This window comes from Leopardus geoffroyi, chromosome D4 (assembly GCF_018350155.1).
Source record: "Leopardus geoffroyi isolate Oge1 chromosome D4, O.geoffroyi_Oge1_pat1.0, whole genome shotgun sequence".
In the NCBI taxonomy this organism is placed as follows: Eukaryota; Metazoa; Chordata; class Mammalia; order Carnivora; family Felidae; genus Leopardus; species Leopardus geoffroyi.
The window spans coordinates 8584087-8728265 of record NC_059342.1 but is presented as its reverse complement, the minus strand read 5'-3'; the positions used below and the strand labels follow the sequence as shown (position 1 = coordinate 8728265).

General features: G+C 44.8%; 2 protein-coding genes and 1 long non-coding RNA gene across 4 annotated transcripts; 1 reads left to right on the top strand and 2 right to left on the bottom strand.

Annotated features, from left to right (window-relative positions):
• The first annotated feature begins 10634 nt into the window (after window positions 1-10634).
• Window positions 10635-24049, top strand: KCNV2 (potassium voltage-gated channel modifier subfamily V member 2). Its single transcript, XM_045468445.1, has 2 exons — window positions 10635-12229; window positions 23168-24049. The coding sequence occupies exons 1-2, from the start codon at window positions 10829-10831 to the stop codon at window positions 23447-23449; spliced, it is 1683 nt and encodes a 560-aa protein (XP_045324401.1). The 5' UTR covers window positions 10635-10828; the 3' UTR covers window positions 23450-24049.
• Window positions 24050-68923: 44874 nt separating this feature from the next.
• On the bottom strand, window positions 68924-112924 carry PUM3 (pumilio RNA binding family member 3). 2 transcript variants are annotated; one of them, XM_045470449.1, is made up of 18 exons: window positions 111906-112924; window positions 107872-107963; window positions 106334-106552; window positions 103225-103360; window positions 102546-102621; window positions 100987-101080; window positions 100655-100721; window positions 99279-99453; window positions 98229-98332; window positions 97139-97217; window positions 95126-95224; window positions 93953-94006; window positions 90102-90182; window positions 84292-84434; window positions 77079-77301; window positions 75488-75575; window positions 72593-72683; window positions 68924-69212 (listed from the first exon to the last, which is right to left on the bottom strand). In XM_045470449.1, the coding sequence occupies exons 1-18, from the start codon at window positions 111947-111949 to the stop codon at window positions 69080-69082; spliced, it is 1998 nt and encodes a 665-aa protein (XP_045326405.1). In that variant the 5' UTR covers window positions 111950-112924; the 3' UTR covers window positions 68924-69079. The 2 variants fall into 2 exon arrangements, with proteins under 2 accessions (XP_045326405.1, XP_045326406.1); XM_045470450.1 differs by lacking the exons at window positions 77079-77301; window positions 84292-84434.
• Window positions 112925-117728: 4804 nt separating this feature from the next.
• On the bottom strand, window positions 117729-122705 carry LOC123593166. Its single transcript, XR_006710162.1, has 2 exons — window positions 122108-122705; window positions 117729-121249 (listed from the first exon to the last, which is right to left on the bottom strand). It is a non-coding gene; the product is annotated as an uncharacterized LOC123593166 (long non-coding RNA).
• Window positions 122706-144179: the final 21474 nt, after the last annotated feature.

Below are 144179 nucleotides of genomic sequence, written 5' to 3'. Positions count from 1 at the left end.
AATTACATATGTGTGGCTATATATGCATGTGTACACATACATATGTATATATAGACATACAGAAATGTAACAATCTCTGGATGAAGTTTCATCATGATGTTAGTAGTTATTTGGGGCTGTAAAATATGAGGTGGATTTTATTTTCTTCTTTGTACATTTCTCTGATTTTTTTGGACATGATCTGGGATCTTTTTAAAGCAATACAATTCACAAGGTAGATTGTTCTGAGTAACTCCAGGTATCAGGATCGTGACCAGAGGTTTGGAACACAAGTTCAGGTTAGAACATGGACACTGGATAGAAAGATCACAGCAGAACCTACTCATCCAGAAAAAAAAAAAGAATGACAAAACCAGTGTGTATTTGGGACCAAATGATGCACCTTTCTACAGTTTACAAATAATCATGAGGAGTCTTCATCCTTGGTGACACCCTTACCTTCCACCAACCCTGGACTGCCAATCTTGGTCACAGGGGCAAAGTAATGTCTACATGTAAATTCTTAAGTTAGCTTTCTGTTCCATGAAACTGAATATAATCATAACCTATGCAAGAAACACAGCCCCTTAAAATGATTTCATTTAGTCATAGTTTGTGATGTTCTCACGTAACAGAAACTAAAATTGACTTTTGCCAAAATAATTTTAAATCAAGAGTGAAATTACGGGGCCAAGGAAAATCATTACCCTTCTTGAAAGAATAAGCTACTTATTAATCACCAGCCTTTTAGCAGCACCATGCACAGGGTTACATACAAATAGTTGCTCTGTCGATTAAAGTAATTTTTATCTCTTCTCTAACTCTTTTTGGCAACGCCTTGCTAATCAAGTTCCAAACTGACGTTCAGTCCAGAATACTGGACTTTTCTCATGGAGTTCACTAAGGTCAGTTGCACTGCCTTAGAATTTCTTCTACATCAATAGAAGAACAATACAGCTGCAAATATATTCACTTAAATCTATTGTTTATGCTTTTCAGTGAGTCTAACTCCCACACTCATTCATGACCCGAGGTCTAACTCTTCTGTTCTGATTTTGTGAATAACCTTTGCAATGCGGAGACATGATATTCTAGAAAGCTGGGTGGAAAGTACTTACCTGCACTATGTAATTTGGCCTGACTGGTAACTTTGATCTGTACCCAAAAAACCAAACCAACAACAAAAACCAGAAACAAAACCACCTTTGGAGTGCAACTACATAGGCAATTTTAACAATATAACAGAGTCATTATTAATCATATATAATCCCTTCCCCTGGCCACATTTATTCATCTTTAAGTTCCCCGAGAATTGTTCTAGTCCAGAATTCTTCACGTACCATCTGTTCAGGCACATTCTTTGTATTTTTACTAGGTTTTCACAGATGCCACGTTTCAAACGGGCAAATCACCTCAGGACCATCCACTGGCTCATCTTCACCCCGACTCCAGGGAGCCCCAATCATCACAGTAATACCAGCATGGAGCAGATGTTCCATGGTCTCTGGTGTATTTCCCTCCCTTGGCAGAATTCTCGAACACAAATTTCTCTCTAAATCAAACGCAGGGCTCAGTAGCCTCATTTCTGGTCTTCTGGAGACTTGGTCAGAGAGAGTTTCTCCTCTCAGAGTACGTGGAGGAGAAAGAGACACCCAGAGGCAGAGACCAGGGGACAACACTGGAGACCAGAAGAACGGAGATGCGAAGCTGTGTCAAATTATACAAGGCTCAACTTTTTAAAGATCAATGGAGTCTACTCTACCACAGAAAATAGTTAAGGTTCTGGTCTGAGCCAAAGAGAGGATGTTGGTTTTGGATGTTATGCGAAGTCCAACTGTGACTACACCTCGTCCAACACACAATGAAGGACTGAGACATTTGCTGTGGAATCAGACCAGCCAAAGCAATTCGTCTGTGGTCACGAACCTTAGCTGCCTATTAAATGTCAGGATCTGATATTTAAGTTACTCAAAAGCACGCTTTCCAGATTTCCTAATTTTCTTGTTTCACATGGACACAAGTCCAAAGTGAAAAACGAGATGCAGTGATGCTAGAGCAATGTCAAGTTAGGGGGAATGAGAACAGGGTTCCAAGGTCAGGCAGGTACCAGCTCAACTGTCTACGGGACGCTGGGTGAGTCACCTGATTTATCGGACACTTCAGTTTCCTTATCTCTAACGTGAATGGTGGGAGCAGACGACCACTGGGTCCCTCCCAGCTCAGAAGTAGCACAGGGTCTTAGACACAGCATGTTTACACTTTACATTGAATTGGATGGCGTCCACTTCCAAAATGGCGGAATAAGTGGCAAGATCAGCCGTGGCAGTGGGGGCAAAGCAAACAAAAAAGAACCATGTTGGGGTGCCTGGGTGGCTCAGTCAGTTAAGAGGCTGACTTAGGCTCAGGTCATGACCTCACAGTTCGTGAGTTTGAGCCCCGTGGGAGGCTCTGTGCTGGCAGCTCAGAGTCTGGAGCCTACTTCGGATTCTGTGTCTCCTCCTCTTTCTCTGCCCCTCCCATGCTCATGTCTCTCAATAATAAACGTTAAAAGTAAAATTAAAAACAAAAAAGAACCATGTTGGAAGACTGTCTATGTATGTTTAGAGGAAATGAAAAATGAAGATCAGAAATCAAAGGGGAGGTTTTCTAAGGAAGGGACACACCATCAGAGGTCGCACAGAGGACCTGAAGGTGCCCAAGTGGCAGACAGAGGAGTCCCAGGTTCCGGATCTGGTTCTACCAGCCACTTTCAGAGCAACATCAGGCAAGAAACCACACTTCTTAGTCACAGGCGCTTCATCTCTAAAAGAGGTAATTAAGAAGGACAGATGAGGGATGCCTGGGTGGCTCAGTCACTCAAGTGGCCGACTTCAGCTCAGGTCATGATCTCATGGTTTGTGAGTTCGAGCCCCATATTGGTCTCCATGCGGACAGCTCAGAGCCTGGAGTCTGCTTCTGATTCTGTGTCTCCCTCTCTCTCTCTGCCCCTCCCCTGCTTGCATGCGCACGCACTTTCTCTCTCTTTCTCAAAAATGAACAAACATAAAAAAAAAAAAAAAATTAAAGGATGGATAGGCTTACAGAAGGGGGAGCACCCCCCACCACCAGATGAAGCCTGATTACAGGACATTGGCAACAAAAGTGTTTTGTTACAAGCAGCCGCCCACATCCCTCACTCTTTTTTCCCAAACCCACAGACAATTTTCACTGGGTCAGTGACGATTCCAAACAACTGAGACACTGCAATCTTTTGCTGTTTCTATTCATTGCACACTTTACCTAGGACGAGACAGGCAAATTTCAAGAGAAGGAGGTGAGCAAATACTTAAATAATTCAGTTAGTGGAAGAAATTCACCAGGCTTAACAGATACTTCTCCTCTCAAAAAGCTACTCTTTTTCCTCTATTGAAAGCTGGGAAGATTGTTGGGTTTTGTTTTGTTTTTTGATAATTTCTTTGTTCTGGCTTAAGTATTAATCATCCAGCTCTTCATCTGAAGGTCCCAGTTTACAATTACAACCCTAATCATTTACTGATGGGGACGTCAAAGATCTTGAAGGAAATACAGTTTCTCGAGTGAATACTAAATCTCTCTCTCTGCCTTTCTCAGGACTAGGTCTGGGCAAAATTGCAAAGGTGTTTGCATTCAGCAACCTTGGTCTTCTTACAACTTGCCTTAGTTACTCCCTTTGCGCTCTAGGCTCTTCCTGAGCCACCGCTCCCCACCCCCACCCCGCCCAGGATCTGAATCTGTTCTGAAATGCCCCACCCCCAAGTCTATCCCCCCCCCCCATTCAGACTTCTCTGCCTCATCCCGCAGCTCTATTCACTGTCATATCCAAATTACTTTCCCTCTGTCTCACTCCCTTTTAGTCCTAGAAGTAGTAGGCCAGTTTATGCTGGCGACCTCATGTGACTGAGGGGTCAATGTCTTAAAACTGCATTGCTCCTGGGGGCCAGTGCCTATTTGAAAAGGGACAATCCAGGCACAAGTTATCTTAATACTGTCCTGTACAACATGGTAGCCACTAGTCACACAGGACTATTAAATATAAATTAATTAAGATTAAATACAATTTTAAGTTCTGTTCCTCAGTGGCACTACTCACGGTTTAAGCCGTAAAAATATGTCTATCAACATATGAAGTTCTATTAGTCAGCACTGCATTAACATAAAGGAATTCATTTTAATGGTGCACTGAGAATGGGACGGTTATTTGTCTGCCGAGAAACTCTCCAGGAGCTAAAAATGAAATCTATTTGCGTCGTAGGCATATAATCAGGAATTGGGGTTGGACTTGGCCGGATATAGAAGAGATGGCTATCTTTCCTATGTGCTAGGATTTGGCATAGGGAAGCCAACTGAAGATAAAGTAGAGGGGCGTTCTCTTTTTATATTAACAAGAAATCCCCCAGCGCCCCCTTTCACAGATGAGGAAACAGAGATGATAAAGGTCGAGGCAATTTTCCCAAAGCTTGGAACCACAAAGCAGAAAGCAAAATCCCATGTGCCTTAGTTTCAATGCCCTTCGTATTGTACCACGCTGCCTATCAATCTGTGTCACCAAAGACAAGCAGGTAGGACCCCCACCACTTTCCTCAGAGCTCGCTAGTTTTCTTCCCCTCCCCAGTGGGGCTTCGGGCTACGTCAGTGCAGAGCAGTCGATCTGCTGTTGTTGTTTCTAACATTTTTAAGATGATTACAGATTTACATGCAGTTGTAAGAACTAATACAGAGAGGTCTTCAACCGCACTTGGTGTTGGGGCCAAAGAGACAATACGGTCTTCATCCTTGAAGACGTGAGAGGCTAGTGGGGAACCTAGAAGTGAATCAACAGTATAGACTTGGGTAAAACAAAAGGGTCATGTCATTTTCACTTCTCATTGAGCAAATAACAAGGAGCAAAGCCGTTCTGACTAGGCCGCTGTGCAAGACGCTCCCTCTCTTCGGGGCTAAGAGTGGACCGTGAGGCAAACTGCAAAACAAGCTGGCCATAGACATCAAATACTTCCCTCTCTCAGCTAGCAGTTCTGAGTGCCAGCTACCGGCCAAGCACTGGACTGGAACCTGGAGATCAAACGGTGAACAAAGCAGCCACTGCCGGGCCCTTCTGGAACTCGCAGTCCTGTCTTGTTTGCAGGCAGATAGCATTTGTGCTAAGGGCTCTGCTAGGCCAAATGAAGCTGTGGGGGCAGAACAGGTAGGGGGAGGGGGCTGAATGCTGGGAGGCCGTCCTGGAGGACAGGCTAGAAGGGTTAGCCTTCCGCCTACCCAAGGCGAACAGGAGTTGGCCGGAGGAAAAGAGGACAGGCTGGAGTGGAGAAAGGCTGTCCTCAGAAGAACAAACGTCAGGCCCAGGAGCACATGGGAAGCCTCCATATTGAAAGAGAATGGTGTAAAAAAAAAATCTAGCCAAACGGTCTCAAAGAATTACTCAGAATACAAAAAACAAAAACAAAAAAAAACCTTAAGAACAACAACAACAAAAAGCTCTCAAACCTATTTTTATCGTTACTTATAATAGTAGAACACTAAAACATATTTATTTCCGTAAGAGGGATTTGGTTTAGTTACAGATGGCATAGCCAAAATACAGAGCATTTTGTAGCCTTTAAAATGATGCTTACAAAGGCTTTTTTTTTTTTTTTTTCCATCAAAAATGCTTCTGGGGCGCCTGGCTGGCTCAGCTGGTGAAGCATCCGACTTCGGCTCTGGTCATGATCTCAGCCCCGCGTCTGGGTCTGTGCTAATAGCTCAGAGCCTGGAGCCTGCTTCGGATTCTGTCTCCCTCGCTCCTGCCCCTCCCCCGCTCGTCTGCTGTCTCTCTGTCTCTCAAATATAAATAAAACATTTTAAAAATTGCTCCTGTGAAAATGCTGAATGAAGACAGTAGGATATATAATTTTATGTTCAATATGACCACGACCAGGTACTAGGTTAAATATATATATATCCGTGTGTGTGTGTGTGTGTGTGTGTGTGTGTGTGTGTGTGTAATTGAATGGAAAGACACAGGTTAAAATATTAACGGTAATTGTCTTTGGTTGATGACACTGTAGGTGGTGTTTATGTATATGCTATTTTGCAACCTGTTGGTTAGCCTGGTTAGTCTGGAACAAAACCCAGCTCTACCATTTACTTGCTGTGCACTCACAAGGAAGTCATTTAACTTCCCTGTTTCCTTACCTAGAAAACAGGAATAGCACAACAGGTTGTTGTAGCGTTAATACAGTTCAGAATCTGGGCATGCTATTATTGTTGTAGCGGTGATTAGCACTCTACTCGATTTTTAAAATTTTTCTCTAACGCACTTCTAAAACTTCCTAATGGGAAAATGTTTAAGTCTCTCTTCATTAAAGTAAGTGCCTCACATTCTATGTTAGTGATGTGTGTTCCCTTAAATGACAACACCGAAAAGGAGCAGCTAACCTACCTTGAGGAAACAGAGAGAGGTGTCAGAGAAGGACTGCTCCAAGAGGAGGGTGATGTCTGAGCTCACTTCTGAAAGACAAGGATCGGAGGAGAAGAAAGGCAGAAGGGAATTCAGGGCAAATGAATCCTCAAGGAAAGAGTTGGAATATGAGTCATTTCAAGGCAGAAGCCGGCCTGAAGATCATACAGGTTTCCCTCTGCCCTGCAGCTTCTTGAACGCATTCAAGGAGGAGGAACTCATCACTTTAGGAACACACACGTTCTTTTTTTGGACAGTTCTCTTTGGTAGAAAGCATTTCCAGGTATGGTGACCGTCGCCCTTGCAAAGGTAACATCCAAGGGTGAAGTCCAAGCTACACACCCACACCGAGAGACGCATTTGGGGGGTAAGAGACCATTCCGGGGGGCCCAACAAGGGCATCCACCTCCGTCCACGACAGGGTTATGTTGTGTTTAGCTTTGAGAGGTCCTACAAACATGACCACCTCTCCTGCTTTTCAGTACTAAAGCCACGACGACGTTGAGAGCTTAGGTAAGAAGCGGTCGATGACCACAATGGAAAGAGAGGAAATGAGAGCTATGAAAACAGTGGTAATTTTTTCTAATAGTACGATCGATTCGGAAGAGAAAAGGTACTTGTTGACAGAACAGAGCACAATATAAAGAAGAGATAAAACCGGAAAGCAGTTCATGGTGTGAATGGAGAGACAACACTAATACTCTATGTCAGAAAGGGGTGCCTAGGAGGCTCGGGTGGTTAAGTGTCTGACTTCGGCTCAGGTCATGAGCTCAGAGTTCCTGAGTTCGAGCCCCATGGTGGGCTTTGTGCTGACAGCTCAGAGCCTGGATCCTGCTTTGGATTCTGTGTCTCCCTCTCTCTCTGCCCCTCCCCCATATGTGCTTTGTCTCTCTCTCTCTCAAAAATAAACACAAAAAAAATTAACTTAAAAAAATATATCGTAAGCTAGTAAGAGAACACTAAAAGTGCATTTATGAACTTAAAGGCTAGGCCTGCTTAGGTGTTATCTTAAGCTTGTAGATTTGAGGCCTATTGAAAGGTTAACAGCGACAGCAGGTGCGGACCCTGTAGAAACTGCTACCTGGCCCAACAACCATAAGGCATAATCAAAACTGAACTACGTGATGAAGATAGCATTATACACCAGTGAGGAAAAGAGAAATCATTCAGTTAATGTGTTGGGACATGTGGATAAAATCCGGAAAACCGAGTTGGGTCTGTATCTCACTCTTTACATCAAAATTAATTCTTGACGGATCAAATCCTTAATTATGAGAAGTAAAACCCTAAGAAGAAAATTCTTAGAAATTACAGAGCGGCAAAGACTTTCCTAATAGGACACAACACTGAGAAGTCTTCAAATAAACAATTTACACGGGGGAAAAAAACCCACCGAAGGATAAAATTGCAAACCATAAAGCCTCCACCAAAGGGTCTATTCTCAGAATGTAGAAAGCTCTCCCACAAATCAGTAAGAAACGCAGCAAAAAAATATGGCTAATGACATGAAGAGGTGCCAAACTGCATTCACAGTAAGAGAAATACAAATTAAAATTATCCCACGTGTCAGGGGTGCTTGGGTGGCTCAGTCGGTTAAGCGGCCGACTTTGATGCAAGTCACGATTAGGTTCGTGGGTTCCAGCCCCATGTTGGGCTCCCTGCTATCAGTGCAGAGGCTCCTTTGGATCCTCTCACCCCCTCTCTTTCTGCCCCTCCCAGGCTCTGTATCTCAAAAATAAACATTTACAAATTAAAAAAAAATGATCCCACATGTCATTTTTCACCTATAAAATGGGCAGAGCTGAAGAAGTGTGATGATGAGTTTTAAATTAGTAATATGGTTAGCAGGGACATTGGCATCATCGATCAGAATTGCAAACATGGGGTCTTGGACCTGCCAATTCCACCTCTAACAATGTATCCTTTATGTGTCTTTTTAAAACCTGATTACGAAGAAATTCAAACACATAAAAAAGGAGAGCAGTATAACGAAGCTCTATATTCCGAACACTCAGCAGTTGCTGACTCACAGCCAGTTTTTTGTTAAGTTCTGAGAGACAGAGTGCGAGCGAGCACATACACATGTAGGGGAGGGGCAGAGAGAGAGAGAGAGAGAGAGAGAGAGAGAGAATCCCAAGCAGGCTCTCTGCTGTCAGTGCAAAGCCCCAAGTGGGGCTTGAACTCACTAACCCGTGAGATCATGACCAGAACTGAAATCAAGAGTTGGACACTTAACCGACTAAACCACCCGGGTGCCCCGACTCAACACAACGCCCACCCACTTTCTCTCTCCTGTATTATCTTGAAGCGAATCTCAGGTATCCAATCACTCCATCCATACATACCTCAGTATGTTTGTATAAAAGATACACAGCCTTTTGCTTCTACATCACAAGACCATTACCATAACAGCATTCCTTATTCTTTTTTTAATGTTTATTTATTTTTGAGACAGAGCACCACCAGGGGAGGGACAGACACAGAGGGAGATACAGAATCTGAAGCAGGCTCTAGGCTCTGAGCTGCCAGCAGGGAGCCTAATGCAAGGCTCGAACTTACCAGCAGTGAGATCATGCCCTCAGCCGAAGTCAGACGCTCAACTGACTGAGCCACCCAGGTGCGCCCGCATAAAGCATTCTAACAGTTCCTAAATATCATCAAATCAAATTTCCAGTGGTCTCAAAAATGTTTTAAGGTTTTTGTTTGAATCAGAATTCTAAATAAGGCCCACACATTCCTATTGGACCGAATATTATTTTAAATAACCCTGATCGTTCCATGTATAAGATGATGTCATTTTCAATCTTTCCCCAAGGTATCTGTCCAATTTGTTCTGCCCCCCCTCTGATCAGATTTCTTTGTGATCCTTCCTACACATCGTAAACACATATAAAGTAACGCCCATGACAGGGTTATTTGCTGCGCCATTGTTCCTAAGAGCAAATATATAAAACCATCTGAATGTTTATCACTGTCAGACTATTTTCAACATTAGGCAGACATCTATGTTCACACATAAAAACACCTCTAAGACACACGGTTAATTGGAAAAAGCAATATGTAGAGAGTACTATGATTTGTGTTGATAATAGAGAGATTTTCAGATGACAGATGGAGATAGGATTTTGCGTGTATTTGTTTAGAATAGTTCTGAAAGAACAACCAAAAAGCATTCTGGATGAGTAACAGTGGTTGCTTCTTCAGTGGCACATGTGGTAACTGAAAGTTTGGTTTGGGAAAGAGAAACTGTCCACTGTAATGCACCTTTGTATCTTTTGAATTTTTTTTTTTTTTTTAGGTACACTTCATGCCCAGTGTGGAGCCCCCCCAGGGAGCTTGAACTCAGAACCCTGAGAACAACCACCAAGCTGAGGTCAAGAGACGCTCAACTGACTGAGCCACCCAGGTACCCTGTGCCTTTTGAATTTTTTTTTTTAACCATAACCATGAGCTAGTCAACATAAATTGAATTTAAAAACAAATTCCCTGCTCAAAACCAGTCTCTTCCTTTCTCTGCCACCCACTCTTTAGCTGGGCTCGCCTGTTTCCATCACCTACAAAACCGTGAGCAACTGTGTCTCCATGGGGTTTCCATCCCCAGCCTTTACGATGTTACTTGATCCATGGAAAGAAACCTAAACAACATTTTTTAACTGAGGTTTGGGAAAACGATCAAGACCTTTTCCTTGGAATAAAGTCTGGCCACCTTTACATATGGCCTAACACAGCAGCTAAGCAGGGCTGCAAGAACATGTACCCACCAGTCCTGGATTCTTTCTGGAAATATGTTCTTACCATTCAAGAGAAGGAAGGGAAAGAGGCAGAGAAACAGGCCAACGGAAATCCAGTAGGGCAAGGCTGCTAGGCGGAATCCATTGGGAAACACGACAGTGATCGTGTGACAGAAAGAGCCTGGGAAACATTCGAGGTCTTAGGTGATCTAAACAAGGGGCTACACGGAGAAGACAGACTTGTGACCAACTCGCTTTGAGCATTCTGCTGCCGTCTCTTTCCTTGATCACAGGCGGGGTCCAAACTCGCTGAGCACTTCCTGAGGGCGGGCCTGAGGATTGGCGACATTTTTATTAGCAATAACCTCTGCCGCCTTCTGATTATCTACAGATTTAAGACCACGTAGTCAACCCCTACGTCAGGCAGGGCAGGCAGAGGGGGGAGGAAAGTGGCTAAGAGGCTCTAAATCCCTCCTAACACTTGCTGCTTCCCTATCAGCAAGATTAGAGCAGCAGTCATCAGCCATCTGCCTGCGTCTGGTGAGTTCCCCCAGGGCTGGGCTGGGCACTTCGGTCGTCTGGTGCAGGCCCCTCTCAGAGCAGGGGTTAGGCTCCGTCCTCCCGGTGGCAGTCCCCAGGCAGAGCAGCGGGTGCACCTGCCGCAGCCATGCTGAAGCAGAGCGAGAGGCGGCGGTCGTGGGGCTACAGGCCCTGGAATACTACAGAGAGCGGGGACGCGCCCCAGGCCGGGAGCAGCCAGCACCGCAGGAGCGTCTGCTCGGTGGGGGCCCGCTCCGGCTCCCTGGCCAGCATCCCGCCGTGGACCGAGGGCAACTATAACTACTACATCGAGGAGGACGACGATGGCGGGGAGGAGGACGAGCTGAAGGACGACCCAGGCGAGGAGGACGGGCGGCCGGAGGCCGCCCCCGGCGAGCAGCCCGACAGCCGCGCCGCCCCTCCCGCCGCGTCGTCCACCCTGAACGTGAACGTGGGCGGCCAGAGCTACCGGCTGGACTGCTGCGAGCTGGCCTGCTACCCCAAGACGCGCCTGGGCCGCCTGGCCACGTCCACCAGCCGCAGCCGCCAGCTCGGCCTGTGCGACGACTACGAGGAGCAGACGGACGAGTACTTCTTCGACCGCGACCCGGCCGTCTTCCAGCTCGTCTACAACTTCTACGCGTCGGGCGTGCTGCTGGTGCGCGACGAGCTGTGCCCGCGCTGCTTCCTGGAGGAGCTGGGCTACTGGGGCGTGCGGCTCAAGTACACGCCGCGCTGCTGCCGCATCTGCTTCGAGGAGCGGCGCGACGAGCTCAGCGACCAGCTCAAGATCCAGCGCGAGCTGCGCGCGCAGGCGCAAGCCGAGGAGGCCGAGGAGCTCTTCCGCGACATGCGCTTCTACGGGCCGCAGCGCCGCCGCCTCTGGAACCTCCTGGAGAAGCCCTTCTCGTCCGTGGCCGCCAAGGCCATCGGGGTGGCCTCCAGCCTCTTCGTGCTCGTGTCCGTCGTGGCGCTGGCGCTCAACACGGTGGAGGAGATGCAGCACCGGGCGGCGCAGGGCGCGGGCGGCGGCGACCCGCGGCCCATCCTGGAGCACGTGGAGATGCTGTGCATCGCCTTCTTCACGCTCGAGTTCCTGCTGCGCCTCGCCTCCACGCCCGACCTGCGGCGCTTTGCGCGCAGCGCCCTCAACCTGGTGGACCTGGTGGCCATCCTGCCTCTCTACCTGCAGCTGCTGCTCGAGAGCCTCACGGGCGAAGACCAGGCGCGCAGCAAGGGCGCGCCGCGGGAGCACGAGCTGGAGACGGTGGGCCGCGTGGGCAAGGTGGGCCAGGTGCTGCGCATCATGCGCCTGATGCGCGTCCTGCGCATCCTCAAGCTGGCCCGCCACTCCACGGGCCTGCGCGCCTTCGGCTTCACGCTGCGCCAGTGCTACCAGCAGGTGGGCTGCCTCATGCTTTTCATCACCATGGGCATCCTCACCTTCTCGGCGGCCGTCTACTCCGTGGAGCACGACGTGCCCAACACCAACTTCACCAGCATCCCGCACGCCTGGTGGTGGGCCGCGGTGAGTAGCGCCCCCCCCCCCCTTCCCGGGTCATCAGCCGCCTGCCTGCCTTCAGCCTCGTGCCCTGACCTGTCCCCTGCCTTGCTTAAGGGCCGCTGCTCCCCTCCCCACCCCCATCCGTGCCTTCGCCGCCTCCAACTAACGAAAACCGGGGTGGCTGTCGGGGAGTTGGAAAGGCACAGTCTTTCAGTAAGTCACGGAATTTGACTTTGGCCCCGGGCACCTCCAAATCTAGGTTTCATCTTGAGTCCCTGGACAGGCTGATTTTAAGAAGGTTTCCTTGTTGTCCCCCTAAGGGGGACCATTCGTCATCCTCATTCTTGTTACTCGCCACTTACGGAACACCTGTGGTCCTAAGCGGTTTGCAAAGTTTATCTTATTTCAGTATTGCAACCCTGTCAAGTGGCTACGATCGCTGGGTTTTTTGTTTGTTTAAGAGGACATGTTGAAAATGGCTTCAGATTTGAAGCAAAAAGCAAACTGTACGTTTATGCCAGGGAAAGGGGAGACCCAGCCGGCCAGCGTCCACCCTAACTAACTGAAATCCCCCTGGTTTTGGCCCAATCAGAATGTGGAAAGCAGCACCTACGACTGAAATTTGCTCCAGTAGCACTCAAGTTCCTTCAGGACCTAGCATTCTTGCCCCGCTCTACAGCTAGAGGAACTGAGAGGGTTTGGGTGTAGACGTACAGCTGAACATAGCAGAGTGAGGACTGAAGCCCACGCCCCTCCCACAATAAATGCATTCCTTTCCTGCACCCAGCATTCTCCCTTGCAACCATTACATCTGCCCCAGGCCTGGCCTAATTAGTAGTCTTTTATTTTTGCTGTTTTCTTTAGTATTTGCCTTTTGGTAGTCTCTTAGGCCATTTACTCAAGTATCTGTATTTCTGGTGTGCTAGGCTAAATCCCCAGAAAATCCCTACATCACTGGAAATGCTGATTGACAAGTTGACATTTGTACAGAGAGGGAAGAACTGGGTGTGTGATTTCCTTATTCTTAAGAGTAGGTGGTTTGTAATGCCCTTAAAAACATTAGGCAAATGTCACCAGGTTTTTCCATGTGAGGAACTAGGTATTTTCAACACTAATATTGGGTATGGTAGAACCCACAGTTTGGGGCGGATTTCTGAGATGAACCAGCCCGGGGCTGCTAGTATTGTAGTTCAGCAAGATGGGAGATTTGGATCCTAGTCCCCAATCTGCTAGTAATAAACTGTGTCCCTAAGTAATTATGAAACCCCACTCCCTTAACTCTCCGTCCTCCGTTTTCTGGTCTCTAAAACAGGGTGGCTACCTAGCTCTACAACTCAGTGAGTCTTCTGTCACTGAAAAACAGAGCACTCACGTGTCCAACAGGATTTGGGGGGCTTCTTTTTAACGGGGATGGCGTGAGGCTCTTCCCCATGAGCTAGCCCAGTGCCACACCTGTGATGATATTCCAAGTGACAAAAGGTCGTGGCCATAGTAGATAAACCATGTGTACAGATAGAGCTGAGGGAAGATGATTGGTCCCCAGCAAATGACATTTACTTTGGAGCTGAGAAAAGCAGGAAGAGGAAAGAGCAAAGCCACATGCTGATGATATGCTACTAAGTCTGAGAGTCTAGGTCTCCATCCATCCAAGTATCTTAGAAGACTCCCATATATACAGGCGAGGCCTCGGGAATGCTTTGATACTTTACCTTTAACCCACAAAACTTTTTAGGACTTTGTATATTAATCTAAAAACTGATAAAAATTCAATTGCTTATGATTTCTCTTTCTAAAAAATTCCCCGAAGTGCATGCCTATTGATTGCATCTAATTTCTTGATCTGTTTAATGTACAACGACACTCAAACCCTTCAAATTATCCCTTTTATGTTAACTCAAATTATGTTAGTCAAAACTAGTGTTTTCCCTTAGTTTTACAGTAAAAATTGTATCATCATTTGGTTTTTTTTTTTTTTTTTAATTTTTTTTTTTTCAACGTTTATTTATTTTTGGGACAGAGACAGAGCATGAACGGGGGAGGGGCAGAGAGAGAGGGAGACACAGAATCCGAAACAGGCTCCAGGCTCTGAGCCATCAGCCCAGAGCCCGACGCGGGGCTCGAACTCACGGACCGTGAGATCGTGACCTGGCTGAAGTCGGACGCTTAACCGACTGCGCCACCCAGGCGCCCCTTTTTCTTTCTTTTTTTTTTTTTTTAATTTTTTTTTTTCAACGTTTATTTATTTTTGGGACAGAGACAGAGCATGAACGGGGGAGGGGCAGAGAGAGAGGGAGACACAGAATCCGAAACAGGCTCCAGGCTCTGAGCCATCAGCCCAGAGCCCGACGCGGGGCTCGAACTCACGGACCGTGAGATCGTCATTTGATTTTTATCTGTAACACGTTTTAGCAATTATTGCTTTGGCCAATGTGAGTTTTATTTGTGGCCATTATCTCCATCCAGCACTGTTTTCACAGGCCAAAATTTGCACGTTTTCCCAATGGCCTTTGTGCATTTCTTCTCTGAGAATTTGGTAGACTAGTAAAAATCCTTATGACTAATGCATTTGTTTGCACACTAACCTATGAAAACATTAAGAACAGTCCCCCTTGAACATTTAAAGACTGCTCTGTGCCCCCGGACAATACAGATCAAGCAGGTGCTTCCCTGTACTTGTGGTGGCATTCCGTATTGTGTATCAAGGGCACATATTCTCCATAGAGCAAAGAGAAAAGAACGCTGTCAAAATTATGTAGACAAAACCTCTTGTTTCCTGATGTAAATGCCCAGTAGAGAGAGAGACAACATGTAGATGAATTCTTTGTGAGATTCACAAAATCCATCTTATTCATTCACTGAACCAACTAGTAATGTAAACACTGGAGATCTTGAGTGACAGAAGAACATTAACACAATAGGAACTTCTTTCCCTCATGGAGTTTACATTCCAAAGGAGAAAGAGAATGTATCATTTCAGATACTGATGTGTCTTGCATAATAGGATAGAGAGAGACCTGGCGGGTGGGGGGTGGGGGGGGGCGTGCACAGCAGAATCTACCTTTGATAGAGAAGCCCCACTGGAGAAGAATGACATTCAGCTGAAATTTGAACAATGAGAAGAAACCCGTCTCTATAGACATGACTCAACAGAGAAGAGAGTAAGAAATGGAATCCCCAAAGTAGCTCTGATCCAGTTGTCTCCAAGCCTCTTATTGATCATACACCTCATGATTTAAAATGTTTTCAGCATACGCCCATGATAAATGTGTATTCCAGCTATGCCCAAATTAGGTTATTTATTGATGCACAAATTAGGTTACTCATGGCTATAATAACGATGCATCGCAAACTACCCAAAACTTAATGGTTTCAAATGTCAAACATCTATTTGGCTTAGGAGTTTGCCTGTCAGCAATTTAGGCTGGATTCAACTAGAAGGTTTTTCTCATTTGGGCTGGTGCCAGTCACTCACAGGTCTTATGATCAACTGGCTGACAGCTGAGATCAAAGAGGAGAGGAGACCATATCTCCTCGATCCTCCGGCAGGCATGGACTCATGGTCATGGCCCTGTGCAAGAGGGAGAATATAGACTCAATCATGTGAGCACTGTCCTTTGCTCAACCCACTGGTGAAGGCCAGTCACAAAGCCAAACTCAGAGTCCAAGAGCAGACCAGGTTAGCCCACCCAGTGCAGGGAAGCATTGGTAAGTTCTGTGGCCAAGAGCTTAGACACAGGAAGCTATGAAGAATTAGGCCCACTGAATGGACATTTTTCCAAAGGAGACATCCAGATGGCCAACAGACACGTGAAAAAAATGCTCAATATCACTTATCATCAGGGACATGCAAATGAAAACCACCATGTGATATCACCTCACACCTGTTCAGAATGGCTAGAATCAAAAAGACAAGAAATAACAAGAGTTGGCAACGAGAAGAAAAAAGCCTCATGCACTGTTGGTAGGAATGTAAATTGGTACAGTCATTGTGGAAAACAGTATGGAGGTTACTAATGAAATATAGGAATACTGTATAACCCAGGAAATTCACTATCCAAAAAAAATGAAAACACGGGGGTGCCTGGGTGCTCAGTTAGTTGAGCATCCAACTTTGACTCAGATCATGATCTCATAGTTTGTGGGTTTGAACCCCCGTCGGGTTCTGTGCTGATAGCTCAGAGCCTGGAGCGTGCTTTAGATTCTGTGCCTCCCTCTTTCACCCTCTCCCCCACCCTTTCTCTCTCAAAAATAAACATTAAATTTTTTTATTTTATTTTAGAGAGATAGCATGCTTGCATGCAAGCAGGGGAAGAAGAGAGAGAGAGAGAGAGAGAGAGAGAGAGAAAACTTTAAGCAGCCTCCAAGCTCAGCATAGAGCCTGATGTGGGGCTCAATACCACAACCCTGGGATTATGACCTGAGCCAAAATCAAGAGTCAGACGCTCAACCAACTGAGGCTCCCAAGCGCCCCCAGGTTCTCCAAAAACACTAATTTGTGAAGATCTATGAACACCTTTGTTCATCACTGCATTATTTACAATAGCCAAATTACGGAAGCAGCACCAGTGTCCATCAATAGATGAATGGATAAATAAGATATGTGTGTCTACATACACACGCATACACACTCACACACAATGGGAATATTAGTCATAAAAAAACCAATGAGATCTTGCCATTTGCAACAACACCAACGGACTTAGAGGGCAATATGCTAAGGGAAATAAATCAGATGCAGACCACAAATGCCACCTGATTTCACTTATATGTGGGATCCTAAAAACTGAAACGAATGAACAAACCGAAAAAGCAGCAACAGATCCATCAATAGAACAAACTAATGGTTGCCAAAGGGCAGGGTGGTAGGGGAAGGGGTAAAATGGGTGAAAGGGAGTAGGAGACCCAGGTTTCCAGTTACGGAATCCTTAAATGACAAAGATGAAGGGCACAGCACAGGGAGGGACTGTCATCAGTAGTAGTGTAATTCGGTTGTATGCTGACAGATGGTGAGCAGGGCATAACGTATAGACTTATCAAATCACTGTGTTGTTCACCTGAAAGTAATGTAACATTATGCATCAGCTATACTGTAATTAAAAACAAATTAGGTCAGTAATACGATCATTCTCCTGTAGGAAGATTTTACTGCTCAGATATATTATTACACATTGGAAAATATGCGCTCACACGTGGAAGATTTAAAGATGAAGAAAAACATAATTGAGATTTTCTTCCAGAATGCAGTGCTGTGTTCCATGTATATTCGACCACACTGGAGACAGATTCTCTAAGCCATTCATCCATGTGTTTTTAGTACTTTCAGACAGCCCCAGAATCTGACTTGCTGTTCATAATCTTCCCTCTCTCTATGCCAAGGATCCTACAACCTTCCTCTGTAATTCAACTCAAGGTTTTAAGAGGAATACAATAGTTTTCATGATTGTGAATACTTCTACAGCTGCAAAACAAATCCCTCATGGCCATTCATGTCTGCAAATGCTCATGCATTAGGATACAAGATAGTCCCCTCCCACTCGTCTGTCAAATGAAGATTATTTGTAAGCACTCGTGTAATAAGAAACATATGTAAAATGCTAACCCATGGCAAATCCACAAGAAATACAAGCTACTACATCTGTCTAGTTGATAGTCTTTATCATGTAGAAGCCATAACCTTTGCTTGCAGATTCTTTGGGGGGAAAATAAAACAGAAGTGATTCCCTCTCTACTGGAGAGAAGAGAAACCCTAACACATACGTAGGGGTCAACTGTTCTCTCCCGGGAGAGCTTCCGCATTTCCAGATAAAGGGATGCCCACCTCGAGCAGTTCCAGCCATGTCGGGGGCTCTCTGGGCTGCCTGGGTGTGGGAGACGCATGGCACACTCGGCAAGAACAGTCAGTCCTCTGATGAAGCGGTCATTGGCCTCTGATGTGGCCATGTTTTAAAGCAGAAGAGGGCACTGGACTGTTCAACAGGCCATTTCCTTCTGGGCTTCAAGAGTGAGTTAAAGCTAGAGATACCCAACAGGAAACCATGTCATGAACTCACTCATAAGCTAACAAAAACTCTTCAAAAAGAAAACGTATGTCTAGCTGAGGGAACAGATAATGGTGCCACAGAGACCTTGTTCCTATCTTTGTTTTCCCAAAGTACACTATCATTTCCTTGCAAATAGGTGGCCCTTACAAGGTCACTGAGATTTCCTTTTTTTTTTTTTTTTTTTTTTTCTTATGGAGTGATGGCTGGCTTTTAAGAAGACCCCTTTGGAAGGTGCATCAGTCAAGTTACAATCAGGAAAACCAAGAAAAGTAGATATTTTAAACAGAGGCAATTTGATACAGGGTTATAGATAAACAGGTGTTTAGAAGTCTGGAAGAGCAACATGGGCAAATGAAGATAACCCAAAAAGTGGTTACTCCATCAACTAGCTGTCAGCCCTAGGACTAGGGGGCCAAATAGAAGGAACCGGAAGTACAGAGAAGGAGCTACTGAGGCACTGTGGCAGGGACTCCTAGGATGACACCATGAGGTTAGTATCCCATGTGCTAAAAGATGCATGAGCTACATCTGTCTGCTGTATTGAAGGATGAGGACAAAAACCAGAAGCAGGAGCGGAGACCCTTACCTCCTCATCCACCTCCAGTGTGCCAACAGCCTCTCACTAGCAGAGCACAACCAGAAAACAGCGAGCAAGGGAGACTGGGAAATGCAGTTTGTGGACTCCCAAGCAGCAAGACTACAGGAAAGAGTACAGAGGGGTGTCGCGCTTGGGACTGAGAGACGGTGGGTACACGTCTGGCACAGGCAGCAGTAAAAGGAGGCGGCGGCGTTGTAGCTGCTTCAGAAATGGCACAGGAGGGGCCATAGTCACTGGGGCCAAGGCTGTGAGGCACTTTTAGGACTTCTGCTCCTATAGACTCCTGACTCTGGGGTGGCCCCCTCCTTAGAAGGTCTTTGACCTAGGATCCTCCTGAGGGCCAATAGGACTTGAGTGGGACACGATGGAGTTGTAGAGGGCAGGGAAAAGTAGCGAGTAAACAGAAGATGTGGAGGATGCCAGCATCACTGTGTACCTTTCTATCGCGACATGCATAGATCCCACATTTGCCTTAGCTTTTTGCACACTTCCTCCTTACTGTGCAATTGACATACATGTCAGGACCTCAGTGGACAGATGAGGCTGGCTGTTCTCTCCAAGGTCCTCTCCTCACCCATGACCTCATTCTAACAATGCTTCCACCCATCAAAACATTCTTTGAATTCCACGGAGGCATTATCTCCGGAGACTGAGACATGTCCGTTTACTTCTTTGTAATGGTGCCAGCTCTTCACCTTTGGTATTTTAAAAGAGAGTTGAGACCCCTGAGTCTAAGATTGGCACCTAGCATTAACCCTCCAGGTGGCTAAGACCACTTATTTCAAGGTCATGCCACTGAATCCTCTGTGCAGATTATAATCCAAAGAGGAATTCCTAAGGTATTTGTGGCAACAGCAGCATGGATAGGCTTCCTATGGCCTTTGAACTAAATCCTTTCAAGGACAACAAGCATTGAGGTAATGTTAGTATGGTATTTTTAGCCAGGAACCATTAGTCCTTACTACCTCAGATTGCCTGGGAACGCTAAAAGGGGTGCTCATTATTTTGAAAAATCAGTTATGTTTCCTGGGATCATAATTCCTAGATGGATGGATTACCAGGTGCCGAGATTTCATCTATGCCTCCTTCGTTATGAAGGAAACAAACGTTCCTTGTTGGAGGAGAAATTCCCATGTAGCTGTTCTAAAGTTTCAGAGAAAAACTGGATGCTTGTCTTCCCTGTCGTGTTTAGGAGGCCAGTATTTGCTGATTAATAGGGGCATTTCTGGGGGAAGGTCACGTTCTGGCTTTTGGGACCCAAAGGCTAGGGAAAATATGTAAGCCTTCCACTGCTAAGTTTCCAGTTTACAGAGGGCTGAGCCAGCCAATGTTTTCAGGAATCTCAGATGGATTGCAGGAATGTTGGTCACATTTCCAAGCCCAACTCATGCTAATGTGAGAACTCACTGTGAGATGAAATGTATCAGTCTAGGGCCTTCAATTTTTAATATTCATTCAGGGAGAAACGGTTTGGTCTGAGGAACAGGGAGACAAGTCCCCCAAAGCCAAGGAATTCTGCATTCCTCTTGGAGCCAAGGAGCACGAACCAGGTCACTGGTTGAGTCGAAGTATCCACAAAACAGACAATATAAAGATACGCTATCCATTTTGAATAAATTCTTCGGGACCAGTGATACAGAGCCTCCTAGCAGAAGAGATCTTTTCTCTAAACATAGAGATCCAAGATATACAAAAATATTTTTACCACATTCACATCAAATATTTAATCTTCCTTAAGCCAATTCTCTTTGTTTTTGACTCTTCACTCAAAGTTCAGCCAAAACAAAAAACTGAAGTTGAGGTTGGGAGTGCAAGAAAGCCAGGGTAGGGATTGATCAGAAGTTTAAAATAGGTGCCTGGGTGGCTCAGTCAGGCGTCCAACTCTCAATCTCGGCTCAGGTCTTGATCTTAGGGTTCATGAGTTTGAGCCCTGCATTGGGCTCCATACTGACAGCACACAGCCTGCTTGGGATTCTCTCTCACCCTCTTTCTCTACCCCTCCCCTGCTCACACACACTCTCAAACTTTAAAAATATATAAATGAAAAAAAAAAATAGGCACTTTGTCTCAATTATCTCCCTCGGTATGCTCCTAGCCCTTTGCCCCCTGTCTTGCACCCTTGAGGAACCAGTTCACTTCAAAGCCTGTGCTCTCACCTCTCAGGTGAGAGGTGCTTCCTGTCCTGAGCTACCCCTTAGTGTCACTCAGCCCTGCCCCCAGACTCCCCGTCAGCCTCCTCCAGGGCAAGTAGACTGAGTGACTCAACATTCTTACAGAGGTAGGAGCGCTGCGGTTAATGACATATGAAAGCCAGGGTTCAGTTCATGTATCTGGACAGAGACCTGACTCAGATTCTTTTCCTTAGGGCGTGGCCAGTGACAGGACACACATGTGTAGACACACGCACACACGCACCCACACACACTTCGAGATTCACCCATGCTCTCACTCTACCACTGCCTCTCATCACCCTTTGCTGCACAAAGCTGACAAAGGAGATTCTCTCCTGGAGCCAGAGTGCCCTCCACCCTTTGTCCCCCCTCTTAGGCAGGTGTCAAGCAGGAGCCTGTTTCCACAGCCCATTGGTCTACACTCCGCTGGGAGGTGGATTCAGAGCCACATAGCCTCATGCCATCTCTGTTTCCTTAAGGTAACCCACACCAGCCTGCCTCTCTTAGATGCTTGCTTGCATTCCATCCCCATGGGAAGGGGAGGCCCAACCTCAGCAGGTCTCCCACTGGAGATAGAGCAGTGAGAGGTTGTCTATCACCTACCCCAGAGAGGAAGTCAAGCTTTCACTTTGTATGGTCTGGAGGATGCTGTAGCTCTTATTAACACCATCAGATTTGCCCAGCTGGCCCACTTCTTCGTTGCCTTCTAACTCATCAGTCACACTTGTCCTAAGTTCAGGCCAACCCTTACATCATCAAAACAAAAATGCTTACATTTCTAAGCTAAACACTGTGCCAGCATGGGTCCATGGGCTGACTATGTCTTACTACCGTCGGCTAGAAAATCATGGCAACACCACAAATTGATGAAGCAAACAGTGCCCCCTGCAGTTGTGCAATGCACAGTTTTTTTGCAAGGACTCAACAGCCCTGCCTAAAAGTAATTTAGCCATCAGTCTGGGGACCAGAAAGAGACTCAGTACATGAGGCTTAAAACACAGGCCCCAAGAGATTTTCCCAGGTTTTCTCTGGCTACACTGACTGATAACTAGTCCCACGGGTATCTACATTTTGAAGCAGAAGCTTGTTAACCTAAATAAATCTCTAATTAGTGGAATTTAAAGCAGTGTGCAAGAGTGATAGGAAAGATTTCATGCAGGGTGAACATATTTTTGGTCTGTGATGTCTTACAAAAGCCCTTTTGCAAAATAATGAGAGTGTTTCTCCAGACATTTGCAATTAAAGCACCTTCATCTATAATATCTCATTTGAACGACATAATAACTCTGAGAAGTATTGTAATTGTCTCCAGAGAAGGTTGTCAAATGCCTTTTGTGTGCCTGACACTGTGTCAAGTGCTCTGTATTCCTCTTCTTTAGTCTTCAGGAGAATCCTTAGTGTTAGGGATTATCCTATTTTATTTTTTTTAGTATTAGTTTTTGAGAGAGCACAAGCAGGGTAGAGGCAGAAAGAGACAAATACAGAGGATCCTATGCGGGCTCTACACTGGTAGCAGCGAGCCCGATGTGGGGCTCTAACTCAGGAACCACAAGATCATGACTTGAGCTGAAGTCCGACGCTCGACCAACCAAGCCATCCAGGCGTCTCTATCCTCCTGTTTTAGATGAAGAAACCAAGGCTTAGAGACTGAATGTTTTACCCACGGGTACTCAGTGGGAAAGGGTCAAAGTTAGGACTTGGACCCACGTCTGACAGGCTCTAAGCCTGAGCTCTTCCCGAACTGCCTATCATGTAGGCAAACCCAGGGTCCCCAGTCCCCAAGTTGGCCCCTCTGAGGGGAGGCAGAGACCAACATTTATTGAGCCCATGCTACACCAGGAACTTTACACAAGGTATCTTACGTGCTCTTTACAACCCTGTAAAGCAGCTGTGATCTCCTCTGTATTGTGTATAAGAATATTTATAGTAGCCAAAATTTAAGCCCAAGACTTCCAGCTCCACAGGTGGTCTTCTTTCCATGATTCAGGTCCTACAGGCAGACCTACTGGTACCTCCTAAAGCTGGCTCTGCAGGAGCTGTTACATGACCCACATGTACCTTCAGGGAGACAGAGGACATTTTCCTGCCCTGTTCTCTGTCTTCTCCTCCATCACAGTGCTAACCAGTCTCTCCCACTTTCCTTCCTATACAGGTGAGCATCTCCACTGTGGGCTATGGAGACATGTACCCAGAGACCATCCTGGGCAGGTTTTTTGCCTTCCTCTGCATTGCATTTGGGATTATCCTCAATGGGATGCCAATTTCCATCCTCTACAACAAATTCTCGGATTACTACAGTAAGCTCAAAGCCTATGAGTACACTGCCATGAGAAGGGAAAGGGGAAAAGTAGAGTTCCTGCGGAGAGCCAAAAAGAAGATGGCAGAGTGTCTGGCTCGAACCCACCCGCAGCCCACCCCAAGGCAAGAGAGTTGATGTTTCCTAGGATGCGTGGCTGGTAGACCCTATGAACCTCAAGGCTTCAGTTCTCCTTCTGTATATTGTCAGAATTGGCAGTGCAAGGACACATTTAACAGTCATACACGAAAGGCATCCAGTTCAGAGGTCTGGCTCTAGAAGTATTCATTTTGGCCCCAAGTGGGACCCTGTCATTTTTTTTCTTTCACTGTGGTGTAGGAACCATGACCACCCCCCTCCAGTGACATCGGTCCTCAACACTCCTAGACAGGAGCACCATCTTAGGTTTCTCTTGGAAATTCTCATGGTGTCTCAATAAATATTTTCGGATTTGAGTTGATGTGAGAGGAGTTTCCTTGAAGAAAAAAAAAAATCCTTAATTTTCTAGTCAGAGAGAATGTCGCAGCCATGAACTAGGTAAGCTTTGGAGTTAGACCAACCTCAATCACAAGCCCTGAACTACTGGCTGTGGGGTTTAGGGCCATAGCTTTAAATATCTGAGCCTCAAAATATCTGAGCCTCAGTTTCATCAACTGTCAAATATAGGTAGTAAGACCTACCTTGTAATATCAGCATGGGGGTTGGAAATAATAAATGCTCAATAAATGGTAGCTGTTACATTGTTTGAGTGAGTGTTCTTAAATATATTCTCTAGACTGGTGGTTCTCAGCCCAGGGACATTTGTCACCCCAAGTCCCTTTTGCCCCTAGGACATTTGGCAAAGTCTGGACACACTTTTGACTGTCACCACTGTGAGGGAGTGTGAGAGTGGCTGCTGGCATCTCATAGGTAGAGGTTTGGCGATGCTGTTCCACGTGCACAAGAGAGCCCCACAACAAAGCAGTATCTGATGCAAAAAGTCAGTAGAGCCAAAGCAGAGAAACCCTGGTCTAGACTGATCATGGGAGGCCCCAGACTTGCCCTTTGAAACATACTCAAATGTGCTAAAGGCCCTCCCTCTGTAGCTCTCCCCATGTGGCATCCCCTCAGGACCTCCTCCCCCTTGCCTTTCTACACAAAATACAAAAACAATTTTGTAAAAACCCTGCCTTTTGGACAACTGTCCTCGACCGAGCACTGAAAGGGGAATTAAGTGAATGTGACCCTCCACGCTGGGTCTGTCCATGGGTCAGAAACCAATGCTGGTCCTCCTGCCCTGCTCCCTCCCTTTCCTCCTAACTCCTTCCTCCCTCCACAGGACTCATGGAAACTGAATTCCTGAAAATGAAAGCCTTGTTTGAACTGAGCAAACAGAGATCTTCCCTGTAATGAGGGCTTGCCATACTGACCACTGAACTTATCTCAGGGCACGACTGGACCTCCATTTGTAGGGTAAAACCAAGAGTAATCGTTTCGTGCGTTCTTACAGTGACAGGCACCATGGGTCATCTTTCTTAATATATAATTTAATCCTTAATATATCCCTTAATAAGGTATTCTAGTTCTGTTTTGTTTCAGAAGAAACAGAGGCTCAGAGAGGTTGAGTAATTATGCCAGGTTGACCCAGCCAATAAATGGTGGGACTGGATTTCAAGCCCAGGTCTGCCTGATTGCTAAGGCTCTTGCTCAGGGGCTACACTTGTGGATCTCAAGCTGTGTCAGCACCACCCGGAGGGCTTGTCAGACACACACTGCTGACCCCACCACTGAGTGTCTGATTCCGAGGTCTGGGGCAAGACATGCAATTTGCATTTCTACCAAGTACCAGGTGATGCTGACAATGCTGGTCCAGGGACCATGTTTTGAGAACCTGGAGTCTAAATCACTTCACAGGGAGCTACGACTATGACTCCAGGGAGCAGCTGGCAAAACTAGATACAGGTCTTCCCCCCACCGCCTTATTCCCAAGTGTCCTTAACATCATCATAAATGATCTAGCAGCCGAAGGGTAGACGGAAACCCAACTATTTTAAGGTTGCAAGATAATGCGCGGGATTTCCAGGTCGATTTGATTTCAGATAAACAGCAAAAATTTTTTACTGGAAATGTGTCCCCAATATTGTATCCTATATGCCCATCCTGAACAATTATCTATTGCTTACCTGCAATTCAAATCTAACCAGGCGCCTCCTATTTTCATTATTCAGCCAACACTATACTACTGCTTTTGAGACACAAAATTTCCTCCTATGGAGGGAAATTACTCCCAAGTCCTAAAGCCCCACCCAAAGAGCAGGGCACTCAGCCGGGGAGCACTTCGCCCCCTCTTGCCAAATAAAATCGGGAGGAGTTTTGCACCTGGCTTCTTGCCAGAAACAATCATGAGAACAGAGTTCCAGCAGGCAGGAGGTTAGGCAGAGCTTAGGTAACCACCTGACATACTCAGGGCAGCAGCAAGCCCCTCGGGTCCACCTCCAGCCTTCCAGTGACTTCTGAGGTCTCTAGGGGACGGGTCTGTTGAAGAAGTATATCTGCTAGGCTGCTAAGGGCATGGGGAACAGGAAGAGCCCATGTCCATCACCCTCCCCTGGGATGGAGGCAGGAGAGATGCCCTGATGCAGACATGTGGGAAGAGGCGGGCATGGGCAGGCTCGGTGAGGAAGAGAAGTGGTTCCAGGTCGCTGGGAAGAGATCTGGTAAATGGCAATGTGCCATCCCTTCCCCATCACACTGGTCACATCTGCTCAGACAGCTGCGTTCTACCTTCCTAGAGACTGAGACTAACAGAAGGAAGTTAAAACCAAAAACAACGAACTTTCCATGAGCGCCACTGGGTACCAGGCACAGAACCAATATTATTTCACTGAATCCTTTAGAGCCTGATGATGTAGGTCTCAAGGTGGTCCCGTACAGAGGCTCAGCCACACTGAACTTGCATAGTCTTTGGATCTCGATTTGAACCCTGGCTCTGCCATTCACTAGGAGGTTGAATCAAAAATGGCTGAAGGTTGGCAATTTCGTATGATAGGCTAGTAGTTGTATGGTCAATTTCTCTGGACCTCAGTTTCTGCACCGTTAAAGTGAAGATAATAATAGTGTCTTTGTCAGGGCTGTGTGGCAATTAAATGACAATGTATTATGAACCCTTAGCACACTGTTTTACACATGTCAAGGACTAAATAAACACAGGCTGTAATTATCACTCTCGTGCTGGCTGCACAAGAAAACTGTACAATCCCAGACAGGGTCACCTTAGTTATCAAGGAGAGGATTCCGCTGGTGAAGACAGCTTTTGAATCCTGTTGGCCATCCCTGCCCATCCAGGGCCATGACAAGGACCCACCAGCACTTTCTAGCGTGATGGAAATGTTTTCTGGTGTCCTGCACAACATAGCTGGGTGATTGAGCACTTGCAATGTATCTAGTGTGCTTCAGAAGTTAAATTTTTAATTTTCTTAATGTTTATTTTTGAGAGGGAGAGACAGCACAAGCCAGGGAGGGGCAGAGAGAGAGAGAGAGAGAGAGAGAGAAAGACAGAATCCAAAGCAGATTCCAGATTCTGATCTATCAGCACAGAGCCCACTGCAGGGCTTGAACTCACGAACTATGAAGATCATAACCTGAGCTGAAGTTGGATGCTTCCCCAACTAAGCCACCCAGGCACCCTAAGACCTCAATTTTTTAATTTAAATTCATTTAAAATTTAAACAACCACATGTGACTCTAGCCTGCCCTACTGGGCAATGCAGTTGTAAGGCTTCTCTTCTGCCCTCATGGGGGCATCTTATCTGAGGTTGGAGGGGGCGTTTGGCTTTTCGGAGGGGAGTGGGTTCTGAGCAAAGACGAAAACCTGACTGTCCCCGGTTCTGGCCCAGAAGCTGGGATGGGTTTCCATGACAACAACAACAGCATTAGAAGCAGAGGCTATCTATCTGATTGGTGGCCTGGAAGGGTCTCCTTTGTTAAAGAGCAGAGAAGATAAATCTTCCAAGGCATGGACAACAGAAAGAGAACTCTCAGAGGATTATCGCTGTCATTTATGCAGGTCCCAGGCTTCCCCTTGAGGGATTTTGGGGAGACTTTTGGGCTCCCTCACTTGGGCCAGTCCGAGACCACGTATCATCTCTCCTTCAACTTCTAACCCAAACTGGATCAAAAACACTTCTCTTCTTTTGCCTCAGCCTCAAGGATAGAGGCAGACATGTTCACAAGAAACTTTTCCTAAAATAAGGCAAAGTATTGGGGCGGCCTGGGTGTCTCAGCTGGTTAAGCATCAGACCTCGGCTTGGGTAATGATCTCACGGTTCATGGGTTCAAGCCCCATGTTGGTCTCTGTGCTGACAGCTCAGAGCTTGCGGCCTGCTTCAGATTCTCTGTCTCCCTATCTCTCTCTCTGCCCCTCCCTCGCTTGTGTGGTCTCTCCCTCTCAAAAACAAACATTTAAAAAAAAAAAAAGAGTAAGGGAAAATATTAAGTTATCACCTAAAAACAAACAGCCATTTTCCCCCAAGAGTTTAGGTCCAGGAAAATAGGTTTAAGTTTTGCTGTGCTTCAAAATTGTTTCTCTCGGGCTGGTGCCCTAGCCCCGCAAACGAAGATAGAGGTGGTTCCCTACATCTCAGGGCTCCCCATGCCTCCCTGGTCAACTCTGACGTGACTCTCAGACTCTGGAGTATTCTAGCTCGTGTGTCTGTTCTTGTGTGCCGGGCCTTCTCCGCTGGTCCTTTTCAAGCCATAATTCACCCCTCTCTGCCTTGCTGCAGGGCCCAAGGGGTCTGTACCACCCTGGCTCCCTTGCCCTCTAACAGGATGTCAGCAGATGAGAGAACATTCTGGGCATTACCCCCACCCTCTCTCTGCCTGTGGGGCAGTCGTCTGGGCAGCAGCCGAGTTACAAGAGCCACGGAGAGTTGAACCGCCCTTCTGTTTGGCCTCGGCACTCACAGACTCCAGGAACACCTTCCCTTCTAGTTGTAGCTTCAGACCTGCCAGGGGCTGCTAATCACTGACGGTCTCCCTAGTCCCTGTTGGTCCCCTTAATCCTAAGGACGTCTCTGTAAATAGAATCTTCATTACAAGCTCTTTGAAAAAAAACCCTTGGAGTGTGCTAGCAATTTCCCACTGGGACCCTCATTAGTGTATCCTGTCTACCTTGAGAAAAATTATTGCTGTATTCTTCCCATCACTGCTGAAAAGACGAGGCATTTCTGTCTGAGGATTCAGGTCTCCCCAGCCTATCACTCCCAGACACAGAAATACAGCCCTTGGGATTATAGACCAGGAGCATATATTCAGCTCATGGATGTTTGGTAGGGCAGTGATGATTGGCATCCTTAAGTGCCAATAAATGATTCATCCTTCCTACCAGAGGCCTCCAGCTCTGCTCTCCTTCGTTTTCAATGACAATCTGTTGCGTTCCCTTCCCCAACCCCTGCCCATACATACTAATGGATTTTGGTGAGTACAGGAGGAAACACTATGCATAAAGCAAGTGGGAATATACACACCAGCAAGAGAAGCTTTGGTGCCTTCTCAAGACATCAAGAAATTATCTTGGCCAGGCTCATATCTTTATTCCGATACGGTTTTATTAACCTTGTTTCATAAGTGAACGTAGCAGAAACCCAAAGACAAGAAAAATGCCCAGAGATGACAAACATCTGTTTGCCATGTTGCCACCCCCACTCCTGTGCCCAGAGAAGACATTCTTCATCAATCACATCACTCCTTCCCATTAGAGAGTCTTCTGATGACAGTTCTCTAGCAGCCAACTCGAATCTGTCAGAGCTGACCCTCAAACCCATTTGCCATTCTGGTACGTGCTCAGATTTCAAAAATTAAGAAGCAGAGCTAGAAATCAGTTCCATAGTGTCTTAGTGCAGTCCTCTTTTTGAAAGCTTTCCCTACAAATCGAGAACTGCAGACTTTGATCGTGCAGTACTTAATACTATTAAGTCTTTGTAAGTCAAACTCCCTGAGCCCTAGTTTCTACATTATAATATGGAAATTATTAAGACCTTCTTGGGAGGATTAATGGGTATATGAATGGAAAGTACCTGGCACGGTAACTATCACATAATAGGCACTCAGCTCATGGTGGCTCTTATTATCCCTTTTGTGTAAAGAGAACGTTGATGATGTTCACCATCCAGAGCATGCCCTTCTGTGGTGATCATTAGGGTCCATGGCCATTGGGCTATCCACAAGTATTTTGGTTCTCCTTGAATATATGCATGGTAGATCGCATTCCTCCACCACATTCAACTTATATGTGGCCAAGTGGCTTGCTTTGGCCAAACAAATGTGAGCCAAAGAGATATGGGTTACTTCTGCATAGTATTTAGTTACTGCTTCTCTATACCGGCCCCCCTTTTTCCTGTATTGGTAATTGTGGAAACAGAGGTCAAGATGGAGCATTCATCTGCCAAGGGCTGTGAGTGACAATGATGAACAGAACCCCAGGTAGACCCCGTTAGACTTGTAGGGTAAATGAGAAATATAACTTTGTTGGGTAAAGCCACTGAGATTTTGGAGTTGTTTCTTTATGCAGCCATAAACTAAACTATTTGATGAATACTTCTTTTTCTATCGAGGTTTCAGGAAAGCTGAAACTTTTCCATTGCACAGTAGAGAAGGGACATGAAATATTCATATGTCTTCAAAGTTCATATCCCCTGTCATTTTCTTAGCCCTAGGCAGTGCTGGATAAAAATCAACTTAAAATGTATCAAATGCCCATTATGTGCCAAGCATCGTTCTGGACACTTTTGTGAGCCAACGTGTACACTTAGCCCGATGTCTGTCATCTAGTAAATACCCAAATTCATGCTAATCATCATGGTCATAATTACTATGCATCATCTCCAGTCCTTATGCAACCCAGTCAAGTAGGGACTGGGATCTCCATTTGACAGAAGAGGAAACTAAACCACAAAGCAGTTAAGCCCTATTTGCCAAGGTTTCCAAGATAGAAAGTAGTCCAGCAAGGATTTGAACTCAAGTACAGTACACCTGAAACCAAAGTTCCTTGTTCTTTCCACACTGTTCCATACATCTCCCACCAAAGACTGCCAGATTGTCTGCAGTGTCCTATCCTGACACATCTGCTTCCCACTGGTGGGGTGGGGGGTACTCTACCATCAGACCTGTCCCCTGGTTCTACCATTTGCAACTATTCTAGGTTAATTCATTGAGGAGAGAGAGAGAAACCGGCCTCCCCCCTAAGCCAATGCACACATCGAAATTAAAACTTGGCGTTCAGAAGAGAAGTGTTTCTCTACCAGCTTCAGGATTCACTATCAAGAGGGGTTTCTTCCTCCCTCTTCCTTCAAATTTCTTCAGAATCTCTAGGCTGTCATTTATTTCTATTTCAGAAGTAGCACAGGACAAGGGATCAGTGAGAAGTTTGCCCTGCTCTGCCCATCCCCCTAGAGCTGCTGAGGCCAAATCGGGAGGAAGACAGGGAACCCAAGCACGGACAGCCCCACCAACCGACCTCTACTCACTACGTCTTCCTTCAGGCCATTTATTTCATTAAAGCACAGGATGCTCAAGGGAACCTCAGGAAAGGGGACAATTTCATTTTTCCCACACCTTGGAAATTAAAATTCTTTCCAAAAAATAATTTGCTTTGTTCTTTGAGAAAGCTAAGGAGAGGAGAAAAGGGGTCAAGGAGTAAGAGGTAAGAAAATGAGAGGCAAGGCAGGATGGAGGGAGGGAAAGTGGGAAGGAAAATAGGTACATAGAACAGGGGAAGAGAAGGGGATTACAATGGGAAGGAAGAGAAAGGAAAGAATAGCAATGAGCAAGAGTTTTGTGGTTTCAGGAGATCAGCAACCCATCTGATTTTTCATCTGTTTTCAAATTTTTAATTGGTACTATATTGCCAGTTACTCATATCTGGGGTGTTTGGTCAGGTTCCTTTCCCGAGATCTCCCCCACACCCTCATAAAAGCCACTAACTCAACAGGTCTCACAACTGTGGTTTATCTTGAAAGGACACAGAATAATGGGAAGGAGGAACTTTCTAGTCTATCTGACCTGTGTCTAAAATGCAGCCCTAGCATATTTTTTTTTCAACCAACCAACATTGATAACTATGCATGTGCCAAGCCCTGTTGGAGACAGTGGGTTTTAGTGAAGAAGATTCCCTGCCCATATACAGCTTCCATCCCAGAGGAATGAATAAAAAGGAAAATATGTACTATTTTAGTGATAAGTACCTTGAGACAAGTAATCCACAAGGAACAACAATGTCGGAGGAAGGGCACTTTTACATAATAGACCATGGCAAAGGATGATGCTAGGGCAAAGCTTTGAGGAAACAGAGGAGTGAACCCTGTAGGTATTGGGTGGGGGAGAGCAAACCCCAAGTACAAATAGCCTGTGGCAAGAGCATACTTAGTGTGGGCACAAGGATCAGTGGATTGTAGGTCCCGGGGCTGTGGAAAAGTTTTTGTTCAGACGCCACAGTGAACTGGAAAAATAGGAAGTCATGAATGAAAAATAGGACATTTGAAATAGACTTGCAGGACTTTAGTTCCCTTAGTGACATCTTCTACAGTAATAATATGTAAGTGAGGGTCTTAAGTAGAAGACAAAGCTATTAAAGGAACCAGGAAACCAGGACATTGGAAGTGTTACCTGTGTAGGTGTTAACGTTACCAAGAACTGGAGGAGAGTAGTAGTGTTGCAGACAGTGATGGGGAGCTGGGTCCTACTCTTCAGTCAATTAGAGGGAGGGCCTGGAGATCACTAGAGGATTGCAATAAGAAGGGAGAGGGGTCTGATGATTAGCAATTCAAATTTGGTTTAGAGCAGAATGATCTGGAAGCAGTCATACTGATCAAGGAGGACACCCATCTTATGCTAGCCTAGTAGGTAAGGGCTATTGGAATGGAAACCACCACCACTTGAGAGAAATGCCAAGAACAGGGTCCTCCAAAGAGAGTCAATTACCTATAAGTATCATCATTTCACTGGAGAACACAACAGGAACTTACTGTGCTGGTAGACCAAGTTATGTGGCTCAGTTACACGTATCTAAGTCGAGATCTGCCTGTCACTAAGGGTATGACCTGAGGCTAGTTATTTAACCTACCTGAACTTCAGTGTCTTGCATGTGACATTGGGAGAACACTACCAAGTGCACTGGTCTCCCAGAAAGAATAAATGGAAGCATAATGTGATGAGCTGAGAAGTTTTGCCTTCTCTTGGCTGGAAGAGGGGCCAAAGCATAAGAAATCAATTTCCTCCTTCCTACCCCTAACAACTTCTTAGGTCAATCAGAAGGCCTCTGTATTCTAGACTCCCCTGTACCAGGGAGAATTAAGAAAAAATTTTTTAATGTTTATCTTTGACAGCCAGGGAGGGAGGGAGGAAGGGAGGGAAGGAGGGAGGGAGGGAGAGAGAGAGAGAGAGGGGCAGGCAGAGTGTGAGTCGGGGAGGGGCAGAGAGACAGAGTGAGACACAGCATGTGAAACAAGCTCTAGACTCTGAGCTGTCAGCACAGAGCCCGACATGGGACTCAAACCCACAAAGCGCAAGATCATGACCTGAGCTGAAGTCAGACGCTTCCCAGGTACCACCCAAGGTGCCTTAGGAAATCCTTAAGGTACGATCAGAGATGCTACTCAGGCCTTTGGGAGGCTAGAGCCCACAAATGGGTAAGGTGGCATCATGCTGAACTGGATGGCTACAGAGACTGGAGTTTGGTGTTGACATTGGGCTAGGAGTAGCCCCAACCCAGGAAAAGAGAGGTTGAATTCCCTGAGATGGGAGACAGAGGCGACCCAGGGTCTGAAAGGAGAGGGCAGAGGCCCAGGTGGCTGCTAAGGCAGACCTAGGGACGTGAAAGAATGCCCTTGGGACAAAGCCTTCAGTCTTCATTTCTGTTTCCAGTCCTGCCAGCTGGGCCCTTTCTGCAGCCTCCAAGTCCAGGATACCCTGTCATATGTAGCACAAGCAGGGTACATTTTCCCCCCATCTTGTTCTTGGCTCAGAGTTTAGCAACCCGCCTGTTCCTGACACTATTAGACAGCTATGACATCAAGGTCATTTTGCACACGGGTGTCCCTGGAGGTTGCTTCACCCTTTCCGCATGGGGTGGTGCAGCTGCCTGGCCAAACACTGTGGGTGGCTGTAATGAAGTCACCCTGCATCTGAGGTGTCGTAATTCACTTTGCCCTCATCCCAGCCTCCAAACCTCCAACTCTTGCCTTTGACTCATTCCTTGGTGCCTTAGAATCAACCATTCAGCTAGAACTGAATTTGTTTTAGGATTAGTTTTTTTCCCCTGTATAATGGGAATAGTTTCCATGGCATAGGATTGTTGTACCTCACAGGGATAACACAGAGCTTTGAAATGGTCATGGCAATTAGCGGATGCTAAATGAATGGCAGAGGTGGTTGTGGATAGAACTGGTAAAACTATTATTAATGGAAACACTACTGCAACAGATAAAGCTGTGGCTGGCCCAGATTTAACCAGCCCTACAGTCCTAAAAATGGTATTATGCCCCCAGCTTTGCCACAGACTGTCTGGTGACATGGAGTTAATGTCACCACTCTCTGACTTTGTTTCCCTGTCTCTCAAATGGGGAGAGTTCCACCCATTTCAGAAAATGCCCTTGCATCTCTAAAGGTCCTTAGAGAACATCTGGTCCACTCTTTTCTCCTCTGTACCCCACTTTACAGAGGCAAAATCTGAGGCCCAGAATGTAAAGCAGCCTACCTAATTCATACAATGAATACGATTTCTAAATCCACATAGGCTTGGTTTAATCTTTGCTTTGTTTCCTGGTGTGGGTTGAGAGGACTGGGGTTGGGGAAAGGGCAAGTGATCTAGAAATGTAACACTCTCTTTACTGGAGAGGCTTTTGATTTACTGGGAAAACAAGATAAATTCATGTAAAAACACAACAAAAAACCAAAGTGTAAAAATGAGAGAAAGTATAACAAGTTCTCTGAAAAATATAAGATACTCGTACAAATTGTGGTAGCCTGCCTCCAAGATGGCCCCCAATGATCACACCTTTGCATAGCTTCCTCCCACGTGGTACCAGGACTCATCTGCATGATCGATAGACTACACTGGAAGTCATGGTAGGTTGCACCAGACCTTTAGGTAACAGAAGGCTGCAGCTTCCATCCTGGGATCTTTCTGTACCACTTGCCCTCAAGAAAGCCAACTGCTGTGTCACGAAGACATTCATGAAGTGATAGAGAAGCCTATATGGTGAGGTACCCAGTCAATAGCCAGAGAAGAACTGAGTCCTGATAACAACCACATCCTAGGAGTGAGCAGATACACCAGCTCTGGACACAGGCCCAGGTGACAGCTTGAGAGCAACCTCATGAGAGATCCTGAGCCAGAACACTAATGTTGCCTGGACTCTTGTCCCAATAGAAACAGTGAGATATTATGCATGTGTTGGTGCAAGGGGCTCAATTTGGGGTAATTTGTTATGCGGCAATAGATTGCTAACACATAAACGCAGATCATCATCATTCTCCATAGAGTACTTACTGTGTGGCAGCCCTGTGCTCCCCAAAGAATAGGTAGCAAAGACACAGGACAGAAGCTCCAGCTAGGAATTTTGACAGCATTGGGCTGAGATTGGTACCCTGGGGAAAGGTATACTGATGGCAAAAACACAGAACCCTCAAGAGAGCTGACCAAAGTCAAGCCACGATTTCTTCCCCAAAGTGAGATCAAGAGGCTCATCTGTGTGCCTATATGGACATACGTGAGAGAAAACTCGCACACTCACATGAATATCGTGAAGGGGGTAGGGCTCTAAGTCGTGGCTGCCTTCCACGTGGCCTTTCGAAGGAGGCAGATTCTTAAAGGTTGCCAACAACTGGTAGGAATGAAATGCCTTCTGTGGAGTAGGACCTTCAGCTACTCGTATTTGGAAAAGTCTGGTTGTTTCTGTTTGAGTCCTACATCCTACCTACATCAATACGGTGTGAAGTCAAGTCAGTCTCTTATCCATTTCCAAAATGGGCAAGGCAGCTTTTCTACATTCCCAAAAGGATGCAGTAAAGGTAAGATGAGAAAATGCTTTGCCAACTATAAAACAGTACGATAATGAGCAAAGTGAGATCTTGTATACGTGGGCCCAAGAGCCGGCCTGGCTCAGCACATCAAGTGAACAAATGGTAGTGTTCTTTTCCTATGGACAGGCTGACCTCTGGAAACAAGAGGAAGAAGTAAAATCATGACGGCAGGTGTTTCCGGACTTTTGGCTTGTGCCCACTTGTCACTTTCCTCCCAGGGAGCCATCTGTGCCCTGAAGCATCCCCACGTCCCCCACTCCTCCTCCATCCAGGACTCACCAAGTGGATAGAGGAGACCTCTCTGCAGCTCTCCTTTGTTCCGAACAGGCAGGATATGGATCCCAAAGCAGGGGGCAACAGGGAGGGAAGGGTTTGACCTTGCTCTCACTAGGATCTGAGGAAGCTCAACTGCCTGAGGGCTGGGAATGGAGTGATAACAACCAGCAACGCTGAAGGGGTAGGGAAAACACATGCCTAGTTTCCTTTTATCCATCTGCCTAGGGCCTGGGCATTGATTTCCATTTCCAACTCTAGGATTAATGGGACAAGGCAATACACATCTGCACACAGGCGTGATTGTCCCCAAGAAAAGGAGAGGAGGTCTGTTCCAGGCTGAATTGTGTCCCCCGCAAAAGATGTTGAAGTCTTTACCTCCAGACTCTGTCAATGTGGGAGAGAGAACAGAGTCTTCTGCTTGTATTCCAAGTCTTCCAAGAACGGACTGGATCGGGCGGAGGTCAAGTGTCCCTTTTAGCACCAGACATCCCTACAGGTCACAGAATTTCAGTTTTGTACACTTGCTTATGGTGTCTCTGGGTGTGAGCCGAGGATGCAAGTTAGTAGGTTCATTTCTACAGGGGCCAAAATACTGTGTTCCAGACACACAGCTCTCTTTGGATAAGCGTGTCTAGCTCCAAAGCCCAAGTCTAGACTATCTGTCTGCAAGAAAAATGAAAGGAATGCAATTTTGTGTGTGTGTAAATAGGCCCGTGTACGTATATGGGGAGGGGGGAGTTTCCCCTCATTTGCTAATTGGACAGTGGGCAGCTGATGAGGAGTATATTCTCTGCCAAGGTCTTGGTGTACATAATTTTGCCTTGCAGGTTTTAAATCCATACAACTTAAATAGGTCAGGAAAAATAGTGAAAAAGTTTGTAATGGGCAAAAGGATGATTAAGTGTCCTTAGGAAAGAATGTTAGCTATTTAGATGAATTCTCCAGGGCTATCTGATTCTGAGGCCGTCCTACCTTTCGTTGTCTCTGACTATTTTGCAATTCTGTAGAGCTAGAAGCTAACTCCTGCACGTCTAACAGGATGCAAATGATGCTTGCTTCATAGAAATGCAAAGATTGGGGAATGAAGATACAATGAATACTCAACACTTGTAACTTTTAGCATATTCTGGTAACACTTCATTCTAGAAAGAAAAAAATAAGCCCCCCTTCCTTTTCTTTGAAAGAAAAGAAATTTAATTCCCTTCAAGGAATGGGAGAGGGTCCTTGAGATAGCCAGCTAAGCAAGAGTCATAGTCATTGAGGAAGGGTGGAGGGGAGTCTTATTTCAGAGTAGGTGAGATGAAGGTGGTCCTTTACAGGTAGCCTTCTCCAGGAACACTGGGTTCATATAAATGTCAACGCGGTCAATTTACAGCAGAATGAAACACTAAGGAAAACCTCTATCTCTTGTATTTAAATTACAATAAATCCAGACTTTGGACCTAACATAGCTGGAATAGCATCCACCATAATACAAACTTACCATTGTTGGAAGACAGGTAAAAGATTGAAAAATATCTACATCATGAATTTAGAGTCACTCATTGCTATTTTCCCATAAATTTGGAAGTCCTTTGATATAAAAGGTACCCAAAGTGTTAATTGACCAATAGCTTTAAAGCACATGACTTCTATAAAGCTTGGAGTTTTTCAAATTTTGAATTGAGTTTCCATGTTGATAGAAAAGCCTTGTGTTTTATGGGCAATTTTTGCTTAATTCAAGATCTTTTACCGTTTGTAAAATATTTTTCAGCTTCTCCTAATTTATTTAGAGAGAAAGAGAGACAGAAGCAGACAGAGAATCCCAGGAAGGCTCCACATTGTCAGCACAGAGCCCAAAGTGGGGGTCCATCTCGGGAATGATGAGATCGTGACCTGAGCCCAGATCAAGAGTTGGATGCTTTAGCTGACTGAGCCCCCCAGGCAGACTTCATCCTCCCAATTTTTAAACAAAGTTTCCATAACTGAATTTTTTTTTTTTTTACCATTTCTCCATGTAAAATTATTTGTATAGAAAACCCTAAACACTCTACCAAAAACTATTAGAATAAATGAATTTGGTGACGTCACAGGATACAAAATTAATATACAGAAATTTGTTGCATTCTTTACACTAGTAACAAATTAGCAGAAGGAGCAATTAAGAAAAAAAATCCTGGGGCGCAGGGGTGGCTCAGTTCATTAAACATCCAACTTGGCTCAGGGCATGATCTCCTTGTTTTGTAAATTCAGACCCCTCATCGGGCTCTGCACTGCCATCACACAGCCTGCTTGGGATTCTCTTATCTGCTCCTTCCCCATTTGTGCACTTACGTGCAAGCCCTCTCTCTCAATAAATAAACTTAAAAAAAAAAGAAAAGAGAGAACACCGTTTACAATTGCATCAAAAAGAGCAAAATACTTATGAATAAATTTAACCAAGAAAGTAAAAGATCTACATTCTGGAAACTATAAAGCACCGATGAACAATAATTGAAGATGACACAAACAAATGGAGGCTTGGATTGTGCTCGTGGATTGGAAGGATTAATATTGTCAGAATAGGCATACTACCCACAGCAGTCTATAGATTCAATACGATCCCTATCAAAATACCAATAGTATTTTTCACAGAACTAGAGTGATACTAAAATGTGTATAAAACCACAAAAGATAAAGAAACTTAAATTTTAAAAAAGGGGCAGGCACCTGGACGGCTTAAGTCAGTTAAGACTCTGACTCCTGGTTTCAGCTCAGGTCATGATCTCAGGGTTTATGAGTTTGAGTTCTATGCCAGGCTCTGTGCTGACAGTGTTGAGCCTGGTTGGGATTCTTTCTTTCTCTCTCCCTCTCTCTGCCCCTCCCCTGCTAGGGTTCTCAAAATCGAAACATAAGCTTAAACACACACACACACACACACACACACACACACACACAAATAGCCAAAGCCATCTTGTAAAAAACAAAAAACAAAAAAACAAGCTGAAGCATGTTCTCTGATTTCAAATTATACTATAAAGTTGCAGAAATCCAAACAGTATGGTCCTGGCACAAAAATCTATCAATGGAACAGAACACAGAGCCCAGAAACAAACCGAGGCTACATGGGCAATTCATCTACAACAGAGGAGGCAAGAATAAAGAGTGGGGGAAAATGGTCTCTGCAATAAATGGTTGTGCTGGGAAAACTGAACAGCTACATGCAAAAGAAGGAAACCTGGCCAGTTACCACAGAGTAACTGAGCTCAGCCTGGACAGGGCCACACACACAGTGCATTTGGGCCACAGTTTGAGGAAGTCACATGTTTTATCATGGGCTGCAAGGAAACCTGCTTGACTCTTACCCTCGAAGTAGATACTATTTCTATTATGCTACGTGACTAAAACATTTTCCTTGGACTTAGAGATGCTCTATTTTATAAGGCTGTCTGCTCGCCAAACATTAAGTTTGTTTGAAAAGCAGTTGATCTCAGGATGCCTGGGTGGCTTAGTTGGTTAAGCATCTGACTTCAGATCAGGTCAGATCTCATAGTTCCTGAGTTCAAGCCCCTGTCAGGCTCTGTGCTGACAGCTCAGAGCCTGGAGCCTGCTTTGGATTCTTTGTCTCTCTCTCTCTGCCCCTCCCCTGCTTGTGTTCTGTCTCTCTCTCTCTCTCTCTCAAAAGTAAACACAAAAAATTTTTAAAAAGAAAATAAAGGGACACCAGGGTGGCTCAGTTGGTTAAGCATCCCACTTTGGCTCAAGTCATGATCTCACGGTTTGTGGGTTCAGGCCCCACATCGGGCTCCATGCTGACAGTTCTGAGCCTGGAGCCTGCTTCAGACTCTGTATCTCCCTCTCTCTCTGCCCCTTGCCCACTCGTGCTCGCTCTCTCAAAAATTAATAAACATTAAAGAAAAAAAGAAAAAAAGAAAAGTGGTTGATGTCCCTGCTCACATGATGTGCAGAAATCCAAGAGACCCAAAGAATCGTCCCCTTAGACATGCCCCCTTTAAATATTCTAGCACACGTACTTTCATGTACAGTTATCCTATCCTCCTCACAAGAAATTTGACACTGATTTCCTAATTTCTTAATTCCAACAATTCATTAATATCAAGTCCATGTTAAAATTTCTCCCATTACCCCAACCATCTATTTTGTGGATTAAAGAAAAAGCCAACCAGAATCATTTCAAGTTTAACAACTATATTTGGTTGTTTTGTCTCTTTAGTATCTCTGTCCAGCACAGCCCCTTCTCTTAAAAAAAAAAAAAAAAAAAAAAAAAAAAAGCCTCACATTCTGAATTTGTCTGATTGTCTCCCTATAAGATCATTTAACCTGCCCCTCTCTCCTACATGTTTCTGATAAGTTAGAAATTAAATCAATGGGCACCTGTCTGGCTCAGTAGGTAAAGCACATGACTCTTGATCTCAGGATTTTAAGTTTGAGCCCCACTTCGGGTGGAGATATTACTTAAAAAAAATTAAATCTTAAAAAAAAAAAAGAAATTGAGACTAAATATTCAGATTAAACCATTTTGGCAAAAGTACTTCCTCGGTGACATTTACTTTAAGCGCAGAGTGCATGACATCAATAGGCATATACTCTCAGGGGGGTTTGCTACCAGTAATATTAAGTTTGACTACTTGGGGGGCACCTGGGTGGCTCCAGTAGGTTAAGTGTCCAACTTCGGCTAAGGTCATGACCTCATGGTCTGTGGGCTGGAGCCCTGCATTGGGTTCTGTGCTAACAGCATGGAGCCCACTTTGGATTTTCTGTCTCCCTCTCGGTCTTTGCCTCTCTTGTGTTCTTCTCTCAAAAATAACCATTAAAAAAAAAAAAAAAGTTTGCCTACTTGGATAAACATGACAACTGCATGATCTCTCCTTCCAAGAGACCATCTTCCCTAAGAAGCTTGTAAGAAATCTGGGATGTAATCCTTTTGGCATCAAGAAAATCGGGGGCACCTGGGTGGCTCACTCAGTCAAGTGTCTGACTTTGGCTCAGGTCATGGTCTCTTGGTCTGTGGGTTCGAACACTGTGTTGGGTCTGTGCTGACAGATGAGAGCCTGAAGCCTGTTTCAGATTCCGCGCGTGTGTGTGTGTGTGTGTGCGCGCGCGCACGCCCCTCCCCAGTTCACACTCGTCTCTCTCAGACATTTCAAAAAATTAAAAAAACAAAACACCCATCCCTGTAATAGGTTGGACATCTATTAATGATTCTTCCCTGAATGAATTATTGCACTGGGGCTAGGTTTCCCTACTAATCATCAAAGCCAAGCTTTTAAAATTAAAAAAAAAAAAGGGGGGGGGGAGGAGGGGGGAGAATGAGAAGAAGGGATTTAAGAATCAGCAACAAGTCTCTTCCTATAAAAATGCCAGCCTCTTAAAATTGACCATGGTGGCTCTCAAGATTGCCTTTAGGAACACCAATCAAGAATTTTATTCTGTAATTAAAGGTCTCCAGGATCCATCCTTGGACACTAATGGAAAGATGACAGAACAAGGAGGAAGAAAAGGAAGGAAAAGAAGGAAAAGCACATCAGGGAATGTTTCAAATTTGAACAAGCTATATACTTAAAGAGCTACCCTTTTGTATGGTGGAGGTAAAAAATAATCAGCAGATACTCCAACTACTAAGCAAATGTTTGAGGACAAAGTATTTATATGGTCTCAGCGTGCATTCCAAGTTACTTGTCAATTTAATATGAAAAGTATAACTTTGAAGTTGAGCAGACAGACCATCCTCGACCAAGCCATCAAAGTTAACATGGCCAATAGGACAAAAGAACAGCAGATGCCTCCTGCTGTGACCTCACCTCCCTGATATTCCTACCCAAAATGCCAACTCTGGATTTAATTGGGCAAAGCCAAGTTCAGAGGCATGCTGGGCTAACTCTTCTGTGCTCTTAAACATTCAGGTTGGGGCGCCTGGGGAGCTCAGCAGGTTAGGCATCCAACTCTTAATTTTGGCTCCTGTCATGATCTCACGGTTCATGAGACTGAGCCCCACATAGGGCTCTGTGCTCACAGTGTGGAGCCTGCTTGGGATTCTCTCTTGCTCCCTCTCTCACTCTCTCTGCCCCTGCCCCATTCATTCTCCCTCTGTCTCAAAATAAACATTTCTTTAAAAAATGTTAAGGTCGGGGGCGCCTGGGTGGCGCAGTCGGTTAGGCGTCCGACTTCAGCCAGGTCACGATCTCGCGGTCCGTGAGTTCGAGCCCCGCATCGGGCTCTGGGCTGATGGCTCGGAGCCTGGAGCCTGTTTCCGATTCTGGGTCTCCCTCTCTCTCTGCCCCTCCCCCGTTCATGCTTTGTCTCTCTCTGTCCCAAAAATGAATAAACGTTGAAAAAAAATTTAAAAAAAAATAAATAAAATAAAAAATGTTAAGGTCGAGGGGCACCTAGGTGACTCAGTCAGTTGAGCATCCAACTTCGTCTCAGGTCATGATCTCACAGTTCGGGAGTTCAAGCCCCATGTCAGGCAAGTCAGGCTGTGTGCTGACAGCTCAGAGCCTGGAGCCCGTTTTGTATTTTGTGTCTTCCTCTCTCTCTGCCCCTCCCCTGCTAGCTAGCACTCTCTCAAAAAAAGTAAGAATTAGGGTCGCCTGGGTGGCTTGGTCGGTTAAGCGTCCGACTTCGGCTCAGGTCATGATCTCATGGTCCGTGAGTTCGAGCCCCACATCGGGCTCTGTGCTGACAGCTCAGAGCCTGGAGCCTGTTTCAGATTCTGTGTCTCCCTCTCTCTCTGCCCCTCCCCTGTTCATGCTCTGTCTCTGTCTCAAGAATAAATAAACATTAAAAAAAAAATTTTTTTAAAGAATTAAAAAAAAAAAAGTTGAAAAAAATTTTTTTAAAGATAAGGTCAAGAATGGCAAAGAAATGGTGAAAAACTATTCTAGATAAAGGATACTAAAGAGGTAAAACAACAAAATGCAACAGGGGATTCTGGACTAGACCTTGAGCCAGAAAAAAGAGTCATCAAAAATGTTACAGGGACAATTGACAAAATTGGAGTATGAATGATAGATTACAAAATATTATATCCATGCTTTATTTCCTGATGTTGAGAATTTTATTTTTTTTAACATGAAATTTACTGTCAAATTGGTTTCCATACAACACCCAGTGCTCATCCCAACAGGTGCCCTGAGAATTGTACTTGGATTGTGTGAGAAAATGTCCTTGTCTAAAAAAAGACACATCTAAGTATTTAGAGACAAAAGGTCCTATGTCCAACTTGCCCTCAAATAGTTCTCCAATATATATACCCTGCACATGCATTAAACTATTTAGACCAAAAAAAAAAAAAAAAGAACATGGGGCAAATATAAATAATTGGTGAATCTGGATGAGGTGTATATATATGGTTTCTTGCAACTTTCTTGTGAGTTTTCAAATTTCATTCCCTCCATCAAAATAAAGTAACCCTTGTTTCTCTCATTTCCCCTGCTCTCTGCTCTAAAACTGACCGGAGATAGGAGACCTGGTTATATTCAGCACGTTCAACCAGACCTTGCTGGGATACACTGGCCTAGACCCTTTGTCTCCCTAGGTTTCTGATTGTGCATCGGCATAAAGGTGAAGTTGGCCTGTAAGGTTCAAGGATTCCAGGACAAATGGAATCTTTTGCCAAAATGGAAAACCTTGCATGTTTTGTTCACTTTGTGGGATTTTGCTATGCTTACTTCCAGATACAGCCTTTCTCTCCAATTCCCATCTCTTTTTCCAGCTACCTCTGAAGCTCCCAGAGTAGGTCGAGTTTGCTGTTATTCAGTTTCTCATCTCAAGTTGGATCAGGTAGAGGGAGGCTGTTTGTCTCAAGGGATGTTGACACCAAGATGACAATGTCGTGCCTTGACTGTCCAATATAGGTCAGAAAGCCCAGGACTTCTATTGCTCTTTGGTGCAGCGGGGTGGAGGGTTGGGGCAGGGGGCGGGGGGAGTTGGTGGAGCAAAGGCAGGAGGTAGTGGTTATTTGCTCAGGGGAGAAATGGACTTCAAAGCATCCCTCAAACAGGGAAGGGGGAGGAACTGGTGTTCCCATCTCAGAGTATCCACGTAAATGCCACCCATACATCATTCTTCAAAATGCCAGGCAGAGCGTGTCTGAATATAAATAAGTGACCAATTAAACTTCCCAAGTTTAACATCACTAACCATGGCTCTAATAATGTTGTGTTAGGGGAGAAAAAAGAAGTATTATCTCTAATTGTTCTCTCCCCTTTCCCTCTGAGTTTTTTGTTTAATAGTCCATGTATGGAGTTTGGAAATTTAGCATAGTTAGAAATTAGTTAAATACCACGAGTTTAAAACGATCGTTGAAAATCTATTTGAGTAGGGGTGGAAACTGCCCAAACCAAATCACCAAGCCGTGAAAACCTCCAGCCCTGTGCATGTCACTTCCTGAGGACCCTCATGCTCAATTTCAAGCTGTTACATCTTCACTTAATAGAAGGTCCGCATTTTGATGACTCAAGATCAGAGGAAAAAAAAAAGTCTCCTATATTTGGGAGGGTTAAAGATTTGGAGAAAAGAACCCCACAGTTGACTTCACAGACTAGAAAGTCAAGGGCTGTAGTCTAGACTCTGATATCAAGGTATGTGAATCCTGTTTGTGAGGGGGTCTTGGGGTTCAGAGAACAGACCTGAACAGCATTGTAACTATTCCCTCCCCGAGGAAACTTAATAAGCAAAAGAGTGGGCTACCCAACCCCAAACAAATCATCAGCCATCTAAAAAGGAAAGTGTCTTAACATAATGTACTGAAAGTTGCACACCAGGAGCTGAGAATGTAAAAACAGTCCCGTGGAGTTCAGAAGGGTTCAACCTACTCCATGCTACTCCAAAAGCTTTGCCAGTGAGTTCACAAAATCCAGAACACCATCGCAAACACCCCAAAATCTAGAAAGAAACACATGAGGAGCATGTTAATTTTCTCAACACAGCTGATAAGTTACCACAAATTTAATGGCTTGGAACAACACAAATTTATCATCTGACACCGCTCAAGGTCACCAGTCCAAACAAGGTTTCATTGGGCCAAGAGTAAGGTGTTCACAGTTGTGTCTCTCGAGGAAAACCCATTTCCTCGCCTTTATGTAGGAGAATAAATCTTCGCAATGTTACTTATTTATTAAGCTATCTAAGAGTCCCGAGTGGGATTCTAAAAATGACATCAAGGAAATGAAAGGGGAGATTATAACAATTAGGAACAAGACAATAAACACATTAGGATTTATTTGTACAAACCAACTAGAGAACTAGGAATGAAACTCCCAAACTATTCTAGAGAACTAGAATGAAAAAAGGAGTACCAAGCTCTTGAATGGACCACACCACAATAAAATAAAGCAAAGACTGGAGATAAGCATAACGAATACATAATACAAAGAGAAAGAAATTAAACCAATGAGCAGAAGCTATTGATCACAAGACACACGAAGGTGATCCACCATTAAGGTGACTGGTTCTCTGAAATGGAAAATCCAATACATGGGAAAGAAAACAGGTTAAAATATAAGAAAAAATAATCTTCAGATCCATGGGCATGGTGTAATTAAAGAAATTCTGGATACAGTCCCCTTAAGCCATTGAACATAAAAAAGAACACAAGCACAAAGCTAGAAAACAAACCACCTGCAAGGATTGAAATTCAACCTGTCTCCAGTTTCCTCCCCAGCTAAAGACAGCAAAGCAGCTTTTACAAAGTCTGGGGGAAAAGAAAGTGTGACACAATGATATTATATCCAGCCCGGATATTCCACAAATACAAAGGCAAAAGGCAAAGTATCTGAATGTATGAAGGACGTCAAGAAATGCAATACCAGTATCCAGCTAATTAAGAAAGAATCCAAGGCTGGGGCACCTGGGTGGCTTAGTCTCTTAAGCAACTAACTTCAGCTCAGGTCACGATCTCACAGTTTGTGGCTTAGAGCCCCGTGTCAGGCTTTGTGCTGGCAGCTCAGAGCCTGGAGCCTGCTTCGATTTCTGTGTCTCTCTTGCTCTCTGCTCCTCCCCTGCTCATGCTCTGTCTTTCTCTCAAAAATAAACATTTAAGAAAGGCAATAAAAAAAAAAAAAAGAATCTATCCAAGGATATCTGGATGGCTCAGTCTCTCGATTTCAGCTCAGGTCATGATCTTACTGTTTGTGAGATTGAGCCCCACATAGGGCTCTGTGCTGGTGGTGTGGAGCATGCTTGGGATTCTCTTTCTCCGTCCCTCCCCTCTGGTGTACTTTCTCAAAATAAATAAACGTTAAAAAAAAAAAAATCAAGAACAATGAGGATGCAAAGACAAAAGGTCTAAATACTCAACCACATTAAATATGCAGCCAATACCAGATGGCATGGAAGAGGCAATGACAGATCATGTGAGCTATGAAGCCAGGCACAAAATGCATCCATACATTCAAACAGAAACCAACAAAGGTAACAGAAGTCAGAAGTTTGGAGAAGGGGCAACAGAAGGAAGAATGGATGTTCCCATGTTAGGTTTCCAACAGGGACACCATCAACACTGTTCCCAATTGGCCCTTGAGCTTAAAAAATACCTCGGAATTCTCAACGTTTCTCATAACTGCTTTTTAAAAAAAGTATATGATCTTTCAAGAAATACTATCTCTTGTAGTTAAAAAATAAACTTTGCTTACATCTTTCTATTCTGTTAATTCAAGTAAACTTCCATTTAACCATTTTCATCCAAAGATAATATGTATAGGAGGATATTTTTAAATAAGTGTTCCTCTCGGTCTACCCATATATTCCTCAAACTGTGTGTATTCATAGGAAAATGTTCAAGTAATGTCAGCGATGGCTATTTCTGGGTGACATATTTAGGGTGGCTGTTCATTTAGTGTCTATGCACTTGTCTGCATCATTGAGCATGTTTTTAAAAAAAATGGTTTTCTTTTAAAAAAATTTTAATGTTTATTTTTGACAGAGACAGAGCACAAGTGGGGAGGGGCAGAGAGACAAGGAGATACAGAATCCAAAGCAGGCTCCAGGCTTTAAGATGTCAACACATAGCCTGACTCGGGGCTCAAACCCACAAACCATGAGATCATGACCTGAACTGAAGTTGGACACTTAACCAACTGAGCCACCCAGGCACCCCTACAATGGTTTTCTTTTAAAGAAGATTCAATGTTGGGATGAGCACTGGGTATTGTATGGAAACCAATTTGACAATTATATAAAAAGAAAATAAAGATTGAAAATAAATGGTACAAGTGGTTAACCTCGGTATGGATGATTATCATTTTATCTTTCGACTTTTAAAATATATGTATATATTTTTAATGAGAAGTCTGGATAGAGTTAATAAAGCTTGGGGACCCCAAATTAGACATTGTTTCTAGCGTCTTCCAGAGGAATAGGTCTGGACCCATAGACTCACATTTGGACAGGTGTACTCTCAGACTATCAGCAGGAGTATCAACATACCACTGGCTGTTCAAGGTCAAGTGCTTCACCACCTTTAATTTCAGGCTCACAAAGCAGCTTTCTGATCACTAATTGGCCTTTGGTGTAGCTTTCCTACAGAGAGAGAATGAACGACCAACAGATTCTAACCAGGCAAGGCCAGAGACCCTGTTTGTCATGGTCACAGTTATATTCTAACACTTGGTGCACAGCAGACACTTGATGAATCTTCATTAATTGACCTTACACAAGCTTTGATCTGCCTGACAGTTACATGTTTGTGATACAAATCAGTAGGTTGACATTCTGGCTTATGCACTGGGCTCTGTGTGGTGGTTGAACAGTCCGAGATCAACCATCCGCTGGAGAAGGACAGAATTATGATGGAGAATTTACAAAGCTGACCACCTGTAAATGTTCATGACATCACCAAGACCGGGCCTCCCAAGGGCCCAGCGCTGGCCACAAGTTGGCTTCCCTCTACAGCTTTCTCACCTTGCCTCATTCCTCAAACCATTAGGCAGGACATCAAACATCAGGTTCACATTTTTACATTTATGTGTCTATGACAGATTTATTTTGGTAATTTTTGCCACTAAAACTGATTTTTGCTAACATAGAAGCCTCTTAGAATGAAAAAGTCATCTGTACCACTCCTTCCTTCTTCCTAAGTACTATAACCAAATATTTGTTGATTTTTTGTTGTTGTTGTTGTTTTGTTTTTGGTAGTTTTGATGCTCTGGACTCTGAGTTTTTTGTGACTTTAGTATTTCAGGATCAAAATCAAGAATGATCAGAAGTCTCCATTATATGGCTTTTTATTTGGAAGTTGAGGGAGTAAGATTATGCAAAAAAACCCCAAAAAACAAAAACAAACAAACAAAAATACAAGAAGTAGCAGATAAAGGGGGTGTCTTGAGTGAACCAGCAGAATTGGGTAGGTCTTATTTACCCAAGGGATACAGGAGTACTGATGCATAGGGGCACTTGTACCCCAATGTTTAGAGCAGCACTCTCAACAATAGCCAAATTATGGAAAGAGCCTAAATGTCCATCAACTGATGAATGGATAAAGAAACTGTGGTTTATATACACAATGGAATACTACTTGGCAATGAGAAAGAATGAAATATGGCCCTTTGTAGCAACGTGGATGGAACTGGAGAGTGTTATGCTAAGTGAAACAAGCCATACAGAGAAAGACAGATACCATATATTTTCACTCTTATGTGGATCCTGACAAATTTAACAGGAACCTATTGGGGAGGGGGGCGGGGAAAGAAAAAAAAAAAGAGGTTAGAGTGGGAGAGAGCCAAAGCACAAGAGACTTTTAAAAACTGAGAACAAACTGAGGGTTGATGGGGGGTGGGAGGGAGGGGAGGGTGGGTGATGTGTATTGAGGAGGGCACCTTTTGGGATGAGCACTGGGTGTTGTATGGAAACCAATTTGACAATAAATTTCATATATTGAAAAAAAAAGAATTGGGTAGGTCTTCACAATCATTGTTCGTTCTAAGTATTATTCACAAATTATATTCACATGTAATCCATGACTTTTAAGTTACTTTGCTTTAACTTGTAAGTCCCTTGCCTGATTCCAAGTCTTCATGTCAAATTGGTAAGGAATTCTGTACAGGCCAGACCCCAACCTGGCACCTCTCCCTTCCTTGAGACTTTATGAGTCACCAGTGGATTTTAAACAAACCTTCTAGACAACCCACGGGAAGGGGCAGCAATACATTTTTATCGGTTATAAATTACCAACATTAAATTACCACAAAGAACACAAGCCAGTATTTTTCTCTCTTCCCCTCCTTCTCTCCCCAGGGGCTGGGGAGGGCCAGAAGCTTTATTTAAAGTGATAAGCATTACAGTTAACTGCTACCTATCAGTGGGCACCGTTTCATTGAGGCTTGTAAGTGACGACAATCCTGCTGGTCCCAAAACTGCCTTGCTCTGTTCAGCAGAGTGCTTTCCTAGTAGAGAGGCCAACTAAAGGTCAAATGAAGATTCAGGAGTTGAGCTAATTGGTAAGTCTTACTTCTCCTTCCATTGTGATGTTCCATTAGGGACATAAGACCTTCTGATCCTAAGTGGAGGAAATGTTGAAATTCCGCAAATCTGGTTCAAGTTTACAACTTGCATTTCCCAAGAAGCCTCAATAATGTTGCCTGTCCCCTGTGTATAATGCTCAACTCACAAACTCTTTCATCACTTCATTTGAAACTTAACCTTCTGAGATAAGGGCAGAGCAGACTTTACTTCCACCCCCACCCCCATCAGATGAGAAAAGCAAAGCCCAGTGCTTGTCCAAGATCACAGAGTCAGCAAGTAGCCAGGGTGCAACAAGAACCCCAAGATAATGAAGGATTCCCTTTGGCATGTTACAGCCATCATGCCCTACTGCTTCCGGGTTTGGTGACCGAGGAACTTGGTTCCAGAGGCCTTCCTTTCATGCCCTTTTCCCCTGCCGAAGGATAACTGGAGCGAAGAGGCCTTATCAAGTGAAGAGCCAGCCATATGGATGATGTCCAGGAACAGTATTTTGACTAAAAAGGCTGTAACAAAGCCATGAGAAAACTGCGGGCCAGGCCAGGGGTGTGGGCATACCACCACCACCAGGGAATCAGGAAGAATGCATTTGCCAGTTGGTGATTTATAACATGAGAAAGAGTTCCCTAAACTGAAAGATGAAAATACAAAATTAAAAGGGCCAGATAAAATGGCAATAATGCTCACTAGGAAGCCTTAGAGCATGGGTTTAGCCACAGTGATGGTGGCCTCAGAAGTCTTTACATCAATGCACACACACACAAAAAATATGTAGGAATGATCACAGATTTTCAATCCAAGATGGAAACCAGTCTTCTAGGTATTAAGAACATTTGGTGGGTTTAGATTCTCATCTAATGATGAGAGCCAATGGAAACTTGAATCTTTCAAAAGAAATCTCTAGCAGAAGGGAAAGGCAATCACATGAAATGCCTGGAGGGTATAGTCTTATTTGGAAATCATAACCTGAAATAGACCATCAAGAGGATATAGGTAAAGCACAAGGAGAGAGAAACCAAAATTCTACCAGTACGAGTATGCTTCTGATCAACCTGTCTATACGTTGTTGAGAGACACATGCATCTCAAGACTGGAGAACAGATTAGAAAAGACCTCCAGTCCCTTTCCATAATGCAGTCCTCTTGGCCCGTAAGAGTTAACCAATCAGAAGGAAAAGAGATGTTGGCAAAATTACAAAAATGAAAATGACCAACGTTAGAAAAATTCTGACCTTAATCATTTCTGATTTCTCCCATGGCGTATACCCAAAATAATCTGTAAAAGTGAGGGAAGACACAGGCAGTGTCCAAGTTTTCCAAGTGGGAAGAAGGACAGATTCCAAAAACAATAAACCACTGGCAAGCAATAAAAATCCTACCAGAGCATTTAGCAGGTGCTTTGCCACTTAGAAAGTAAAGCGGCGATCTTCAGGAGGCAGCATGGGTCATTAAGAGCAAGTCATGGCCTGGTGACTTTATTTCTCATGGCAAATGAACAGACAGAGCTGAGAGATTTAAGGATGCAGAAGACTTGCCATTAGCAAAATGTCTGACATTTTCTCATGATAACGGACAAAGTGGAAACATGGGCTGGATGTTGGGAAAAAGAGCTAAATTTGTAGCTTGTTGGACTTGCCCAAGGAATGTTGATTGCTGTGTCCACATCCAGTTGGGCCACAGAGGAAAGTTCTCTAGTTGGCTTTGGAGCTTAATCCTTTGTTTAGTCTTGGCCAATGTTTCTATTAATAACTTGAGTACAGACATAGAAGCATAGTGTGAAGCTACCTTATGAGAACCGATAGCTAAATTCTCAGAAAATTTATGATGTTGACGTCATGCTGTTAGCTTGTAATTGTTCATGGTGGGTATTTCGACTACAGAAATTAGTAAGCACTATAAATCAGGGCCCTTCCTTTCTCCTCCCTGCAAGAATTGGCTGTTAAACATTTACCACCAAACCACTGAATAGAAAACAGGTGGATTACTTAGGACTCGCCTAAAAATAAGATTGTTGGGTATTTTTTTGCCCGTTTGCTTAAACAAATCTCAAGTCACTGTTAAGTCCAGGTTAGATCTGGTTTCAGGCAGAGTTGGAGGCTGGGCACCTGACATCCCAAGACTCAGTTTCTCTTCCTCTCTTGCTCTCCCCCTCCTCTGCTCCCTACCACGCTGGCTTCATCCAGTAGTAATTCAAGGGTCTTCTATCAGTATGGCAGCCCCAGTGGAAGGAGAACTCCTCTTTCTCAATACTTTGAGCAAAAGATCCTATCACTTTGGTAAGGGGAAGACAACACTGATTGTTTAGTCTGGGTTACGTTTTCATCTCTGGGTAGAGACACTGAGAATGGGGAAGTGAGTGGCCAAAGGAAAATGATGATGCAGTGACCAGGAGGAAGGGAGATGGATGCTGGACGTCCAAGGAGCACGTGGCAACCCAGTACATTTGCTTCATCTGTGAGAAGGCAAAGAAATGATAATTCAGCTAAAAACGTATAATCACAGGATGATTGAGTTAATGGGCCTAGAAGGGCAGATCAGGAAATGTAAGAGCTATGCTCCAAGTGTTCAGCCACTCTTAAGAGTATTGTATTTAGTTCTTGGCACTGTTTTTTACAAGGGACGTTAGATATTTACAGGAATATCCATGAGGAGTTTGTCCTACAGCGATGTATGTAGAAAAACATACGAAAAATGGCTGAGGAAACTAGCAAATGTTTGCTTAGGGGAAAAGGACCCAATTTCTGGAAAGCTATAGAAGAACTGGATATTGCATGGTAGAATGGCAATTTACACGGAAGTTAGGTTCTCAAGTCAGTGGGTAAGGCAAAAATCACATCTAGCCAAAGTCTCCTTGAAAATTACCTATGATGCATGGTAATACAGATGATAGATTGGTACATGTGACATAGATGTATAAATGTATCATGTACTTAATAATGCACAATATAATACAGATGCCTGGGTGGCTCAGTCGGTTACGTATCTGACTCCTGATTTCGACTTGGGTCATCATCTCACGGTTCGTGAGCTCAAGCCTTGCATCAGGCTCTGTGTTACCAGTGAGGACCTCGCTTGGGATTCTTGCTCTCCCTCTCTCTCTGCCCTCCTCTGCGCACTCTCTCACTGTCCAACAAACATTAATAATGTACAACCTAATGAAGAGTACAGTCATTTAAACACCAGTATCACAAAACCCTATAAAAATGTATGGTGAGCAAATAAAGCCATTCTCCTATTTCACATCCACTTTGGGGCACATGGCAATGGAGTAGAATAGTGGGTGTGTTGTCGACAGCACCCCACTCACCCCTCCCTCTAAAGCACATTTAGCGGACTCGGTCAGTTGTATAAAAAATTTTAACCAGCGTTTGTTCCTGGGAGAATTGAAATCTTGGCATTTCCCCAAGTAATACAAGTGTCTTTGTTATTTATAAACACCCGAGTTTATGCTAAGAGATGCCACAGCCTGGATGGCTCTGGTCTCCAGTAAGAGATGGGATTTGAGCGTTGGGACTTTGAGCCAGCCCAACCTCGAAGGAGGGAAGAGGGACGGAGATCAAGTTGCATCACACAGCCAACGATCCAACCAGATACGCCCATGTAACAAAACCCCAGTAAGAACTCTAGACACGGAAATGAGTGGAACTTCCTGATTGGTGAACATGAGAATGTATATGGACAGGGTGGAGCTGTCAGATGCACAGTGGCCTGGGGACTCCTCACACATGGCTGTCATCTGAAGAAAGGGCAATCTTGTTGGGAACCATGCCCTTGAACCCACGGAGCCTGACACTAACACCACGTAATTGGCATCTAAGTTGTATACCAGTTGGTGTGTGAGCTATCAGAAGTTCGAGAAACACGCAATGTGAGGGCACGGTACTTCTGGGGTCATAACTCCAGAAACACTACCGTTTCAAAGTAGGGACCAGACAAAATTAATACCCTGACCTTTGCCCCTAGAAAAGCCATTAGGTAATGGTCTTTTGCTATCTCACTTTAGAAACTTTCCATTTAAAAGATGCCACCCAACTGTCATTTAGGAGTCTCGTGCTCATGCAATGTCATGTTACTGTAAACCAACGACAGCCTAGTGACAGAACCGATCACCTACAGGAAGGTCTGGCCAATTAGAGAAAGGCAGCAGAGCTCCTCTTTTTTGTATCAAAGAGCATTTTAATATTTTTGAGAGGGAGAGAGCACGAGCCAGGAGGAGCAGAGAAAGGGAGACACAGAATCCAAAGCAGGTTCCAGGCTCTGAGCTGTCAGCACAGAGCCCGATGCGGGGCTCAAACCCACCAACCAACCGTGAGATCATGACCTGAGCCGAAGTCGGATGCTTAAATGACTGAGCATCCAGGCGCCCCCAGCCCCTCTTTCTAAATCACAACAGAAACTGAGAGACACTAATACTGTAATAACGAGGTAGGTACATCGATGACCCAATGGCTTCAAGGTTGGCAAGATTGTGCTTTTCCCTTTTTGTTTCAGAGAAATGGACATCACAAATACCCACAGTCAATTCGACAGACATTTAAGGTGAGGGGGAGCCCCCTCGCAGTCTCTCTCGGGGCCACAAGGACAAGGCAGGCTTTTCCCAGTCCCTCCAGTCAAAAGCTAACAGCGGCAACACACATCCCAAACACGGTGTCTATTCCTCTCCCTTAGGACACTCAGGGCTCCTGCCTGCACACCTGACACTTGAGGGCAGGGAACCCATTCCTAAGGAGAATTAGAGTCAAAGGCACGGTGACAGGGGTACGGTCTCATCTGACCTAAGGATGGACTTTCCAAGGGGAAGATCCTCCTCAGGAGACGGAGAATGAACTCCCTGTGACCAGCATGGTGTAAGCGGAGGGTCACAGCCACATCACGAGGACAGGCGGACAAGGATAGACACGTGATGGGGGAGGGGGCAGTAAGGACACCAATCCTTTGCAGCTCAGGCAGCTTCCCGGGCTCACGGGACTGTCGGTACAACGGAACACCAGGGACAATCATCCCACGTAAGGAAACCCTCCAGCTGGGTCCCCACCACCCGTTTCTCTACAATCAATCCTTCCAGAATTCCTCCTGCAGGATGTTATTTAGGGCAGTTAAGGGAGATTTTGGAATTACTTCAATGCCATTTAAATTCATTATCTAATGCTAATTAAAATGATTTGTTTCGCTGTCACCAAGGAAAATCTTGTTAGGGAAACAGACGAACTGCAGTAAACTGTGTCACCGAGCTGGGAGCTGATACGTGCTTACAGCTCCCCATGTCCCAGGTCAGTGCCAATTACGGGGGTCGGGGGGGGGTGGGAATTAGCCTGGAGGCACACCCGGCCTCCAGCAGGTTCCAAGACCCAGCCAGGCATCTGAGGAGTGCTCCGCAGGATAGCAGGAGTCCTGCCTCTGACCCTCTGCCACTTTGGGGCAGTCACCACACTTTTCTGAAAGGGTTTCTATCAGTGGTTTGAAACTCGAGAATCACCAAGGGCACTTTTCAACAATCCACATACCCAGGCCCCGCCAAACACCAATGCCATCAGAATTCAGGGAGACAGGGTCCAGGCGTCAGGATGTTTAAGCTCCTGAGGTGAGGCCAGTGTGCAGGTGAGGCTGTTTACCACTGCCTCTGACGGTCTCAAAGGACCCCCCCCCAGCCCTGTGCCTGGGTCTCCCCCCCATTTCCAGCCTAATTGAGTCACAGGCAATCACTGGCTTAGCTCACCACTCTCCGGCAGACACTGGTTATGATGAATCGGACTCCACTGAATTCCACCGGAGTGATCAGTGAGGAGGGAGCTGTGGTTGAATCATGGCCCACGTCTTCACGTTGGGTTGGTACATGCCAAGCACATTAACAAGGTTCTCGGTCCCCATTTCACGAATGGCCCACAAGCCAAAAATTCAATCGGCCATTCACCACCCGCCTCCTTCACTTTGAGTAGCATTTTCATCATTCTGCTGCTCTTTGTAACTTACCAGAGCAAGGAGAGTGCATTACTAAAGTTAAATTAGACACCTCTTTAATAACAGAATACCGCCAAAATAGTAGTGCTTTCAACCACCAAGAGTTTACTTCCCTAGCCTATAAATAAAACCCTGTCTTTCCAAACATGGTCCTGGGACTAGCACGATCCCGATCACCTGGAAACTTGTTAAAAACGCAGACGCTTAGGCTCCAAACCGTACCTACTGAATCAGAAATTTGGTGAACGGAGCCCAGAAACCCATTTTAACAACCCCTACGGGTGATTTGGGAGCCCTGCCTTCATCAAAGAATTTGAGAGTTGGCAGACCAAGGCTAGAATAGTGACTCCATGAAGTCGTCAGGGACCCAGGCTCTCTTCTGCTCACCATTTTCATCCCAAGGGTACCAACCTTGTCCACAGGCTTCAGACATGGCTGCTGGAGTCCCAGCCATCACATCTAAGTCGAAAGGAGTAGCACGGAGAAGAGACCAGAGACAGGCACTCACCTTAAGCAGGAATTCCTCTCCCTGGCAAAAATCTTTTCTGTGGTGGAGCTCAGAAATACCGTCTTTGAATTGGACACAGACCATCCACCTAAGACTTGGGGTTCTCTTTCTGAGGTATTGAGTCAACTAGTTGTTCTGCCTTAATTAAGCACTCAACAATGATACTAAGGAAAACCCAAACTTAGGGGTGCTCTCCCTGTGTCCAGGCACTGCATTAGATGTATGGTAGGACAGTATCTTGTTTAACATCCTAATTCCATGAGGCATTGTTACTCTTTTTGTAGATGCAGTAACTGGGATTTGAAGGGGGGGGGGGGTTCCTGTGCCGAGGTCACCGAACTAGGAAGTGTGTGGAGAATTTCAACCGAGGCAGTTCATCAGCAGACGGTTCTTAGCCCCAAAGCTGTGCTGCTGATACAAGTGTTGGTGGAGGAGAGGAGTGGTAACTTACCTCCTAACCATTCCTCATTGGCATCAATGACCTAGCTGTGGTGTTGCCATTCCTGAAGGAGGTTGAGCTTGTATAGCAACCATCCCCTTATTCTATATGCTGGTTTCTTCTTTTTCAGACTCACTTTTCAATTGACTAGGACAGGTGAACAGGGTGCCTGCACATTAAGAAGCTCAAGCCTGGGGCACCTGGGTGGCTCGGTCCGTTGATCGTCCGACTTTGGCTCAAGTCATGATCTCGTGGTTCGTGGGTTCGAGCGCCGCGTCGGGCCCTGTGCTGACAGCTCAGAGCCTGGAGCCTGCTTTGGATTCTGTCTCCCTCTCTCTCTGCCCCTCCCCTGCTCACATGCTCTCTCAAAAATAAACCTACAACTTTTTTTTTAATAAAAAGCAGCTCAGGCCTAATAGGAAGGAGAATCCAGGTTTTGTGGGGCCTGAAGCCTGACAAGTTAGCATCTCCCCTGAAGATTACGAATACAAATTTAGAAGCAGGCTTGAGAATGTCCAACGGTCAAGGGCTCTGATACATAAGCCCCACTGGCTTCACAAGAAATCGGCTTCCAGCCTAATGCTTCCCTTCTGGCACTGCTGGCTGACCCCGTGTGGCACTGGGGACACACGGCAGGGGGGTGGCCAGCAGGCAATCGCCAACTGTTTCACTTCGAAGGGCCATTGGAGAGGACATGGGCCAACGGTTTTCTAACTCAGTGTTTTGTTTTTAACAGCTGAACCCGGTTCGAAGCGGCAATCTCGCTCCACATCTGAGCACATTACACAGATCTAAGTGCTGCTGCTCTGACTGGAGCCCAGGCGGGTGATCAGGACCCCCGTGTGCTCTGTCCCTACCTCCCGCCGCATCCCAGCTCCCAAGGCATCTCAGGGCTCCCTGGGCTTTTTGTTTGTTCTTAATGTTTTATTTTTCAGAGAGAGAGAGACAGACAGACAGACAGACAGGACACCCCGAGACACGCCTGCACCCACCCACACACAGACACACACACACACACAGAGGGGGAAGGGCAGGGGAGGGAGACTTTCCAAGCCCCTCTTCTTACAGGAGACAGAGTTAAGATACAGAGCTCAGCCTGTAAGTCACACAACCTTGTGGTTGGCAAGCTGGGGACTTGAACTCCTCCCTGCCCACAGATCTTTTCCTTCTCCCATGACAATTCTTCAATTCCTAGGCCAACCCTTGAAAAGCGTGTACCGAGTGCTCTGGCACCTTGTCCCCAGTGCAGGATTTGTTGTACCATAGAATCAAAGCACAAGGTGTTGCCTTGGTGTTTCAATGGTGACTCAGGACACCCAGCTCCCCGCCCCGCAGTCCTGGACGGGGAAGGCCAGGTACTTCTGCTCAGGTCCCGGGAGGCCATTCCCCCCAGACTGCTGGGCCTTTCTCCCCCTGGCACACACGGGGGGAAGGCAAGAGGCAGGGAATGGCCTTAGTTGGCATTTTTGAAAGAAGAGTAGGCACCCTGGGGTCACAGGAATATCCAGGGTGCTTATAAACGAGCAGAGAGAGAAGCTATCTTAATACCGTGAAAAAAGAAAGGATTTAAGACATACTGCTCGTAGGCACCATAGAGATTTTCTCTTCTGTCTGGGATTTTTATTGCTGGTGGACTTACATACAGACTGCACACAGATTACTCTCTACTCGCTGGGATTTCAAGTCTTCCTGACTGCGCTTCGGGTCTGGGCAGAACTCCGAGAAACTTCTCTCGACAGTTTACTTGAAGTAGCTCCTTCCCATTCAAGGATGGCTGTACGTTTTGCCCACTTCAGTCTCGGGGTACACACTTGCCCATCAAGTGGCCTGCTCTGTCCTTCACCACTTTGCTTGGTTCATCCACGTCTCCAGGAGTTCTCTGTGGCTACGACTTAGGACTTCTCATCACAAAGGGGAAATGCTCTTTTCGGGCCCTTTTCTCAGTGATTAAATCGCCCTGAAAATTCGCAAGCTGGTGGGCACCTGGGTGGCTCAGTCGGTTGAGCATCGGACTTCAGCGCAGGTCATGATTTCACAGTGTGGGAGTTCGAGGCCCACATCGGGCTCTGTGCCGACCCGCTTCAGATCCTCTGTCCCCCACCCCGCCCCGCCCCTGCCGCCGCCCCTCCCCACCTCTTGCAACTGCAATCGCTCTCAAAAAATGTTTAAAAAATTAAAAAGTAAAATGCCATCCGAATATAACAGGGTCTTCTACAGAATGGCCGTATCCTAACTGCAGTGGACAAAATTCAAGCAGAAACGCAGGCATCTCTGCCATCCTCAACTTTCTCACGCTACGTTGCTCTCCCAGAAGACGGGCGTTAGTACCTGTTTTTTGCTAACTGAAAGAAACACAAGAGGGATTTCGCTTTTAGGGAAGCGGAAAGCTACAGAAGGCTGCGGCGTTCAGGGTGTTTGTGCCGAGCCTCTGTGGAAGGGGGGCACCCCGGCAGCGGGCAGTGCCCCCACCAAGCTCCGGCCCAGGGCAGCAGCACCCAGCCTTTCCCACGGGCGGGCCGCCCTCGTATTTATTAAACTGTGTCTGCGAGCAGGTGTGCTTAGCCTCGATTTATTTCGCTCGCCCCTTAGCACAAGTCCTAACCTAACAAAAAAAGCCTCAGGCCGGTTATTTCCAGGGATCTGGAAACACTCAGAAAACCTTCCGGATTGATTAATGGTAACTGCTTTCTCCACTTGGTCCCATTTTGCTTCCACCAGGGCTCACAGGATCGCATTACTTTCAGAGAGTGGGAAAGCCTGTACTCGTTTCCCCTGTTTGGAAATGGGCATCCCCTGACGGCTACCTTCTAGAAAGGGGGAATCCATCTCCCAGGGTTTTTCGTCCTGCAAGGTCGCAGACAAACGGATCATTACGTCGGAGGTGCAAGGCAGAAACGAGAAGCCAAGGGGTCAGGTCGGAAATATTTTCAGAACAGGAAAAACACGGTTCTCCTACAAGTATGGAAGAACGCATTGAAGGAGGAAAAAAGCAGGACGGTCAAGCTCTGTGTGCTGACGGGGCTCAGGACACATGCGCTGGAGGAATCTGGCGAGCAGCAGGGGTAGGACGACTTTCTGACCTTCTCCAAGCAGGTCCTAGGACCCGCGCGGGAGAGGTTCCCTCCCTCCACCTGCTGGAAAATGATCACCCTGGTGTCCCAAATGGAGGGACGCCAAGAGAAAACCTAAGGAGCGGGACTTGTTTCCCCCAGTTGACTAAGTTCCTATCCTGTTTATTCCATCTTCCCGTGACTTTCAGAACGCCCAGGTTTACTACGTCTTCGGGTCTGAATTTTCTCACCGAGGCTCTTGTGTCACGGAGAACTTAGACCAATTTGCGCGCTTTTCCCTTTCTCCTCTTTTCTACCAGAGCTCCGGCTGAGAAGGGGTAGCTTAGAAGGACTTAGAAGAAGACAGAAGAAGATTATTTCTCCCTCCTCTAACACAGATGCATTTGTGTTCAAGGAAAGACTACTAGAATAAAATGACAAAAGTTATAGCAACATTTACAGGGCAATAGAAGTCCTCTCTTGAGTTGTCTCCACTTTGGAAAGTATTTGTGGCATACTGATCTCGACATTTTACGACCCGCCTTTCCCGAATCTGAACTCCAATTAACAGTGTGTCAAGCAACATTATATTCCCTTAGAAAAATCAAAAAATCTTCTGGTTTTGTAGATAACGCTCTAGTAGGCCTTTAGACGGGCACATCTTTTTTGCCCTATTTCTAGACTTTTGATAATTTTATTTAACATAGTTTTGTATACTGCAGCCCTGTGACTTGGTAAGTAAACAAGGCAAGGTGTTATCCAGAGGAATCATAAACATGCACTGTGACAGGCTCCACTCACATGCAAATCTCACGGGCTTCTGACCCCAAGCCCCTCCTATCTTCAGATATCATCTTGAATCTGACACATAAGCAAACAAAGATTCACAAAGATTCTGATTTACTTACATTCCTGGTCGGAGCCGGGCCCAGCCTCAAAGCCAGATCCTCCGCAAACACCAAGCCGTTTTCTCCGTGATACGACCCTCCACATCCCCTCACATTTGTAGGGAATCTTGTTTGCAAAAGTCTTTGTAAATTGAGGGAATAGGAGGCAGGTGGCCTGTGTCGTAGATGAGACACTGAAGAGTGAGATCACCTCCCCAGCAAAGGCAGAACTCAGGCAGGGCCCATGCGCCCTCCAGAAACCCCCCTGGAGTCAGCCGTGTTGTCTCTGGGCCAGACCCACAGTCCACCCCTGGAGGCCAAGGCTACTGTACGAGCTGAAATCCCCTCACTTCTTTGCTCTTGCCTACCTGAGCAAACAAACAGCCCTTCCCAACCTGTCTAGCTCTTTGCCCCCTACTGGAGCTGGCTGATAGACTCTGCAGGAAGGTGGGGGTCACAGGCCACCGCTGAAGGTGCTGTTCCCATCAAGGTCATTTGCATCTTAACAGCTGAGTTGGCCTCAAGTATTTTCCCTCTCAGCCCACCCTGTGGGGAGAAGAGATGAACTAAGGGGCCTGCAAACCCAATCTTACTACCCTCCTACCCTGGGCACCAGCTACAAATAAAACGATGACTTACACCTGCGACTACTTGCCTAAGGAACCTCGCTGATGTTTTAAACTGTAAAACATGTACCTGAAAGTGGTAATGAGTTCATGGAAGTTTCTAGGTGATTTCTTAGCCAATATATACCCAAACGAACAAGTATATTTTGCCTTCTAGGGCAAGGATTGCTGAAATGTTTTGATTGTTGTTGTTTTTTTTTTTTTAATGTTTATTTTTGAGACACAGAGAGACAGTGTGTGAGCTGGGGAGGGGCAGAGAGAGAGAAAGGGAGACACAGAATCCGAAGCAGGCTCCAGGCTTTGAGCTGTCAGCACAGAGCCTGACACAGGGCTCAATCCCACGAACTGCGAGATCACGACCTGAGCCGAAGTCGGAAGCTTAACCGACTGAGCCCCCCCGGGGTCCCCTGAAATGTTTGATGTTGGTGGAAGGTTCCAGAGCCGTCACAAAGGCCTTTCTGGCCATCCCCAAAGCCTGGCCCTGAGGGAGCCCCGCCTGGGCTGTGTCAGGCCCAGCTGAAGGTCCTTTACACATTTCATGTTCAGGACTTACCCACTGGTTTGGAGTTTGTATATTTAAACGACCTCTGACCTATTTTCCTCCTCCCCCAGCCTGGTAACCACCATCCTTCGCTCGGTTTCTTTACAAGTTTGGCTTTTTTAGACTTTACATATAAGTGGTAGCATAACAGTGTTTGTTCTTTGCTGTCGGACAGCTCTCATTTGGCATGAATGCCTTCAAGATCCACCCGTGTTGTTGCAAATGGTGGGATTTTCTTCTTTCTCATGGCTGAATAATGCCATACCATGTGTGTCTATATATAGATAGCGATATATAGATATAGATTAGATATAGATAGATGTATGTATGCATACACACCTACCATATTTTCCTTATATATTCTTCCATTGACGGACACTTAGTTGGTTTCCATCTCGGCTATTGTAAATAACCCTGAAATGAACTAAAATACCGTATGGTGATTTTGGGCAGCAATCTCGTATTATAAACATCCAACTTGCAAAGAGACTAGATCTTGCTATTTCTCACCACAAAAAATAGTAATTGTGTGACCGATGGAGGTGTTAGCTAATGCTACAATAGCACTCCCGTGGAAATATATAAATTTACCCATCAACCTGTTTATACACTGCCACATGTCAGTGATCTCAATGTAACATTTAAAAAAAAAAGTTTTAAAGCCAAAAAAAAAAAAAAAACCCAACCCCACATATATAAGCTCATGTAATTCTCACAGTGACAATGACCTGTGCATTATATTTTTATAAATGAGGAAGCTGAAGCAGAGAGGTTATGTGACTTTTCCGAGGAAGCCCAGCTACGAGCCAGGCTTCAAATCACAATGGGGCTCGGGGCAGATGCTCCTAGCCACTATGCTATACTGCTTCTAACTTGACTGGATTTTCCTTTTCCAAAGGGGTGTGTTTTGTGTGCAAATATATAGAAGATACCTCCCCCTAACCCTGTTCACCTCTAGGAGTCCAGCAATAGACAAAAGTTTTGAAGGCAGTGGAAAGCTATTATGGAAAACCAAAGCAGGCTAAGGTCCAGAGGAAAAGATGGGACGTTGTATTTTCCCATCTGTAATCAGCCTGGATTCTAAGACCCATGATTTTACATGTCACTAACAAACACAGCTGCCTGTTAAAAATGGCCAGGCCAAGATGCCGTCAACTCTTAAGATGCATCCTTTCAGATTTGTCAGACTAGGAAAAAAAACAGATGTGCACTTTTTAATATTTACTTTTGAGAGAGACAGAGCATGAGTGGGGGACAGGCAGAGAGGGAGAGACACAGAATCTGAAGCAGGCTCCAGGCTCCGAGCTGTCAGCGCAGAGCCCGACGCGGGGCTCGAACTCAGGAACTGTGAGATCATGAGCTGAGCCGAAGTCAGACGCTTAACCGACGGAGCTTCCCAGGCGCCCCCAAAAGATGTGCATTTTTAGCACTGATGAAATACAGTAAGATCCAGGCAAGCAGACGAAAGAGCTTGAGACCCAGGGGGAGGAGCTTCCGCAGCATCTCCTGCAAAGGCCCGCCACACTCCCACGTCCTGGTTTTAACGTTCTCCCACATTCTAACCAGATGCTAGTTCAGAAGAGTATCAACACCCGCTAACTGTGGCCAAGGGAAAGAAAGGTGGTGTGATTTGCAACACCTGGGTCATCTGAGCCAGGCGGAGGCAGGTCACGATGGGTTCACCTTCCCCAAAGAGGGTGACTGTGAAATGTGGGAGGGGAACCCTGTATCTGCTGGGTTATTGACACAAGAAGACACAACAGTTCTCTATTCGGAACTAGACTTAGGTATTAAGCAAAAAAGATAGAGCAGAGGAGTCCATTTGGCAACAGAAATGAACCCTGACTTGTCCTTTTTCCCCATGTGGCTTTCTTGCTGTCACACACACACACACACACACACACACGTCTTTAAGAATCATGATGTTTCCTGGGGCGCCTGGGTAGCTCAGTCCGTTAAGCATCTGACTCTGGATTTTGGCTCAGGTCGTGATCTCACGGTTCACGAGTTGGGGCCCTGCATTGGGCTCTGCACTGACAGCGTGGAGCCTGCTTGGGATTCTCTGTCTCCCTCTCTCTGCCCCTCCCCTGCCAGTGTTCTCTCTCTCTCTCAAAAAAAAAAAAAAAAAAAAAAAAGCACGGTCTTTCTTTTGTCCACTGCAAACGGCTGAAGGTAACAGCAAGTCCAGCACATGTCTTTACTGGTAGGTTTAACAATAAAAATATGAGTTCTAAATGCACGAGGGTTTCTAAAAGGAAAGTCTGTTTTCAAACATCTGAAAGTCATTTAAAATATCTGAATTATTCATTATGCTTAATTACAGCCATCAAGAGCACAGTCAGATGATTCTCATAACCTCACCGGGTTCCCATCAGCTCCATTCAAGCGTTTATCACACAACAGGCACAACTAAGCGCTAATCATTTTCCCTCAAGACATAATTAATTCCCCTCAGAACAACAAGAGAGCACGGACCAAAATTTCTCACTGCCACATTTCTGCAGCTTTGTCCACTTAGATTCAGCAGCGGGCACGAACCCATGTTTAAAAGTTGGATAAAACGTTTTGATCGAAGAGTCCAAACATTATTCCTTTATAGGGATGGGAGTGGGAACAGCAGCGTATCGTGCAAGGCACTCTCTGGGGTACAAACACGGACACGGCGGGCAACGTGTTTGCACATTTGGGAATGCACACAGAGGAGGCCTTTAGTTACTGTGCAGGAAAGTCATGGGATCCAAGGAGCATGCTGTGTCTCCTGCTTAAGAATGTTCATTTAAAACACTTAAGAATTCGCCAGGGAGCAGGTTAGGGAATTCGGGTTAGGTCCCTTTAGTGGTGGTGTTTTAAAATTTAAGAAAAGATGTGAGGCGCCTGGGTGGCTCGATTGGTTAAATGTCGGACTTCGGCTCAGGTCATGATCTCACGGTCTGTGGGCTCGACCTCGCGTGGGGGGTCTGCGCTGACAGCTCAGATTTTAGGTTCGGTGGCTTCCTCTCTCTCTGCCCCTCCCCTGTTCACACTCTGTCTCTCTCTCTCTCAAAAATAAATAAACATTAAAAAAAATTTTTTTAAACAGAAAAGATGAATTAGTTTGCTAGGGTGGCCATAACAAATACCACAGACTGGGTGCATTAAACAACAGAGATTTATCTCCTCCCAGGACTGAAGGCCAGAAGTTCAAGATCAAGGTGTCAGCAAGGTTGGTTTCACTGAGTGGCTTCCCTCCCTGGCTGTCTTCACGTGGTCTTCTCTTACGTGAGTGGGGTCTCATCTCCTTCTAAGGACGACAGCCGTATTGGATTGGGGTACACCCGTATGACTTCATTTTACCCATGTTACCTCTTTAAAGGCTCTGTCTCCCAATACAGTACATTCTGACTTATAGGGGGGTTAGGATTTCAACTCACCAACTCAAAGGGGCTTAATTGAACATGTATCAGGTAGAGATTATTATAAATTTAGTTTCCTTAGGTTAAGCAAGATCAGAAGTGAGAAAAGAGCTCAAGCAGCAGATTTTTATGTTTGTTTAGTTCATTAGTTCTGGCGTAGAAAGTTTATGGTGAGTGGCTCAGTATTAACTGCTATTTTTGAGACCTTGTGCTCTTTTAGTCTAAAAATACGCACACACCCTCATCTTTCTCAGACTTAAGAGTGATTAACCTGCTATAATTAAGATGTAATCTTTTCAAAATTTCTTTGAACGTAGTAACAGAAGCGCCATGTCCTAGAAGAGCCAATCCTCTGAGATCAAGCATGCAGGAAGTTTCCTGTAAGGGTCCTTATTCCATTACACAAAGGCATGGCACCCCAGGCTGAAAAGGAAAACAGGGTTCTTCCTTCTTCGTAGGCAGAGTCTGATCCCTGGGGAAAGCGTGGGGTTGGTACAATCTGAAAACTGCAAAAAGCTGAATTTTGCAATGAAAGACATTCTCAAATCAAGCTCTTCCATGGAAAATAACCTCCCCCGCTGCAGCCAGCCAGGTTCTTTTCAGTTTGGTTGAAACCATGTGTAGATTTCTGCTAAGAATAAAAACGGTACACGCTCACTGCAACAAAGTGCCTGGGAGAGAAGCCACCGGTGAGTGTGCACTTGCAACAGATATCTGGAGGAACAGAGAGCAGTGAAGAAGGAGGCAGGGCTGAGAAAGGTGAATACAGAGCAGGTGAATTCTCCCCGTGGTATAAACGACATGTCAGCAGTTCGAGGTTCTAGGTACTGGGGAGAGACGTGGGATGGAAAACGGGGGACTGCTTCAAACTGGTTTACTACCACTCCAAACCTTGGCAGAAGTCCTCGTCTGGACTAGCATTGGTTCCATTCCACTAGGCTAGGGCCCCAGTGGAGAAGACAGCACGACGGAGAGGCACTGTCCTTACGGTAAGTATATGGGTTAATTCAGATCTGCACAATGAGTGTTGAGCAACTAGAAAACTGGCAGGCAGGTGGATTTCTCTCCAGAGGCACTTAAGGGCCCCAGACAAAAGGCCTAGACATCCTGAGGTCTGGAGGACTTCAGTGAAACAGCAGCCCCTACACCTGTGCTATAACAACAGGCTAGGCCTGCCCGTTTCTAATCAGGTTTCAGGGTCTTAAATATACAGAGAACCAAAGATCTCTCCAGCAAAGCCTCAAACGCAAGAGACCAAAGTAAACCAAAGAGCAGATAGTAGAAAAGAGACAAAGCAAAGTAAAACAAAACAAAGCAAAATGAACATAAAATACAACATCCCGAGAAGTAAGAGAGAGTTCATCCAAGGCACGCACACACAAAAAAGGACACTTCAGTGGAAAGGCTGGCAGAAGATGGAGAGGAAATAGGTCTCTCATTTCTGGGCAAAACAAAAAGCCAAAGAAATGAAAATAGAAAACTAGAGGATCAAACCAGCATTCAAAATGGTAGTTAACAGCAATTCCAAAGAATAAAGAAAACAGGAAAAAAAAAAAAAAAAAAAAGAGACAGAGACGGAAATGATACAAATGCAACTCTCAGAAGGGAAGAACTGAAATTTTCTAAAACATCTCCAAATGCCCAGCATGAAGGATGGAAAACAGACACACCTCATACAATGACCTGCAAGATAAGGCAGCTGGGGATTAAAAAGCGTCCTGTCACCTTCTGGAGGAGCACTGCCCCTGCAAAAGGGCACATATAAAAAAGGGTGGGAACGAGGGTGGTGTAAGGGTTCCATTGCAACCCTAAATCAAAGAAAATATTGACCCACGTCCTTAAAATTTTGAGGCAAAATTAATTTCCAACCAAAATTCTATATCCAGCTCAACTAGGCACCCAGGCGTGAAAGGGTGTGTAATGAAGACGTTCACTATCACCTGCATTCTTTCATAGCAAGTTACTAGAGATTATGCCCCATTCAAGAGGGGCTTAAGCAAGAAAAAAATGCATGGGATCCTGGAAATGGGCTTTCCGCAGGAGAAACGAAGAGACGGCCAGGATGATGATGGTGGTTGTATAGCAGGTCCTCAGGACATCCAGAAAGCCAGCTGCCTCCAGGAGGGGTGTCTCTAAGGGAAAATGGGAATGCTAGTCGGCTCAATGTGTTACAGCATGGAAACTAATATTGGGAGTCAGGTTAGCACACTCTTGGCAGCAGGTGTCTAAGGATCCAATTCAAAATGGCCTGATGAGTGGGCTTATTGCCTCACGGAACCAGGAGTCCAATAGCAGGCATCTCCCAAGGGTTGATTTCTCCCGAAGATTGACTTTCCATCTTTGGCTGAGCCATGGTCAGCATGCTGTCTTCTACGGCTGCGATAGCATGCCTGCTCTGAGCGTCCAGTGAGCACATCCAAGGTTGGCTGGCAGGAGAGGGACTCTCCTGGGGCGGGGGGCCTGTGATCTAAGAAACCTTCCCCAGGAACCGCACTTCCAAGGTTCACTGGCCAGCCGCCTTCAATCCACCAGTGACTCAAGGAATAGGCCCCTGGGATTAGTTCACACCAGAGTTCTTTTGGACAAGCCACACCACGAAGTGTTCGCGTGGCCCCGCGGAGTGACGGAGGAGGCTGCTAAAACCTCGGCACTTCTAGGACCCACGTGTGGCACAGTGGCACCAAAGCACACCAGTTAGGACGCTGGAGCCACGGGGAAAGGTGGGGACGCCTGAGTAACATGGGAGCCTTTCCAGGCTGAAGAAAGGAGGAAAATGGTACCTGCTAGAAACGTTGAAGCAATTCTGATGAGAAGTTTGGGAAAAACCAGGAAGGATAGAAAAATAAGCAAATGAAAATGAAGGAAGCAAGTTGATTAACACCAGGAAAACTGAAATGGTATGGGCCACGTAAGGGCAGTTCACTGCTTAATTGTTTACCAACCTAGGGCAGCATCACCACGTGAGACCTGAACAAGGACTTCTCCAAAATGATGCCGTTCTCCTGGGACGACGGAGAGAAGATGGGGACCAGGGCTGGGGAAAGGTCTCCATGTGTAATGCCCACAACCAACATTTGAAAGGGAACAAATAAAACCCGCAATAAAAACTCCAAAGCATTTCAAAACGCAGTGGAGCTGAAAAGAAGAGGAAGTAGTTCCTTCCCAGCTGGGCAAAAGCAGGGGTGTGGAGGAGCGGGCAGAGGCACACAGGCTGCGTTGGCCCCACTCTACTCTACTTTTACATGTTTGTTTAGTCTCATAGACACAACAGTAGGGATTTTTTCCTCCTCTTGGTAAACACGCCCTTTCCGTGGACAACACAAGCTCCCAGTGTGTTCGTCAAACAGAAGCAAGCTCTGCTGTTGGCTTTTCTGTATTTACCTCCTCACCTCAATCCCCCACCACCCTGAGACCCGGTGGGGGTTGGGGAGAGGATCGCCAAGTTACAGGCACAGGCTCTCGGGCTCCAGGGCCAGGACTCCCTGTCCCTGGCAGGCGGGATGCTGGTATCCTGTGGGGGTGCGGTGGGGGGCAGTGCTGGACCGCCACAGTCCGGCCAGGTAAGGCACAGCAACTCCGCAGCAGGTGCCCTGCAGTGACAGACCCCAGGGCGTGTCCGGACAGGCTACTGGGAGAAAGCTTTGGGGCTCGGTGTCCAGGGCAGCCAGGCTGTCACAGGCGGGGGCGACGATGAGTCTACCAACCCTTCAACTTTGTTGCTAAACGCCAAGCACGGTTTTAAAATTCAAACAATCTACCCGCGCCTAAATTTAAATTTCTGCACTGTTCACAAATTTGCTTCGCCTTTCTTCTAACTCGAACCCTGTCAAGTCTTCAGCTGCTTAAGGCAAAGTCCTAAGGAAAAACGCCTGATCACAGGGAGCTATTTACTGGGAAGGCACGGCTCCCAAGATAGGGAGACTTTCCCGGTGACCTTGACCTTCACCCAGCCCCCACTGTGACCCCCTCATTCTTGTAGCACATTTCCTCTCAGGAGCCTGAACTTACCTGAATGCCTGGCCAACAAAATCTAACCCAAAACCCAATCCCCAAGCCCAATCCCCAAAGCAGCAGGGAATGTGGCGGCTGCTGTCGCCTCAGGCCATCCTGTCTCTGGGTCATAAGGCTTCCTGAAGTGCCTGCAAAATGCTTAATTTTCACCTCACTGCTCCCAACAGACTCCCCAGGGCTCCCTTTTTCTACACCCTGACTTCCTTCAAGGTCCCCAAGTGCCACCCCCTCCCTGAAGCCCTCTCAGACCACTGCTCAAGGAGACCTCTTCTCCCTTGAATCAACTCTTGCTTCTACTTGGGATGTATCTGGTTGGTCCCCCTGTATATGATGGTTAAGCCTTTTATGTCACGGCCTTGTGTGATTTGCTCAGCACTCCGAAGACAGAAGACTTGGCTGGCGTTAAAAAAAAAAAAAAAAAAAGACCATTTTTAGAAAACTGTTTTATAAATAGACTCTTATACAAAGAAAAAGCACATATACAGAGCACCCAGACTCCCAGGAAGGCGGCCCCTGGCCCTTCTTTCCCGCTCTGGGAAAAGAGAACAGGAAAGAAGATTCCATCTTGTTCTTAACTATCTCCACTATGCGGCCAGTTTTTCAAGCAACGTTTCTATTCCTTTGCTGGCATTTTTGTTTTTCTCCAATGTGGGAATGAGGCCTTTGAGTCCAGCCTTGACTTTGTTTGCAACTTCTTGATCGGAGCTCTGGAGAAGGCTGAGGAGACAACAATCAACCAATAAAAAAATGACATTTCATAAAAACCCCTAACCATCTGCCAATACTGTCTCCACCCAGGTAGAAAAAGTTCACTGATTTGTGAGACAAGCCTGACAATCATAAATACATCTTTTTAATTCACCAGATGAATGAGGGGGGCTGGGAGCCTATATTCTGAGAGCACGTAAATAGAACACGTTTTATAATCTTGCTGGCAGATCACACGGAACTCCGTTCCGTACAGAATGGGTCCTACATTCGCTGGTTATCTTAGGACCAACACCCGGTCTTAAATGTGTTTACTGCATGGATTCTAGCCCCTCTTTCCTACCCAGATGAAACTCAAGAACAGAAACCTTGTGTTTTACTTCTCGGTAGAGTTTACTTTACGGTTACTTTCACGGTACCATGGGGCACAGATGACCGAGAAGACTTCCCTGAGTGACCGCGTAGCACCAGTGACCAGGGGCCACGCAGGAAAGGTGGAGGGCCCGAGAGGGAAGCAGCTAAGAGCCTTCCTTCTAAACTCTGTGGCTAAAACATCCAAAAGGGTGAAAAGCTTAAGGGCCTAGATTTGAAACCTCCCTCAGCCACTCGGTAACTGTACCCACCAGAGCGTGCTATTTAAAATGTCTGTTTCCTGACCTAGAGACGGGATCAACAACACGAGCCACCCCCTACCGGAGAGATTTCTTGAGGCTCAAATGATCACATATGGGAGGCACCTCGCCAGGGCACGGCACTTAGCGAATACTTCATGAACGGGAGCCACTAAAACAAACCAGTCAGCTCTGCTTCCTGGAAGCCTGCTGGAGCCCTATCCCCACAAGGGGACGGAGTCCCGGAGGCTGCTACCAAGAGCCCGCGAGACTCCTTTCTCTTTAAACAGGGGCTGGGGCACAGGCACCCGACTGTAGAAGACCAGGGCTCCCCCCTTCTGCACGACCACATTTAATGCTGACCTCAGAAACACATCCTAGAAACAAACCACTTGGCATTTCCCCAAGTCCCTGGTCCTGATAACTTGCGGCACGCCCACAAAGAGGACGGTTAGGTCGGCAGCACCAAGCAGCACTCTGCCGTTGGCGGGGGACAAGGCCCAGCTTGCCACTTGCAAAGGTGCAAAGTAAAGTGCCCTTTTAACAGATTCGTGACTCACCAGGTAGTTTCTGGCTAAGCACGCACTCACATAACGCGTGGACGTAATAAAAGTATTTCCTGAACACACGCGCTGGACGTAAAGCTAAGAATTTTACATACACCATCTCCTAAAGTTTGCATAACAGCCTATGATTATTACTAATCTAATTTTACAACCAAGAAAATGAAGGTCCACAGAAGCTGAGTGATTTGCCTAAGACCGCACAGTGAGCTGGGATCGAAACCCAGGCAGGGTGTCTAGAACCCACGATGATCTAAGTGCTAGAGGATTCTGCTGCCCCGAATCGCTTTTCAGATAGCCGACAAGGCTGATACTCTTTCTCACCAAGGATGCCTTTTCACTTACTGTAAAAAAGATCTAGGGAATACTGCACAAGTTTGAAGTAAAATACACAAGCAGAGAATTTTGCCAAACAAGTCAAGCACATGACTGTTCTAAAACCATTAAAACTGATTATTGTATTAATTATTAGGTTATATGTAGTTCAGCATCCCTTCACAACCTCAAATATCTTACATGCTAGTGTCCCAAAATAAATCTGTAGTATCCTTCTAATGTTTGAAATCCACCCAAGAGCAGCTTTGATTGATGAGCAATCTTTACAAATTAATTTCATGGCATGGTTGAAATTTTTAGTTAATTGAGCGTTAGTGAAAGAATATGTCAGTAAGGTGTTAACACTCCAAACGCCTGGTAAAGAAACTCATATTAAAAAACTTCATGTTTCGGCTAATGGATTCTGGCTGTTCAACTTCAACTGGAAAATGAACTAATTTTCATAAGAAATGAACAAAATGAACCGCACCACCCATATATTTGGAGATCCTGATCTACCTGAAGTAACGGATGTCTGTATGGACCGTGTTTATGGGTATATGTGTACCAAAATCAAATTGTAGACCGAAGAAAGACTTCTAACTTTTACAAACAAAACAGATCAAATTACACAGCATGCTGCATGTGACATACTGTGGGAAATTCAAACGTATCCCCTTTTCCAAACCTCGGTAACACAGCAGGGGAAAAAAAAAAAATCAGCAGTGATTACTTCACAATAACAAACAAATCTATTTTAAATGAATGCTGTTAATAGAAGGGTTTCACATCCAGGAACAGAACGTACGTAAGTTCGTAAGTTTCAATGACCTGTTAATTATAAACTCCAAGTAACTCTGGAGAACAACAGACAAGTTGAGCACATGCCTCAATTCACAAATCATCAGTATTCTATCATTTTAATTAGAAATAAACAATTAACATGCAGACTTCAGTAGCAAATGCTCCCAGAATCCTTTTAAGAATACTGGAAAGTAAGAAAAATGACACGTAAAGTCAGGCATGATTTAAAAAGCAACTTTGTCAGTTTTCACAGGGACAAGACTAATTCGTTAAAAAGAATGCAATTACAATTTTGGTCAAAACCATAAATGTGATGAAACAATCAAATGATACACTGTGTGATCTCTTATTTACACGTGGAGTCTAATTTAAAACAAAAACAAAAGCAAAACAAAACAAAACCCAGCTCAAAAATACAGAGAACAGACAGGTGGCTGCCAGAGGCAGGAAGGGTGTGTGAGAGGGGGAGACTGTGCATATGCACGAGGGTCAAAAGGCAAAATGTCCAGGGGTTGCCAACACAGCCTTCCAGGAACAAGGACCAGGTGAGGAGATGTGACACTGGCCGGACTGATGGCTTATTACTTCGGAACGTACAGTTTAAGCCCAACCAACGCGAAATGCCAAAAGGTGAACTAGTTGCTACAGATCCCTTTTTTTTTTTTGGAGATCTAGAATTCCCAATGGCCATAATAATGTTCCAGAAAACGTATATACTTGGCAAACCCTATGAATTACATAATTTATAATAATCGGGTGTCGGAGGGCTCCATAACCTGGGGGAGAAAAGAAGGTCGTGAAAGTGACCCCTCCACGTTAATCAGACGTAAAGTGCTTTCCTGAGTAGAGCGAGGGAGCAAGAGAGAGAATCCAATTCTATTTTGGTCAAAGCCATAAACCAAACTTTTAAGAACCGACTGAAAGAGTTACGTCTGGCCTCTGCTATTTGCTGTGCCTGTCTGCACCCTGAGGGACCGGGAGCGATGGCCAGCGATCAGACACCAAGGACAGACCCAAGGAAGAATGTGGAGGAAGGGGCTTCTGCGCCAACGGGCAGGAGGAGGGGCCTGTGCGGCCAAGGCACACACGTACGTACCTAGCAAGAATAATGGCACCTCGGTTTACACTGGCCCAGGACCTCAGGTTCTTCACACCAACATGCTCTACAAGTGTTTTTGCGAAACAACCTGAAAAATTGAAAAATACACTGAAGCTTAGTGAACATCACACCAAGATTTAAACTCCCAATCGACTTCTCTACTGCCCTTAAATCTACAAATATTCTAATAAAAAAGTGAATAAAGAGAGTTCTGACTCAATCTTCCTTAATACTAAAAATTCCAGCTCTGATTTATTTGATGTATGTTTTTAAATTTTTTTGTTTATTTCTCGGAGAGAGAGAGAGAGAAACAGAGAGATAGAGTGAGTCAGAGTGCAAGTGGGGGAGGAGAAGACAGAGAAGGAGACACAGAATCCGAAGCAGGCTCCAGGCTCCAAGCTGTCAGCACAGAGCGCGATGTGGGCGGGGCTCAAACCCACAAACTGTGAGATCATGACTCGAGCTGAAGTCTGGCGCTTAACTGACTGAGCCACCCAGGTGCCCCTCATTTTTATTTTAAAAAGCCATTAATGTCCTACAATTCTCTTCTTTTTCACAAAATGTTTTATTTATTTTTGAGAGAGACAGAGTGCAGGGGTGGTGGAGAGAGAGGGAGACACAGAACGGGAAGCAGGCTCCAGGCTCCGAGCTGTCCGCACAGAGCCTGACTCCGGGCTTGAACTCTCGAGCCGTGAGATCACGACCTGAGCCTAAGTCAGACGCTCAACCGACTGAGCCACCCAGGCGCCCCTGTTTAATGTGTTTCCAATACAGCCATTTCCTTCTACTCTGATCCAGGTTTTAGACTTTGTTTAGAAATAATCACTCAGGACAAACAATGAATTCTTATAAAATGAGCACTTGGTCGTGCTTGCGTGTCTTTGTACTATTTAATGATTTAACCCTGACCTGACAGGCATTCAGGAAGTGAACGTTTGACAGCAACACCTCGTGCTTGGATGAGAGCAAGTTCTCCCTCGTGAAAAATGCTCACTCAGGAGGTGACTAGTGGTCACGTGACTATTGTGATTGACACCTGGTAATTTCTGTCTACAAAGCTAGCCATTCACCCGTCAAAAATGTTACTCATCTTGTGTTATTAGCTTGCTTGTCATTATCAGATTCCCAAGGGCTTGCTATATTATCTTATTCACCGTGCGATCTAAGTGTATGTAACTAATTCTTGGACAAAGCAGAAATTCTGAAAGCTAGGGTTGGATACAGATGGAAGTGAAGGCAAACCTATCTTGAAGGTAAGTATCTTGGGTGGTTGCATATATAATTCACTCAGAAGATACTCAAATGTGAGGACCCTTTAAAAGCCAAGAGGCCTAGGCTTATTTAGCTCTTCACGACACAGGTCGAAGGACAGCAATCGGCCAGTGAGGCAGATGGTGTTTTCCAAAGGTGACTGACCACGACAGTATCCCTGTCCTGTGTGCTCTTCTAGAATGCTGCACGCGCCCACCCCCACCCAGAGCTGGAATCAATGTCTTCTTTTGAACTCCGGTGGGCCTGTGACGGACTTAACCAAGAGAGAAGGGAAAGAGCGATGTTAAGTAACTTCTCTGGCTAAATCATAAAAGCACCAAGCACCTGCTTTCTTCTCTTAGAGCCCACCCACCATGTTGTGAGGAAGCCCAAGCAGCCTGGCGGGATGGCACGAGGCTGCTGGACTTGGCCACCGCCAGCCATCGTCCAAGTGCAGAGATACTCCGACCCTAAGCCGAGCTGCCCCAGGTGACAGTGAGGAGAACAAAACCAAACCCCGATCAGATGTTGAGAACTACCAAGTTTTGGGGTGGCTTGTTACACGGCGACAGAGGACCAAGACAGCCAGCCACGCCCATTCGGAGCTCCATGAATGTGAGGAGCACGGCAGGTCCACACAAGCATGTTATAAGGCTGCCAGTGTAACCGAATTAGGGACAGAAGTCACTTGAAAATTCTTTGGATTTTAAAAGTAAACCAGACAACTTTTCTGACATAAACTCAGCTCAACAGAGCACTGAATTCTTAATAATGAAAAAGATGATTCAATACATTATTTCCCCTTCAAAATGTGTTACAAGCTGTCTCCTTTACGGGAAGCGTGCAATGAAAAACAGCCCCAAGTCTCTGATCTTCAAGGGAGAGTGAGAAGTGACAACTGTACTACTGTACTGATCGCCCCACTAGCCATCAGGCTGCAACTTGCCTCAAGACAGAAATTCATCATCTGTCGCTTTGTCCAGACACAATGAGGGGGGAAAGTCTTTCAGTGGCTACAATACTGGATGGAGCTCGAACTTAGTAACAGAAGGTCTGGTCAAAGACAGGACCGAGACAGGAATGGGATGCCACTTTTCAGGTGGATAAAAGATGCTGTCCTTCTCTTGAAAGCTGACTTTCTGCAGAGCAGCAAGCGGCCAAGCACTGGCTTGCTCTTTGGTCACATGTATTTTCAATGCCAAACAGGCGTTAGCTCAAAATTCTGAGGAGGATAGTTTTCTTCTGCTTACCCTTTCCTCCAAAGTAGAGATAAATACACTTTTCAGCTGGGGGTAGTGACACTCACAAATCTTCCCCCCCTTCCCGCCCCCACCCCCTCAAGGAACAGAATGGCATTTTAGGGCTCTGGCCAGCCAGATCCAAAGCCTGAAGTAGCAAGGGAGGTGAGATAGTGAGGGAGGGTGGACAGAGAAAGGAAATGAAAGGATTATGGGACATAAATTTCCAACATCTACTAGAGCATTATTTGCAACCCCTAAATTACTTCTCGTTCATAGACATCATTTGTAAACACTCAGCAAGTTTCACTTGAACATAAATGACCAGCATACAGTTCAGGGACGTCAGGAATTACTGAAATTCCACATGAGATACAGGAAAAGGTCAAGTTTCACAGCCTACCTTCTCTTCCACTTTCTTTCATCTTCTTATCTTGCTCTATTAACCACTTGAGAACGAGATGTCCCGCAGGATGCTCTGCGACGTGAAGCTGTAAGGGGGCAAGAAGGCAGGGACTTAAACAGCGGTCTTCAGCCACGCCTTGGCCGACAATCCATTCTCTATCACCGCACACAGGTGAGGACTCAGACAAGTTGCAAGTTCGACAACACTCAGGAGGGAGGTCATGATCAGGAGTGGCCCTGAACGCCTGGAGGGACCAGAGATCTAGCCCAATCCCCAGACTGAGAGGAAGAGGGACACCGCGGCCAGAGCCACTAAAAGGCACTTCAGGGGCGGCCTCATGACCTCCACGCTGAATAGCACCACACGGCGCTCGTCCCAACGTCCTGGCAACCACTGTTCAGGCTGCAATAGGCAGTTCTGAGTGCAAATGAACCTATGGGACGAAGCGTGACAGCACAAACACTGACACTTGGTCCCCACGGGTCCCACAGCACCTAGGATCTCTCCTTATCAAGCACGGAGACAACGGGCTCCATCCCTTGCAGAGAAAACTCATCACGCCTACATCCTCCTGGCTGGTTTCTACGCTCTGCCCTGTGAGGGGAGGGTCCAGACCCAGGGCCCGCAGCAGGAAATAGGAGACTCCCCAACACACAGGCCCTGCCCGGTCTGACCTCTGCCTCTTCTTCCCTCTGCTGGCTGACCTCCCCTGAGCCCTCTGTCCCCAAACGAGCCGAGACCCTTCCCTCCTTCCAACTGCGGCCCATGTTCCTCCCTCTGCCTTTCTTCACTGAGCTACGATCCTCCGGCCTCAGTGTAACCTTCACTGCCTCGGGGAAGCCTTCCTGGGGACAGGCTGGCTCCCATTCTTATACGGCCCCAGAGAACACGTACGTGTCCTTTACAGCAGGTATCTCCATCCTCTAGTGGGTAATTATCTGGGTACGTATTTGTCTCTATGTTGTGTTCAGCAAAACGGTAAGCTTTGGGGGATGGGGGAACAGGGCGGACCGCCGCCCAGCACAGATCAGGCGCGTGGATCAAGGAACTTAAGAGGTAAGGCAGAAGGAGTCCCGGGCCAAGGCAGGCAGGCAGGGGAGCTATCAGAAAGAGCGGACTCTTTTAATGGGAGGGAACTTGGGAAGACTTCAAGGAGAGGGACTCTGGGCAACTTCTAGGATGAGTGAGGCTTTCTACAGGGACAGCACGGCAAAATGGGGACACAGGTGGCATCCAGGGTGAGGAAAGAGGCGCGTGCGAATGCAGAGAGGTGCAAAAATCCACAGTGAATTCAAAACAGAGTGAAGAACACAGCAAAAGCTAGGAAGGCAGCCTGGTGCCAACCACGGGCCGCAGAGAGCCGCGTTAAGACGACGGTCTCGACTCTGTGGGTAAGAGGAAGTCACGGGAAGCTCTGAGAAGGACAGCCCTGCAGCGGCACCGTGTTCCGAATCCGCAGGATCAGATGTGCTGCGGGTTCGGGCTGAGGGGAGGCAGTCAGCATCGGAGTTCTCTTCGAGACCTGATCTCGGTGGCCGGCGTCTGTGCGACGCTGCAGCTTTCCGCCCGTCTCGCGACAGCACGTTACCTCTCCGTCCTGGCCGCCCGGGTGCAACTCTGCGGCCGCCAAGCCGGCGATGGCGCTCATGGCGGGCTGGACGTCTTCCGTGGCAGCTCCCAGAATGCCGGGCACCAACACGCACGCAGACTTATCCAGCACCACTTCGCGGGCGTGTCCTTGCAGGTAGCTTAACAAAGCCGGAGAGACGGCCTCCAGGAGCTCTCGACGGCGGATGGCGGTGTCCTTCTTACTGTAGGAGCGTGGCGAACGAGGCACTCAGGTGAGATGAGTGGCGAAGGAAAGACAGTGATCTGATCACCACAAAAACCTCTACGGGCTTTAAGCAATCTGCGTCAGGGGCGCCTGGGTGGCTCAGTCGGTTAAGCATCCGACTTGGGCCCAGATCATGATCTCGCGGTTCGCGGGCTTGACCCCCACGTCGGGCGGCCTGGAGCCTGCCCTAGATTCTGCATGTCTCTCTCTGCCCCACCCCTGCTCATACACACACTCTCTCTCTCTCAAAAATAAATACACACTAAACATTTTTAAGAAACAGTCTTGGTCCAACTTGGCGTAATCGTTTCTCTCTCTGTGGTGTGCAGGTAGTAAGCAACTTAAGGGTGGGATACCTCGCTTTCATCTTTGTGTCTCCAGGATCTGAACAGTGCCTGTCACAGAATTAGCACTTAATAAGTGAACCTTGCCCGATGTAATACCCAAACAACAACAACAAATTAGAAGTCACGATTAGACTACTTTATGGACTCTACTCTCTACAATATCGAATTGTGTGATACCAATAGCTTTAAAAATAAAGCAAAACTGATCTCCGGGGAGGACGGCAGAAGAGCACCCTAAGCCCACCTCCTCCCGTGGATATACTCGATAACACCCACATCAGGGTGAACAACCCAGAGAACGACCAGAGGACTGGCAGAACAGCGTCTAAACCGCTAAAGCTAGAGATGAGGCCATACTGGTGAGGACAGGAAGGGAGGAGACGCGGGTCGGAAGCTGAAAGGATGCCCAGGACTGTCTGCAGTGGGGGTGGAGGAGGGAGAGAAACAGCCCCTCACACGAGGCGCGCCCAACACGGGGTGTCTGCCTGGGGAAGACGAATCCCTGTAACATGTGGCTTTGAAACATGTGGCTTTGACAATCAGCGGGGCATAATCTCATGGGTTCTTACAATCAGTGGGGCTTAACACCCAGAACTTTCAGCATGCTTGGCTCTGGGAGAGCAGGGAGGGTGACAGAAAACGGAGTCCCCGCCTTAGAGACAGCACGACAAAAAGGCCTGTGGAGATACACAACATAGAAGCAGCAGTTCGAAAAGCACCCGGGATATGCGGGAGGGAAATCCGTTTACTAAGCTCACAGCCTGGGATGGAGGGGCAGGGATCTTCGGGAGACTTCTACAGGAAAGAAGAAGCTGGAGGGCGCCACTTCCCTCCCCCGTCCCCTGGCCGAGGCACACGGACCCCTGTGGGAACGGTGCCCACGCAACACCGTCCACTGACTTGCTAACAGCGCCCCCCATCTCTGAGCACTTCTGCAGACACAGCCCTCCCGGCTAGGCCTCAGCTCCAGGACACCCCCCCCCCCCCGCCCCAACAAACAGACTAGCTCCACGCCGTGTCCTCTTGCAGACCTCCCTCCTCCAACACGCTCTTGGCCCAGAGACCATCCGAGGCAGGGCCACAAGCTGAGGCCGTGTGTGAACAGCTCTGACAGGGGCCGGCACCACTCCGCAGCGACTCCCGCCCCGGGGAGAGGGCAAGTTAACCACCCGCAGTCCAGGGCAGCGCCAGCAGGGTCTGGGCGAAGACCTCTGGTCTGACAGCGGGTCCCGCCCCGGGGAAAGCTTCTCAGGGGACAACACAGGGAAGGCACCACTGCAGGTCGGGCTACTGCACGGTGGCAGACACCTGGTCTGACTCAAATCGAGCCCGAGGCGGCCCCACACTGTCCCACTAACATAGGGGCCAAACAACAACAGAAAATGAAAAGAGATTAAGGGAATCACCAACATCACCAAGCGTAATAATATTTGCATTGTAAAGATCCCAGAAAAAGAGAGAGACAAAGGGGCAGAAAACTTACTTACAGAAGTTACCAGCTCAAAACTTCCCAAATCTCCCAAAGGAAACAGATCCCCAGATCCAGGAGGTAGAGAGAACCTCAACAAAATCAGCCCAAGGAGGTCCACACCAAGACACACAGTAATCAAAATGGCAAAACGTGCCGGAGGCTTTTTAAAGAAACAAGAGAAGAGAAAACATTTACATACAAGGAAGCCCCCTCAGGCTATCAGCTGATTTTTCAGCAGAAACCCTGCATGCCACAAGGGAGTGGGGTGATATATTCAAAGTTCTGAAAGAAAAAAACATGCTACCAACAATACTCGATCCAGCAAGGATATCATTCAGAATAGAGAGATTAAGAGTTTCCCAGACAAACAAAAGTTAAAGGAATTCATCACCACTAAACCAGCCCTGCAAGAAATGCAAAAGGAGACACACCCTGAGTGAAAAGGAAAGACTGTAAGCAGGAGTAAGAAAAGTAGGAAACACAAAGGCAGCAAAATTCAGTATATTTATACCAATCAGTTGAGGGAGTCACAAAATAAAAGGATGTAAAGTATGACACCATGCCTAAAACGAGGAAGGGAAAGAGGAGAAAAGTAACAATTTGGTGTTTTTAGAATGGGTTTAAACTCAAGTGACCATCAACTTAACAGATTCCTAGATGCATAAGATGTCATATATAAACCTAATGATAACCCCAATTTAAAAACCGGTAATAGATACGACTAAAATAAAGAAAAAGGAATCCAAGTATATCACACTACAGAAAGCCAGCAAACTGTGAGAGAAAAGAGCAATGGGAAGGAACAGAACTACAAAACAATCATAAAGCAAGTAACAAAATGGCAATAAGTACGTGCCTATCAATATTTACTTTGAATGCAAATGGCCGAAACACTCCAATCAAAAGACATAGGGTGACGGAACGGATAAAAAAAGATTCATCTATATGCTGCCTACAAGACTCATTTCAGACCTAAAGACACAGGCACAATGAACATAAAGGGATGGAACAGCATTTATCAACGAAATGGAAATAAAAAGATAGCTGGGGTAGCAATACCTGTATTGGACAAAACAGACTTTAAAACTTACAAGACTGTAACAAGAGACACATAAGGATACTGCAGAATTATAAAGGGGACAATCCAACAAGAAGAGATAGCAATTGGAAATATCCATGCACCCAATGTGGAAGCACTCAAATACATAAAGCAGCTAATAACAGACATAAAGGAAATAATTGATAATACATTAACAATAGAGGACTTTGAGAATCCATTTACATTAACAGACAGATGATTTAAATAGCAAATCAACAAGGAAACAGTGGCTTTGAATAACAGTTTAGACCAGATGGATTTAACATATATACTCAGAACATTCCATCCTAAAACAATAGAATACACATTCTTTTCAAATTTATATGGAATAGTCTCCCTAATACATCATATTAGGCCACAAAACAGGTCTCAACAAATTCAAAAAGACTGATGTCATATACCACGTATCTTTTCTGACCACAATGCTATGAAACTAGCAATCAACCACACGAAAAAATCAGGAAAGAACACAAACAGATGGACGCTGAATAACATGCTACTAAAGAATGAATGAGTCAACTAAGAAATCAAAGAGGAAATAAAAAAATTCATGGAGACAAATGAAAATGAAGACACAACAATCCAAAATCTTCGAGATGCAGCAAAGGTGGTTCTAAGAGGGAAGTATACAGCAATACAGGCATACCTCAAGAAGCAAGAAAAATCTCAAAACAACAATTTAATTTTACACCTAAAGGAGCTAGATAAGAACAACAAACAAAACCCAAAACCAGTATAAAGAAGGAAATAATAAACAGAGCAGAAATAAACACAACGGAAACTAAAAAAACCCAATAAAACAGATGAAACCAGGAACTTGTTCTTTGAAAAGATGAACAAAATTGATAAACCTTTAGGCAGCCTCAAATAAACAAAATCAGCAATGAAAAAGGAGAAATAACAACTGACACCACAGAAATACACAGGGTTACAATATAATAGTATAAAAACTTGTGTGCCCACAAATCGGACAAGTTAGAAGAAATGCATGAATTCCCAGAAACATAGAACCTTCCAAAACTAAATCTGGAAGAAACGGAAAATTTGAACAGGCTGATTACCAGCAATGAAACTGAAGCCGTGATCAAAAGACTTCCAGCAAACACAAGTTCAGGACCAGAGGACTTCACAGGTGAATTCTACCAAACATTTAATGAAGAGTTAATACTACCTATTCTTTTCAAACTACTCCAAAAAATAGAAGAAGGAACGCTTCTAAATTCATTGTATGAGGCCAGCATTACTCTGATACCAAACCAGATAAAGGCACTACAGAAAAATACAGAGAATCACAGGCCAATTATCTCTGATGAACACAGATGCAAAAACACTCCACAAAATAGCAAATCAAATCCAATAATACACTAAAAAAACATTCACCACAATCAAGTGGGATTTATTCTTGGGATGCAAGGGTGGTTCAATATTCACAAATCAATCAAAATAATGCATCAACAAGAGAAAAGCTGTTTCAATAGATGCAGAAAAAAGATGTGACAAAATACAACATCCGTTCATGATAGAAACCCTCAACAAAGCAGATTTAGAGGGAACATACTTCAAGATAATAAAGGCCATATATAACAAAAACCCACAGCTAACCTCATCATCAATGATGAAAAACAGCTTTTCCCTAAGATCAGGAATAAGACAAGGATGTCCACGCTCAGCACTTTTATTCAAGAGTACTGGAAGTCCTAGCCACAGCAATGAGACAACACTAAAGAAATAAAAGGAATCTAAATTGGTAAGGAAGACGTGTAACTGTCACTGTTCGCAGAGGACATGATACGATCTAGAGTAAACCCTAAAGACTCTAGCAAAGAACTACCAAAACGGATAAATGAGTTAGGGTCACAGGATACAAAATTAACAATCAGAAATCCACTGCATTTCTATACACTAATAATGAAGTAGCAGAAAGAGAAATTAAGGAAAAAAAACTCCATTTACAATTGTACCAAAAAGAATATGTAGGAAAAACTTGAGCAAGGTGGTGAAAGACCTATACTCTGAAAACTATAAAACACTGCTGAAAGAAACTGAAGACACAAACAAATGGAAAAACATTTCATGCTCATGGATTAGAACAAAAATTGTTAAAATGGCCAGGCTACCCAAAGCAGTCTACAGATTTAATGTAATCCCTACCAAAATACCAATAGCATTTTCCCCAGAACTTGAAGAAATAATCCTAAAATTTGTATGGAACTACAAAAGACCCTGAATGACCAAAGCAATCTTGAAACAGAACACAACTGGAGGTATCACAATCCCAGATTTCAAGATATACTACAAAGCTGTAGAATCAAAACAGTATGGCACAGGCACAAAAAAACAGACACATAAAACAATGGAACAGAAGAGAGAGCCTAGAAATGAACCCAAAATTATACAGTCAATTAATCTTCAACAAAGGATTGCAAGGCAAGAATATGCAATGGGACAATGACAGTCTCTTCAACAAAGATATTGCAAAACTGGACAGCTATATGCAAAAGAATGAAACTGGACCACTTCCTCATACCATACACAAAAATAAACTAAAAATAGATTAAGAACCTAAACTGGACACCTGAAACCATGAAAATCCTGGAAGAGAGCACAGGCAGTAGTTTCTCTGGTATCGGCCCTAGCAACATCTTTCTAGATATGTCTCTTGAGGCACGGGAAATGCAAACAAAAATAAACTACCGGGGCTACATGAAAAGAAAAAGCTTCTGCACAGCAAAGGAAACAATCAACAAAACTAAAAGACTGTCTACGGAATGGGAGGAGTTATTTGCCAGTGACGTATCTGATAAGGGGTTAGTATCCAAAACATATAAAGAACTTGCACAACTCGACACCAGAGAAACAAAGAATCAAATTAAAAAAGGGCAAAAGACATGAACAGACATTTCTCCAAAGAAGACCTACAGAAAGACAACAGGCACATGAAATGATGCTCAACATCACTAATCATTAGGGAAATGCAAATCAAAACAACGATGAGGTATCACCTCACACCTGTCAGAATGGCTAAAATCAGAAACACAAACAATAAGTGCTGGTGAGGATGTTGAGAAAAAGGAACCCTGTTGGTGGGAATGCACACTGGTGCAGCCACTGTGGAAAAGAGTACAGAGGTTCCTCAAAAATTTACAGAGTTACCGTATGATCCAGTGGTTCCACTAATGGGTATATACCCAACGAGTACGAAAACACTAATTTGAAAAGATAAATACACCCCTATGTTTATTGCAGCGTTATTTATAATAGCCAAACTATGGAAGCAGCTCAAGTATCCATCGATAGATGAATGGACAAAGAAGATGTGGTGTAGAGAGGCAATGGAATATTGCCCAGCCATAAAAAGAATAAAATCTTGCCGTGTGCAACAACATGGATGGAGTCACAGAGTATAATGCTAAGTGAAATAAGTCCGAGAAAGACAAATAAAATAACGTATGATGTCACTCATATGCAGAATTTAAGAAATAAATCAAATCAACTAAGAAAAAAAAAGGGAGAGAGAGACAAACCAAAAAACAGACTCTCACCTATAGGGAACAAACTGATGGTTACCTACCAGAGGGGAGGCGGGGATGGGAGTGGATGAAATAGGTGAAGAACACACTTACGATGACGAGCACTGAAGAATGTATAGAATTGCTGAATCACTATATTGTACCCCTGAAACTAAAATAACTCTGTATGATAGCCATACCAGAGCTAAAAAAAATAAGTAAAATTAAAAAAAAAAAAAAAATTGCTCCAGTTTAAAACAAATAAATGTAGCAAAACCAAAACGGACCACACAATGAATGCCTACTCTGTGCCAGGCACTCAGAGGCATTCTTTTGGCACAATACATTTATCTCCTTTTCTAAATAAAAACTTTAAAGAATCTGCCAAAATTACAGGCTTAAAAATGGGATTCACCTTCCAAGTTTTAGAGAAGCACAATAGAGGATATGCATGCGTGAGGAGATTTCTGGAAATGTAAGCTACTCAAAATAAGCAACCACACCAGAAAACAAAGGGCTCAAGCCACTGTACTATTCTTACCTGTGTGCGTTCCCATCTCCTCTCTGCAGAACCTCAATAATTTCCCGCACTGTGTGTGCAGGATCTCTGGGGCTCAGTAAATACAAGAGGACCTTCCTTCCGTATTTGTCATTTATTATGTTAGGCAAGGAACTAATAATTTCCTGTGAAATCAAAGACACAAAAAATGAATCTAGGTGCTTAAAATAATGTGCACTTGAAATCCAAGAGGTACAGAAGGGTACATTCTCCACTATTTTTCCCAATGTACGTAAAAGAAAATGTGGAGCTAAGTTGGAAATCATGTCATTAAAGCACAAGGATTTACACTCAGAACACAGACTGGAGTCTGCACTGTGACTAGCATTACTGAACAAATCCATTTATATAAGTGACCGAGCTCAAGGACTTAAAAAAAATATTTAACGGAGTTCTCTTCATTCACCATGACCAATAGTTCTTAGGCCACTATTACTAGGGACACCGCTTGCTGGGGTCACTGAGCAGATACAGTCAATTTGCAGCTGCTTTAAATGCAGCATCAGCATCGATGAAGAACATTTTTATTAGAATTTCCCCACTGAGATGTATGTGAAGACAGATAAAGGAACTCTGTTAAATCGCACAAGTGAATAAAGGCTTTTAAAGTTAGCTGCTTATTCATGGCAAATGAAGGCTGTTTAAGGATTGCATTGAAAACAAAAATGGGCGGGGAAGGAAATAAATGCAGAAAGACTCCACGGAGCAGTTACAAATAATTACACTCTATGACATTTCCAATCAACTAACCAAGAACAATAATCTCCTTTTCTAGTTGTCTGAATTTAAGTAACAAAGGCAATGTCATCCCCACCCCAACTAAGCTCCTGTATAAATGCCCTGATGTTTTCAGACAGGAAAGTCACTGTGAGAAAATTCCTGTATTCTTTTTTTTTTTTTAATTTTTTTTTTTTTCAACGTTTATTTCTTTTTGGGACAGAGAGAGACAGAGCATGAATGGGGGAGGGGCAGAGAGAGAGGGAGACACAGAATCGGAAACAGGCTCCAGGCTCTGAGCCATCAGCCCAGAGCCCGACGCGGGGCTCGAACTCCCGGACCGCGAGATCGTGACCTGGATGAAGTCGGACGCTTAACCGACTGCGCCACCCAGGCGCCCCAAAATTCCTGTATTCTTAAGAGAGAATCTGCAACAGAAAAAAATCGTTCCCCACCCCCCCCAACATTCCTATTTCTTGCAACAAGCCCTAATAGATATTCAAAGCCATACGTGTTTGAGCAGCAGGGATTTCTGCAGAAGTGGCTGGGGCCACAGAAAGAATTCAGTCCAACACTTGAGGTTTTCAGATGAGGAACCCATAAACGGGGCAAGTGACCTGCCCGAGGACAGTGGCAGGGCTCTGACTCCATGGAAAGGAATTCTCCGTGAGATAATATATACTTAGATGTTCTGATCTCTTAAGTAACTACTGATTACAGTGAGGTTAGTAATTTAATGCAAGGAACCGAGCCAAAGATGAAGTTGGTCATTGAGGAGATCACAACGCTACCAAATCTGTGACCCAGACATTGGCAATGCCAGCTCCAGATTTCACGCAAGAGCCATGGTTCTCTTTTTAAGATCCCAAGCTCCCCTCATTATCTGCGCAAAAGTGTATGGTGCTTCCTGTGATCACCAACAGAAGCTAACACTTGTTAAGAGCTTACCAGGAACCAGAGCCAGTGCTGTGAGCGAACACCCTTCATCTTAAATACTCTTCACAGCACTTTGACAGAGGTACTAGGGCTCCTTCCATTTCACTAATAAGAAGCCCAAGGTTTACACGAGTGAAGTGACTTGCAGGAGAAGTGTAAAGGTCACTCAGTTTGTTCTTTGTATTTGAGTATATTTCTGATGTTTATTTTGTGTTTTATAATGAGTACGTCACAGGGCTGTAAAGTACAGCATAGGGTACAGAGTCAACAATATTGTCATGACCTTGTTGGGGACCAATGGGGACGCATCACCATGAGGAGCACTGAGGAATGTAAATAACTGTGGAATCATTATGCTATACACCTGAAACTAATATAATATTGTATGCCAACTTTACTTCAATAAAAAAAAACTATGCAAAAACACAGGGAAAGGTTAAGATGATAAGTTTGATATTATGTGTATTGCACCGCAATTAAATAGAAGAAAAAAAAAAAAGAACACGAAACCAGGAGCCTCTATCCCTATGGAGCTCAAGTTCCTAGAAGCTGGCAGCTACCTCCCATAGCCCACCCCCCCACACCCGGCCGGGCTCCTCATGTGCCCCCCTGGTCTGTGAAAGCGTCTGACTCTGTGAGCCCCGGGTCACGTCATGATTAACCGATGAATGAATGGAGAGCAAGGACAAACTGCAAGGATGTGGAGAGCAGGTCCGGCTGGGAGAGCAGAGAGCGCTGTCTAGAGACTGAACTGGGGCTTGGTCATCAAAAAGGAGAGCGTAGGCTGTGACTTCCACCTGACATTTCAGGAAAGCCAGTTACTGTGAACAGAATGCTTAGTAACACTAAGCTGTCTTGGCTATTTTTAAAAGCACTGCATAATGCAACAGGTTTTGTGGTGTCTGGGTGGCAAATACCACACGTGACTCTTCGTAAACATCTGTGCAGGGTATCTGGCAACCCATCCATTCTGCTACGTAAACGCCTTAGAAAAACTCGGAGACCTACACGAATGCTCATAAAATCACGTGGGATAGCAAAATCTAAAGAGAACTGAAGTATTTTTAAAATTATAAACGACTGGGGCGCCTGGGTGGCGCAGTCGGTTGAGCGTCCGACTTCAGCCAGGTCACGATCTCGCGTTCCGGGAGTTCGAGCCCCGCGTCGGGCTCTGGGCTGATGGCTCAGAGCCTGGAGCCTGTTTCCGATTCTGTGTCTCCCTCTCTCTCTGCCCCTCCCCCGTTCATGCTCTGTCTCTCTCTGTCCCAAAAATAAATAAACCTTGAAAAAAAAAATTAAAAAAAAAAAAAAAAAAAAAAAAAATTATAAACGATCTAAGTCTCCAACAGAAAACTGGGAAAATTATTCTACTCATAGTACAATACTATTTGGCACTGAAAATCAGGGATGTGGAACAGGGCGGGCAAGCCATGGCCCGTGGGTCAAATCCAACCTGCAGCTTGCTTTCACATATCCAAGGACATAAGAGTGGTTTTCATATTTTGAAGGGTCGTTAAAGACAAAGACAAAACAAAACAAAACAAAAAAAAACACACAAAAAAACCAAGACTAGGGACCAGAGACCATAAAATGGCTCACAAATCCGAAAATAATTACAATCTGGCCCTTTACGAAAAACTTGCCGACCCCTCCTGAATCGCACAAAGGCAACGCCAAAAGAAAAAAGCAAGGTGCAGAAAAAAACAAACAAGGCATCGTTAATGGAGAATCTGTAAACATGCAAAACAGTACCATATACATTTACATACAGTGAAAGGGCAAGGCTCCCAAACAACAGAGAATTCATCCCAGTGGGTGTGGGGGAGGGTGGGATACACAGTCAGGACAGGTCCACAAAAGGCTCGAACTTCAGTGTGCCTGTCAGGTTTTACTTCTGGTCAGATGCTGGGAGGCTGGGTGTCTGCTGCGTCATCCTTTGTACCTTTGTGTACATTTAGAAGATACTATATTTTAAAGTATGCATCAGTACTTCTTCACTTCCAAACAGCAACTGGCCAGTTTGCCTACGTCCTTTGCAGGGGAACGTGCCGTCAGAGCAGCCGCACCACACCCACGAGTCCAGGGTAAAAACGGATCAATTTTAGAAGCATGTTTGTTTTGGAAAGTAAAGCCGGTGGAGAAAGAGGAAGGCTCAGATGACCGGGCTGTGGTTTCAACCTGACGTTTCAGGAAGTCTGGTTACCCCTGAACAGAAGAATGCTTAGTGGCCACGCTACGCTTTCTTGGGTATTTGTGAAAAGCACTGAACGCCACACCAGGTTTCGTGGTGGTATGGGCACTCCCGAGTTCCGTCGCTAGCTATAACAGAGCGTAAGGATACACAGTTTCGTCAGTTAGAAGCAAGAGTTCAGCACAGAGGCCACTCTCAGGGAAAGCTGCCCCAAGTATGAGCAAGTCATCAGGAATGTAGCTTAAGTAGTTATGGGAATCGAACCGGTAAGCACAAGGAATCAACACTGTTTCACAAGCAACTTCTAAGTGGGATGAATGCTTGGGCAAAAATTAATCTAGCAGACGACGGAGGCAAATCCTGAAGGGAGTCTGGCCTCTCTTGAAATCCATTTGGAACACTTATGCAAATTGCAGTTGTTGTGAAAATATTAAAACAAAAGCGAACTTTCAATAGCCCAGCCTGTTTCCATTTTCGTGAAACAACTTTATTCATTTTGCCAATTTATGGCCTCACATCTCTGTCACCGGAATGAAAAACAATCATTATTGATTGGAGTCAAAAGGGTAATAAAGTCACAAGGAACATGCCAAAATACTCAGTTTGTGACACGAAAGTCTTGCCAACTTGTTTCTTCCCACAATCCTACCCCAAAGAAAGTCATCGCAATCTTAAAACAGTCAAGGGGAAAGTCGCAACATGACAGCAAGGGCATGAGAAATTCACACACACTGGGACCGACAGCTGGCATCTAACCCTGGACCAGCTGGTCCCTTTTTTCTACTACACCAGCTCTACCGGTCCAGACCGGCTGCACAGAGAGGCCACAGCACCACCGCATGCCAACAGGTAAAGTCTCTTTCTGAACGTCCACAAGGGAGAAGCTGCTTTTGTCACTAACATTGGCCGAAGGGCCCCACCTGTACTTATGAAACAAAGGTTCGTGTAATCCAAGTCGATACAGATCATACTGTTTTAAGAGGCTTCTAATTTTGGTCACTGCTACCAATGTTGCAACTGCTCATCCCCCGTGACCTCTGTCATGTACCCCACACCGTTTATGCACTAGAAAGAAAGGAAGGGAAGGGAAGAAAGGATCACATAGTCAGAAGTCAGAAAAAGAGGCAGGCATCGCAGAATGCCAAAAGGACGACTTAGTTTTCCTGAAGGAAAACTTAGGGTTAAATGAACTGCATTTCTTTATTACCACTTCATGCTTGCTGGACCAGGCTACAAGGAGCTGCTGAAATGAAAAGGAATTTTCTGAGAATTTTTAATAGGACTCCGACAAAGCTTTCACGGAAGCTCTAAGGAGTATTGCAATTGAGGGAGTTTTATCAGCTCCATCCAGGAAGGGGCACTGATAAGTTGGGTAATTGTGCACAGGTCATTTCTCCAAAGGAAGGAGAGAAAGGTCATGGGCATCCGCTCCCTGTGGGTTCCTGACTAACTGCAGAATTACTATGGCAATGAATTTCTGAGCAAACCCGAGCACTGCGTTGCTAATTTTTCATTTAGCATGTCCTGTGGTCTGACAGCCATGTTATCCTAATTTAACCAGTCTTTTGCAAATTTAAAATAATATTATTAATATCAAGTTACAATATTGTTGTTTTATACAGGAAAGAAGCAAGTGTCCAAAACAGACTTAACTGAGTCAACTAAAAAAATAAATAAAAACTTGGTGGTAATCATTTTGCAATAAATGAGTATCTCAAATCAACACAATGTATTCCTTAAATTTACATAATGTTATATGTCAACTATATCTTATTAAAATCAGAAAAACAAAAACAAATGAAATACTAAACAAACAAATTAATAAATAAAACTAACAAAATACTGGCAGAAAGCACACTTCCAGGTCTTTACACTTACAGGTATGAAGTCAAACTGACACAGCCACAAATTTAAGTTCTATCCAAGACCATCAGAATTAATTACTTACTGATATGATTATCTGCTTCACAAGCTTAGTATCATCAATACAATCAAATGCCGCCAATAAGACCAAATGGGAGTACTGGCCCTGTAAGAAAGGGAAGCCAGGAAAGGTTAGAAACATGTACAGCCTCTCCCCTTTAGTATACCCGTGGAGTCACTTTATAAAGATTATCAACCCAACGACTATCTAAAGTGATAGAAACAAGACAGATAAAAGCCATTCAAAGGAACTTCCTCTCTTATCAGGACCTAGTTAATGATATTCTAGGTTGATTACAAGAAACAAAGAAAAGCAAAAGCACATTCTTCAGTATCAAACAGGCGAGACTCACTTGTTTTTTAACCAGGATGTAACACCTCTCAAAAATAAGTATCCTGTTAATAAATTACTACTTGAAATTAAACTCAAAAAGTTCAAGTGGAAGTGGGAAAAAACCCCAAGAATGTAGAACTATGTATATATAATTTCAGTCATGAAAAAGAAAGTATATAAACTCAGATATAATCACATATAAGATACAAAATACACATGTGTACATAGAAAATCCTGGAAGGAAGGACACTGTAATAGTTTCATTTTCTTTTGTATATTGTCTAATTTTTCTTTTTTTTTTAACGTTTATTTATTTTTGAGACAGAGAGACAGAGCATGAGGAGAGGGAGACACAGAATCCAAAGCAGGATCCAGGCTCCGAACTGTCAGCACAGAGCCCGACGCAGGGCTCGAACTCACAAACTGCGAGATCATGACCTGAGCCGGAGTCCGATGCTCAACCCACTGAGCCACGGCGGCGCCCCTATTGTCTAATTTCTTTAAAATAATCCTGTTTAATTAGAATAGAAACACTAAAAAAATAAACTAAAAAAATATATTTATATAATGAATATGAGAATTAGGTAAAAAGAACCGCTTTTAATATAGCAACACAAGATCAAAACATGTCCGTGGTGACTTAAAGGTCACCTCTTGAAATAAGAGAATTACTTCTGCGATGCTGACACTGTTCCAAAGTTTAAGAACTTCTACTTTATGAAAAAAAGCGTTTTCACAGCTTGTGGCATATTCTTTTTGTATCCTAGGTAATGATATCAATCATTTTTACTTGGAGAGGGTATGTGACTTCTGAAAATACTCATTCAGAGCCACGTATAAAGAACATGGCAGGTAATAATGTTTCGGTTAGAAACTAACCAGAGAGGGACACCTGGGTGACCCAGTGGGTTAAGCTTCTGACTCTTAATTTTAGCTCAGGGTCACGATCTCACAGCCATGAGATCGAGCCCCATATAGGGCTCCATGCTGAGCGTGAAGCCTGATTAAGATCCTCTCTCCCTCTCTTTCTACCCCTCTCCCTTGCTCACACACACACTCTTTCTCAAAATAACTAAACATTAAAAAAGAAAAAACTGGAGAAAACTGACAAAGTCTAACATCATTACCATAAAGACCAACACTACTAAAAACGGGCAAAGAACATAGTTCACAGAAAACATGGGACAGTTGGCTTTAAGCATAGGAAATAATCCTCGTTAATTAAGGACAATAATTAAAACAACGAAATACCATTTTCCACCTATCATATAGGCAAAAGTGAAAACTCTTGCTAATATACTAACTTCACAAAGGTTTGAGAAAAACAGGCGTGCTGGTCACTGATGAGAATGTAGTCATTCGACTTCTTTGAAAAGCCAAGTGACAACATTCATAAAAACTTTAAATGCACATACTTTCAGATCTAGCAATTCTATCTCTAGGCATTTATCTTCCGCAAAGGCACAAAGGGCATGTTCTTTTAGCACTACTAGAAATAACAAAAAACTAGAAACTACCCAAGTATCCTACAGTAGGGCCTGGTTAACTGAGTTACGGAAGTCCTATAATGAAACACTATCCGGTCATTAAAAAGAACGAGGGAGGTACAAAGTGTGTGTGTGTGTGTGTGTGTGTGTGTGTGTGTGTGTGTGTGTGTGTTTAGAAATAAAAGGACCCTGAGGTGAATTAAGAGAAGCAAACAAAGCATAACAATGTGTACACAGCACACAACCACCAGTCTCTGATTTTTTAAGTCCCACACACAGAAGCACGCCCACATACACAGTATCTCTGGGTGAATACAAAAGAAACTGGAACAGAACGTCAGTGACAAAAAGACACCTCTACAATTACAGCTGGAGATTTTTAATACACTTTTCTCAGCACCTGATGGAAGCAGCCAAGGAGAAACAGATCAGTAAAAACACTGCTGAGATGAAGAACGCTGTCAACCACCTGATCTGACATTTATGGAATACCACACTCACCGATTCCACAAAACAAACTCTCCTCAAGATCCTGTGACAGACCACAGGCCAGGCCACAAGATGGTAAGTCTTTATACGTGTAAAAGGACTGAAATAAGAGAGTATGTCAAGAATCCCCAATACGTGGAAAATTAAACATGTCTAAATAACCACAAATTAAATCCATGGGCAGTTACTAGTTTATCTCCTCTCTTTAGAAGCAACTCCGTGGGATAAAAAAGGCACTGTGCTGTCCATTTCTTGTTACCATCATAATGCCTTGCTGGGATCAGGTTCTCCAAAACAAAACAAAAACAAAAACCCCAAAACTGTTTATACAACTGTAAAATGAAAACAAATCTAATTTTATTATTTAAGAATGTGTTTTACTTTTGGGGCTACCTGGGTGGCTCAGTCGGTTAAGCATTAGACTCTAGATTTCAGCTCAGGTCATGAACTCATGGTCTGTGGGTTCGAGCCCTGCATCGGGTTCTACACGGACAGGACAGAGCCTGCTTAGGATTCTCTCTCTGTCCCTCCCTCCCCTCACTCTCTCTCTCAAAAAGAGAGAAAGAAAGAAAGAAAGAAAGAAAGAAGGAAAGAAAGAAAGAAAGAAAGAAAGAAAGAAAGAAAGAAGGAAAGAAAGAAAGAAATGTCTTTTACTATTAATACCTTTCAGAATTTTCTACTAACATTCGGTTTTTACTCATTTCTAATTTAAAATATTCAAATTAAAATGTTAGAAGATTTACTTCACGATGAAAAACAAAGAGTAAAATCTCATATGTTGGAAACAACTCACTAGAGAATCTTTTCTTTCATTTTGTTACAGAAAAGTTAGCTGCCTTACATGACCTTATATTCCCTCCCCGGTCTCCAGCTGCAAACGTCCATAGGCATAGAGTGCCAATTTATCGGTGTCCAAAGTGGCCACCAGCTGCTAGGAGTTCTCTTTGCATTTTTCATAGGATACAGTTGTTGTGGCCAATTTTAGTTCCCCAGTAAATCAGAAGCTTTAACATATGTTTGCTACTATGTATATTCTAGAAATACTATGGAAAACTAGTAAGTATTTAAATACATGGAAATACTATCGTTCGAGGCGATTAATCTCTCTGGAAAAAACTTTTCATACCCTCTATGATTTCATGAGGAGAGTTTTTACAGCATCTCCAAAGGGTTCCAAAGAACTACAAAACTTAACAACTGGAATTTTCTCTGCTGACTTTACAAATTTATTCTAGACAGTAATTTCCGCGTTTAATAACATAAATGGACAGATTCATTAAAGAAGTTAAATATCAGGTCTTCAAAAATATCTAATAAAAATGGAAAGTTGTCACAGTATGAAATTAAATGCAAAAAGGAGAAATCTCATTTAGTATAAACTTAATGCCATAAAAAGGCAGATGTACAGAAAGAGATTGTACTAAAATAATGAATAATTTTCTTGTTGGCAATTTTCTGAAGTTTTCAAATTTTCTACAATAGATGTGATTTCATTTCATTAAAAATAACAAAAAGACAAAAAGCAAACAAAAAAAATAACAGAAATTGTACTTTTCTTATACTTACATTAGCCACCTTTTCAACGTAAGTCTTCATTGTTTTCACAATCACTTTCCTGTCCTTAAAAGAGAAAAGTTAATTTGTCTTACAACTTGTAGTTATGGATTAAAAACTACATGGCCAAAAATGTCTAGAATGCTAAATTTCCACCAGTCTGGCACACTTTTCTCATGAGTGAAAACAGGTATGGGGCGCCTGGGTGGCGCAGTCGGTTAAGCGTCCGACTTCAGCCAGGTCACGATCTCGCGGTCCGTGAGTTCGAGCCCCGCGTCAGGGTCTGGGCTGATGGCTCAGAGCCTGGAGCCTGTTTCCGATTCTGTGTCTCCCTCTCTCTCTGCCCCTCTCCCGTTCATACTCTGTCTCTTTCTGTCCCAAAAATAAATAAACGTTGAAAAAAAAAAAAAATTAAAAAAAAACAGGTACGTGGCCAGAACCAAAAAAACGGCAATATACTTTAAGTCCTTCCAGAGCTATTCCAATCCTATTAGACCCGTACGTGACAATCCATCGTGACCTAAGTATGGAACCCTAAAGTTATTAGCTGTGAGGCAAACCCAGTGGAAATACCTTCTTTTACAGGGAGAACGGAGAGATCTCTTTCAGCGTGCGAACTGACTGGAAATGCGTAAGGGTGCAGCATACAGACGGTATTCAATACTTATTGGTTCACCAGAAACTCAAGTGGTATTCATTTAAAAAGTGGGCAAAGCACAACACTTTTACAAGACAAAATTATACTGATCAAGGAGATGTGGATCATTTCGTGTTAAACTCCTGCAACTAACACGGATCTTTACCTCATCCCTCAAAGTACTGAACACCCACGAGAGCATCATCTCGCGTGTTCATCATCTCCTCCCGCCTCTCCCTCCCCCACTAAGATCACTGAATGAGGAATCAAAGAACCTGACAGGTACCAAAACTTCTATACGGGTAAGCCTGATATATATATATTGTTTCTATTTGCTTGACAGGTCCCTTCCCAAATAAAGACAACTCAAGCTTTTTGTACTTTAATGAAAACTCCAACAGAGAAACACTAGGCTCTAAGAAAATCCAATTCCTGGGAGGCCCTGAGGCTCAACTTTGCAAAGATAATGTTGATACACTTCAGGGCAAAGACCAAAGGAGCAGGAAAGTGGAGGGGAAGGCGGTTCAAGCCACGAGCGACACACTCACCTTGGGCGTGCCGTGCCACAGGCAGTGCATGGCCACTCTGGCGCCATCGTGTGTGTGTGCCAGGTATATGACCGCCTCGCGGATGGCTTCGATCATTTCCTGGGGAACAAACGCCACCACGGCTTTATTTTGTCCTTTCCTCCTGCCTTTTTAAAATCTTCTACTGAGAACCAGTTATACACAGAGAATCACAGAGACTAGAGGTGGAGAACAATTTCATTTTTAATCGTATAGAGACGCGTGCAGAAAACACAACCTTTTCCTACACCTCTTTTTCGCCATCGAGGGCAGTGAATACCGGTGGTACGCGATTTCTATTAAAATACCCGAGGAGTTTTACCAATATCTATTCAGAAAAGTATGTATGTGTGTTGTATATTCTAAAAGATTTTTCAAGAAAAATAAAGCTACGAAGTGGCTGTAGAAGGAGGGAGTTTTTAATAGTAAAGCCAGATAAAAAAGATACAAGATTATTCCCTAAAACGGTCGTGTGTGTAATGAGCAGAAAACAAAACACTACTTTGGGCTGTAAAAGTTTCTCTTTTTCAGTCTGTCACTGGATTACTTCTAGAAATCATTTTCTTAATTCACCGTAAAAACACTCAACTGATATTTCCCTAAGAATAAGGAGTCTGTTAGACTAGGTCCTCATTTATCAATGACCCCTTTAGTAAAATCCCAATTACTAATGTCTTACAAGGTAATTTGGCGTATTTTTAATCTTTCTGCATGGTCAATGTACCTAATTTCTTAATTGTATCTGGGAAGCCTAGCACATAGAGGTAAATGAGTTCCAACAGTTCTGCTAGGCCCCACGTTAATCTGTTCCCGACTTAAAAATTTATATTAAATAAATAAAACATATACAAAGTCTCCAACCAGGAAAGAGACTATTTTCTTCAATAAGAAATACGTGATTTCATCCGTAACGATTTTGTAATCTTATCTCAGGATGGGTCCCAGGAATACAGCGCTCAGCTTACATATCTAAACTTATGAATCTATTCAAAGCTATCCAGTTGGAGAGTTAATGCCCCCAGGGCCAGGGAAGATTTGTCCCACTACTGTACATTCACACCAAGTTCCCAATGATGTTCTGTGATTAATACATTCAACACTAAAAAATAAATAATAATGAGAAAGATTTTCCACTACTGACTATATTCCAGCGCTCATATTCTCGTATCTCAAAGTACTGTCCCGCCTTAAAATATCCAGGACTGTGAGATAGTGTGCCCTGCAGAAAAGAGAGAAATCCCCAAAAGTGAAGCAGCACCTGCTACAGTCGTTGAACCACAAGCTGAGGTGAGCAGCTTACTCTTGGAAAATTCTCTTCTCTATACCAACTTGTGAGAGGGTCAAAATTCCTATGAATGTTTAATCTGGTGTATTTGTTAAAAAGCAGTCAGGGTTATTATTTTAGTTACCCCTTACTAATAAAATGAGGACGAATGGGCAATGTGGTCACGGTTTGATGAGGCAAGCAAAGTTCAGGGGAGTAAATGATGAATTCTCATTTGTATTCCCCTCGCTGACCTGAAGGGCAGTACAAATTACCTTCCCTCTCTGTTCCTTACCTTCTATCATATGAGGTCCAGTCTCTCATGGTCCATTTAGTTTTACATGAGTGTCCTCCCCTAACCTTTTCACGTCGACGTGAATTTTGTATCAGCACGGGTGAATTTCAAACTACCTGAATGCTGAGTATCTATCCGTTAATTTTCAGTGTGGTTAGCTGGAGGACTGGCTTATAATTAAAGTAAGTATCTGGCTTATAATTAAAATATAAAAACCCAACAAAATTCATAAAACTACAGTCGATTCCACAGTCTTCTGGCAAATATCTAAAGGGAATTGGAGACTCGTTCAAAGGGAGTTCAGTGCCTTATCTTCGCTAAATAAGGAAACAACTCTTTAAAATTTCCAAAAGACAATGTCCATTAAAGCAGTGTTTTACATCTTAAGGTGGCTCTTCCTCTATGTTTGGTTTGAAAACTAAAGGCAAGAACTTACTGATCTTAGCTTGGCAGGTGCGTAGGTAAAGAAGTCCAAGAATACTTTATGCACCAATGAGTGCTTAATCACAGCTTCCCTGAAAGACAGACAAGGACAAGAGAATATGTCAGATCTGGCCCTACGATAATAGGGACACAGATGACCTCAGTCGTCCTAAAATACTCAAAGTAAGTAAAATGGTTTTAGAAAATGTTGTCTGTCACAAGACAGAGTGCACCTTTTCAGTAATACACTAAGAATTAAAAACGACAACAACAACAACAACAACAAACTTTTAGATGATAAAAATCTTTTAGTGTCGTCCACTACAACCAAAACCAGAGCACAAATGTCTAGTATCTCTAGAGGAAATCATCATTCCAATAACTTTCTCCCATCTTCAATAAGGACATCTACATTTTCTCACCCAACAATGGACTTGTGATTAGGAATCCCTATGTGCATCTATTTTTTAATAGCTATTTTCTTTCTGTCAAGCACCCTTCACAACGCTTAGTTTCATAAAATAATCCTAGCACAATCAAAGCATGAATAGAAGGAAACAGTATCAGTGACCTCAACAACACCGCATCGATCTAAGCTTCTTAGCGCGACACGTGCTGAATTCAAACGTACGGTGGAGGCTCACGGTCAAGGCACCAAAGACCTGGAGCTGATAAGAAGTATCTACGCAGCTGGCAAACACATGTGGCCTTTATGGGCAAAGCACTGCTTCTGAGTGTTTTGGAAATATTAACCCATTTAATCTTCATAATCCTCCTCGGAACGTGTACTACTATTATCCCAAATCTTGTAGATGTGGAAACTGAGGCACACAGAGGTTAAGTTATTCAACGTCACAGCTAATAATTGAGGGGGGCACCAGGATTCACAACCAGGCAGTTTGGGTCGCAAAGGATATCCCTTAAACACTCCACTATGGTACAAACTCCAGGGAGGCCATATGCCTGAGCATCTAAGTTTTATGATCCAATTCAAATAAGTGAATCTTTTTGGGTAACTATCTACCTTTCCTCTGCAAGGGTTATAGAACAATTTCTTCCTTCGAATGCCATCTGTTAAGAAAAGACAAAAACAGCTTTCTTACTTCTGGGCCATTGGAGTTAGAATCTGCTTCATTTCATCCATGATAAGCTCTAGCTTTTTGGGCTGTACCTCTAATACTTTGTCCAGAGTTGGGTGATCCGTAGACTGCAATGAGAGAAAAAAAAAAAAAATCAAACTCCTTTAAATTTAACCGAGTTTCTTCAACATCACAGCAAAGACAAATCAATTATAGTTATTTTAAATAAACTCAATATAAATTTCCGATTTCCCATATTCACATAACGAACGCCCTGCTGTAAATACCCCCACAGAGTAACCTGATTTTCTGGTTCCAACTCTATACACCCATCAACGTATTTAAACAACTGTCCAACTCAGCCAGTCAACAGGCACCTTACCTAGCACGTACTTCATCGTAAGATCAGATAGTCAGCTCACAAATTCTTGCCACCATGGATATTCCCAGAGTGACAGTTACAAAAGAAACGAGCTAGGAGCTGGACCTGACTGGGGGAAGCAATCTCTGGAGAGAGAGGGGTGCATTTAGGTCCCAAGGTCTGAAATAGACCCTTTCATCGTCCTAGTCCCCTTATTGGCCTCTAATGGATTCAATCCTGTACCGTGCCCAAGGCTGGTTCTCTCTACTCCCTTTCCTCCCTGGATTCCACCTAGAGAAGGACAGTCCACACACAGGAAGAAACACAGAAGGCAGCTACAGGGAGCCCGATACACGTGAGCCCGAGCTGGTTAGGGGGTGGTTACAAAGCTCTGCTAACTATGAAGAGACCTCTACCTCAGTCCGGCAGAAACGGATGTCCTGAAGCATTACGCAGGGAACTCGGGAGAGAAGAACAGTGCAGTCTAATTTAAAGGGGATTCAGGCATCATGCCCCGGAAGAAAGGGAAATGGAAGTCTGATCATTTGCTCATCACACCAGAGACAAAATAATCCAAGAGAACGAAGGGTAGGAGAATCTCTTAATGGACCAGACAAAGCAAAAATAGAACATTCTGAGACCAGGGCACTGGAAGGTCAGGAACGGCACACGGAAAAAGTAAAAGCGCCAGCGAGAATGTTCTGGAAGGTCACCTTGTAGAGCTGAAACGTGTTCCCGTAGAGCTCCTCCGTCAGCATGTTCCTCTGCTCCAAGACGGCCCTGTCATTGTACGCGTACTCCACGATGGAGGACGCCTCCGCGTGCCGCAGCATCTTCCTCACGTGCCCTTTGAAACTTCTCATGATCTCTGCAATCTGCGGCTTACTCCTAAAGCCGGGGATGGTGGGAGAACATCAGCGACAGGAGGAGGAAGTGGGGCGGCCACAAAACCCAACTTCTCCTGAAACCGGCCCATTAGAACGCAGGGCAGCCTACCTGGGGCAGGAGAGCCACCCGCCTCATCCCTCATTGGCCTTGTCCTCCCCCCCCCCCCCCCCCCACCCCAGCTCCCAGCCTGCTCAGGAGCCAACTTGCTCCTGGCCGCTGAGACCTGACTTTGCCAAGCAGCTGAAAGATCCTGAGCAAGTTACTTGAATTCTGTGACTCAGCTTCTTTGGTCACGTCACAGACAGAACATGGTCGAGGTAAGAGGTGAATGACTTAAATGCCCAGAGAACTGTGGCCAGCACTGTGTTCCTAGTGCCAGGAGCCCGTATTAAACTGTTTGGCGTGAAAAAGTAGGGGAGACGGAGAGAAAGGGAAGGTGAAAGACCAAGAGGCCAGGAAACAGGATTGTCTAATTGAAACAGGACTTCAGGGTGCCTGGGTGGCTCAGTCAGTTAAGTGTCTGACTCTTAATTTTTAGCTCAGGTCATGATCTCGAAGCTTCATGGGTTCAAGCCCCACACAGGGCTCCGTGCTGATGCTATGGAGCCTGCTTGGGATTCTCTCTCTCCCTCTCTCTGCCCCTCCCCACTTGTGCTGTCTCTGTCTCTCTCAAAATAAACAAACTTAAAAAAAAAAAAAAAAAGGACGTCATTATAAGTATTTACGTTACATTCTAACATGATCAAGCAGCTGATAATTACAGGCAGAAACACATTTTTTGAAAATTCTGTCAACTGAACTTTTCTATGGTTAGCACATCTGGGCACGTGGTGCTCAAACAGAGAAGTCAGGGCAAGCCGCAATTCCAGCTACTCTAGGAAGTGTTCCCACCCAGACGTTCCCTAACCTACTGACCCCGCCGGGCCTCCGCCCTTTCCCCTCCCAGCCCTGCACCTTCTAAATACGGGTAATGAATTCTAAGCTAATCATTCAATTTCTCTTCTTCCAGGACGTCAAAATAAGAGTGGAGAAGGCAGTATCATCATTCACATTACTTGGATAATTGTTTTTCACACCATACTCCCCAGCAACACGACAAGCATCTGCCCCGGGCTGCTGATTATGATCCCAGACCAAGTGCCCAAGTGTTGTCCACGCCTTTAAAAGACTAACGACAATATACGTTATAAACAAAACTCACCCGTACATGAGAAATTTCTTAACAATATTTCTGGAATACTTAGCTTTACTCAATTGGACAAAATCATCTGAAAAACAAAACACATTATCATGAGCTGACAAGCTCACGTCGGCCCTCCAGTACCAGAGAACTGTGTAAACACACAATCCTGGGAACAAACAACTCTCTTACTCGCCCCACGCAAAGAACCCATAGAAACAAAAAGAGGTCCTGCAGAGAACACATTGCTTTCCCTCAACAAGGATGATTTTCCAAGGCAGTCCCAGGTATCTCAAGAGAAAAAGTGACTTATTGTAAAGCATCACGATTAATCTCCAACAGAAGAGACCTACCTCGCAGCTCCTCAAAAGCCTGTTTTCGCTGTTCTTCGTTACCATACTGAATGTAACACTGGATCACACGAGTGGAGTCATGAGCAAATGCCATCTGCAGGGAAGACAGTTCGGGCTGTTAGACGGATCTCTCTGAAGAGTTCTATCACAGCGCTTCTGTTTTGCTGCTACTTTCCTTCCCAGGAACAAGGGAGGGTCTTCGTGGACAAAATCAAACCTAGGTTACTCGGGAGTAGAAATGCTCGTTTTAATTGCACAAAATGACATTCCTTGGTTCTGCCGCTTACCGTCCAACACTGGGACAGATTTAACCATCTTGCAAGATTCCTATCGTTATAATTAAAAGCAAAGCAAATCAAACCAAACCTCTTTAATGGTTATACATACTATTATTTCTCATGGCTCTGAAAGTTACGTTGCCTAAAGGAAATTTTCCAATTCAAAAATTTTATTATTCTCTGATTTTTTTTGTTTACATAAGTGATCTAAGAATGTCTGGCCTTGGCAACATAAGGTATAGATAGAAGACTGATCTAAAAGCCTTGCTACACAAGTAGCAAGTCATTTTTTGACTTGTTGGAACTAAAAAATTTTAAAGCCAGAATGAGCAACAAATAAAAAGCACTATTAAAGTAGACTGGTGGGGGGGGCGCCTGGGTGGCGCAGTCGGTTAAGCGTCCGACTTCAGCCAGGTCACGATCTCGCGGTCTGGGAGTTCGAGCCCCGCGTCAGGCTCTGGGCTGATGGCTCAGAGCCTGGAGCCTGTTTCCGATTCTGTGTCTCCCTCTCTCTCTGCCCCTCCCGCGTTCATGCTCTGTCGCTCTCTGTCCCAAAAATAAACAAACGTTGGAAAAAATAAATAAATAAAGTAGACTGGTGGGACGCCCAGGTGGCTCAGTTGGTTAAGCATCTGACTTCAGCTCAGATCATGATCTTGCGATTCCTGGGTTCGAGCCCCGCATCGGGCTCTGCGCTGATAGCTCAGAGCCTAGAGCCTGCTTCAGATTCAGTGTCTCCCTCTCTCTCTGCCCCTCCCCTGCTCACACTCTTTCTCTCTCTCTCAAGTAAACATTAAAATAAGCAAATAACATGGCACAGTAAAGAATCATTTTGCATAATTGATTATTTATGGTTACTGATCCACGAGTCCTGTGGTGAGGATCTGATTTATCCAGTAGTTGTGAGGGGGGCAGAGGTGGTATATGAAATACAACAACTTTTCAGGGTGCCTGGGGCTCAGTTAAGTGTCTGACTCTTGGTTTCGGCTCAGGTCATGAACTCATGGTTTGCGAGTTCGAGATCCATGCCAGGCTCGTTGATTTAAGTAAAATTTTTGAAAATGAATTTTTAAAAGATCACTGATATTTTACTAACTCCCCAGGAGTAAGGTCCCTCACTACGAAAGGTTTTATTTACTCAGTATCATAAAAGGTATTTGAAATTTGGGGCCAAATACATTTAAAACCGTATCGCGCCTATTGTGAACGGTCACCCAGCCTTTACTGAGAGCGAGCTGGTTTCAGTTGTTACAAATGCCATTACCAGCCTGCCCTACTTACTGTTTTAATCTTCCCTTGAATCAGCTTCTGCAAATCACCCATCAACTTGACTCTCTTTTCTTTGTCACAGTCTTTTCTACAAACGAGAATAAAGGAGGAGGAATCACGGCTGAAGTAAAGACGTCATTTCCAACACAAGAAACTAAAAACCACACCAGGGTACGTCTGCCCAGTTAGAGGGATTTTTCTCTCCGGAGGCAGCGGACCTCCGAGGTGAAAATTACTATTCCAGAGCAACCGGAGAAAAGTGATTTTCTCAAAGACAAGAACTCATGTCACAAGGTATAATTTTATGCATCAGCTTACATCTTCACGGCCCAAACCTCAAATGTCAAGAAAACAATAAAACAAGTCCAAGAGATCGAAGGCTTAAGTATCTCAAAACCTAGCTGGTAGGAAATTGTCCTTCATTTTCTCAGAACTCTCCCAGGAAGAAATTTCCAACCCATTCTAATTCTCATACGTTTTCATAAACATATGTGACATCATCCTACGGATCCCACACGCGTGTGCCGTGGGCAGACATCTGATACCGAGGTCTCTCCTGGAGCGCTGGGTTCTCCGCGAATATCCCAAGCGCTGTGCAGTTTACCTTAGGACATCTCGCTATGAACGAGGGGTGCCCACACCCCTCCACCCTCTCAGAGGGACTAACGAAGAGGCCGTCAGGTGGCACTACCGTCGTAAGGTCTCCCAAATCTGCTTCGCACGAACAACGATGTCATAGTTGGTTTTATCACTGAGTTGTCGGCTCTGTTTCAGTTCCTTCTTCTTCTTTTTGAAGTCATCCCACTTCGGTTTCTTGGCCGCTGATTCTGGTCAGTAAAGAAATTATTTTCAATTACATTAGTTCCAAGTGCCACAAACCACTACCAGTCAGGTACACGGGGCAATCACTTATCGGGATCAACACTCCTTGTAAAAACTAAAGGGGGAAAAACATCATTCCCCGTAAACTTATACTTTCCTTCACTTTCTGAGCAGTTTATACATTGTAAATTTAGTTGAAACCAATCAACCATTTGGTCACCAGCTTTGTACCGATTCTTAACAAGACACCTATTAAGAAAAAAACAAAACCAAAAGGACTATAAAAGGAACTGAAAAGGGTTAGGCTTCTTTTTCAATTATAAAATAAAAATTCTACTTTGGGGCGCCTGGTGGCTCAGTCGGTGAAGCGTCCGACTTCAGCTCAGGTCACGATCTCACGGTCTGTGAGTTCGAGCCCTGCATCGGGCTCTGGGCTGATGGCTCAGAGCCTGGAGCCTGCTTCCGATTCTGTGTCTCCCTCTCTCTCTGCCCCTCCCCCGTTCATGCTCTGTCTCTCTCTGTCTCAAAAATAAAATAAACGTTAAAAAAAAATTAAAAAAAAAAAATTCTACTTTAAAACACCACAATCATTGGACTTCAGGTATAATCAATTCTTAATGTAAACAAAATTCAGTCCAAACTAAAACAGGGGGGAAAAAATTATTAACATTCTCAGTACTCTGAGGGTTGTTATGTACCTTTGAACTTTTACAACAATGCTGTGAGGAGAACACTATTAATATGCCCTTTTTCCCATCAGGGGAACAAAGGCACTAAATAGTTCCGTTCCTTGTCCAAGATCAGGCACATCCTAAGTGGTAGACCCAGTGGGAACCCGAAAGACCGCTGTCAAACTTCCTGCCCTGCTCCCTCTTACTCAGACCTATGCATAATCAAAATTTCTATGTCTTCTCCAGAGTAATGCTCTGTAAATCTTGTATCTTCCAATGAGTATTTTGTTTCCTTCAAAATCTAAGGAACTTATCAACTGAATGAAAAAACCCCATAAGGCCTAACGAAGAACAATTTAATAAAACGGGTATTATTTACGCGAGCGTCCTGCAAAGAACCCTTTGGAGAATTACTGACTTCTAAACCTCTCCCATTCTCGGATTGGAAAATGCACTCATTCTAAAACACCTAGAAAATGCAACAACATCCTATCACCTCAAAACCTACACACTGAGCGGCAACTTCTATTTTCTTCTTGCCATTTCCCTATGCCTGTTTTATATTCATCTTTAAAAATTCCGGATCTTACTGCTTCATTTCAACATTATACTGTAAGCATTCTTCCATGAAGCGAAATTATTTCTCAAGAACGTAATTTGTAGTAATTTTTAACGGCCCGTACAATTTACGACAATGTATTTAATTATTTCCTTTACTGTTTACTTATTTGTTCCCTGCCTGGTAATCAGAGATGACAGGAAAGAGCGGGCACATTTCCCACTCATACTAGTTCTGTTCGTGGTGCACCGTACGGAAGAAGGCAGGGGCTGCTCCGGAGCTCGTGTGATTCCACAAAGCTCTGGGCGCCCTTGACACCTGCCACGCTAGGTTGCAACACACATTCACAACTTCCGGGATCTCTAGTACCCAACCTCCCTCAGTTGCCGATATAAAAATAGGAGAAAACCCAATCAGAGTCAGGAGCCGATCTCCCACAGCAGAAGGAACCAGGGCCACAGGTCTTCACGTGAGCAGGCACGTGTTCAAAATGTGGTGGCGAGAACTCTAGCAGGGAAACAGACTTAGCACCTGCTAGAGAGGCTACGAGAAACAGCAACTCGGGGAGGGGGGGGGGGGGGCGGGCAGGGTGGAGAGAAGGATGAAGAGACAGGGATGGAGAGAAAACAGGCGTGCTGGAGCATAAAAGGACCCTGCCAGCCGAATGGGAAACAATGGGATTGCCCTTCCTTCTTCCGTCCCCACCTCCCTGTCCCCCTCGTGGGCGGTCCTCCACATCTGTCCCCACCTCCCGTCCCCCGGTGAGCAGTGCTCCACGGAGCAGAGCCAGGACCCGGGCTGGGACACCAGACTCAGAAGGCTCCCCGCAGTGGTCTCAGCTGGCAGCAAAGGAGCCGTATTAGGAGCTGCCATGTTGAAGAGAATGAGGACACTGGAGAGATCCTCGTGACGCTGCAGAGAAGGGTACACGTCTGGCAGCACATGACATCCGGGAACGGCTGGTCTGAGGCCAGGACCAAACCACGCACAAGTGGCGGGGGGTGGGGGTGGGGTTCGCCCTGAACAACAGCCAGCAGAGCTCTGGGTGAGGAACCATCCCTCGAACATAACGACGAAGAGAACGATTTGTTTCAAGGGGCACAGGAGCCCTGCCAACGCTTTCATCAGTCAGCAGCTGGTCCTGAGCCTCAACCTGCCATGTGTCCACTACGATGGCTGTGCCCCGTCTCCAGAACCGTGCACCAGATCCAAGCCACCAGGTGGGCGGACTCTGTTAGACAGGCCCAAGCTCCCAGAGGGCAGGCTCTACACGCCTCCTGTTGACCAAGGCATCCTTAGTCAAGGGAGATACTGAGCTGATACTGGTTCTTTAAGCTTCTATGTTGCTTATTCGGGGCCTATACCCTTACTGGTTGTTACACTTTTTCGTCCCCATCTCCTGGCAAGGTGCGCAGAAAACTCACATGTTTCTTGGTTGAACCATTCAATCAGTCAGTAAAATCTGGCCTACAGAAAGGGACGTTTCACTGAGGTTCTACTGTAGAAAGCTGTTACAGCTCAGCTGAACTCCATGGCCAGGATAACTGAGCAAGAGCCTAGGAGATTAGGCACTCCAAGCACCGGAAGACAACTGTGCCCAGGGAAGGTGCTTTCCGGTGTTTATCTAACCCCATCTACTCCCCACCCCAAATGCTGCCTGTCAAGGAACAAGAATGGAAGGTCTCTACCAATGGCACAATGGTGTCCACACTGTCCACAAAGACGATGCTCAAGGAACCAGTGCTTACCATCACTTTTACCATCTGCCTGGAATTTTCTCTTCCTGTTGAATTTATTTGCCTGCTGGAATTTGTTCTTTGGTATTTTATCCCCTTGCTGCTTATTTTTGAACTGCTTTACACCTTTTTTCCCGGGTTTTGTGGCACATTTCTCGAAGTTCTTAGGTGTGATTTTAGGTCCACCTTCCTTGACAACTTTTCTTGGAAAGGTCTTTGACGAACCAGAACCTAGGGACAGTAATAATTATGAGAGTTCAGGGATCTGGAGCCTAGATCTCTTTTATCCACTGGGCTGTGTTTGTTACACAAAAGAACACGCTCTTTAGAGAAACACACTGTCTTACTCTTAAATATGGAGAATAGAACTTTTAAAAAAATCAAAACACAATTTTAAAGCTTTTTCTGATTTCTAAAATTAGAATACACGTGCACTAAAGAAAATCGACAAAGTAGGGAAATGCATAATAAAAATCATCCACAAATTGTACAGATAAACCACTTACAGATAAACCACGTGTAAGTCACGCGTATTTCTGCTTTAAGCACGTAATTTGATAATAATACATTTTATTTCTATCTCCTGTATTCTACTTTAATGACACCTTGTCATTCAAGTCTTCATACGTTATTTTCAGAGGTTCAATGACATAATAGGGGGTCTAATAAAATGAACACTTAAAATTTAGAAAGTATATATGTTACGGGTGCCTGGGTGGCTCAGTACTCAGTTGGTGAAGGGTCCGACTCTTGATTTTGGCTCAGATCATGATTTCACAGTGGTGAGATAGAGCCCTATGTTGGGCTCTGCACTGGGCATAGAGCCTGCTTGGGATTCTCTCTCTTCCCACCACCCCCCCCCCCCGGCCTCTCCCCAAAGAAATAAATAAACTTCAAAAAAAGGAGAAAGTATGTATTAAATGATATACCAAATTTAAAGGTTATTTTTTTTACTTAAGGACGTTATTATTTTATTAAATACACATTGAATTAAAGACATTAATTTTTACAAATTTCTAACTTTGAAAAAAGTTTTTCAAAGCCCATGATACAGGTATTTGATAAAAATCTTTGGCTAACTAAGCTTGCAAACTAAGTACCTCACAAACGAGATGAATCAGTTAGGCACGGACAGAGTCCCTGACTTTTCCCTTCTGCAACACTGACACCTGATGGCGTAATAGCGACTTCACACCCAGAGATCTGGAAGCCGGAGGGCAGCCTGGTTACCAGTAGCAGGCATTGCTCAGGCATAGTTTCTCAAACACGAACATAAAATGTTGCAGTAAATTAATGACAACAATGAGGCAGCAGCATCCGCAGCTGAGATCAGGGGTCTTCCGTGAAGAGAGCACCCCCAATTTTCCAGGCAACGTCTTAAATGTCTTAGTTTCACGGGGAACTCGCAAACTCGGACACAAGAACTCGTACTTCCCCCTAATCCTAGCCCGGGAATACAGACCCACATCTGCTCTAGGCCCCCTCATCCCACCACCCCCTCCCTCCGGTTACAAGGGACACGGCCACATGGTTTGGGAGGACTATCTTACCACTGTTTTTATGAAATATGTTTTTTTCTTGTGAGGTCTTCACATCTTTTCCTGTGATTTTTTTTTTCCCTTTAACTTCCATTGTAGCAGTTCTGGAAGACAAAGCAAAACCCAAAAGGGATCACTGGATTGCTCTCACCCAGTAAGGGTCATCAATCAAGCCACGTTTAGTCCTTGGATTTCATGGATGCAGGACAAATCACCTGGACAGACCATGGGTCAACAAGTCCAGGGACTACGCAGCCACGGTTTCTAAGATTTTAAAAGTGGAAATGACAAGATACCAACACAAAAATTAAGAACATGTACACCTAGCGTGTGATGTACGTGGAGGCAACACTTTAGCAATAATTCTGGGTAAAAACAGACCATGACATTTAATATGACACAAGTGTCAGTGTTTGTGTTTCTTATAACTTAGGAAGACTGTGTGATGAGAAACTGACAGGGATGCCTAGGTGGCTCAGTCAGTCGAGCGTCTGACTTCGGCTCAGGTCATGATCTCACGTTCATGAGTTCGAGCCCTGCGTCGGGCTCTGTGCTGACAGCTCGGAGCCTGGAGCCTGCTTCGGATTCTGTGTCTCCCTCTCTCTCTGCCCCTCTAAGCTCATGCGCTCTCTAACATTAAAACGATTTTAAATAAATAAACATTAAAAAAAAATAAACTGACAATACCGTCATGTGGATTTCTTGGTTTCCATCCTAAAAAGTCCAGAACAAAAAATAGATTGCACTCAACCATATATTCAAATTTAAGGAAAGAAAATCAAAGTTACCTACAAGTTCCCTATGCATACCACTGTAGCTAAAACAAAGACTAACTTCAAATGCTTAATTTGCTATTCTTTTAGAAGCAACCAGTAATTTTCAGTGATCTCCAAAGTAAGGTTATGGTGGGATATTCAATATTTCATTTGGAAGAAATCTAACAGGTCACTTCCGGGTCCAGAGAGCTCACTATACACAGGGCATGCAACAGATAACCCCTTGATTACCCGAGGCTCCTGAAAGCTCAGAGAATATGCCAAGAGCAAATGTCACTTGCCTATTTCTCTACCTTCCAAAGTTGTACATTTATTTCTAAAGTTCTGACGTTGACGCTCTAGAGTAGATGTTAGAAATTCCTAGACAATACCAGATATTCCTAAAACAAGAATCTTCTACTCAAGAACAACTAATTTTGCAAGATTATTAACGGGTATAAGAAAAAAGAAGTGTTAAGGGGCGCTAGGGTGGCTCATTTGGCTAAGCGTCCGACATCAGCTCAGGTCACGATCTCACTGTGGGTTTGAGCCCCATGTTGGGCTCTGTGCTGACAGCTCGGAGACCGGAGCCTGCTTCAGATTCTGTGTCTCCCTCTCGCTCTCTGCCCCTCCCCTGCTCACTTTCCCTGTCTCTGAAAAATAAATAAACGTTAAAAAAAATTAAAAAAAAAAAAAAGGGTTCAAAGATGGCATGTATTTGAGAAATAGTGAATTAAATGAAAATAATTAGGCTTTTTAAAGAAAGGCTTTTCAGATTCTTTTCATTTGCTAATTTAAGCCATCAATCACCAAACACAGGCTAAAGTAGGAAAGATTTTCTCAACCCTAATTGAGTCCCTTTTTCTTGAAACATCTCAAGGGACCAGTAAGGTTGCAAAGAACTCTCTGGAAAGTGCAGCTGACTTCAGTCTTTCCTATTATAATTCTGAAAAATGGAGGGCCCCTGAATTACTCTGTTTCCTTAGGTCATTCATTGGTTAACTGTGGGCTCATTTCAGCACTTGGCCGCTTTATCACAACGATGCTTGTATCTCTTAGTTATTCTGTGCTGCTGTTGGTCTAAAAATGCAGACATTTATATATTTTCTCTGTACATTTGTTTTCACCGTTCATTTTGAAATAGTTTTCGTTTTACACAAGAGTTTGGAAAGAGAAACCGAATGTTCTAGTCCACTCCTCACTCAGCTTCCTCCGACGTTAGCATCTTACCACAGCACTTTGTCAAAACTGAGAGACAGGATCAGCACAATACTCTTAACTTCGGATTCTGCCCGTCCTTCCGGACCAGGATCCACTGTAGTTAGTCATCAGGTCTCCTTAGTTTCCACCAACCTGTGACCGTGTCTCGCTCTTCTTTCCCACGACCGAGATGCTACTCAAGAGTACTGGTCACTGGGCACAATATTCTCCTCTGGGGTTTGCCTGAGATTTGCTGGTGATCCGACTGGTGTGGATCTTTCTGAAGAGTGTCACAGAGCTACGTGCCCTTCTCATCAGGTCACAGCGGCACTGACTGGCCTTATGTCTACCAATGATATTTTTAATTCTTCTGCAGGGAGAAGTGTGTCCCTTCTTCATTTACTTATTTAATCACGTATTTACATCAAGATGGCCTCGCACGCATTTTACTCCTTGGGTTCGAACCCAATCCTATAGTTGCTTCGTTGCTCAAACTGCGCCAGCTGTGGCCAGCAGGAAATCTCAGAGGCTGCTTCGGTCTTTGCGACGTGACCCGTCCGGTTGGTTTCCCACGCCCTTACCTCCTGGCACTTGTGCCAAGTTCATCCGGCAACTTCCCTGCACTGGCCCTGAAACCAGCCACTTCTCCGAGGAACCCTGGTTCCTTTTATTGAGAAGGGCAGGATCTGAACGCGAGGCGCACTTGACGTCACTGCTTCTAGGGCTTTCACCAGACGGGGCTGGTGACACCCAGGTCCGTATACCAGCGTCTGTGGACGCGGGAGCCTGCATTTCTTTGTCTATCTGGTAAGTTCACACTAACGTCTCCAACTCTAATCAAGCGCCACAGGGTTCATTCTGGTCTTCCCCTCTTGCCTTGTCACTTTTTTCTCTTGACAGGGAGAAACTTGCCACCAGTGATCTGCGTAGCACATGTAGTTTCAGAATGCCACACTGTATGCCCGTGGGAAACGAACTTCCCAACTCCACCACAGTTTATTTACAACTTTCTTCCCCCCCCCCAACAGTATCCATTTACAGTACTGTTTTTCAAAATTACTTAGGTCAACTTCCCCCACCACTCCCTTCAGTGAGGTCATTTTATAGGTTTGTACAAGTTAGATTTAGTTTTCGCGGTCTGCATTCCATTTCCAGACACGACGGCTGACTTTTCTGCACCCGCAGTCAAGCTCACTCTTTGGTGGAGGGCGCTGATTCTGACAAATGCAGAGTCCTGTCTCCACCACCAAAGTGCATTAGGGTACTGTTTTAACTCCAAAAAGTCCCCAGGGGAGCCCCTCTGCCATCATTCCCTCCTGGCAATCACTGATCTGTTTTCCGTCCCTCTGGTTGCGCCTCTTTTCAAACAGGTCGTATAAACAAAGTCAAGCTGCACGTAGATAGCCTTTTGGGTCTTCCTTCTTTCACTTGGCAAGACGCACTTGCTTGGGGAGCCTGTACCATCACATCTAATCGGCACCTTTCTTTGGCTTTCGGAACTGTTTCCTCTTTTTCCCCTTCCGCTATTCCCCATTCAGGCTCTGTATCTCTTGCTCAGCTTGGTTTTTGCTGTTGGATCCCAGCTGCTGTGATCCACTCTCCGCTGCCTGCTCAATCTACAAAGTCACCAATTTCGTACCATCTCGCTGCTCCAATAGCTTCAAAAGTTTCCTGACAACACGAAATACTTCAAACCAAACCGCTATCCAAAATTTAGTCCTAACCTACCCTCATCACAAACAACACACCCAAGCCAAACGTCTTCACTGTTCTTTTTCAGGATCCAAACTTTAAAGCCATTCTATCAAATATTAACCCTACCGACCCTTCAAATCCAGCTTAAATGACAACTTTTTTTTTTTTTTTTTGGTTTATTCATTTTTGAGAGAGAGGGAGCAGGGGAGGGATAGAGAAAGGGGGAGAGAAAATCCCAAGCACGCTCAGGGCAGTCAGCGCAGAGCCCAACACAGGTCTCAAACTCATGAACACGGGGGTTACGACCTGAGCCAAAACTCAAGAGTTGGACGCTTAACTGAATGAGCCACCCATATGTCCTTAAATGAATTTATTATTTCTTCTCCACACGCCTACCTTCTTTCCCAAATGATTCTCATTCTTAATCCTTTCTGGCACATTTTGATGGCCTTCTTACAATTTCACACCTTGGACTTGAAACATACTGCATACCTATACACTCTGCTAGAAAGCTACTGCGTTGAATAAAATATATGAAAAAGAAATTCAAAGTGGTGGAGTAGAAGCAAACAAAATTAAAACACAACATAATCGGGGCGCCTGGGTGGCTCAGTTGGTTAAGCATCCGACTTCAGCTCAGGTCATGATCTTGTGGGTTCATGGGTTCGAGCCCCACGTCGGGCTCTGTGCTGGCAGCTCAGAGCCTGGAGCTTGCTTCGGATTCTGTGTCTCCCTCTCTCTCTGCCCCTCCCCTGCTCACACACACTCTCTCTCAAAAAATAAATAAAACATTAAAATGTTTTTTAAAAAAAAATAAATAAAACACAACATAACTGTTACCACTGAATCACATATAAAGCGTTCAAAAAGCCACAGAGCTAAGAGGCCAATTTTGCCTTGTGGAATGAAATAGCAAAGATTTTCCAGGCACAGAAGGGCAGGTGACTGATCCCACCCTCTCAACAAGCTTAGCACTGAACTATGAAAGAGGTAAACCTTCAATATGCAACCTCCAAATAGTGGTATTTCTCAAGTGTCCCCCTCTCTCTCCACATTCCTCCCTAAGTCATCTCATCCAATCCCATGGCATTCTATGCTGAGAACTCCCAAATTACTTCCCACTCAGAACTGCTCCTTGGGTTCCAGACTTGTGTATCTAACTGCCTCCCTGACACCTTGGTTTACGTGTCTTACAGGCACTTCAGCCTTAATAAGTCCAAAATAAATTCTTCAACTATAACTCCACTGCAAAACACCCCCAAAGAAAAACATCCTCATCTAATCCACCCCACCCTATTTTTGCCATCTCAGCCAGCCACACATCATCTCAGGAGAACCTAAGAGTTACCCTTGACATTTTGCTCTCCCTCGTTTGCTATGTTCAATCCTTCCATAAATTCTTTTGACACCGCCTTTAAAAATACTTCCAGGGGCGCCTGGGTGGCGCAGTCGGTTAAGCGTCCGACTTCAGCCAGGTCACGATCTCGCGGTCCGTGAGTTCGAGCCCCGCGTCGGGCTCTGGGCTGATGGCTCAGAGCCTGGAGCCTGTTTCCTATTCTGTGTCTCCCTCTCTCTCTGCCCCTCCCCCGTTCATGCTCTGTCTCTCTCTGTCCCAAAAATAAATAAACGTTGAAAAAAAAAAATTTAAAAAATACTTCCAACTCGTCAACTTCCACCTCCACTACCACCAACCTAATGGAAAACACCAATACTTTTCAATGACATACTCAATAATAATCGAAATTGTAGACAATTCCTAAAGAGAACCTGGGTCAACCAGGTTTCTTCCTTACAAGCCTCCAATGTTTTCTGCAAATGAGAACAGAAACGGGTTTCCCCATTGTATTGAAATCGAATCTCAACCACTCATCACGGCCTTTAAAGCCTTACAGAACCGCGGCCACGCTACCCCTCTAACTTTATCTTGTATCGCTGCACTCCGAGCTCACATTGGTCCCCTTTCTCTAGCTGCCACCGCAGGGACTTAGCCCAAGTTACTGCCTCTGCTTAAAGTAGTTTTCCCTGGGCTTCCAGATTTCAGAGTTGCCTCTTACGCTTTAGGTATCAGCTTAGAGACCCCTTCAGACTCCCCTATCTTCCACCTCGGCACCAAGCTCGTTTCCTTCCCAGCGCTGATAACGTGCAACTACGTTCAGCCTGTACCCTCAGCCCCCAGCGTGCACAGGGTCGAGTGGATGTTTGCCACACACGACAGAAAGGCTGACCGCCACGGGCACGGGCCGGGATCCTAGAGGAAAGGCAGCTCGGGCCAACCCAGCAGCCCTCTCAGGGCAAAGTAAGAGGAAGACAAGTCGTAAATCCGCCCCCGTCGCCAGTCTCCCGTCTCCCCCGACTCTCCCAGAACAGAAAAGGCCACAGAAGACTATCCAGCGGGTGACAGGCGCGAGCACCTCTACCCTCTGGCGGCTCGGACAGACCCTCCCCCTGCAGCGTGGGGCAGGGGGCGAACGAACCCTTCCAGGGGCGGCCGCCGAGGCCGCCGCACTCACCGCACACGTGGGGCCGAGGCAGGCGGGGGCCAGGCTCCGGGGCGCCGCTTCCGCTTCCTAGATTTGCTCCGCCCCCAGGCCCGCCTTTTCCTTCTAGCGCAACGGAGCTGGGGTTAAAGGAGAGGCCTTAGCCAGGAAAACGGAAATTCGGCATTTCTATTGGTCCGCTTCCAGCACTTCCTCTGGAGGCGCCACGGCTGCGCCGTGCGCGGGTATTGGCCCTTGACAGGATCCGTAGGGCGATCGCGTATCGCCGGCGCCTGAAAGTGACGTCGTTAACCCTGTCGTTCCCAGGCCCGAGAAAGGAAGGCCGCTTCTCGCCCACGCGTCTGTTGTTGAAACGGAGTCCTGGGGTGGCGACTGAGCTAATACCAAAATAATTGATTTTTTTTTTTTTTTAAGAGTGCTTTCATTTGCACCCTCTCTGGTAGTCTAGCCTGAAGGATGAAAGGGTGTTCTCGGAAGTCGGTTTGAATTTTAATCCCGGGTTTTTTCGCTTCGTGGCTTTGGCAAATTACTGTATGTCTCTGAATGTTTGTTACCAGCTCGATAAAGTAGAGATCGCTAAATCATACATAGCGCTTAGCACAGTGAATGAACCTGGTAAGCGCTCATTAAATATCATTTTTAATGCCTCCTCGTGTCTCCAGGCTGCATTATTCCATTTTCCACTCTAGGAAATGAGACTATAGTTAGGATATTATCCCCACTTTTCAGCTGGAGTAACACCACATATTTGGTTATGATACTTGTCATTGGATTTAAGGCCCTTTGAGATAATACAGGACGATCTCATCCGAAGGTCCTGACTTAGTGATACGGCAAAGATCTTCTTTTCCCAAATAAAGTCCCTTTAACAGGTTCTGGGGCTTGGGACATAACACACGTTTTGACGACCTGGAAAGTTGAGGAATTAGGACATGATTCCAAGTGTGTCAAGCGTCAGATTTTACTGTCTTGCAAACGACACCATCTCTTGTCCCTTAAGGCATTAGGCCTAAGACTGGTAATTTTCTAGACTTCCTGAGGGCAGGGCTGTCATTATTCAGGCACACATCCCACTACTCGGCACATAGCTGTTTAGGAAGTACTTACTGTTTGCCTTAAGTATTATAAGTGTGTTTGCATTTCAGCTCACTTAAGTCTCATAAGAACAACTGCAGTAAGGCCTCTCCCTTCATTTTACGGAAACAAGGGGAAACACAGTAAAGTTGATCCGGAGAGCTTGACTCCAAACTCAACAGGACTGCCTCTGGACTGCTTTCCCTAATCCATTGGTTCTCTAGTAAATGCTCAAAAGCAGAGATACACCCTACCACACAATACCTGGAACGGATACATTTTTCTTTGTAAGGCCACAGACAGAGACGCCGCATATCCTCTCAAACACGTCCATGTAAATACCTTAAACATAGACATCAAAACCCTACTTACTATTCATTTGTCTTTTCACTAGGGAGGAAAAATAATGATCACATACCAAAGTCCTAGATCATTACCAATAATGCTATTTATCAAGTCCTTTGTGCTACCAAAAAATGAGTTGACTTGAGTCAATTTTGTTTGGAATGAGTCTAAAGTGTCTCCTGTCTTTGCAGAACAGCAACAACAACAACAAAAAAGCTTGTCTATAACTTTGCAATGAACCAAATTAAGCCCATTAATTCTTCAAATATCTAATGATCTAAATGTCGAGCATTAAGAATATGTGTAGGGGCGCCTGGGTGGCGCAGTCGGTTAAGCGTCCGACTTCAGCCAGGTCACAATCTCGCAGTCCGTGAGTTCAAGCCCCGCGTCAGGCTCTGGGCTGATGGCTCAGAGCCTGGAGCCTGCTTCCGATTCTGTGTCTCCCTCTCTCTCTGACCCTCCCCCGTTCATGCTCTGTCTCTCTCTGTCTCAAAAATAAATAAAAAACGTTAAAAAAAAATTAAAAAAAAAAAGAATATGTGTATTCCTACAAGCATAAAATGCTCTTGTTAAATGATAGAGCATGTGACTTAATCAGAACCATCAGACTTGTACACATCTAAGAGGTTTTATAGCACTGTAATTAAGATGATTGGTACTGGAATCAAATGAATCTGGCTTAGAATCCAAGGTCCATAGGGCCATGGACAAGACAGTTAATTTGTACAGGCCTCAGTTTCTGCTTACATAAAATGAGAAAAGTAGTATTTATCTTTTCAGGTTGCTTACATGACTCAAGAAATAACTGTAAAGTTATTAGCCAGTAGTAAATGTTGAGTGATTCATACCTTGATCTAGGAGAAAGACACAGAGAGAGAACCAAGCTGTATCCATTAGAAATGCTCTTGGGGGCAAGGAATGGAAATTTCCGCTAATAGTGGCTTAAGCGGTAATTTTCTTCACAACAAAAATTCTAAAGGTAGTCAGTTTTCTAGTTCAGTGATACAAGTGTCATCCAAGACCCAAGCTCTTTCAATTTCTGGGCTCCGCCACCCTTAGTGTGTTGACTTCTAATGTTCTCACTTGTTGCTTTTATTTATTTTCTCCCTCCACCCCCGTCCTTTGTTCACCCTCAGCCATTCTCCCCCTGAGTGCCCCCTCCCCCACTCTGGCAACCACCAATCTGTTCTCTGTTTCTATGACCTTGGATTTTTTAGATTCCACACAAAAGTGAAAGCATACCGTATTTGTTTTTCTCTGACTTATTTCACTGTTGCTTTCTGAGGCCAGATGTACTCAGTTTCAGGATATATATTAGAGTTTAGGACTAGGAGAATGGGGAAAGGGATGAAATCTACTTTTCCACCCAAATAGGACTCTGTCTTTCTATCCCAGAAGGAAAAAAACCGAGCAGCATTTACCTTCTATTTCAGAGCCCGGAACTGGGTTACATGGCCACCCTCAGGACTGGAAGACCATCAAACATAATGTTAATCATGGCATTTGGATGTAATTATTTTTCCAGTACTCCAGTAAAATTAAAGGTCACTTGGCAAATATGCTTCCATCCAGCAGTAGAGATTTAATCTACAATTTAAACTAATCTGGTTTAAAACTTAAAATAACTGTAGTAAGCTAAAAATTAAAATAATTGTAGTGTTCAAGGTGGTGGATCTCAATCTTGGCCACACATCAGAATCACCTGTGGAGTCAAAAAAGCAAAACAAAACAAACCAGTAATGCTGATTTAATTAGTCCGAAGTAGGACCTAGGCATTGGGGGTTTTGAAAATTCCCCAGATCGGGCTACCATGTAGCTAAATTAAGAGCCACTCGTTTAAAGAATGGATTTCTAGTTGTTGATTTGATTTCCTAGTTATCTGAGGATTAAACCCTTTAATCTTCTGGTCCTTCCTTTTGCATCACCAGAATTAAAGAATTAAATGTATAATACATTTGTTTCTGGAAGTAGAATGTCTTAGGCATAACTGCATCCTCCTTGCTGCTTGAGGTCGCCATTATTTAATATTATATGTTGAAAATGGCTTAAATTTGAAATATCTACTGTTAAATGTATTGTGAAAGATGTTTGCTTTTTTTTTCAATTCCTCATGATTTTGTGCAATTTTTCTCTTTTTCATAAAAATAAAAAGTGTTAGGTGTTAGCTCCCACACATCTCCCCTTTCCTAAAATCAGTTCTTTAGAGTTCTAATTAATGGATTTTTAACTAATTGGTGTTGTTTCTCTGCTTCCCAAATGTGTAAGCAGGGATAAAGGGCATGTTATTGATATAAAGCATAAGTGAGATTTTGGCAAAGATCGAGTTTTATTTTCAGGGCCTATTAGAATCACAAATCCATGGAAACGGAACAGTTGCCAACACATTTTCCTTTAGTAAAAAAGAACTGCTTCTGAGTAGGGTGGATTATGTTTTTCAATACCATAGATTTGCTTAAAAGTACACTAATATAGTCCAAACATTAATCGTGCACTCCTAATGTCCTGGTTGCTGTCTTAGAAGCACAAAACCGATTTTGTCCTAATTTGCTTTCTTTGGTTACACGCTTAAGGGCAGCACGAAAATGACATGACCAAAATAAAAGTTTATCTGACTGTAGTATAAAGTATCGCTTTGAATGCAAGCTCTTGTCAGCAGGTGATGGAGACATGAAAACCAAGACTAATTAATATCACATAAAGCCCACGAGTTACCATTGATATGTAGAACACTTACAATGCACTATGGTTTTATAAACCAAGACTCCTCAAGCGATGGGTACCAGTTTCAGGTTTTAGCTAGAATGAGAACACTTCACACGTTTTTAAGTTTTTGTTTAACTTTTGTTTAAATTTTCTTTACAGGCTCGGTAAGAGGTGGTTCCCTTTGGAAAGCAGTGACCGGTTTTAACGTCCAATTTCCTGGATTTGTGAGCAATAAAGACTTGATAACCAAGCATATTAGTAATTCTACATTTTCCCATTATTCTCATTTAGCTTTTAAAAACGATGGGAAGTACACGTCAGGCGTTACCGTGATGCCCTCCTTCTAGCCACCCCGATTTCCTCCTCCCTTGAAAAGAAAGGAAAAAAAAAAATGAACCAACTAGCCTCAACCCATTGCGTCTGCTTGAAATCTCCAGGAAGCAGATGCCAAGATAGAATTAGGAGGCCAAGAAACGTATTGGCAGACAAGCCGACGAGGGGCGAGAAGAGAGAGAAGAGCGAGCAATGAGTGGGAGGAGGCTGAGACCATGGTGCTGACCTGATACCTGTGAAGGGAGACACGGAAGGGAGAGGATGTGGTGGACGACGTTCGGACTGTAGTGGAGCCCTGAGGAAGTCCAGGCCAACACGGGGCTCCCGAGCCAAGCCTGCCCATTAAAGGAGACCGAGATGTGTAGGCATGGCCCAGCTCCAGTACCCTCTCTGTGCTCAGTCATTGTTTGGGCAACCCAGGGACAGAATGGCCTCAACATGAATGCTGTGTTGGAGCCTGACGTTGTGGCCTCTGGAGGCCGTGAGCTAGCCCCTCCACCTGATGATCAGAAGTAATAGCCCCTGCCGGGATGGTGACTCCTTTTCTCACCACTGGTCCTGGACACAAGGAATCCATTATATCCAGCTGGCATCCACAGCTCAATGGAACTCTTGCTCTGTCCCCTGGCAAGAATGCATTCTCTCTGGGGACAAGGACCGCTAATCCTACAGAGCCCAAAGTCTTGGGGGGCAGGAAGCACAAATCGCCCCAAGTTTCATTGAGAAGGAGAAGTGGGGCCATGCTTGCTTCTACCCCTTAGTTCCTAGACCCCTGCATTCTTCTTACAGCGTCATATAGGGATCTTGGGTTTGGACTTATTCTACACTCTGTAAGAGAGCTCCCCATGTTTGTAGATGATGGCCTCTTAGGGGGTGCTCCAGCTGCCCTGTCAGCAGGCCATTGCAATACTCTATCAGGCTGACTGCCTCTGGGTGGTACAGCGTGGAATATGACCTGTGGATCACATGACCTTTTTTGACTTAAATTATATCCCCCGCTCACATACTGTTATGTAGGGTTCTGTGCCTATCGATCAAGCACTTCATAAGCTCTTAGACGGTGATGCTGACAGAGGCTCCGTGGGCAGGAAAGGCCAGCCCATGGTTGGAATAGGACTCCGTTCCTAGGGAGAGAAACTGCTGGTCATTCCGGATTGAAAGGAGCCCAGTGTCATCAACTGTGGGTGGATGGTAGCTGTTGGTCTCTTTGGGAAATAAAGCCATGTCAGGGGCTCAGCACTGGTTCTGTGGCTGGCAGTTTCGACATTCAGAAGAAGTAATTAGGTTGGCGTTGGTAAGTGGAAGTTATGCCGTTGGGCCCATGTGTAGCCTCTATCTCTGACATTATGACCACGCCATTCATGTACCCATCATGCCAGTTCTAGAGCACCTAGGGCTGAGAACTGATGTCAACTGGTTGAGTCATCTTGTCAACCTAGTCGTCCAATGTTCAGGGCGGATGCCTTTTGACTGGTATTAACATGAAATGTTCACATCTTGTGTCCATTCCCATATGTCTCATCCACACGCCTTTACCCTGTGGATGGTTTTTATTTCCCATCATCCTTTGCCCTCCAGGCTCTGACCAGCTGGTTGGGCCACTGCCCAATGATTAGGAATCTCTATATGTTCTCATCTTGGGCCACTTTCCTTCTCCATAAAGTGGATGACAAGGAGCCCTGCCTGCCCTCTAAAAAGACTTTCCCTCTCCACTGTCTTTCGGCCCGTATGAGAATGTAATGTCCTGTTTCAGTTTCTCCCCCACAAACTGAGCCCAGTCATCTGTAATCCATGCTTGGGCTTTCTCCTGCTCCTTCAGCCGTCTGTATGACACCTTATTATCAGATCATGGATGAGAGCTTGGGGAAGGGAGCTGGTACCATCATGTGGGTGATTTGGAGGTCTGTGCTCCCTGACCATGCAGCTAACTTGTGTCCTCTGGTCTTACTCGGGCCCAGTTACTGATGCATCATTTCTGTCTTACATGGCCGGGCCCATCTGGCTTTGTGAATTGACAGGCAAGACAGAACTCGGCTCTTAATGAATAGATCTGGACGGATGGTCAATGCTATGCTATAGTCAAGTATTCTATCTCCGTTAGGGCTCAGGAACATGCCAGGAGCTCTTTTTTGAGATGTGTGTAGTTTTCCATTACACATGGCATGATCCTGGGCCAGAACACCAAGGTCCTGTGGTGGGATCTTCCTAATCGGGTTACTATGAATGCTACGCTGCATTTTTTTCTCACCACTGACACCTCCACACCACAGGGTCTGCCAGATGTTCTGGTCTAAGTGGGAAATCTGCCTTCACTACAGCCTGGACCTGCTGTGCAGTTCTTTCCCGATCCAGGCCCCACTTAGGGCTGGCATCCTTCCATGTCCTCCGGGGTACGCACTGGGACAGGATCCCTACATGTGCAAGAGGTGGCGTTGTACTTTTTATTTCACAATAGGGAAGGCAGGATGTAGCAAAATGCCTTTACTGGGGAGGGGACTGCCTGACATATCCCTGGCCTTAAAAATGTGTACCTCCTTCTTTTCAGCCCTACCTTTTAGGATGCCCGAAAGCTTTACTGAAGTGGTCTGTCCCTGAATCTTTACAGAGTTTGTCTTCCAGCTTCCGGCACACGTGTTTCTTACCAAGGTCTCCAGCCCACTAGCCGTGTCTTCATCTTATCGATGTGACGGATCAATGTGAAGTTCTTCAGGTTGTCCAGATGGTCCAGATCTCTCCGGACTATATTAAGACAGGAGGTGGGCGAGCTAACATGGCCCTGGTACAGAACTGTAAATGAATATTGTTGTTCATTCCAACGAATGCGAACTGCTTCTGATCCTATTTTCCATCTATTTTTTTCCATCCTATTTTACCATCTGCCACGGCAACTCAGGCGTCTCACCTTTGCTCTCCAGGCTTTAGAAAGCCACATAGCAGTGTGTTCGCCCCCTTCCCCGGGGTCCTCGCCGGGGTGTTAAATCCCATGTCCCAAGAAAGTGACTCCAAGTCAACGTTTCCCTGCCTGTTCACTTTCACCTTCTAACCCCTTGGTCAAACACCCTCACAATCCACCCCCACCCCACCCCCCCCACTCCTCCTTTGCCCCTGACAGTATATGCTGGCCAATCCTCGCAGGTCTTCGAGGGCATACTCTCTTTTCTCTGTAATCAGGCCCAGCCTGTCCCCGGCTCGGTTATGCTGGGAGGTAACTGCAGTTATTGGCCTGCCAGCCAGGAGGGCAGCTGAGGGGGGAGCGGGTGTTGCCTTGCAGGGAGAGGCATCTGCAGTATCTTCCTGCACAAGGGAAGTCTAGCTCTTAATTAGAAAGGCGTGGGTCACCTCTGCAAGCTCTGCATGGTACCACCTTTGTAAGTTACCATGGAGGCCTCTGGCTCTCCCGGTGGTCCTTATTCACCTGCTCCCAGTTTCTCATTATCACTCGGCAGGGAACCCTCCAACTTCACTCTCCTTAAATACACCGGACCCCCTTTAACTTTCAAAATGCCTGGGCCACTGTACTGGCAATTCCCCTCCACCAGATGTCCCCCGGTCACCCGCGGTGATTTTTTTTTTATTTTTATTTTTATTTTTTTGTAACCGAGCAACCAACCGTCTGGTGCCAAGGACTAGCCGTGCCTCACATACCACTTGGATTGTGATCCTCCTCGCCAGCCATGGTGAATAAGCCAGTCTCAAAACCCCATCGGATTGCCAGCTTTCTGGAATCACTGCTGGTACCTTTTGTGTTATTTCAAGCTTTCTGGGAAGTGCAAAGCAAAGACAGAGTTAGAAATGTAAGAGATGTACGCAGGGAGTATAAAGGAAAGTGGAAACACGGTTAAGTGGGAGCGCCTCTAACTGCAACGCAGGAAGGCAGGATTGATGGGAAGAGACCCAGAGAAAGATCCAGAAGGTTTTCGGCCAGGCTGGAGTGTCTCCTCGGAAGAGACCCAGTTGGGACAGGAATGTGGATGGTGTGCCTTGGCCATTGCTCTGTGCCTGGCTTGCAGCCACCCTGGGAGACTGTGGCCTTGGCTTGAATACTGTGGTGGACCCAGAAGGGGTGAGGGCTGGAGGCTCTCAGCCCACCATACCTCTCACCTCTTGCAGCAGGTTCTGACTTGTGGGGGGATGGGAGCGTGTGCTCTCGGCCTGCCGCAGTCACATGACTAGTTCCGTGGCAAGACCAGGATGAAAACCAGAATCATCACTAGGGTTTTAGAAGACTTGGGGCGCCTGGGTGGCTCAGTCGGTTGAGCGTCCGACTTCAGCTCAGGTCACAATCTCGCGGTCCGTGAGTTTGAGCCCCGCATCAGGCTCTGGGCTGATGGCTCAGAGCCTGGAGCCTACTTCAGATTCTGTGGCTCCCTCTCTCTCTGCCCCTCCCCTGTTCATGCTCTGTCTCTCTCTGTCTCAAAAATAAATAGATGTTAAAAAAAAATTAAAAAAAAAAGAAGACTAACCATCTGCCCTTCTTATATTTGGGGGGGCAAGATTTAATTTCTTATATTTGGGGGGGCAAGATTTAATTTATATATTCTTCAACATATGATCTAGTATTGAACAACTCAAAGCAATAGGCCCTCAAAAAAGCCACCATCGACAATAAATTATACAAACTATTGAATCAAAATACATCCTAGTATTGAGAGTAGAAGTTCAGTCTTGGGGAGCTACACAATTTGGTGTTTGTTTTGATACATCTTTGTTAAGATTTGGTATATGTAAGGCGGGGTGCCCTTGGTGCCTGTCTGTAAGACAGGGACACTAAAATAACAATCCAGAATTTTAAATTTGGTGGCCAAGAACTTTACATATTTTAATGTTTTTTTTTTACTTTTTTATTTTTATTTTTTAATGTTTTTATTTATTTTTGAGACAGAGAGACAGAGCATGAGCAGGGGAGGGGCAGACAGAGAGGGAGACACAGAATCCAAAGCAGGCTCCAGGCTCCCAGCTGTCAGCACAGAGCCTGAGGCAGGGCTCGAACTCATGGACTGTGAGATCATGACCTGAGCTGAAGTCGGACGCTTAACCGACTGAGCCACCCAGGCACCCCTTGATATGTTTTTTTAATTTTTAAAGTTTATTTATTTATTTTGAGAGAGAGAGAGAGTGAGCATGGAAAGGGCAAAGAGAAAGGAAGAGAGAGAGAATCCCAAGCAGGCTCCACGCTATTAGAGTGGAGCCCGATGCGGGGCTCGAACTCATGAACCAAGAGATCATGACCTGACTGGAAACCAAAAGCTGGACGCTTAACCAACTGAGCCTCCCAGGTGCTCCAATATGTTTTTTTTTTAAACATCATTGTACCATTTCTTTAAAAAAAGTTTTTTATCGTTTATATTTGAAAGAGAGAGAAAGGGAGAGAGAGAGACAGCGAGCATGAGCAGGGAAAGGGCAGAGAGAGAGGGAGACACAGAATCTGAAGCAGGCTCCAGGCTCTGAGCTGTCAGCACAGAGCCTGACATGGGGCTCGAAGTCACGAACCCACAAGATCATGACCTGAGCCAAAGTCAGACACTTAACCCCATCATTGTACCATTTCAGATAAATTTGCCATACGAGAGCTGGGAAATTGTCTTGTTTGCTGTCATATTTCCAGGACTTGCTTCCAAGATTGCTTGGCATGTATTTGGTTGTCAATAGTATCTGTTAAACAAGTGCCACTGCTGAACTAGAAACCCCTAAGAGTAGGGATCATGGTCATTTTCTTCACTGGCACACAGTAAGAACTTACGTCAACAAATCCAGCAACCATCGTTATTCAGTGGCTGCTATGTCCTGGCCACTGTGTTAGGCGCTAGGGACATATTAACCAACAAAAGTAAGACTCCCTGCCAATAAGCATCCAACAGTAACAAATGAGAGCTAAGTGCACTGGAGGAGATGTTACGGGTACCACAGTGAAAAGAATAAAGCCGGGTAATGGGAGAGCCAGGTTGGGTGGACAGATTGCAATCGTAAATGGGGTGGTCAGAGTGACGTCATTGAGAAGGAGAGATTTCAGAGAAGACTTGGGAGTTGGCCCAACATCTCTGGGGGAGGAGCCTTCCAGGCAGAGGAAAGAGCTAGAACAGGGGATACAAGGCGGGAGTCATCCATCATCACACATGACTGGTGTCCTTGAGGAAGAGGGAGGAGGCCTGTGTTCCTGGTGTCGGCTAAGGGAAGAAACTAGCAGGACACAAGGTCAGTAGGAGTGCTTGGCAAAGCATAAATGTGTTTTTAGGCCAGATTGAAGACTTTGGGTTTTACTTTGAGCGAAAAGAGGAACCATCTTAGCGTTCTGAGCAGTGGAGAAAAGGATCTGACTTCAAACAATAAACTTTGTTGGGGCGCCTGGGCTCCGTTCATTGAGTGTCTGACTTTGGCTCAGGTCATGATCTCATGGTCTGTGAGTTCAAGCCCCGCCTCAGGCTCTGTGCTGACAGCTCAGAGCCCGGAGCCTGCTTTGGAGTCTGGGTCTCCCTCTCTCTCTGCCCCTCCCCCACCTGTGCTCCGTCTCTGTCTGTCTGTCTCAAAAAGAAATAAGCATTAAAAAGAAACAGGAAACTTTGTAGAATTAATGCATATTGTGAAGTAGCTACGATCATCTGATTCTGTGGCCCAAGAACGGCAAACTCCACGTGAGGATGTGTATTTTCCTGATTTTTCCTGAGCGTCACATTCTTGCTCTCCAGGGAGCCCCTGGTCTTATGCCACCGTATCATTCCCACTTCACAGCCGTAGGGGGAGTTTTCTACCAATCGTGTCGTCACGACTAACTTCTGGATACCACTTGTTAGTTTCTAGAGCATTTCTACGATTTATTCCACTCAAATTATCACGACAACCACATGTGATGGGGATAAGATCACACCTATGTCACAAATAGAAACACAGGAGTTGAGAGGTGATATCTATGTTGACCACAGTCACTCTGTTAATAAATGGTAGAGTCTGGATTTTGCCTCCTTGTCTAGTGTTTATGGGGCTGCACTGTAGGTCTGAAAGAGGTGAAGTTCATCTTCCCCAGGCAGGGCTCACCGTCCAGGTGGGAGGCCAGGATAGGAGTCAACAAAGTGCTAAAAATATCAGAATAAAGAAGTAGAGGCCAAGTGCCAAAGTCGTGGTGGGTTTAGCAGAAAAAAGGCCCACAAAGAGGATGCGGGTTGTAATGGTTGGTACCCTTAGATATACTGAAATGGGTGTGGGGAGCGTTGAGGTGGTGGGAATTGTGCCCCCAGCAAATTCTCGGGGTCAAGTCAAACACTGTGTTCCCTAGGAAAGGGTGAGTAGACACAAACGGTTGCAATCTCCATGTGGAGTGGGGGTTCCAGGAAATAGAATTACCGTAGGTAGAAAAAGGCTGTGTTATACAGAGTCCCAGGTCATAGACTAAGAACCATTTGTTCCATTCACTGGAGGTTGACCATAATTTCTGAGCGGAGATAGTGATGTTTGCAAAGTTGGTTTGTTTTTGCTACTCTCTTCGAACTTTATTTTTTTAAGTTTATTTATTTAGTTTGAGACAGACAGAGACAGCACAATGGGGAAGGGGCAGAGAGACAGGGAAAGAGAGAATCCCAAGCAGGCTCTGAGCTGTCAGCACAGAGGCTGATGCAGGGCTTAAGCTCCCCGAACTGTGAGATCACGATGAGAGCTGAAACCAAGAGTGAAATGCTCCACCGACGGAGCCACCCAGATGCCCCAAATCTCTTTGACATTTTTAAGAACGCTCAATGTAACAAGACTGTGCCAAAATGCTTTAGCGGCATGGCAGGCAGTGTCTTGGAACTGAATTCCTCCAGAAGTCAACCCTAAAACAAAAATCCAAGGGAAAAGGACTGATTTTGGAGGCAGTGCCAGGAAATACCAGTATGGAACTGGGGGAGAGAGGGAAAAGAAGGCTGCCTACAAAGCGTTCACTCTGAAGCTATCTACCATTGTGGGTAACTGGAGATTAACCTTGTTGGGGAACTCTGGGAGCCAGTGTAGAACACACACCCAAGGGGTGCAGGAGCTGGGGTGTTTATACACATAAGCTCCCACCAGTTACGGGTTGAGGGTTGCTTCTGGAGATGGCGGCTGTAGCGAGGTAGCATCAGCAGAGACCCTCAAAGATGCATCTGCTGGCGGGGGAGGGGGATGGACGGTGCTCAGTGAAGAAGTGATGGTGGCAGATGTGGACAGGCCACCGGCAGGAATATCTGAGGATCATTTCAGTCCCCTGAGCACAGAGTGACATGGGTCCAGACCGATGTGCCGAGGGCAGGGGGTGAAAAGAAGGAACAGATTTTAAGAGCTCTTATAAAGGAAGAGTTGCAAGCTTGGTCTTCCAGACTCTTGCCTTATAAGGGGACAAGTGACTCTAGCCCTTTATTTATTTATTTATTTTTTTTTAATTTTTTTTTCAATGTTTATTTATTTTTGGGACAGAGAGAGACAGAGCATGAACGGGGGAGGGGCAGAGAGAGAGGGAGACACAGAATCGGAAACAGGCTCCAGGCTCTGAGTCATCAGCCCAGAGCCCGACGCGGGGCTCGAACTCACGGACCGCGAGATCGTGACCTGGCTGAAGTCAGACGCTCAACCGACTGCGCCACCCAGGAGCCCAACTCTAGCCCTTTAATGACACTGAGGTTAAACTCTGAGAAATGTTGGCCTGGCCCCACATGCCATCTTTTGAATACATCTGAGAACATGAGTATTCTAAGACTAATTTTAAAATACCTATAAATTACACATATTAGGCAAGGACCTGGGAAGAGCGGTGATAATACTTCTAAACATGCTCAAGGGAGAGTACTGGAACACACGACCCAATTCCAGTTTCGCTCATTTAGTTACCCTGCCTTTTTCATGGGAATGAAAGAAGAAATAATGAAGAAATAATGCGAATCAGGAACATTACCTAAGAATAACTGACACCAACAAAATAAATAAATAAATAAGGTTAGTACAACCTCACCGTTGGCTCAAATATTTCAAGCAGGAGCTCTTGAGAAAATTCACCAAAGTCTGAAAATCAGAGAATAGAAGCATTGGAGAATAAGTTACTAGGGCATGAATGTGGCCTCATTCTCATAGCTAGGACTGAAAGATCGAGAGGCGTTTGTCCTGTCCTCACCCCATGTTCCTCGGCAGGACAGACAAAGGAAGGAAGGAAGGAAGGAAGGAAGGAAGGAAGGAAGGAAGGAAGGAAGAAGGAAGGAGGAAAGAAGGAAAGAGAAAGAGAAAGAAAGGAAAGAAAAGGGAAGGGAAAGGAGAAAAGGAGAAGAGGAGAGGAGGGAAGGTGAGGGGAGGAGAGGGGAGAGGAAGGAAGGGGAGAGGAGGGGAGGGGAGGGGAAGGGAGGGGAGGGGAAGGAAGAGAAGAAAAATTAAAAAATAAAAAAATAAAAAAGAGGAGATCCTGGAAGAATGGAGCCTAAGCGGAGGGGAACTGCTGCAGGGGTTGGGAGGGCTGGGATCGGAAGGGGGTGGAGGTGGAGTCAGGGCAGGTGGGACTCTCGGAAAGTGCGGGAGGCGGAGCCAAAGGGCCTGCCCTCCAAGGTCGTGGGGCTTGGCGAATGGGCGTTTCCTTGGCAGCCATGATGAACTAAAACATTACAGGACCCCTTCCTCAATTTTGCAGGCAGCTAAGAGCCTTGGAGGACTCCATGATCCATGAACAAGGGAGGACTTTCTAAACCAGCTGAAAACATTCACTCCCTCTGGTGAATGGGAGTGTAGGCAAATCAATCTGATTTAAAAAGAAAAAATGCTGATTCTTGCAGCAAATTCGCACCTGCAGTGGAAGGAATAACTAAGACATAACCTTTACTTTTCGTTTTTTCTCCTGTTTGCTCTGTTGAAATTAGGCAGTGGAAGTCTCGTTTTGAGGTTCACATGGGTGGGGGGCTGTGGGTGATATTCTGCCGAATTTGTGGTTGGAACCGCACGACTTTTTGCAGACCCTGTCCGTCGGGAGAGGCTCCTCCCCACTGACATTCCGTGGTGACTTCTCAGAATTGGCTTTCCACCCACTTCTGGATCTTTCTCTTCCCTCCATCAGATTTGATCTGTGAACAAAAAGGGAGGATATATGCCCAAAGGGATGGAAATCTTTGAAAGGTATATGCCTGAGAGGAATAAGGACAGAGGAAGGAGAGCAAAGCAAAGAGAATAGATGAAGCCAGAGAGTGAAGCAGAACACGAGGCTGGGAAGAAAAAGCAAAGGAGAAGAGCAGAGGGGGAGGGGGGAGAAGGAGGAGGGGGTTGTTCAATCTCTGGTCCTTCTGTCTTAGCAAGTGCTACCCACGCCTGAGTATTCAGTACTCACTGCTCCTTCCTCTGTCAGTGTGAGCGCCCCCGGAAGTGCCCCCCAAGCCAGCTTGTTAGTAAACGTTTATGGACACAGGGGCACTAGCCAGATGTCTCCTGGGACTATTTCATTTATTTAGTAACATGGACATATTTAGAGCCACATTTAAAATAATACGCAGGGGCGCCTGGCTGGCTCCATGGGTTAAGCACCTGACTTCAGCTCAGGTCACGATCTCACCATTCCCAAGTTCAAGCTCCACGTCAGGCTCTGTGCTGACAGCTCAGAGCCTGGACCCTGCTTCAGATTCTGTGTCTCCCTCTCTCTCTGTCCCTCCCCCCTTCAGGTTCTGTCTCTCTCTCTCAAAAACAAACATTAAACATTTTTTAAAATAACATGCAAACGTGGAATATCATTTGCTCTTACTCTCACATTTTATCAGTAAAGTCTCCCTATTCGTTTTTGGTGGGAGTGCCCTTGTCATCAAGAGAGGCACATTTGAAGTCACCCAATACTGTATTCAGAAAGGACTTACAACATTGAAGTTTACAACTTTAAGAAATAATTATATATATATATATATATATTTGCCTTTTTGTAAAACAAATTCTTTCAGGTGCCTCTATTTAGCACCCACAGTACACATTAATGGAGCTAGTAAACAGCTCACCTTCTCCAAGCAATACTGCATTTTTTAATGTAAAGTAATGGAGAGAGAGCCCTATAAATGAGAACATTTGTAAGGACGGAATTCAAAGGTGATTTCCTTTTATTTTTCTTTGAAGTAAAATTCGGGCAGGTAGAATATAGTTTTTCTAGAAGAGAGAATTCAAGGACTTAAGGCGAGGGCTGATTAGTTTCAACTTAGGATATTCCAGAGATTACTGAGAACTCCAACCAAATTCTACAGAGAGAACACATCCTTGAAGATAGTTCAGCTTCCACTAGGTTCTAGACTATTCTGTCCAGGTCAGCCTCTCCAGAAACTAAGCTGTGAGAGAATGCCAGCCTCATCTGCCCCCCAACCCCCGCCCCGGGGGTCACTTGGCAATGCCTGGAGACATTTTCAGTTGTTACTGCTGGGGCTGTATTAGAGTTGTCCAGAGAAACAGAATCAGTAAGAGCTGTGTATGCATATGCAGAGAGACTGATTTTATTTTTATTTATTTTTTAGTTTTTGCTAAATCATATGGTAAGTTAAAAAAATTTTTGGCGCATGGACTTCAAGCTGTATTACAAAGCTGTAATCATCAAGACAGTATGGTACTGGCACAAGAACAGACACTCAGATCAACGGAACAGAATAGAGAACCCAGAAATGGACCCACAAACATATGGCCAACTAATTTTTGACAAAGCAGGAAGGAATATCCAATGGAATAAAGACAGCCTCTTCAGCAAGTGGTGCTGGGAAAACTGGACAGCGACATGCAGAAAAATGAACCTGGACCACTTTCTTACACCATACACAAAAATAAACTCAAAATGGATGAAAGACCTCAATGTAAGACAGGAAGCCATCAAAATCCTTGAGGAGAAAGCGGGCAGAAACCTCTTTGACCTTGGCCACAGAAACTTCTTACTCAACATGTCTCTGGAGGCAAGGGAAACAAAAGCAAAGACGAACAACTGGGACCTCACCAAAATAAAAAGCTTCTGCACAGCGAAGGAAATGATCAGCAAAACTAAAAGGCAACCGACAGAATGGGAGAAGATATTTGCAAATGACATTTCAGATAAAAGGTTAGTATCCAAAATCTATAAAGAACTTCTCAAACTCAATACCCAAAAACCAAAAAATCCAGTGAAGAAATGGGCAAAAGACATGAATAGACACTTCTCCAAAGAAGACATCCAGATGGCCAACTGACACGTGAAAAAATGCTCAGCATCACTCAGCATCAGGGAAATACAAATCAAAACCACAATGAGATACCACCTCACCCCTGTCAGAATGGCTAACGTTAACAACTCAGGCAACAACAGACGTTGGCGAGGATGCAGAGAAAGAGGATCTCTTTTGCATTGTTGGTGGGAATGCAAACTGGTGCAGCTGCTCTGGAAAACAGTATGGAGGTTCCTCAAAAAATTAAAAATACAACTACCCTACAACCCAGCGATTGCACTAGTAGGTATTTATCCAAGGGATACAGGTATGCTGTTTCGAAGGGACACAGGCACCCCCATGTTTATAGCAGCATCATCAATAACAGCCAAAGTATGGAAAGAGCCCAAATGTCCATCGATGGATGAATGGATAAAGAAGATGTGGTATATATATATATATATATATATATATATATACACACAATGGAGTATTACTCGGCAATCAAAAAGAATGAAATCTTGCCATTTGGAAGTAGAGGGTATTATGTTAAGCAAAATCAGTCAGTCAGAGAAAGACAAATATCATAGGACTTCACTCATATGAGGACTTTAAGATACAAAACAGATGAACATAAGGGAAGGGAAGCAAAAATAATATAAAAACAGGGAGGGGGACCAAACATTAGAGACTCTGAAATATAGAGAACAAACAGAGGGTTACTGAAGGGGGTTGTGGGAGGGGGGATGGGCTAAATGGGTAAGGGGCATTAAGGAATCTACTCCTGGAATCATTGTTGCACTGTATGATAACTAACTTGAATGTAAATTTAAAAAATAATAATAAATTAAAAAAAAAAGAAAAAAATTTTTGGCGCACCTGGGTGGCTCAGTCGGTTAAGCATCCGACTTCGGCTCAGGTCATGATCTCAAGGTTTATGGGTTCGAGCCCCGCGTCGGGCTCTGTGCTGGCCGCTCGGAGCCTGGAGCCTGCTTTGGATTCTGTGTCTCCCTCTCTCTCTGTCCCTTCCCCGCTCGTGCTCTCTCAAAAATAAATAAAAGTGTTAAAAAAATTTCTGAATATAATTTATTGTCAAGTTGGCTAACATACAGCGTATCCAGTGTGCTCTTGGTTTTGGGGGTAGATTCCCGTGATTCATCGCTTACATACAACACCCAGTGCTCATCCCAACAAGTGTCCTCCTCAGTGCCCATCACTCATTTCTCCCCTTCCCCGCCCTGCCCCCATCCACCCTCAGTTTGTTCTCTGTATTTAAGAGTCCAGAGAGACTGATTTTAAAGAATTGGCTCACACAATTTCGGGAGCTGGTAAGTTCAAAATTGCTAGTTCAAGTCAATGGGCCATCAGGCTGCTGACCGGGGGGGGGGGGGGTGGGGGGGGGGTGGATACTGCAGTTCAAGGGCAAAGGCTGTTTTCCTGGAAGAAATCGTTCTTGCCTCAGGGGATGTCAGTCTTTCCTTCTACTCAGGTTTTTCGATTGATTGGATGAGGCCCGTCCACATTGTAGAGGGCAATCTGCTTTCCTCAAAATCTACTGATTTATTTTATTTTTTTTTTTTTTCAATTTTTTTTTTTTTCAACGTTTATTTATTTTTGGGACAGAGAGAGACAGAGCATGAACGGGGGAGGGGCAGAGAGAGAGGGAGACACAGAATCGGAAACAGGCTCCAGGCTCTGAGCCATCAGCCCAGAGCCTGACGCGGGGCTCGAACTCCCGGACCGGGAGATCGTGACCTGGCTGAAGTCGGACGCTTAACCGACTGCGCCACCCAGGCGCCCCTAAAATCTACTGATTTAAATGGCAATCTCACCTCCGACCACACTCACAAAAACACCCAGAATAATGTTTGACAAGAGAGCTGGGCACCGTGCCCCAGCCAAGTTGACACAAAATTAGCCTCATGGGGAGAGTGTGTTCCTGGCATCTGGCAGCCGGGGATGCCTACCACAATCCTACAGTGCACAGGACAGCCCCCACAACAAAGAATTAATTATCCAGCCCCAAAGGTCAATAGTGCCGAAGCCGGGAAACCCTGGGACCACAGGCTCCAGTCACACGCTTGGTCACATGACTATAACATCATTGACTGGAGGTGATGGGTGTTTTTCAGTGTGTGGGGCACCATTAGGTTCATCTGGAAAGAAATTGGTGACAACATCTTACGTGACAACATCTTAATGAGGATCCTTCTTCCCACTTCGACTTGCTGGGAAAGAGAATTATTCCACTGAGACCCACTTATGACAAGCCTGCTGGTTTGGGATTTCTGAGCAGACACAAATTCAATTCCTTCATGTCAGCTGCAGAAATGTTCTGGAGAAAAGGAAAGGAAAGGGAGGTCCCCTGACCAGGGTAGGATGTGAGCTCCAATGTTACTGGAGTAAAAGCAGCCTGGGTCTGACTCTACCCAGAAGCGTACCCACCAAAGCAGGACAGGCACACTCAAACTGACGATGAATTTGCTGAGAACAATACAGCAAATGGGTCAAGGACACAATGGCTCCATTCATTCATTCATTTACTCATTCATTCATTTCTCCATTGATTCATTCATTCATGCATTAATTCATTCATCCATTTACTCATTCATTCATTTCCCCATTCATTCATGCGCTCACTCATCTTGTGGAGGGCCTAGAGTGTGCTGGGTGCTGGGCACAAAAGGAGAAGACAAGGACATGTAATTGGAAGTAGGCTACCGAGGAGAAGTAGAGGTTGTTATGTGTGGCTATACAATCTCCCGTAGAGGTGACTTTTGCTCTCCTCTCGTGGGAAAGAGTCCTGGACTCGGGGCCAGAACTGGGTTCAGATCCTAGCTCTTACACTTCCTGGCCAGCCCTGCCCAGTCATTCTCTTGGATCTCCTGTAAAATGGCAACCAAAACACCTGCCCCCCCTCCACGCCCCCCCTGCCCTGCATGGACTCGCGGAAACAAGAACAGTAATGCATGGCTGTGCTTGGTCAGAAAGGACTGAACTAGTGTTTCTCAGCCCTGGCTGTACATTACAGTCACCTGGTAGCTTTTTAAAACTACCAAAGCCTGGCCAGCCCTCCCTCCCATCCCCCAGCTCAGATTAATGGGATCAGAACCCCTTAGCGGAGGCGTCTGGCCATTGGCATTTTAAAAAAATCTTTATTTTTGTGAGGGGGGGCAGAGAGAGAGGGGGAGACACAGAATCCGAAGCAGGCTCCAGGCTCTGAGCTGTCAGCACAGAGCCTGATGCATTAACCAAAGTCGGAGGCTTAACTAACTGAGCCACGCAGGTGCCCCTGGCATTGGCATTTTCAAAAAGCTCCCGAGGAGAAACTAAAACGCCACCTTCCTATATAAGCATCGTCAATTTGCATTCACTTACTGTTCCCGGGTATTCACGGTCAAAACTCGTATTTTGTAAATACAAGGGTGATCCTTGTATCCCAAGATTGGTTTTCATGATTGACATGAAAGGTAGATTTGGGCCACTCTGCTTTTCGGAGTTTTGCTTTGGGTGAGTCTGGGGCTGGCGGCGGGGGACAGATCTCGTGGCCGGCAATGAAACAAGGTCCATCCACAATGGAGAGTGTGATTTCCTGCTGGCAGGAAACAGGAGCCTTTCATCCAACAGACGTCGGATTTTCTGCTCTGTGGCTGGCACTTGGTAGACAGAGGGGATGCTACAATCAGCTGAAGAGATAATAGTCACTGCTCTCATGGAAATCATGTTCTAGCAGGAGGAGGAAGACAATAAAAGTGAGAAATACTATGCAGGAACATTAAATAAAGAAAGCGTATGGGTCTCTGATCCTGTGAGGGAAGTGAGAGAAGGAGACTTGTTGGTACCTGGAGGTACCCAGTTTTAGGCAGCGGGAACAGCAGGTGCAAATGTCCTGAGGCAGAAGCATCATGCATTTGTTTGGGGAACTACCAGGAGGCCAGCGTTGTTGATGACAGTGAGTGTAATAGGAGATGAGATCAGAGAGTTGTCTGTCCGCCTGGGCATTTCCAAAGAGGAGACATAAAAATGTGATTCTGCCGAAACTTGCTCGAGGATTCCCATGCGCTGCGTCTGTTAGGCCGGGAACTGGCAAGACTGGACAGATGCAAGGCAAACGGTAGAGCTAAGCCCTGACGGTTGGAAATGCCCCTGAGGTTTGCGGGAACGTTCCTAACCTCAAGATGAACACACGTGTGGCCCAGGAAGGGCATTTGCCACCAGATGGCGCTCTTCCCCTTGAACCGCCCGCCAGAACCCAGACCCACAGGACGACTTCCTCCCCAGGATTCTCAGCAAGCTAGACAGAAGAGTGGTGATCATTATTACTCTCTCCTAAGGTCGACGGCCTGGAGCCCCAGAGCGAAGGGGTGAATATAGTCCTGTGTGTTCTCAAGCAATTCTGCGGGCCCCTCTGGCGTGGACCGCCCTGAAGACTGGGTTCTTCCCCATCGAGCTCTCAACAGAGTTGAATACAGGGGTTCTTACCCCCTTTGGCAGGGCGCTGAGGCTTCTGAACTCCTTCTCAGCATCCTGCTTTTAAATGCATAAAACAGAAGGCAGAGGATTATGAAGGAAACCAATTATATTGAAATGCAGCTATCAGGATATTTGAGAAAATGTGCTTCTTAATGCACTAAAGAATAAGATCGCAGGGCAGGCGTCCTATTCAGCGAACTTCCAAAATAAGTAATGAGCCAAAATGATACCTCAAGATATCCGCCACACCTGTAATGTGATGTTTGTAGCCTGCCATCGTGTCTGATGAAACTGCCTAATTTTAGTCAGAATTTAATGAAAATAAAGATGGATTTTCTTTTTTCTTTTTTTCCTTCCTTTCCTTTCCTTTCTTTCTTTCTTTTTTTTTTTTTTTTTTTTTTAAACCAGTCCATGAACCTCTTCAATTCCATCCAGGGACCTCTTGGAGATTGCATGACCCTACATGAATAATCCTTGGTTCGACGTCCCTTTAATGGGTCTATCGCACATTTGACAACTGAAGGGAGCAAAAGGTCACTCAAGCTAGCCAGCCTCAAGTTCAAGAAGGAATGGTTCAGTACAAGACCCAACACTCCTTTTGCCTCCTCACCCTCCCTGCTCTCACCCTGCCCTACGGTTCTTCCTCTCCTCATCCCTTCTTGTCACACTTCGGAAGCTCTAAGATTTCTTTACCATCTTCTCTCCCTGGGGTTTATTCTCTCCTTTAGCAGCTCCAGCCAGAGTCACTTCTGGGGACCTCCTTGCTAACCGCCCCCCCCACCCCTTATTTCTTTAGCCAGAGAAAAGATCAGTCGCCCTCTGTCCCAGAAATGACACTCAGTCCTCTCCTTTTCCCTGCCTTTCTTCTCCCTCCTGAGGTGGAGGAGGAAGAGGGAGGACGTAGTAATTGATGAAAGCCAGCAAATCCCAATCATCAGATTAACAGAACATCTGGCAGCTGTACAATCTCTACAGCATTCTACCTCAAGTACCCCTCGTTAGTCTCTATCCTCTACCCCGCTTTATTTTCCTCTTAGCTCTGCTCCTTCCCTGAAATCACTTCTTTTGTATTTACTCTGATTGTCCGTTTCCCACGCTAAAATGCAAGCTACATGAGGGAAGGGATGTCTTTGTCACAAGGATCTCTCTAGAGCCTACAATAGGGCTGGGTGCACAGCACATGCTCACTCTTTGCAGATGCATAGTATTGTTAAAGGAATGGACCAGTTTGGAATAGAAGGGGAATACAGAGAACTCTGGCATTTCCACCATTCAGTCCTTCCCCTACCATTCTGTTTTCTTGGCTCTGAAAGTCCAAAAACACCCTGAGGGGGTTCCGCAGGGTGATGTCAATGGAGTCGAGTGGTGCAGAAGGTGACTTCTTAAGAGTTAAAGGAATAAAAGAAAGGATGAGCTTTGGTAACTCTAAGTGATACAAACATAAATACCATATTCCTATTACATAAAATGAAGAGTTTATGTAATGCAAGTATATTTTTGCCTTGTTAAATAGGCTAGAAAATATTTAATGAAAGCACATTTTTCGCCTCTTTTTTTTTGAAATATGAAGAAAGAAATCCCGTATTTCCTACTCTCTGTCTGTAAAAGTCTTGTGATTTTCTACTGAGTGAATTTCTTTTACATACGAAATTGAAATTGAATATATATATATATATATATATATAGAGAGAGAGAGAGAGAGAGAGAGAGATACACATATATTGCAAATTATTAGAGGCTGGGATAATATATATGTATATATATATACACACACACACACACACACACAAATGCAAGTTGTTACTTTATTATTGATAATTTAATTGCTTTGTAAATTGTCTTACTTTACTTTACCCATCAAGCCAAGATAGATGACGATATTTAGTCATTTTACCTTTGTGTGTGTGTGTGTGTGTGTGTTGGCCCAGGTAAATACAGGAGGAGTTTCCTGAGATATTGAACTGCTCCTGGTGGTACTTTTGTAGCCTAATGGGGTAACATGAGTAACAGGAGACTCTGCGTGAAAAATCCACAGCGTTTTAATTTTCTAAGAGGAGAAAAAGTAAGTTCTGCAAATCCCAGACTGGGAAGCTGCGTCTCAGTGGCAGAGGAGAGCCGGCCGCCTAGACAAGCTGTAAGAGCCCCTGGGGCCAGTAGGTGGAGCCAGTGCGCAGTCCCCAAGCACAAATGGCCGCTGGGTAACTTCACTCTCTTTTTCCTGAGCACTTACCCTGGCCTTCCATACTAAGACCAAACGTGAGTCCCCTGAAAGACGTTGGAAGACCACACTAATGGTGGTATATTTTCTGACAAGTGAAGAGATGTAGGCTAAGCACAAATGAGGTGAGTTCAAAGCATTTAAAAATAAATAACTGGCCATTCTCAAATCTTCCAAATTTTAAGATATGTTACCCTAGGCTTCTTTTTATGATCAGCCAATTTTTAGACCCACACTGGCATATCAACTCGTTTTCAACAAATGGGTTAACAAGAAACAGAAGGTCAATTGGGGCGATTTTAGGCTGCATTGAATGAGGCCTAATATCTAGAATAAGATGTGTTTACTCTGCCCTGGGTGAGGCAGACTCCTGGGAAACTTGCAATTGGTTTGGAACACTATGTTTTTAAAAATACAGACAAATTTGAAACACTAGAAGCAGAATGACAAGTATACTGACGACTTGGGATATGCATAGGAACTATGTACAAAAGACCTGGGAATGTCTAAGGATAAGGGGGAGCAGGAGTCAGAGGGGGATAAAGTATGCTACTCAAATCTTGAGGCTGACAATAAGAGACTGTGCAGTCTGGTCATATGTGCAGTTGCTGGTCTAGGATCAATAAAGGAACGAGAAAGAGCTGGAATTCGGTTCAACAAACAGAAGAATATTCAAATAGTCACAGATGTTCAGAGATGAAGACATGTTATTAGGAAGGAGTGAGTTCTCATTCACCAAAGTCTTCAATCAAGGATAGGCTATAGCTACGCTTTCCAGGGATTGGGGGAAGAAGGTTCGAGTATTAGATGAGTGGTAGAGGAGGTCAAGGTTCACCATATGCTAATCTAGGTATGGGTGGCAATCCAGTATAAAATTTTTACCAAGTCCCTAGAAAGATATGGGCAACACGCATCATTAATCTTATTAACTTATTCCATTTAAAGGACTATTATTTATTCTGATACTTTTTGCTTCTTGCTTTACTTGACTTTGTAAGGACACAATGCCACCTCTTATGAACTAATGTAATGACAAACAGCAGTAGGTTTTTAAATATTCTCTACCTGGTACAATAAAACATTTGGCAACCCTCTATTGAAATCTCTCACCAGTCTTGAAATATAATAAAAACTGAAATAAAAAAAAAATCAAAGGGCTATTTTGCTTTGTGATCTTTAAGGTTCCGTCCAATCTGGAGATGCTACCATTCTAGAAGGTAACGATGGAGCATTGTTAGGGAATGAGATTCCCTTAGATTTGATTTCTCTCCCAGGCGAGGGGAGAGAGGAGTTAGTGCACGTCAGGCCCTCCCCTCTGTGCTCATCCCTTCCTGGCTTCTCTTTACACTTTGCATGTAAGTGTGCACCTCTGAACACTTCTTGTGCTATTCTAAATAATGCTCCTCTGAACATTCTTAGTCATGTCTCCTCCTGCAGAGTAGAGAAGAATTGACATAAGTTGAATATTGTCTACGAAATAGAAGTTATGTGCAAATCACATATCTATTCCACGCACAATGACTTGACCCAATCGTTGTTGCCCAGGAGGGACGTATGACAGACCCTGCAGTGTGGGCACCCTGACCTTGCACTGCCAGCTTCCAGACCGTGGGGAATGAATTCTTGTTGTTCATAAGCCGCCCAGTCTGCGGTCTTTTGTTAGAGCAGCCTGAATGGACTAAGACAACATTCATTTTGTGTCTACTTTCCTTTGCCCAACATTAAAAAAAAGGATTTATTCCTACAGTTGTTTGTCACTGTGGCTTATTATTTTTTTTTAAGTTTTTGTTTCCCAGTCAGTTAACATACAGTTTTACATTAGTTTCAGGTGTACAATATAGGGATTCAACACTTGCACACAACACCCAGTGCTCAGCACAACAAGTGCACTGCTTAATCTCCACTGTGTATCTCATGCCCCAACCCCCCCCTCCCCCCGCCACCTCGCTTCTGGTAACCATCAGTTTGTTCCGTACAGTGAAGAGTCTGTTTCTTGGTTTGCCTCTCTCTTCTTCCTCTTTGATTCTTTGTTTCTTAAATTCCACATAGGAGTGAAACCATATGGTATTTGTTTTTCTCTGACTTATTTTTCTTGGCACAGTACTCTCCAGCTCCATCCATGTTGTTGCAAATGGCAAGATTTCATTCTTTTTGAAGGCTGAGTAATATTCCATTGTATATGCGTATATATACATACACATATCCATTCATCAGTCAAGGAACACTTGGGCTACCGCCAAAATTTGGCAACTGGAGATAATGCTGCAATAAACATTAGGGTGCGTGTATCCCTTTGAGTTAGTATTTTTGTATTCTTTGGGTAAATACCTAATAGTGTGATTGCTGGATCCTTGAGCAATTCTATTTTTAACCTTTTGAGGAACATCCAGACTGTTTTCCAGAGTAGCCACGCCAGTTTGCATTCCCACCAGCAGGGCCAGAGGGTTCCCTTTTCACCGCATCCTTGCCAACACCTGTTGTTTGATTTTTGTTGCTATATGGAAAACCACTGCATAAAAATTTCACAACTTATCAATGTTACTTTGATGGTCACTTGTTTCTAGTTTTGCCATTATGAATAATGTTGTTCTGGATAGTCTTCTACATGTCTCCCAATGTGATTATGCAGACATCTTCTAGAATTTATATCTAGAAGTCAGATTGTTGGATCTAGAGGAGGCATATTTAAAGCTTTACTGAATACTGCCAAACTATTTTCCAATGTGGAAATGCATATTTATATTCCCATCAACAAAGCATGTGAAATCTCATTCATTGCTCCGTGCTCTTGTCACATTTGACAATGTTAGACTTTTATTTTTATTTTTTTTTTAAGTTTGTTTGAAAGAGAGAGGATGTATGCACATGGGGGAAAGGCAGAGAGGGGGAGAGAGAGACTCCCAAGCAGGCTCCATGCTGGCAGCACAGAGCCCAACACGGAGCTCAGTCTTACAACCAAGAGATCATTACCTGAGCTGAAATCAAGAAACCCAGGTGCCCCTAGATTTTTTAAATTTAGTCAGTCTAGAGAAAGTGTAGTGACAGCTCATGGTGGCTTTGATTTATGTGGCCCCTGTATTAGAACAGGTGAGTGCATTTTTATTTGGATCCCTCACTTGTTAAGTGCATAAGTCTTTTGCTCATGTTTTCTACAGAGTTGTTTCATTGCCTGTAGGAATTCTTCATTTACTCTGAATAATGTGTTGCACAAATCTTTTCCCATTCTATGGTTTGCATTTTCAGTCTTTAACTGACTGTGAACAATCAATTGAGATAACTCACTACCTCTGGACCAGCCAACATTTTCAGGCTTTAACGGTATCTTTTGATGAACCAAAGTTTTAATTTCAATACAGTCCAATGTATTAATATATTCCCACAATAGCGCTTTCTGTGTTCTGTTTAGTATTTTCATACTCTCAGATTGTGAAGATATTCCACTACATTATCTCGCAAAAGATTTGTTTTGCCTTTCACATTTAGAGATTTCATCCCCTAGAGCTGGTTCTTGTGTATGGTTTGAAGTACAAATCAAGACCTCTCCTTCTCTCCTTCCTTCTCTCCCTCCTCCTTTTCTCACTTAAGGACATTGAATTGTTACCAGCACCATTTATTTAAAAAAGACATTCTTCTTCTATGGCTTTTCAGTGGCTCCTTAGTTATAAATTAAGTGTTAATTTATGTATGAATCTATGTCTGGCTTTTCTACTTTGTGCCCGTCTGCTCATCTATCCCACACGAGCACCTCACTCTCTTGTATCTACGGAACAATAATTCCTCTTGATAGATGATGGAGCGCATTCCACCATCTTGTTCTTCTTCTTCAGGAGCGTCCGGCCTGTTCTTTGTCCTTTGCTTTTGTGCTGAATCTTCAGTAATGCAAACGTACATCTGTTTAGTTCCATTTCTTTCTTCCCTCCCTCTTCCCACTAACTGCCCCTAGGAAGTCTTTTCATCCAAGTCCATCTCACTCATCATGGCCTACTCGCTTATGCAATTCTCATTGCCTTCTTTTAGACTCAGAAGATTTGAGCTGTAGGAGAATTGCCCTCGCATACTTTTTCAGTAGAAAATAATTTTTCTACGTACCCAACAGCATAGAAATGAGACCAGAGATGAACTCTTCTTAAGGCCTTAACATCTCACTTACAAATGACCTTGATGGATCATTGGGACCCATTTTATATTTCAAGTGAGTTGAGAAACAAGATGACATAAAACGGCCAGGTGCCAGAGTGCCACCATACCGTCACCCTTGTCACTCTTATGCCAGCCTCTCTGGTGGGCCCAGTCACCTCCTTCACTCCTCCCAGACTTTCCTCTCCTCCTTGGGAATTTTGGCTTCATCTTTCCAGGCACCGAGGCCACTCATGTTCTTCCTTCTAAGTTTCTATTCAGTCTGTTTCGGGAATTACACTGAGGTTTGTATCGCCAATAAAGCCCCTTTTGTCCCCAGTGATATTTATACCTAAATAATAACCAAAGACATCTAACAGAATTTCACAAGCTCTACGTGTATTTTTATGCTGCCTTCATATAAGAATATTGATAACTCAGCATTAGGAAAACTGGGGTAAAATTTGCAGAAGAGAGGGTCTGGGTCTGTGCTATATTCAGAATCAATCTGTAAGAATGCTACACTGTAATATACAACTTGACCATATCCAGGGAGATCTTGCTAGGTAAAAGGAATATGGAAAGAAAACATCTTATTTTCTCAGACAATGTCCCCAAAGACAAGAGAGGAACCTCTGAGGCCTAAGAGATCCTGCTAGGCCAAGTGGTAAGGAAGCTTTAAATACAAACTACATTAATGAACTTGATTCTGTAAACATTCCCAACAACTAAGAGGTGGGGGTGGGGAGGACCTACCAATGGAAAAGATCTGGTTAACGGTGTATTGATGATGTCAAGAGGCACACATTAGATTAGTAACCGTGAATTTCAGAGCTGCAGCTTTTTGATTACAAGTACAGTCCCTTCCAAATTCCTCAGACCTCTGAAGTGTGTTCTAATAATGAACTTATTCCCTCTGGCTATTCTTAGGAATTCGATCCTTTTCCTTCTAGTCTCTTCTCAACAAGGATCTAAGTAAAGTGACAAAAATCCATGGAAGGAAGTCTAGGCACCAGACTGAGATGTCTGAGAGGAAGCAAGCGTCTTCCTCGTATCACAGAAGGCACATCACACATGCCCCCCCTCCTCAGCACCACTTGCCTTACGTCTTGTGTTTAGGTAACCAACACATTTGGCCACTGGCGTTAGTCAGGCTCATCTTTTACCAGTTCCCTTCACATAAGTTTGGAGGCCACTAAGAGTCATTAGGGGGAGGTTGAGTTACACTTGGAAAACTAGAGGAAATGTATTTTACAGATGTTCTTTCCATTTTAACTGCCCACATCTGCTCGCTCCTGTGTATTACTTGGATACGACCTCTCCACGCGTCATCACCCACCTGCTCCAGGGCTGCCACAGAACAACTGGATTTGAAACATTTAAACCAGAAAATAAACGACTTGATGATTAATGTAGGTTTCACAGTATTTCAGGAAATGGATGTCACCCAAATGCCTGCAACCTAACAGAAATTTACGGCACGTGTGCTAGTGAAAAGAGCTAACTAAGCTCAAAAACTTTACTAAACGTTTAATTGTATTTGACTGCTATTAATCAGAGACCTGATCTGAGTGACTTCAACTGAGGAGGGGTGTATCTTTTGATATTAAAAAAAAGGTCCAGACCTGATAAATAAATTCAGTAAGGCTGTAGGATACAAAAACCAATATACAGAAATCTGTAGCATTTCTATCTGCTAATAATAAAGTAGCAGAGACAGAAATTAAGAAAACAATCCCATTTACCAGTGCCCCCCAAATAATAAAACACCTAGGAATAAATTGAACCAAGGAGGTGAAAACATCGGTGAAAGAAACTGAAAAACACTGCACTGTGCTCTCAAAACATTGATGAAAGAAATGGAACATGACACAAACACATGAAAGACATTCCATGCTAATGGACTGGAAGAAAAAATATTGTTAAAATGTCCATACTACACAAAGCAGTCTACAGATTCAATGCGATCTCTATCAAAATACCAACAGTATTTTTTACAGAACCAGAAATTTTTTACAGAACCTAAAATTTGAAGAGAACCACAAAAGACCCTGAATAACCAAAGAAATCTTGAAAGACAACAAAATGGGAAGTATCACAATCCCAGATTTCAAGATATACTACAAAGCTGTAGTAATCAAAATAGTATGGTTCTGGCACAAAGACAGATCCATTGATCAATAGAACAGAATAGAGAGCCCAGAAATAAACCCATGATTATATGGTTCATTAATCTTTGACAAAGGAGGCAAGACTATGCAATGGGAGGGGCACCTGGGTGGCTCAGTTGGTTAAGTGTCCAACTTCCTCTCAGGTCATGATCTCATAGTTTGTGGGTTTGAGCCCTGCATCTGGCTCTGTGCTGACACCTCAGAGCCTGGAGCCTGCTTCAGATTTTGTGTTTCCCTCTCTCTCTACCCCCTCCTACACTCTCTCTCTCTCTCAAAAAATAAACATTAAACAGAATATGCAGGGTGCTTGGGTGGCTCAGTTGGTCAAGTGTACGACTTTGGCTCAGGTCATGATCTCACAGTTCGTGGGTTCAAGCCCCCCGTCAGGCTCTGTGCTGATAGCTCAGAGCCTGGATCCTGCTTCAGATTCTGTGTCTCCCTCTCTCTCTGCCCTCCCCCACTCATGCTCTGTCTCTTAAAAATGAATAAATGTTAAAAAAAATTTTATGTCAATGGGAAAAAGACAGTCTATACAACAAAGGTGTCGGGTAAACTCGACAGCTATAAGCAAAAGAATGAAACTGGACCACTTTCTTACACCATATACAAAACTAAACTCAAAACAGATT

Coding starts and splice junctions, on each gene's coding strand:
- KCNV2 (XM_045468445.1), top strand. CDS start 10,829: ATGCTGAAGCAGAGCGAGAGGCGGCGGTCGTGGGGCTACAGGCCCTGG. Junction 12,230..23,167: donor ACGCCTGGTGGTGGGCCGCG/GTGAGTAGCGCC, acceptor CTTCCTATACAG/GTGAGCATCTCCACTGTGGG.
- PUM3 (XM_045470449.1), bottom strand. CDS start 111,949: ATGTGCCAGAAAGGATTAAGAATGAGAATCATTTGGGAAAGAAG. Junction 102,622..103,224: donor ATTTGGGAGACCTTACGACG/GTAGTGCCACCT, acceptor TCTCGTTTGTAG/AAAAGACTGTGACAAAGAAA. Junction 72,684..75,487: donor GAAAGAAAGTGGAAGAGAAG/GTAGGCTGTGAA, acceptor TCAATTTTTCAG/GTTGTTTCGCAAAAACACTT.